Source organism: Lethenteron reissneri, chromosome 22 (assembly GCF_015708825.2).
Source record: "Lethenteron reissneri isolate LAM-NWPU_2019-01 chromosome 22, ASM1570882v1, whole genome shotgun sequence".
Lineage (NCBI taxonomy): Eukaryota > Metazoa > Chordata > Hyperoartia > Petromyzontiformes > Petromyzontidae > Lethenteron > Lethenteron reissneri.
Genome location: NC_083800.1, coordinates 9,943,988 through 10,058,070, shown reverse-complemented (window position 1 = coordinate 10,058,070; position 114,083 = coordinate 9,943,988). Strand labels below are relative to the sequence as shown.

The 114,083-nt window shown below is 41.6% G+C and overlaps 1 protein-coding gene across 2 annotated transcripts; it reads right to left on the bottom strand.

Annotated features, from left to right (window-relative positions):
* Window positions 1-2,704: 2,704 nt before the first annotated feature.
* Window positions 2,705-106,453, bottom strand: KNDC1 (kinase non-catalytic C-lobe domain containing 1). 2 transcript variants are annotated; one of them, XM_061556542.1, is made up of 32 exons: window positions 106,176-106,453; window positions 104,681-104,810; window positions 76,609-76,807; window positions 69,609-69,667; window positions 53,269-53,415; window positions 51,685-51,802; window positions 48,525-49,450; window positions 45,411-45,525; window positions 43,919-43,984; window positions 42,536-42,597; window positions 41,898-42,056; window positions 40,661-40,744; window positions 37,861-38,014; window positions 37,029-37,173; window positions 34,636-35,468; window positions 32,040-32,187; window positions 30,145-30,395; window positions 28,215-28,373; window positions 26,137-26,498; window positions 24,617-24,710; window positions 22,476-22,567; window positions 21,362-21,564; window positions 17,697-17,807; window positions 14,730-14,877; window positions 13,463-13,651; window positions 12,026-12,313; window positions 10,475-10,551; window positions 7,290-7,437; window positions 4,799-4,921; window positions 4,193-4,252; window positions 3,860-4,017; window positions 2,705-3,469 (listed from the first exon to the last, which is right to left on the bottom strand). In XM_061556542.1, exons 2-32 carry the CDS (start codon window positions 104,756-104,758, stop codon window positions 3,247-3,249), a joined length of 5,979 nt encoding a protein of 1,992 aa, XP_061412526.1. In that variant the 5' UTR covers window positions 104,759-104,810; window positions 106,176-106,453; the 3' UTR covers window positions 2,705-3,246. The 2 variants fall into 2 exon arrangements, with proteins under 2 accessions (XP_061412526.1, XP_061412527.1); XM_061556543.1 differs by lacking the exon at window positions 28,215-28,373.
* Between the last annotated feature and the right edge of the window lie 7,630 nt (window positions 106,454-114,083).

Below are 114,083 nucleotides of genomic sequence, written 5' to 3'. Positions count from 1 at the left end.
CCAGAGATATGTTCTTGTGAAAAGCTCGTAACAACAAAACTATATTAACGTTGTGCATCTTCATCGCCATAATCTTGAAATTATGTAATTCTAGATAATTAAGGGACATATTAACGCGTTGAATTTCGCGACCTATATTATCCTCAAAAGTTTTTTTTGGGTGAGATCGCGTGAAAATACATGTATTCTTTAACCTGCCACCACCGGACACAGCCTATTAGTAAGGTTTGTCATGTAAACAAAACATGTCAATTAGTTACGAGTTCAGCACACCGGTGTAAATGTGGGTTTCCTCTCCAACATATAGATTTACGCGATCAAACCCAAAAAAACCTATATTATCAATAGAGGGACATTTTCTTTACCTTTTATAGAAAGCCAGAAGAGGACCACGACCATGATTCCACCCAAACCAAACCTCCCACTTCCATTTTATCAATGCAATGGTGTTTACTCGAGAGCAAGACCTGCCTGTGTTAGGCTTTCACCAACAATGTGCACCACTAATGATAAACCCACATTCCGGCCTATGCACCGAGAATAACTCATAATTGGGGTTGTCAATGTCACGCCATGATGGTATTTCATATTAACCACATGGCACATAAACTGTATAATATGTTACATGTGTAGGGTTTTTATAAGTACTGTACACTACAATACAATTTTGGATTTAACAGTACACACCAATTGTGTTTACAACTTCAGTACATAATATACTGCATTAACTTACCTACAGCAATTTACTATGACCTGAATGTCCTTCAAGCCATGTATTCCTCAATTAGACAGTAACTCAATTGTAACGATGCAATTATTTCATAATAAGTAACACCATCAATTCTGATTTAAAGGGTGTCAAAAAGTAAATAGTAATTTCCCCATGCCTTCCGCACACAAATTACCAAACACAGGAACTTGCAGTAGTGTGTATTTTTTTAAGAAATGCAATTTAATTACAAAACAAGCCAACCCATCAATAAAGCACAGATATCAGATGCAATGCAATACTGCAGTCAGAACAAAGTCATACAGTAGAGCAATGTAATGCCTTTGCTTCAACTTCAGGATTCATAAACCGGTCAGAAATACAGATACAAAATATAGGCCAATACAACATTTATAACCATTCCAACACAGTACTTACCAAAGCAAGTATAACCCACCCTCTAAAACAGCCAATACTGCATTACATTTCATAATACGCACTTACAAGGTATACAACTCCCAAAAATGGAGCAGCGTGAGCGGTTGTCTTGATATTCATTGGCTTTCAAAAACACCAGATACGAGAGAACCCCTCCTGTAGCAGCCTCTGTACGAGAGATACAATACTTTGTTGCAGTGGGACCACCACAAATGACCATATGTAATGGATACTCGCAATGTGTATTGTATATAAGAATCACTTGTAAGGGTAGGGGTCACAAAACTGGATGTTATAACAGCCATGTGTTGGCTTAGGGTTGTATCGGAGCACGCCAAGCTGTTAATAATGAGCCTATTTCTCCCATTAGGATGAAGGGATATGTCAATTGTAATTGCAAAGAGCACGGAAACAATGTGCCTTCAAATAATTATCCACCGGTCGGTCCAGTTTTTTTTTACATTACGATTCAATTACAGTTGTAACCACGATTTCCCACCAATTGTAATCCATTAAGTGGCTTTCATGTGGGACGTACAGGGTGCTTTGATTGATGCCGATTCATCAATTTACACAGGCTATTATTTACACATTTTAATTTCGCATGTAATTACAGCAACACGTTGATCTTATTTTCCGTTGATATTTGAAACCCATTGGACCCACGCACGGGGTGTTTGTGTTTTGGCACCAACACTCGAGCTACTGCAGTGCACGTAACTGTGTGAACACAAAATGGCGTCTTTTCCCACACGATAAGTGAATTCCGTACATTTCAAATGGGAGCAGCATGCTCATAAAACCCCACAGCTGTTGGTGTACTATTTAAAGCACACGTTTGTTGACACCGATTCTGTACATGTGGCAACAATGGGTTCAAATACATGCGGCGTTATTTCACTGTTTAGGATTTCAATTACAAAATAAGTGGCATCGACGACAATGTGACCGCGCGACTGAAACAGCCAACACAGAATGTAGGCGATCCTGAGATGCGGACTTTGTAATTCATATGATTGCAAGGAATATCAGTTACCAATAACTGGATGACAGAACTTCAGTTTGTCTTACTCTGTATGTGATAGCCGAACGGCCTGTATACAGACGTTAACAAGAGTGGCCAGAGAGGTAAGACAACTACAATACACATGTCGCCAATGTTCAGTATTCATAATTAACTTACAAGTACAGTATCATGTACAATCACAATGGAGGATAACACCTACGGAGATTTAATTTAGTGAATGCTTTAACTTAATTCAGAAGAGTTCTCAATTGAAATGTTCGAAAAAAATGTGTAAGAACGAGAGGTGTGATATTATAGATGCAAATATAGATCCACTTGTGTTCTCCAGGTAGATTTGTTCACAATTTTATATATTCGACAAATTAAAGCCAAAGTTGTTCACATCATGCTTTATATACTGTTAATAGCTCAGTGTGCATGCAACCTTTGATTATACTTGACTCTAATTTGGTTGTGTTCACATAATATGGTGGCAAACATTTGTGTTTATAGCTGTTCGTGACAGGACAAAACAATTCCATAGTCGAGTGTCGTGTTTTGGGAATTGACTGGTTTAATGTAGCAGATGACATGAACCAATCCCATTAAAACCAGACGTGAAACCAACAAAATCTGAAAAATAACCATAATGTGAATGATTAAAGTCAATACTTATAAACACATATACTGTATCTTTAGTTTTTTTGGCTTTTTAATGCATTTCCTTAATGTGTTTTTTTGAAAGACAAAATATAATTATGAAAGGGGAAATATTGCTTTCATCCCTTTATTTATTTTGATAGCACTGTGTACCTAATTGATTATATTACACAACCGTGTCAAACCTTCTCTTCCATTGCCGTTGCCCTTTGATTTGATAACGCTCATGTGTGGGCACGCTCAGTAAAACTTTACATCATTCTCATCTGAGTGCTGGCTGTCAGTCTGGACCTTGCACAAACACGCTTTTTCGATAACATCAACATCCTTTACTCACTACTTCGGTTGCTTCCTTTGGAAGGTGCGGTGCAAGCAAACGCACCAGGTTGGTGTATTTTTTTGGGGGGAGGTAACATTGATCGAGCTCCGAGGCTCAAGTTGTTATACGAAGGAATGCCTCTTTGATCTTGTGAATGCCCCTGTCTCCGTGCAGAGGCTGGAAGTTTGTCGAGTTCTCCGATGCCAGAGCCTGGATGTCAGCGAGGCCAAAATAGACAATCCTTTCCCTGAGCCAAGCCTGCAGCTCATACTCATGCCGAAACGGATAAGGGCTCTCCTGAAGGATGCGAATCCCACTCACTGTCTCTGCAATTGATCTGCACACACAAAAAAAACACGGCACAAGCAATGCTGTCATAAATACGGTCAAATTCCGTTTCTGTGACCTAATTATATGTGAATTGTTTATTGGGGGTCAGCAAAATATGGTTCTTTCTTCCAAATATCTGGGGTCCAGACCACGGTTTAGCAGAATTAATCATCAGATTATTTTAATTATCCACGGTCAGGACCACGGATACATGGAGTTATTTGGAAAATTCTCCTAATATCTGGGGTTATCCGTGGTCAGGCCCTTTCACCAGTACTGCCTGGGCAGGGTTGCACCTTCACATGCTTTTCTAAAAATAACACTACAATCACCACGACATTTTTTTATGTAATTATGAAGTAATGACCACAGGGCAAGCTAATTAATCCCCACTTGCCTGATTTTGCTCCACTTGTACAGGCCGCTAGCCATGGTGAAGGCACCGATCTCCAGCTGCTGCACGTGCATGGCAAAGATGCGAGCGCAAGGAATTGTGGGGTTTTTCACGTGGCCCCCCTCCTCCATCAGACACATGCCATCGCGCTTGAGAAACATCTGACAAGAGAATAAAGAATATAATTAATTGGAGATATCATAACCACAGTGGGATTGCCGTGCGGTGCGTGTGTTTGATTAAAATAATTTTATACATCAGTAGAATATTCATGGATGCACTTTACACGTACAATAAATTAAATAGCACGAAATTTATATGAAATTAAGTGTCTACCTTGACATCATTCAGTTGGTTCATAATGTTTGCCACCTTTGGTGGAACGTGCTTCCATACCTGTAGGCACAACACATTACTTAGGAAATTGCTTAATTCACATGAGATAGTAAATTTTTAAATAAAGATAGGTCATGAATAGAATTAATAATGAAACCAGTTATCCCAAAGGATATATACACAACAAAATTAAATTGACTTTCAATAATGTTTTATTCAAGTTTCTTTACATAAGATATAGTTATATTATTTTGGTTATTACTAATCAGTATGTTTATACTGTGGTAGCTAGGCACCATGATTTCTAAAATCAATTCTTATCAATTTAAATGTAATTTACCATTGAACGGATATATTGCTTAATTAATGTATCTATAATGTGCAATTATACGGGGGCATCTATTAAATATGGGTTCTTATTCTAGTATTGAATTAATTAAAAACTTGTTAAAATATTCACATCTGCAAATTAAGGTTCTATTTGTCAAATGGAAACCAGAAGAATGGCATAGCCTATGTTAAAATGTCATTCGAAATTAATGACCAGACCTTTCAAGAATACATATGTGTATGTGTGCGTGTACAAAAAGGACATTTATTACATACTGGCAATTGTCTGACTATGATGTTCTCCATGCCTTGCAGTATCTGCATGCCAGTGGAAAAGTTTCGAATGTCACAGCAATGTTTGGCCACCCACAGCAGCTTGGAGAGCACTGCCAGCTGACTCTGCAAAACAAAATGAACCAACACAGTTCAGCACCCAGTGCCCAAACATTTAAATGCCAGAACAACGATGGTGGAATGCCAAGTCGGACCCTCGTCTGTCAGCCTGTGCTACGTGATCCGAGAAATGTGCTCATCACAGAGAGTGGCTGCTCGTGGAGTTATGCCAATGTTCTCCACATGTTGCTCATTTACACGCACCGCGTGGGGTAAAATAAAAAGGCATTTTCTAAAAATCCATCAAACCATGGCTTTATAATATTTGACACAAACACCTGGATTGTAGGAAATGAGAATGGAAAAATTTTTTACAACTTTGAAGAAGATAGCCTTGAGGTTCAGTTTGAGCACTTCCCGGATAAATAAAGACATTGTAATGCCATTGCACAGGAACCTCACCAACGCAAATTCCCTTCTTACTTTCTTCACCAATAATGGATTTCCTCACCAATTACATCCTAGTTGTGTAGGGGACAGGGTAACCTTTCATCATTGCCTCTGCATGCTTGGATGCTATGCGCGAGTAGGAATATATAAGCCTCCATCCGGCGTGTGCGTATATATTTCATGGAAGGAACCTCAAGGGACATAGCATGTGCGAACCAGGTGTGAGACGTTCATTGTGAAGTGCGTCGCGTTTTAATAGCATCTTGTCCAGGGACATTGAAAGCACAGTGGTGCATGTGTAGTGATGTTAAATGGATCACTACGGCGCGTAGCGCCAAGTGCCGTAGAAATGGGGACAGAGGCTAACACACCGTGCAGTACCATCCAGTGGGCCACTAGGGGCATGGTACTCGGTGCGAGCAGAGGGAAGCCTGATGAGTCCTACTGACAGAGTAGGGGATAACAGCCTCCGCCAACGCCGCAGGTAATCATCACAGAGTCGGTCACTGGGGGAGTGTGGTGGGGGCGGCTGGCAGTTGGGGGGGGGGGGCATGTGAGGCCCAGTCACCCCGGCACCGGGTTAAGCACGTGCGTGATGGTCCGGGGTGAGGAATGTGGGCCAAGGGTGAACGAGGGGACACGGGAAGAGTAGCTGAGAAACCTCTGGAGCGTTCACGAAGGGGGCGTGATTAAGGGCGGAGCCAGAGAGGGAACAGGTGCGGTGTCGCCTGGAACTGTCGGGAATATTCCAGAGGTAGGCGGGGCTGAGGGTGGAGCCAGGCTGCGCCGGGAAGGATAAAAGGAGAGCTCCGATCACATATCGAGGCTGTCTGCAGGTGAAGAGGAACTCAAGCGCTCCGGCTTCGACATCGTGGGTCAGACAGCACGTTGGCTGCTCTGACCCGGTTATAGTTATCCCGTATGCGAGAGGAATAGGTGTCTTATGGTCCCGTGTGTAACAACAGTGAGAGATAGGTGTATTTAGTCCCGTGTCTAATGGTGTTACGTAAATGTAGGATAAACGTTGTTGCCTCCAAAATAGTGCCTCTGAATGACTCACTACACATGCGTTGCAGTCACAATTACCGTAGTGTTAAGCCTCTTGTCTCTTGCTGGTAAACAAATGTTTTTAGATTTATGTATGTATTTTTTAAATGGCTAAATAATATAATGTCATGATCTATATCTCACAGTTCCGAAGAATTCAGGCCCTAGTGGAAATCACAAATAGTGTTGATCTCAGCTACTGGTGGTGCGGGAACTATGTGTACATGTTTTAGCACAATGCACTATCAACCCGCAATTTGAGTTTGATTTCCGGCCATGGGTAACATCAACGGTGAGTTATAGCTGAACTGTTTCTGGGCTCCCACTCCCCACAGCTTTACCAACTTGTACCAATCAGCCTGACAAAGTCGGGACAAACAGCGCCCACGAGTGATACAGACCGTGGAGGCCTTCAGCAGCGGAATGGACAAAGCACTGTTAATTATTTATTTTCCAATGCCCTTACTGAAGTTGCTTCAGGAAACATTTGTACAAATTTCACAGCTATATAAAGACAGACGTTTTTACACACATTTATATGACAATTAACAATATATGTGTTTGCTATATTTTTATGATATATTTAAGGGGGTTTAGAAAATATAGCATTGGCGGCAATGAGCTACATGGTTGTATGATGTACAGATTTGTTGAAATATTCATGTAAGTACATTCTTGGCACTCAATTACCAACGCTGCATACAAAACTACATAGTTATCATAATGTAACACATAAGAGACTGAACATAAGAAAACACCAATCCCTCAGAAACAAATATCAAAAGATAACAGTTGCCTACTGGGCATTTGCGACGTGTAAAAAACAATGTGCACATTTTCACATGCAAGTACGTGTGTTTTTTTCACGCGTTGAGTAAAACTAAATGAGCCCAGTAACACTCAAGGGTGATCCGCAAAGGCCGGAAACAGCCATTACCTTGGCACCATCGCAGGTGACAATCTCAGCAGAGATCCACGTGCTGACTGTGTCGGAGTGCTCGATGAGACGAGTGATGGGATGATCGTTTGCGCACTCCGGCACGAACAGACTTGGTGGGTTTGTGGAGGCAGGCTCTGCCGTGGGTCTGAAAAACACGAACACGCAAAAGCGGAGGGATTCAGCCCCGTAGCGTTCGGAGGCCCTGGGTGGAAGATATAACAATTCAATTGCCCGATTAAAAAACGTGGAGGTTTCACGGCGATCTGCTGCTCTACTGCCGATGCAATGATCTGGCTCAACCATCTCAATGTAAAATTATATTTATTACTCTACACCAACATAACCTCTATAAAGAAGGGGGGCTGGAGGGAGCTGAGCACCCCCCCTCCGCTTCTGTAAGCTCAACCACCCTCTCCTCCTCCTTATTAATTAATATACTGAAGTCAAAGATGACTGCGTTCTACATATTGTAATTACTTCACGCACACACTGCCTAATCGGCTTAGGTAACCTTATTTTGATTTGCAAGCTTCATTTGATATTAAAGGTCTGGACAAATCGGAAACATTTGTGCAAATAAGCGATGGGCCCATCGTAGCCTTTCCTAATATGCGCAAGGGATTGAGAGCTTCGTGTATTATAGCCTTTAACACATTCTTTAACGTTCATTTAACAGTGACTGTCATGACCCCCCTTAATTTTTTGTATGCCCGCCCCCGCCACTCTAAATGTGGTTGGAGGAATTATCAACAATGTTGGAAAACAGTGACTTCTGACAGAGGAAATGTTGTTAAGGATTGGGAGTCATTGAATTAAGAATAAGGGCTACAACTTGTACTGTAATTTATGATTTGAATTAGATTTCATTTTAAGGCGAACACACCGCTCAGTCTCACTTGCTGTACAAGACACACACCTGACACAGATCCCAATTTCTCCCACACTGTTAGAGATAACTGCTGCTCGTGATCGCTTATTATGACCCGAATGGCTCAGGTGTGGGATATAGTGACAGAATGATGGCCAGGTGCCATCATCTCTCAAGTGCTGGTGTTAACATACTGCGAAACCAATTCAATTTTGGCCAAGTAAACCCAGGGGAGGCCCAGCATGGTCATAGATACCACTTTCCCGTGATATTTTGCCAGTTGAAGATGAAGCCTGGCTGACAGGGGTTCAAGCATATTCGATAAGCACATAGACAAATACATTCAAGACACATTCAAGACTGGAGGTATACAAACTAACCCATCATAAAGGAATGCAGAGACCACAGTCTCAATGAGTGCAATGAGAGCTATGATAATAATAATAATTTATGTGGGCGTTATGGTTCGGGTCATCAACCAGGGTTAGGAATGTTTAAAATAATCCTGCTGAGCTAGCACATGTGTTCTCTCACCCAATTGAAAAGGTTTACATATAGCAACACCATAAAATCTGTGATTTACTGCAGCCTGTTGTCGTTCTTTATGACGTTATTCTCCACCGTAAGCTAGCACATGCTGTAACTCACACTAACAAGTCTAGAGGTGGTCGTAATTATTTGGTCATCCACTGATGAAAACATTACCATGTGAGCCACACTGCATTTGCAGTGTCGCTCACATGGTAATGCATTTGCAGTGTCCGGAGACTTCTCCTCCGTGGTTATTTGGCCATTGTAAAGCCACTTATAGTAGAAAATGTACATATTCCTAACGTATAAAATAAATAGATTTACAGCCCTATGTCAATCCATTGCTGGATAAAGGCCTTCCGATTCAATGTCGGTTCATGGGGATTGTGCTGAGCATAGTTCACCATGCTAGTCAGTGTGGATTGATGAAGTGAAGGCCCAGGACTGGGTCATATATTACTCGACACTGATTTTAGCCACGACCAAGCATAGATCTCAGGTTGCTGGGTTCATAGCACAGTGCACTGACCACTGTGCCACCTCTTCCCCTTCTGTATACATAATGTGGTCCTCCCAAAACATGTGGATGTATTAGATGCTATTTGGTCTATGCGTGTATACTATAATTACATTTCGTATTGATTAGAAGTGTTTCATAATTTATAAAATACTAATTTAGAATGATTTTTTTTATTTAATTTGTAGGGTGTTTAGAAGTTATAAATACTGATGAATGAGTGTCACATTGAATAATTAACCAATCTTAAACATCAACTTAAGTACTTTTACTATATGCTGTAAATAGCAATTCTCATAACCAGTTAAGAAGTTTGTGAAATAGCTATCTAGCCAATGGCAGAGCCAGGATTTTCAGGTAGGGGGGGCAACCCCTCCAGCAATGAAAAATTAAAAGAGTTGTTAGTAAGTAAGGACTTGTCCCTTGCTTTTTATTCGACGCGTGTGTGCCGATGGAGCAGCCATCGATCGAGGGTCGAATTCGAACCGTGTGTGATCGGCATCGCGCTCGCTGAAGGTGAATGCCTTCAGGGAAGTCGTGTACTGTATATGCAACTGTGCACAATTCTGTGAGTCACTTATAACTGCTTTGCTCCATTGGAACCTTATTTGCCAGTAAAAAATATGATAATTGGTTTTTTACCCTTTTATCTGGCAACAAAACTGACACATTTTTTACAAGGAGTCATGTTTGCATAGACCACAATACCTGCAGTCATAATGCAAACAAAAAACATAACTCTGATAATGTATGCACTGTCCTTGAAGTTGATTGGTCCACACCCGAGACAGCTTTTTGTTTGCATTATGACTGCAGGTATTGTGGTCTATGCAAACATGACTACTTGTAAAAAAAAAAAGGTGTCAGTTTTGTTGCCAGATAAAAGGGTAAAAAAACAATTATCAACTGCTTTGCTGTTACTTATTGCCAATTATGGACTCAGACTATTGTCCTATCATCTCATAGAGTCCCTGGCACGTAATAATAAGCTACACAGTGGTAGTGGGGGTCGCAAAATGCCAATTTATTACTAATAAACCCCAATGATCCGATCGAAATGAGGGATTTCTATCGGATCGTTGGGGGGTGCGTGCCACCCCACCCCCCCCCACTGGCTCCGCCAGTGTATCTAGCCATGTGTCATATTTTTTATTACCTTCATATGGATGTATAAAAAAATTTATTCAGCCAGAAATATGGAATTTGGGAATGTTGGATGCTCATATTGACGTGCAGTGGGACACGTTGGAAACAAGATGTTCTGACCTTAAAGGCCCTGTTTCTTTCAGCCCAAGAGCACGTGTGTTCATGAAGTCAACCGGGTGGCATTGGAGAAAGAGCTCCTGAACAAGAAGAGTGGGGACATTTGCAATGGATTATTGACATTAAAAATGTACCTTCAAAATACAGTGAACGTAAATAACAACAATTATGGCACGACTACTTGGAAGGCAATTTGTTCATAAAATATTAATAATTAAAAGCCCGTTGTCAATCCAATGCTTAATGAAGGCCTCCCCACACCATGCGGGTCATGAGGTTGTTTGACCATACTTCACCACACTGGTCAGTGCGGGTGGTGGAGGGTTACGACACATTTATCAATAACGCGATCTAACCCAAAAACCTTTATTATGAATAATATTGGTCGCGAAAGCCGACGTGTTAAACTGCTTAAGGGAAACGCAGGACCAGTTCAGATATCCCTCGCCACTGATGTTAGCCATGGTCAGGAATCGAACATAGGTCTCCAAGGTCATAAAGGAGTGCAGCAACCACCACATCATGGCTGCATCGCTGGTTCATGTGTACATAATATAAAACATTTCTTATCAGGGCCAAGTGAATTGAACATTTGGACACGTTTCATAATATAATCAACAGCTTCTGCAATGCACAAACAAGTACTGTAAAATAGGTGTATTAAATGTAGTCTGTTGTAACATTGCTGCTGGAGGGTAACGTGAATGTCAATTCTTTTACCATCGGATCTGTTTCAAAATAAATGACAAGTCTAATTTAATTGAGATGTTTTGATGTAATTATCTAAACCCATGTCTCCTTTGAAAAACATACATTTTATACATGTTTTGGATTACAAGTTACTGCAGTACAATATGTGATTCATGAATATTGGAAGACAATTTTAATTATTTGAATTTAAACCATAGCACTCTGCTTGAAATAATTTCCCGGCCATATTGTTTTTTAAAGTTGGTTTAGGTGGCCAGCTATCGCAAAGGTCAGAGCTTGAGTGTATGGGTTCAAATCTGGGCAAACATCTCTGATTAAACTGGCTTCTCAAATGCATTTAGTTACAGTTTGAGCCCCATCACCAAGCAGAGCACATAAAACAAACCCACCATATTAATTTTAAGTTATGAACCGTGGACTGCTCCTGCAGACGGGGTGGTGCACTGACAAGTTTGGTGAATTAGACAAAACTGTTTTTTTTCAGAAGTAATTTGCCTCCGTGTAAGAATATGCTTTATTCAAGCGAGGCTTGCCGAGGCCCGATACTGTTTTTGAGGTATGTGCTGCATTTGGATGTTTGCAACCAATTCCATTTTTAAAGGCTGTTTTTTTGCATGTGGGATAAAAGCAGAGCACTCGGATAAACCCCATGCATACAAGATAATAACACTCTAGGTAGGAAAAAACCCACTTGCTGAACTGACATGAACTTTGCCATTTAACCCTGGATAGTGATTCAGTATGATTGAAAAATGATGACGTTGCTATATTGACAATAAATTATTTGTAGTTTTTTAAAAATAAACCAATAGTTTTTTCATGCAGAATAATCTTTGGTTTCACCTGCTGCATCAAGGAGAGCTGCTGAGCCAGGCGCAGCGCTGTCACCTCGCGATGACTGAACAAGGTCTTGTCTGCTTCCACGACGCGGCACGTTGGGACGTAGAGCCATGGGTCAGCAGGGCCCCCCAGAGATTTACAACAACCCTTCCCCTTGTCCCTCTCCCATTCCCGCTCCTTCGCAATGGCCCTCTCCCTTTCAAGACCTCTCTCCCGCGTGCCTATCGATGGCGATCCACCGTCTGGCCTTCCGGCCCTTCTGCCCAGTGGAAGGCGTTTGAGGGGAGAACTCTGTGAAAATATATGTTTACATATATACATGAATAAGCAGACAGGGGTTCTCAACAGGATAAACACGAAGCTGACCACATTTTAAGCTGATACAAGTTAAAGTCTTGTAGAAATTTAAATGTGTTGGGTGAAGAAAATCATATCCTGTAACTTAAACATTGTGTTTATGATGATGATGATGATGGAGAATAAAAAGTGCAAACAAATGTGGGTTTTGTTCGGGTGGACCAGGGGACACTACCGGACATCTGTGACTACTGCACATCTGGGAAACAGAGCTTCATAGCTCATCAGGGTTTTGCAAGATAAATAAAGATTCTGTTTCTGCTTACACACTTATAGCATTCAGCCATCTCTGCTGACGGTCTGAATTCAAATCCAAGCTTCATCCACTCAAGATTACAATGCACTCTCAAGTGCAGTAATTTCAACAATAAACTCAACACCAGTTTAGACTAGAAGGGTCTTTTCAGCCGTGCGTGGCCTGTTGAAACAACCTCAGTTGGGATGCCTGATGTTATAAATAACAACACTTCATGAACAGTGAGACCTATTAAACCTGTGGTATACCTAATTTGTACAAAATATAGTATGCACTGCCATGCTGGATTGTATTCATAAACGGCATTTTCATGCACATTTAGGCAATCCATCTGCATTTGTATAAAATGCCAAGCACGTCCAAAATGTTGACTTTTGAGTCAAAATCAGGACAGGGTTTACCTGCTTAAAGAATTTAAGCAAATATATATGTTCAGAAGCACCATATAATATTATTTGTCATTTATGTCTCGACATAGTTTTGTAGTGTCAGGGGAATATTATATGATGCTATGCTGGCTCCATTAATTTATATAGTACATGCCTTCGTAAATTAATATGATCTGAGTGGCACAATTATGACATAGAGCAATTCATAATAAAAATTCCGCCCCCCAAAAAAAAAAATCCATGGAGCCAAATACACGTGTTAGCAAAAAATTGTGTTGACAACATTGGGTAGAAATAAATGTCCAAATGACTTTACAATCTGCCAACTGTTTATATCACTCCCAAAAAAAAAAAAATACGTGAAACATCATAAAATAATTTCTGCCAAAACATAAATCAGGCCACGTTTTTCTCAACTGAATAACTTCACCCCTTTACCTTTTTGCTTGCATCTTCCATGGGCTGCACTGGAATTCTGTCAGATTTGATGAACAGGGGCCCCTCATCCACGCCCACGGGTTCAGTGATCGGGGCCAGAGGGCCAACCGCACGATTCGGGCTTACCCCACTCTCGTGCAAGCGCAGCAAAGCCAGCAGCCGCTCTGCACGCTGCTCCTCTACCCAGAGCTGCCCCAGGTAGACGGAGGTGGATAGAGACAAACAAACAATTTACACACATACCGCAGATGCCAGTAAACATGGCGGGTGCCAAGGGACGCTGTGTGGGTAGTTGTTTTGATTAAAAGTATTGAGTTAACGATGCCCATTTCACCTAGATGATCGTATTAGGTGTGTTTAAGGGAAACGCGAAAACGCGTAATAGGTGGGGCCGCGAGAAGGCTACCATCTCCCAGGAGACACTTTCATTGGAGACCCAAACATTGCACCTCCTGGCTTTGATATTCTGGTATAACCATCAACCGCATCATCTCCTTCATCATCATGAATATAAAATTAAAGACGTGCTACCGTGCGAGTGTGGCCATGCAACCCAAACTATGGACCATATCATAAACCACTGCAGTCCGCGCTCCTTCAAAGGAGGAATAGCAAAACGACACAAACTCTCTCCTGAATCCCTCTCGAGGCCAGCAGACCACAGCAATGGCATTGAGAGCCTGAACACCATATTGTCACACGCAAGAATATAATAGAATGAAAACACTACACATATGCAGTGCCTCACAGATAATTACGATTAATTTGCACAATAGTTCCTCACTGAATCTCAAGACTCTTTTTCAGGAGGGTCCTGTTTTTAATCTGTGGCCAATTTTTCATTGAGTATTTTGCACTTTGGAGGAAATGTAAGTAGCTAAAAACATACATACATATTAATTCACAGCCCTTTGGCATTCTACCCCTGTCCATGCTGTGTTGGTAATGGTGTTGTTTGATCATAATTCACTGTGCTGGTCAATGGCGGTACCACTGTTTAAAAGCCATATCAAAGTCCTACAGCTCGGGTGCCTGGCACACGAGCTGATGAATGTGTAATCAACCAACACCACTTGGACAGCAATGGATTGCAGGCATGCACCATCGCAACGTTGATTAGACAAAGACTTTGTCTGTGTTGCAGCTTATAGGACATTGCAGCTAGCCAAAGGGAATGCCATTTTTATTTTTTTAAATGTTTCATTGTGTAAATGTGCAGTTGAGAGCATGCACTCATTCATTAATATTACAAGTAAAACGAGCTTACTTTTTTCTGGATGAAAGTCTTGAGAAGCTGCCTCATTTCAGGGTTGGGTTTGAAGTCGATGTTGTAACAGTCTCCCACCCAGAGACTAAGAATGTCCAGGCTCCGGATGCGTATGCTGGCGACCTCCCGAGGCTGATTGACTGCGCCGCTGGGAAAACATGAATTGGAGTTATGTCAAATGCATTTACATGGAATTAGTAGTTAATTGAATAGGCTGTATGAAATGGCTGAAGTAAAAGACCCACTGGCTAAAAGAGCCAATTGTTTTCGCAATTGTTTCGGTCTAATTACAGTTATCTCATCTATGCAACACTTCAGCCAAGTGTGCTCTGCATTATTAATCCTGTACAATCGTGGTCGAAAACATTTAAGTCGCAAGAAATAAACAAGTCGGTGGCACAAGATGGCATACAATCGTTTAAATAATAGTACTATGATATATTTAGTGTGCAAAATAGCCCCATCATGTAGAGATTTTGTCAAAAAATATCAAGAAATGTCCTTCCACCCATGCGTTAACCCGGTTAGATGGTGGTGCACATTTGTACGTAGAGCTACCAAGATTTTATGGATGCCATACACTATACTCATAATTATCGTAACTGTGCCATTATTTATCTCGAAAAAACTTCCTGAGCTTCAAGACCTTACTAAAGGGTCCTGCACTGGGATGTTTGGCCTATTCCTTTTTTTATGAGCGGTTTTCACGTGCAAAGAAACAAGCATAGCTAAAAAACAAGCATAGATGGGGATGACACTTAGAAGTGTGCACAGGTTGATCAATGACAATTGCTGTACTGCCATCTCTTGGCCACGTTACAGCGCAGTATCAGCAGCAACGTAAAATCTGCATTTCTTACCAACCCCGTCTTTAAAGTCAAGGATTACAGGCTGTGCCTACATATTGGGCAAAATCCATTCTAAAACTTCTTACTGAACAACGAATTCTGCAGGTCTGAGTGACACCTCCGATTAGCACGGTTGGCTACGTACGGTGCGAAAGAAGTTCAACATGCGTACGTACATATGTTAAAGGGACGGCCACTACAAACCCAGTTGAGGATACAAGTAACAACTGGCCGGTAGGGTAGTGCAAAAGATGGGATCTTATCGCAAGCCTGTCAGCCTGTCTGACGTGAGCTGAAAAATGTGCTAATCATGGAGAGTGACTGCTCGTGTATTTATGCCAATGTTCTCCACATGTTGCTCATTAACACGTGTTTGGGGCAGAAAAAAAAGCATTTCCTAAAAATGTATTCAACCATGGCTCTATAATATTTTACACGAAGACCTGGATCGCAGGAAATGAGACTGGAAAAAAAGTCTACAACTGAATCCCGGAGTGCTGAGAAGATTGAGTGGATATAACCATACAATTGTGATAACTTTGCATATCAAGAGTTGCATAATAGCAATAACCATGTGACAGCTAAATGTAATATAATTGTGCCTACGGGCAAGAGTATTGTGCACATGTGCTGCAGATTTAAGCAAATCCTATTGGCTGTAATAACATGTCTAGTCACATCACGTACAAATGTGTTCCAATCACGTGGCTCTCTAATCAAAAACATGCTCTACAGAGCCACATGCATTGCAAAAGCCACGTGAAGTGCAGGCTAATGTGTGTCACACATTCAATCCAGAAGCTGCTGTAAAGCAAACATTTACAATCATTTCAAGTGGACGTTTTTGTCAATTGCAGTTCTTTGGTAGGCATGTGGCCTTAACTTGCGTGCATGCTGGCAGCAGTGTTAGGGCGTGATGCTGTTACACACTTCAGCGATGACTATTGATCGAGCTGTGAAATTAGTGCCAGTCAACAGCTGGTGCTTATAGTTGATAGATGAGGTTATTTATCCTGTTATAATAATACCATTGAAAGCATCGAGCCACAATATTCCATTCCATACAAATCCTGCCTTCAAAGTTTAACCATGGGATGTGCATGATGTGCACTTGTACAACTTTGCCTGAATGGGGCAGTCAAACACTATTATGAAAGCAAACTATGCTATACTCTTTGGTTCTTTCGGTAAAGTCACGTAGGTATAAAATAAAATAAATCACGACGTTTCGGGCGCAACACAAGCGTCCATCATCAGGTGGGAAAGCATGCTTTATTTTATTTTATACCTACGTGACTTTACCGGAAGAACCAAAGAGTATGGATTCCTGCAGTTACGGTGTTTCGACATACACATGTATAATGGTAAGTAGTCACTTTCCAGTGCTCATATGTGGTTAATGTCTTTACAAAAGTAAATATATGTTTTTATTGTGGATCTACTCGGGTCCTCTGAAAAAGATAGACAAGAAACTATTCAACAAAATTAACAGAACATTATACAAATTATTGGTCGCAGAAGAAACTATCACACTCCTTGATTTTACTTGAACATTCCTATAATAATAATTAGAAGAAAGGTAATACAATTTCCAAAATCATATCTTGAGCAGTGTCCAATGTACTGTACTGTATTTTTTTGAAACATGAGAAATATAAATTTACATTTAAATATGGTGAAGTTAATCTCAGCAGCACAACTATTGTGATACATTTTTGAATAGCGTAATGTTAAACTCCAGTGTATAAAGAAAACCATACGTATTAAACAGGAAATTGCACTGCAACCACTGCCACTGTGGGTGGAACAATTAACTTCCTCGGCGATTCTGGGAATTGTAAAAGACTCAGGATCGAAATTATTTTTGCTTTACTTTGCCGTCAATAATAGTGCCCTCCGGTGGCTGCAGGAGTAACGTGAACCCATTACTTTCAAAATACATTAATCTCAACTCAAGCACTGTGATCAATGCTTTACACGCCTGATTTGATCCAGTTATCCTGAGCATGAGAATTGACATGAATACATGAAATTAATGCATCGTTCCATCCCTATCAGGCAGACAAAATATGCTTTTCGTGAATGAGAGCATTCTAAATGGATCTACATTGCAACAGACCTGCATGTGGCTTCCAGACGCTCCAACAGGAACTGTAGCAGGTGGCTGGGCACACAGAAGTAGCGGAAAGTGTACAAGAAGTGATGGATGAATCCGTCCACTGCAGCGAAGCTGTCAACAGTGCAAAGTGTGGGTCAATTAATCAATGTTCATTTGCATTCCAACTGGCAGTCATGTACTTTCTACATTGCTTGGAGAAAAACAATGAACCTCGCTTTGTCACTCGGTATAGAATGTGGCTCGAAAAAAAAGTACAGTATTTTTTCTTTGTGTGTATACGTGTGTGTACTTTGTTAGTGGGGAGTGGTGGCACAATGATTGCTGCTACAATCCTAAGAATGTGGAATCGATTCTTGACTTTGCAAATCATTGGGTGATTGATTCAAAAACAATGCCATAGGTAGTAGGTTTTTACCCTTTTAAACTGGTACAAAACTGACAGGGTAAAAACCTACTACTATATTTTGCCACTGGTAAAAGAGATCTCATAGTGTTAATGCCATAGGTCTCCTCTTGGCGAACTTCGTCTGAAATGAGTGTGAATGTCAGCACTTATGAAATAAACAAAAAGTCTTTGATCATGTTACTTGCCACCGGCCATATCTTGTTTACCGTTCTGAGGCACACGGATTCAAAAGCGAGGGTCCTCTGGCAGTGGGCAGTTCTATTGCTGGAATATGATCTACTGGGTTGTCAGAATGGATGTGTTGGAAGTCTGCTTTGTTTTTGTTGACCAATCCAACGTTTGGTATAGCACGGCGAAGGAAATCTGCCATAGTTCCATGATATCACAATATAAGACAAATTCCCCCATGTAGCCTTCACAGGCTGTTGGGGCAGGTTCTGCGAGTGGACACCTATTAAGGCCAGCATGGCACATGAGGGATGGTGTGGCCAGAAACACGCACAGCTAACCTTTGTCTTCCCAGTGCTGACTTTTACACACCGCACCAGGTACTCGTATAAGGCTGAGTCGGCCTAGAGGATGCGCAGGACTGGTTCAGATATTTGCCACCGATATTGGTCATGAGCGGGAATCAAATTTGTATCGTCAGGTTCGTAGCACAGCATTCTAACCACTACGCTACCACATCCCACACCTACACACTGCAGGCGTCTGGAACACATGCTGTCAGATACGCCTCTGCAGCCGTTTGGAACGTTCTTCCTTCCAATATTAGGAAGCCATTGGAGCTATCCACTTTTAGACCTAAATTGAAAATATTTTTTTTGAACTGCATTTTGTGTGGAGTTTATTGTCCTTCCCCTGCACATCCGATTAGCTCGGTTGGCTATGTGCGGTGCGAAAGCAGTTCAACATACATGCATGTGTGCGTATGCATGTGTGCTTGGTGGGACAGTCATCGAGTAACCAAACCATCGAACTAGTGATGAGGGTAACTCCATTGACAGCTGTGAGCCAGTGGTGGAAATTCCACATTACCTTGGCAGGCCACAAACTCTCCAAAGACCACCAGCAGAAATTAATTTGATTGACTACAGACAGATGATGAACATGATGATATGATATTATTGATGCTGATCATCTTGTTAATACAGTAAAGGACATGATTATTATGTTGTTGCTGTTGCAACTGCTGCCACGGATAATACAGGATGATAGAGCATGATGACGCTAAATTATTGCATGTGTCTGTGCATATGTGTTGCCTCTCTTTGTATGTGTGAATGTGCGGTTATGGACTTCACAAGACATTCGGTAGAGTTGAGTACTGCTTGTGACGCTGCAGTGGCTCCATCTCTGGGAAAGTCAGGAAAGCAAGCGTATGCAGGACTGTCTTCTGTTGTCTCACGCCACCACGTGGTAGCAGAGTGGATGTGGAGGATAGTTGGCAGCTAACAATAAACCAACCTCTTTGGTTCTTTCGGTAGAGTCACGTAGGTACCGAAAGAACCAAAGAGAATGGATCCCTGCAGTCACGAAAACGTCAAATCTAGAATAAACCAACCCCAGATATTGAAATGTCACGAATTGAGGCTCAGAATACAGGAATTTTGGCTTGTTTTTACTGCATCACATCCACTGATTCGTTTGTCCCACTAGCTTAATTGAACAGTATACAATGTACATAGAAATTACCTGAATTGTAAATTGTATATTTCCTCAAGGTTTACATGTGCATTGTGCCGGTGAGAATCAAAGTAAAATTCATGAATCGATGCAAGGCCCCTGCTAGAGGGAGCTCCAAGAGGGTATTGGGCCTACTATTCCATGATAAAGGTGCTTGGCCTGAATTTCTGGTCAAACTAAACAAATTGTATTTATATTTTATGCACGTGTGTGTTTGAGAATAATTCGAAAAATATTTAAATACGGTACGTGAGATGTTGACTATTTTGTAAAATGTTGTCATAAAGATTCTATATGTATATACTAATTTAAGCATTTTTTAAACAACTTTTTTATATTAAAAAATCATGTACGATTTACGACATACATAGAATACTATTCAGTTATGTCAATAACATACCTATTAATATGGCAGGGAGAGTATTCTGTAAGAATAACAATCACCTCATTAGTTTTGGTGAAATGCAACATGCACTCAACACTCTAGAGCCTTCAAATTATCAAAGAACATTTTTTTTCATTTCTATAATTTTGTTAGAACTGGTTCAATAATGTGTTTTTTATTGCAATATTCATCTTCAATGTTTTTCAAGATGATTTAGTTACACGCAATTGTTTCTAGCGTGCCATCATTCTCATCCTGTCCTATTTATTGCATCTCACTCATGTCAATTCGTCTCATTAGGGGGCCTCAATTCCACCAGTGTGACCCTCAGGCATTCCCTGAAGTCTACAAGCAATGAGACTTCCTTTTCGCAAGCCGTGCAATAAAGGCCGCTTCCTCCATCTAGTTACAATGACATGTTTTGCTTGAGGCGAAATATTAAATGCGTAATGCAGTATTATAGTGCTGCAGTAAAAATATGTTTCAAATGCTGGCAGCAATATTCTTTGTTGTGGTTGAGCACAAAACTTACAACGCTCTCGATGAGGCCCGATGGTTTTATAATCTATAATACCATGTGTTGTGTACTTACTGTTTTGTTTTTTCATAAAAAAAGATACAGTATTCTCAATATACTTTTGTCAGGATATGGCTTTTAAATCAAACTCTTGTGTAGCATGGTGATATGAGCAATTGGCGATGTGATTGGCAGTGCAGAAAAATCCACTGTTGTGTTTGTGTTCTGTGCTCCTGTGTCTATGCTCTTACCCAGCATTGGATTAAAATATGCATAGCCATACTCTTTGGTTCTTTCGGTAAAGTCACGTAGGTAGAAAAATAATAGATCACGACGTTTCGATAGCAACACAAGCAATCGTTATCAGGTGGGACAACCACAGCAAGAAAAAACTGCTGTGGTTGTCCCACCTGATGATGATTGCTTGTGTTGCGATAGAAACGTCGTGATCTATTATTTTTCTACCTACGTGACTTTACCGAAAGAACCATAGATTAATGATTCCTGCAGTCACGAAAGCTTCAAATCAAGATACGCATAACCACTCCAGACAATTTAAATACCTGTAATTCTCCGCTTTTTACAGTATTACGAGTTAACTCTTTTTTTCCCACTGATATGAATATCTAAATATTTTTTTTGTAACGAGGCAACTCTACCGTCAGTAGTACCTGGAGTAGAGGTAGCACATGAGGGCGTGTGGCGTCCCGGCCTGCAACGTAGGACGAGAGGCCGCCTGGCTTGCATGCGCCGGCTGGAATACAAGCTCCGGGCTAGGGGGAGCCGGTTGCAGGCACAGCGGTGCAGGGGCTCGCCAGCCCAGGAAGGCCCTCAGCAGAGAGATCTCCAGGCCCCATTCGTCGGCGAACAGCAACTGCAGAGGTTTGGCACGGGGTGCGGTGATACGGCTCGTCATGTTAATGTGCGAGCCACCTGCTCGCCTTGCTGTGTCAACTACGACTCGTTGTCACGATGTACGTTCATCTATAACGACGCGACCTCTTCGTGTGATGCATGATAAATGCGGCGACTCCTATAATGTCGTTACATTCGTTACCTGTACGTGCTCTCGTTGTATTATATATTTTTAAAAAATGCACTCACTGCCTACGGGACACTGTATTCATTTAGAAATAAACGCTTGTGACCGTGCATCAACAGTTATTACAAAAGCTTAACACATTCGTCAATAACACTGAGCTAAAAGGAAATATATTGTATATAATAGGTGATGTTTAGGGTAATTTGATCTCTGGAAAGAATGGCTATTGCCAAACATGTTGCCTCATATATATTCCTTTCAGGGCAGTGTTTTTGATGAACAATTCGAATGTTTGTATTCGTTTAACAATTTAAGGCATTTCCCTTCAGACTATAACACAATTTATTAAGACCAATTGGCCAATATTGTTTCGTTTTTACTCTTAACAAAACATAATATTAAATTGCATCTATGTAAGAATGCACAAGTGTATGTATCGTAATCTGCAATCTATTTTTACCCAAAAAAACAGAACTGTGGCTTAAGGATATATATATATATTTTTTAAGAAATAACATTTCGAGAGCAACTCGTTTTTAAGTAAATAAAAACATATTTTTGGGTAATTAATAAAATACGGTATTAATGCAGATGTAGATCAAGGGTCAGTCATAATATCCAGAAGTCCTATTTTAAATGTAAATTGTACGTTAAAATTTAAATTGTTTTTCTTTTACACTTTACTTTTTGCACAGACTTCAAACTTTCTCTCTGCTCGGCTGCGACTGATTTATGGATCGTACCTCAATGTATCTTTTTGTGGTTTGCAGGAATTCAATCTTCTCTCTCATTTCTTTTACTTGCTCTTTTAACTTCGAAAGCACACCTTTCGTTTCTGCGCATAAATCAACAAGAGAGGGATGCTCAGAGTAGCTGTTTCAACAGTCTTAACATTTCACAACGTGGCTGGGTGGTTCATGCACCATTACCTACGTACTGAGTTAGCACAGCTTCAATCATGGGCTCGTATAATTTTTAAAAGCATGGTGGATGAGCAAAACGCCTAAAACACCAAGAGACCTGTAACAAACAGCACTATTTAAAATATAATAGACAAGAGTTATCATATTCTAAGGATTATGACGCACATCTCCTCTATTTATTTTAAAGCAAAAGTTGATTGTGTGTATACACGTGTGACCATATTTATATAGCTTTAATGACACCAGGCACATGTTCGGAGTGCATCTGACTTTCTGTAACATCAAATACTACAGAGAATATGGTAACGTATTTCCTGTAATTGAGCAAGGTTGTTAGAATGTCGTATAATACATGAAGGGAATTCCAAAGTTGAACAGTGTGAGGAAGGAAGCAGAGAAAGAAGTGATTTTAGCTGGAGTAGGGTGGATAGTATGGATGAGATAAAAAAAACAGTCTGGAAGACCAAGTGAAAGTTGAAAGAGTAAAATGTATAAGTTTGTGGGAACTGGAACCGTTGTCTGATGCTATATTTAATATGAAACAAGGTTCCCATGGTAAGAAAGTAGGAGTTCTATGGTTAGTCACAAAATAACTACAAATAAGAAGGTGAAAATCCTGTAAACTTGGTATTGTATTACCTAAATCCCTTAAATAGCCACCTTAAAAATGGATGACCAACATGCAGCAACCACTTTCCACCGAGGCAGGAAGGAAAGGCTGATTAATATTGTACAATGCCTCCTGAAGTGATTTAGTATGCTTTCAATAAATCCAGAATTGGTTTCATTTTTCCAGAACTATTAGATGACTTGGAAGTTAAATTTAATGCAATGCTGACATGAGGGTGCCTGGTGATCAAAAAAAAAGATGGAAATGTTTTATTGTTTTTGTTCATAAGTACAGCCAGTTCAAAGGTACATACCCATTCGCTGACTACTGATTGCTGCAACTTGGATAATTCATAGCAAGCTCATATCTCCCCACATTTCACCCAAAAGGGCAGAATAAATTATATACATTTTCTTAAACTCACTTAAATATTACCCAGTGCACCATTCACCCTTTTCCATTTTGCTTTCAGACTGAATTTAATTTCTATATAAAAATAGCACGTACGTATTTCATCAAACAGGCCATTTGATACACATTCCGGAAAAGCTGTTATGGCCCTTGCCATTATTGATCAGTGCATGATTACTTTTGTCATCGCACTGAACATTAAAATGAAAACAATAGGGAAGGCATGTGGGGATAGATTTTGGTATCATTTAAAAGCATTGGGATATTAGATATGATGTAGGATGTCATCAAAATCTGCTCCTTGCAAACTTGTTGATACTGAAGATAGCCTGATTGCCACATGTCTATCGTATCGTGTTAATCATCATCAATTCTCAATGACCATCATTGGTGCCACGTGCAACATATCCTGAATGTTAGCATCCAAGTTCTGTAAACGTTAAGGAAAAATACACAATTTACTATTTCAACAAAAATATAAACATGTAAAATATGCAAAGGAAGTAATAAAAAAACTGGTCAGATATAATGAACACCATGAAATACGTACTTGACAATATTGGTCTTGGTATACAATGTATGACAGCAATATGACCTTGTCAAGCATACAATGTGCTATACAAAGACATACTAAATGTATAAACACAACAATACATGCAAATACATGATATGTTACATAACGGTACATAAAACATGTGCGTGCCTGGTTTCGTGCTAAAACCTGAGCTTGGAATTGACGTTGAGTTTGAGCAGAGATGCTAATTCTCTAGTTTTTTTTTTCTATAAGCCCACAATGCTGTCTTTATGCTTGCCGCACACCAGAATACTAAACTCGCTCTGTTTCTCAAAACACTTTGACCCAGTATGACCCTGTCTTCATGCCACTGAAAGGGTTAACAGTTATCAAGGGGCTTTTGTGAGGGAGAGAGCAGCCACCCACCTTTGCTGGCTTGACCTTGTTGGCTCAGCTTGTGAATCAGAGCTCTCGACTTTCTTAGATTCTTCCCTTCCAGCATAATCTGCTGATCCACCTCCTAGATACACACCACAACACAAATATTGTTAAAGCCGAGGAACGTAAAAGCCAAAGGTGCAGCCCTGCAATTACCTGTTCATGGCACTTGTTGGCAGAAGGGCCTCTACAAGAGGGTATTTTGTGTTATGCTGGCCAGACATTATTTGAAGAGATGGGAGTGCCCACAATTTACCCCACAACACGTGACCTGCCGATCGACTGCCGTGTAGCCATGTATACTGCCGGGTTAACAGAGGGAGGGGGCATTAAGAGATTTGCCCTTTGTTTAAACTGCCTTGCCGGGAGATCATATTGAAGTGATAACCTCTGGAATGCCAAGGCCAGTGTGCTAACCCTTACATCACGGCAACATCCAATTGTGAACTCTGTACTGTAATAAAGTATATGTTTCCCTGGGAAAGCCTTACTAAGTCCAGACTTATTTTAGAGTATTTAGAATTCGGGGGAAATATACTAGTATGCAGAGCAAACCCACAATCTCTACTATACAAGTAGACTTCTGGAACCTTTTTTATGCCCTGCCACATTGCCTAGCAGAAGAGAGTTGCATGTAGGTTCCATACTGTATATGCATGATATACAAAACCCCGCATTCAAAGTCATTGCAATGTAGGCATATACTACCACATGTTGCATATTTTGCGGCTTTTATGAAATAAAAGTGTGCATGTGCTGCTTCAATATATTTTATGATAGATGCCTAAAAGCAATTGTTTTGTCAATTAAAATGTTTTCAAACCATGCATTTTTATTTATTCGGGGCAAACAATATTGAAGGTAAGGCATTGGGAATGCAGTACATGCATTCTTTTCATCACTTGCACTATTTATAGTTTGACTTACATAACTGTGAGGACAAACATCACACAAACATATACAGCACTACAGCACTGTGACACTTTTCCATTAACGTGAACTTCACCTACAAAATACGACTGATGTAATTCACTTTTTTTCCCTGAGCAAAAGTTTATTGACATAAACATATAACAAATTTAAAAAAAATCAGAAAGCAAGCCACCATTCGTATACCCCTTATATTTGCAAAATGAAGTCATCCAGTATTTGATATGAAAGAATAAAACATTTTCTCAGCTTTAACGTGTCTGCAAGCCTGTGTCCATGCACTTGCATTTAGCTAAGTTACACAATAAACTTTCAACGATTCACGTAAACAGGTCATCTCCACACGACTATTTACAAAGGGGCCACGTTTCCACGCTGACCAACGTCCACCACACGTGACAATGCTCATGGAATAACTGTGCTGTATCCATTTACATTGCTGGGTGGACAGAAGATTTAAGAAACGTGCCCACTGCGATAAAACGTATAACACGAAAATATCTACAAAGTCTCATAACACGCATTGCATGCCTGGTTTCACACGCGACTCCCGCGCACCAGCCTCAGAGACATCGTACCTGCAGCTTGGATTCGAGGTTAATGTCGCTGCTACGTCGTGCCCTCTGCTGATGGACGCAATCTTTGACGTCGTTGCTGAAGAATCCCGCTCCGTACCTGAGGCTCTCCCAGGCCAGGAGAGGTTTCTTGAGCTGCTGAGACCCCTCGGGGCATCCCCGCATCTGCGCGAGACCACCCAGTGTGCCCTCCCCACCTGCTGCCATGGCCGCACGGCTCTGAGTTGGGCCCTCACTTGCAACCGATCCAGCCATGGAAGGGGCACTTTTTATTCTTCGGCTAATGGCTCTTCTCGGTGGAACCCTTGATCTCTCGCTTCTTACCGATTGGCTCAGTGTATTGCCACCTGCACGATCTTGTTGCTCTGTAGGTGCATGCAGCAATGCATACATCGCATTAAAAAAAGATAATTTGTGAAAAGTTATATGTAATAATTAGAAGACTCAATGTCATCATCCCATTGTGGCAGCACCCTCTGTGTGGCACAAGGTGAACGCAGCACCAACCCACATGGGAGCATTAGTCTGCCAGTAGGGGGCGATGTTGCTATTTGATTTTCCCAAATAAGGCATTTAAATAACGACAGCATGACAATCCCAAAATAAATTTCGATTTAAAGCTTTCGTGACTGCAGGGATTCATCTTCTTGGTTCTTTCGGTAAAGTCACGTAGAAGGGAAGTAATAAAATAATAAAAATAAAACATTATTATGTTTTACGTGACTTTACCGAAAGAACCAAGAAGATGAATCCCAAAATAACTACTCTGTTTTCAATTGTTTTACCTTTTACACAAACGTTGAATATTTTGTGATAGATTTTTTTAAAAATACAATTTTACTGTATCTAGAATGAATCGATACATATATATTCTTTGAAAGTTTAAACCATATGACAGTATATTACAAAGTTAGCTTTTTTGTTTAAGTAAGAATTGGGTCACAAAACAACATAAAGTAGCATGTGCTAAAGGGCAGAACAAAACGGTACGTTGCCAAAATACTCAGCAACACGAACAGAAGCATACATTCGTAAACTAAACATAAAATATCCGGAAAAACAGTAAATATACCAGATCTTACCCCAACCAACCTCTATGGATTTTTTTTTTACCAAGCCACGATGTAACACAATTTGTATCCGCTGTCAGTTGCAGACAACGGGGGCAACCCAGGAGAATGAGCGACCTCCCACGGAGCAAAGGTTGAATGGGAGCATTTGTTGCTAAGTGGTAATATAATTGTCGCCGTTTAATGGTCTCTATTTTTGGGTATAATTAAACAGTCAAATGAAAAAAAAATCCAAAAGAGAACGTTATACCTACATTTTCATTAGAACGTAGAAATGCACCATTTTAATTTGCATCGTTGTGACAGTTTAGGAAGTTTCTGTTCTATCTGCACCGTCTTGGCTAATATAATCGCTGCTCTTTATATAACCAGTTCAGAGCAAACTGCTTTGAAGAGTACATTTTCTAAGATAGACTACGATTACAAGATTCAAATCATTGTTTGTAAATTTTTATTGTAGTTAATGTCATTTAGATGTGCATTTGTGGTTAGTTCAGAAGACCTGAGTTCGATTCTCGGTTGCATCTGATATACGTGTCAAATTATACCGCAATGACCAGGGTGGTGAAGTATGATCAAACAATACTGACCATGTGACGTAGGGAAATCGTCATCCAGCAGTGAATTCACAAATGTCCTTTAATAAAAATGTATGCATTACTTCATCTATAAAATTTGATTGACCTTAACCATAGCACTAATAAATATTCACAACTGCCCCACACCCATTTGAGCATTTGAGTAGGAAGAATACCAGACTTTGTCATTAGATGAGGGACATTAGACAAGCATATAATGGCCAACTCTTGTAAATGATGATACCGGCTCATTACTGCCCCCTTCATTACAGACTAAGTGCATTAGCAATTCCCAACAGAACTTAACCGTGCAACAGTAGCAATTGAATCATTGACTCGGAGCAAAGTGGCCCCAAGTGGCAAGCTTGCCGATCATCAGTCTATCCGGTAGCCCCGATAATGCAGACTGGCAGTGCTGAGTGAAATGGCTCACCCCTGTCTGTGGAGGCACCGGCCTTGTGCAAGTCACGCAGGGGGCCTGTCTTGCGTTCTGTCTGCGGGGTCACCCTGGGCGAGGCTGTGGGATTGCCGGCTTGTGCGTCGGTCGGCTTCCTCACAGGTGTCACTTGGGCCAACACGTGATTGGATTTCCCTTTTAATGAGCACACGGCAACATACGTGGCAATTTTATTATGTAGGCTCCTGAACACGTGTCCAAAAAACTCAACGCGTTCGTCAATAACGCTGTGGCATTTTAAGATAAAATAAGTACGTATATATAACATGTGATGTTTTGGGGAAATAGGTGAGTGGGGCTATTGCCCGAAACGTCACCTATCATATATATTTTCTTATAAGGCAGTGCTACTGGCAAGCTTATTGGGTTTTTGTTATTTGCACCTGTGCACCACTGCCAATGTAGTTCCAGCAAATAACCTGGACATATGTGTGTGCAAACTGCATACACATACACAGTGTAGACGTGGCAAAGGTGCAGCATCGTAATTTCATACTCCCGCCACTGCCGGCGCGAGGGTCTGCACGAGAGGAAGCTTTAGGGAGCACCTCGTGAGGGTATTTCAGACATCTTGGAAGTGGTGGGATTACTCACACTTTACTCCACCACACGTGACATGTCGATCGACTGTGGTGTAGCCATTAACGTTACTGGGTTAAGAGGGGCAGAAGGGTTTAAGAAACTCGTCTATTGTTTTTGGTGCGTTGTCTTTGAGTTGTGCGCCTTTTGGCGTCATCTGGTCCAACACCATGTGAGACTAGGCTCTAAGAAAAGCTGTCCAGGGTGTGGACCAATCAATTTCAAGGACAGTGCATACATTATCAGAGTTGTCTTTTTGTTTGTATTTTGACCGCAAGTGTTGTGGTTAATGCAAACATGATGCCTTGTAAAAAGGTGTCAGTTTTGTTGCCAGTTAAAAGGGTAAAAACCTATTATTACTATACCTCGTCTATTGTTTCAACAGCCTCGCCGGGAGATCAAACCAGAGACCTCTGGATTGCAAGTCCTGTATCCCGAATATGGTGATTTTATTACATAGGCTACTAAATATACATTTATACAAGCTGCATAAATATATCTAGTGTATTTAGTAAGTTTAATTACTGGAGTAATGACTTTTGATAAGATTCGGTTTTTCTTTTTTGACGATTTTTTTTATTAACTTATATGAAGTGATATTGTATTAAATATAATTTGCAGCCCCTTGTAAATCCACTGTTTAATGATTTTTGTCATAAGGATGGTTTGCCCATACTTCTTGGCACTGGTCAGTGTGGGTTGGTGGAGTGGAGGTTCTAGAATCTGCCTGTCTCTCGTGTTAGCCACGGCCACAAAGTAAACTCGAGTCTCTGGATTCAGAGCATGGTGTGCTAACCAGTGTGTCACCACTCCGCCCATTAAGAGATATGTGGTGAAATTAGCAGACTTTCACAGTACAGTGTATACATGTGGAGGAGTAGTGGATGACGTCATGTCACCCTGGGGGAGATAATGGATGACGTCAGGTCACGCTGGGATATAAGCTGGGACCGGTGACATGATCGGGGTTGTCGTCAGTGGCCGGGAACGAGAGAGGTCGAGAGATGGGACCAGGGTAGGGGGAAATTAGCACCAGGCTAGGGCGACTACTTCACTCGGCCGACCGAGTTGGCAGATCCCTTGGTCGGTGCTGAGGGAAGAGCCCGAATAGCCTGGGTGGGTGCTAGGGACCTCCCAGTACCCTTTCCCTGGGGAGAAATATACCAGTTGTCCACTGTTCGACATAACCCCCTATTAAGTTCCTAGGCATAAGCCCCTATTAAGTTCCTAGGCATAAGCCCCTAATAAACCTTGGCATCAGCCCTTATCGAAGAGCTGTGTCAGCGTCGTCATTTGCACCACAACACATATATAAACAACATTGTACCTTCGGGTTCACTCAGCTGAGGGTGTTCCACCATTGGGTGACTTGCATCCTTACTCCGAATTGGCTGGTAGCTCACGGAGGAAGGCACGTAACGGCTTGGGAATGTTTCTCTCTCCACCATGCCCCTTATCACATTCTCGTCGTCTCTGCTATCATCACCATCAGCCTCATCGTCATCCAACGCATCTCCATCTTCACTGGAGGTTGCAGAGAGTGGCGCCGATAGTTGGACGTCGTCATGGGAGTCGCTGCTAAAATTGGAGAGACGCACACGTTTTAATTAGGCCCTCCAGTTAAGTCACGTGGTAGCAATTTACGAGGCCATGCACATTATCCACCTGGCGCCAATCCTGGGCAAAACTTCACAGCAGTTTACGCATCATTGGCATCTACTGCATCCCCACGAGAGGATTCTATGATATCTGTAAAGAGCCAACAGAGAAAACATCTGCTCTAAAATGTTCGCAAGCAATCAATTATTTAAAAAGGCATTTCATTGAGATGTTAGTCAACACACCCATCATCGTTATTGTCTATGATATAACATTCACTTCACAGGTATCAAGCGCACAGGCTAAGGAGCATGTTTGCGGATGTGAGAGCGCTTTGAAACAGTGATGGTTTTGAAAATTCATTACATATAAATCTGCTGTGAGAACGTTATATAAAATCAACACAGAAATATAAACGAGGGCAGCATAAATTGAGTTGTGCCATCATCAAAATGGTAATATGAAAAAATCAACCAGTAACAATTTTTGTGTGGATATTAGATGAAGTCATACACACTCATGGCATATAATATTGGTTGATAACCTTTAGAACTGAATGCTTTTGTGCTTGCTGTGACAAGCAACGAAAAAGCAATTCTCACTGAAAAGATAATGTATTGCAACAATGTGGTGGTACAAAGTAGAAGCGTTTCTTTAGATGGACATCTCTACAAACGGAGAAGATTGGCACCTATTGAGCACAGAAATTGCTGTTGGACACATGGATGCATCTTGGAGGACAGATATCTTGGAGGACTACCATGAAGATTATTTCAGATGTTTACGTATATTTTTGACTCTTTACAACAATATAATTGAATAAATACGAGTTTTGAACATTTAGTATTTGAACCAAGGATATACCAGAGGTGCTGTTTCACAGACGAGTATAGTATGCCAGTAAGGAGGAAGACGATGTCGTTATGTGGTATTACCAAATTAAGAAATTTGCGAGCAATTTCGCAAGAGTGCTACATTTAGATCATGGGTACACATGGCCTGATCAAACAGTATCACAGGCCCTGCGAACGATGCGACGCATATCAAAAGTCAACACCATTCACCAGGGCAACCACTGGCGGTGTGTATCAATAGTCAACACCATTCACCAGGGCGGCTACTGGGGCTGAACCGTGCACCTTTGCAACGAGCTGCAAAATTGCACTTCTACATTGCCTTTCATGTCAGGCAATGAAAAAGTATTCGCCTACCAGCTCTTGTTTTTAACAACGGTTACAATGTCCTTCTGAGGCTCACTTTATCACTTGTGTCACGTGCAATTACTCTCTTGTAAAAGCTGTCAAAAATATCCATGTTTTACAAACAGCTTGTTCAGTATGACATCGTTAAGTCCACACCGTAATATATGTACGAGCATGTGAATTGACTGGTAAAAGGGAATGTGATTTTAAGGGAACATTACGTGAACATTTAATCATCTTTGCTATCTAATCTAAAATGGCAAGAAAGGACATGATTGCCGCTTGTACTTTAATACAAAAGGGAGCATTAAACCAATGCAGTCATAACAGAGAATGTAAAATGTGAACTTCTTTTTTACAAGTTACAGTACTGTAACCTTTTTCTGACACCTCTGCACCGTTACGTCTTAATTATCCGTACCTGTCAGGAGTAGGAGGCGGCTGCCCGCTCACGGCCTCGTACAGGTTTTCCAAAAGTGTCTCATCCCAGTAAAGGTCGCTGAATTTCTCTGAAACTGCACTGCAGAAGGTCGGAAACTTGAGACCCTTCATCGACATGATGTACTCAGCTGTCAACACAGAACCGGCAGAAATGACAGGAAAAGTAAGCATCCCAGCATGCATTGCACACGTGAATCAATAATCGAGTTTAACAGGTTATAGGAATCTCAAGTAGGGGAAGACAATATAACGGTACATTGTACGATATTAGATCCATGATGATTGATTTGTTCGTTTTTTTAAATATTCCTTTTTCGTGATTATCGTCGTTCATTTTAATCTTAAGTATTTTATTTCCTTACAAAATACTCAGGAACTAACAAACTCGAGTAAAGTTGTAAATAATTTACTATTATCCATTACATTGTTGCGACATGTCTTTTGGAGTAACTGAGGACATGACATTTACTATACATCATTATTTCAGGAGTAATTTATTATTTTTGTGCAACTGACAGTGAGCACATTTTCTGAGTTACATATTGTGATGATTAGAATAACTTATTGAAAGCTTTTGTTTGTTGAACTGCAATTTAAGAACTATGAAGGATTATAGTAATATAATATGAAGGCTTACTTATATCTAATGGTATAATTATAGCAAGGCATAACAATAATATAATTTAAAAAATGTACAACTAGGTGATTGGAAAACTGATATCGCGATGATAGTCATATAAAAATATATATGGAATTATATTCCATCGTCAAAAATGATATCGCCACAGCCCTAGTCATGAGCTAGTGAGCATGGCTCACTCCATTGGAATTCAATTACATTTTAATAATTTAAGTAGTCAGCCTCATGAGATACAAAAACATTTATTACAAGGAACATTGGGATGATCATGAAAGGAAGACACTTTAACGAGATAATGGGAAATATTAAAGTTTGAATTTGGAATGAACTAAATTTGCACACACGCACACGAGTAAAATAAAATTCAAAGTTTCACCAAGTCCTCCCCATCTACACTAACACAACGACAAATGTTATAGCCATTAACAGACTGTTGGCGCAAATTCGATGCGTGAACACTCATCATGGCCAGCATGGAGCATGAGGGGTGTTATGGCCAGACCCATACCATGCTACCTTTGTATTCCTCGCGATATTTACACACCAGGTACTACTTTAAGGCTGAGGCGACCTAAGGGAGGCCCAGGACCAGTTCATAAATCACTCACCACTGATGTTAGCTGTTGCCAAGTTCAGAGTGCAGTGTGCTGAAAAATGCACTTCCATTCCCCATTACACAAATAAAATATAGTACTTTCCGCACCTCCAATTAGCACGGTGGGCTACATTCGGTGTGAAGTGCAACATAGATACATGTGCGCACGCATACAAAGAGATTATGTGGTCAGCACAATGCTTGGCCATCCTTTCTCTCCGTTGCTGGCGTTCACACATTGCACCGGTAATCATTTTTAGCTAGTTGCCTTGGAGGAGCCCCAGGCCACATTAAAGATTGCAAGGAGCAATGCTCGTGTGCAACGTAGGCAGGAATTGAGAGCCACCTGTATGGAACTGAAACAAAGTAACCAACTCGGTTGCACTATGACTCATTGTAGCCCCACACATTCTGTCAAATCATCGTTATAAATGTATATATATGTGTATGAGGAGTGGTGTGGCTAGCACAACAGTCGGCCACCAGGTATTAAAATAATGACAATAGGAAATCATATGTGAATTCAACATGTACAGCCACAGTGAAGGAACAGTGATTGACAGGCACACTCATTAAACACAGGCCTCAGCAACTCGGCAAAATAAGCAGGTGGCTAACAATTCTTCAATGGGGCAATTTCACACTTAAATGTTTCCTGTCCAATATATTACATGAGTGAGGCAACTTAGTTTTACCTGTACCCCTTGAACTATGGGCAAACTAAAATGTGTGCAATGGCTGGTATATGTATATGATAAAAGTCTTTATCAAATAATTGGAAAATGCTATTTGATAATTCCTATAAAACTTTTTTCACAGCTCACATTTGAACATTTCACAATTATAATCTAATTGTCTGCATTTTTGGCAGGACATATGTGTAGGTTTAAAGTTAGTACAGCGGCAGTGGAAGTGTTAAAACTATAAAGGTCACATTATGACTTGTGCGCTGAAGTCACGATCGGCAGGACGCACGTTCAAATCCCAGTCAGAAGATAACCGAGTCTATTGTCCCACTGACATGAACAAAATGAGTGCTACACTGTGGTAAGTAAGCAGACGACCCTTGGTCGTGGGAATGTAGAATTTCCATCACCGGCTCACGGCCACCAAGAGAGATGGGTACTGCCTCATTGCACGTTCACGTTTGAGAGGGGAGAATTTGACTTTGAGTTTCTATTCACAATTCTGAATGCTGCAGCCACATCACTGCATGCATGCGAAGAGTAAGAATGCATTATTGAGTTAAACAACACGTAAAAAAATTATGCAGTGGGCACCACGCTGATACTAGTTTCCTGAATACGCACACCATGAGGAGACACCTCAGGGTTCACTCACCCACAGCCAGATCCTCTACCCCATTCTCCATGTAGCCATCGAAGGCAAACTCCTCACGGATCAGAAGGTTAACTCTTCGCAGCGGGCCGCTAATGTCTGCCTCCGGTCCAGAGCACCACGGCGAGGCTTTCTGCAGGGAAGCTGGCGAGGACAGCGCTGACGACGGCAAACTAAGGCCCTCCGAGTTGACGGACGTCGGTGTGCCCTGCGACGACGAATTCGACACACCCCGGCTAATTATGTGGGGCGCTGTGAGCTCCAGGGGAGCACAAAACAGCGAGTCGGGCTTTCTTTCCACTTGAGTGTGCACGGAGATGGCGACTGCTGCCTGGTTGGAACTCTTTATGTCAATCTGCGCGGGCCATTTGAAGAGTACTGAAGGCACGCTATGAGCCGGATGCGACTGTGTTTGACTGGGCAGGATGACAGGAACGAGTGTGAAGAGCCCCGTGATTGGATCCTGTTGGAGCATAAAATTGGGCACTTGGGTGCCTGCGGCCAGGATCTGGTCCAAGCTGAAGCTGGCGTTCGAATTTGGGGACGAGGAATCCGTTGCGCTATCACTGGAGTCAGAGTGCAGCATCTTCTTGTTGCCGGAGGAGGCGTCCGCGCTTTGCTTTGTCGAATCAGGTGACCCGCTATCGGGCGAGACGGTGGCACTCAAGGTGTCACCTCGGCAATTTGCGTCTGCCGCAGCAGAGCCCAGCGAGTTCCCCGTGCCATCCTCTGCCTCGCCAGTGGCAATTCCCGATTGCCTCTTAGTGACTTCTTTGTTTACAGTGTTTATCGCCTGTTTATCTCCTGGGATTTTTGCAACACATCCTTCAGGGCTCCTGCAATACCAGATGTAAACGTGCATGAGTTAATTGCCGGTTTTTAATATGTTTTGCATATTACACAAAAGCTTTGCAGAATACTGCTATTTACACATAAGTACTTACAGTACTTTGATTATATGTGTAAACACATGTACAATTTAATTTTATAATTCTAAATAAAGTGGCTGAATAGTTGCCAAACTGTATACAGCCAGGCAAACCGTAAATTGTCCTGGAAGAAAAACATAGGCGTCGAGTAATTTCTACTGAAATTTGTCTTCATAATTACCTTAAAGAATTTCGATTTAAAGCTTTCGTGACCGCAGGGATTCATCTTCTTGGTTCTTTCGGTAAAGTCACGTAGAAGGGAAGTAATAAAATAATATTATCTAATATTAAGAAGATGAACCTTAAAGAATTCAAAATTTTCCTGATGACGACCGCTTATGCTGCGATCGAAACGTCGTAGTTTTTTGTTATTTTGTTATTCTCTGTGAACTTATCAACGTGACTTTACCGAAAGGCCCAAAGAATAATTATAATATTCTGCCAGTAGGGGGTGGTAATGCCGTTAACGATATTTCCAATTTCAGTCCCTCCAGAAAAACGCGGAGTTTTTTGGTGATTGTTGCGGGCAAAGATCGTTGATTATGCGGCACGTTTTCTTAAAAAATGCGATGGAATATGCGGGATATTTATGCAACTTTATGCGATTAAATTGCGGGAACTTGCAAAAATTGCGGGAACTTGCAAAAACTGCGGTTTGATGAAAAAGAGAAAAAAAAGTGATTCCCCCAACACCCTATTCACTAGGCTACTACTTTAATGTAAATAGTCATTTCTTATTACTTCCTATGATAAGCAAGCATACTACATCACAGAAAGTGCTGGGAATATTTAAGTTCTCATCTTGTTTTATTTCAGACCTTAACAAACAGATCGCTCAAACTTACAAAACATTGAGTCGAACAAGTTCTGTAGCTTTACAAAATGAATATGCTACAACTTCTGTAAAAATGAATAAATAAAATATTAAAAAATAAAATGTGTGCTTCCTGTTTTACAGAGGTAGCTATACAAAACAGACATCTTCTGTTAAAATAAGTGTTTTCAGTGCACAGTAACGTAAGCAATACAGTAACAGTACAGTCTTACAGTAATGTAAATTTACATACTACTAACAAAAAAGTGCAATCTTACAACTGTAATGAGTGACGTCACTTCATAACGTTCCCATGGCAACAGGGGAAATGGCTGCGCTTATGTGAAGTAAACGCAACATTTTTCAACTTTCTGCTAAGATATATGTGACTTTTTGCAACGAAAATGCGGGGATTATGAAATCATGCAAGCCCGCATATTTTGCGCGCGGAAATCTGCAATTTATGCGGCGAAAGTGCGGCGTATTTGAAAAAACGCGCCCCCCGCATAAATATGCGGACTTTGGCTGATTTTGCGTGGAATCTTGCGATCGCATAATCGCGTTTTTCTGGAGGGACTGCAATTTTGTCAATGTTGGTGCGAGCGACGTACAAAAACGGCTGTCTGTGATTCGCGCCGGGGCAGTTTGCTCACCTGGTCGCTTCGCGGCGGAGGACGATTGGCTTGAAGTGCGTGGCAGTGGACGTGAAGGCCGTGGGAAGCTTGCCAGGGCTACCCTCGTTGGGGACGGGACCCTTCACAGCCGTCAACCTCGCCTCGGCTGAGATCGGGACGAAGCCTTGGATGAGAAAACGCTGTGCTCAGCATCGGGGTAACTCAAACCAGCGTCGGCATTCAGCAGAGCAGCTTCCTCTATTACTGGTAGGAACTACATGATTCCACTTTTCCACAGGGGATTATTGTGTCCGTCCGTCCGTCGTGCATCCAAAAATGGGAAGGGTGGGGCTGGGTGGAGAGGGGAGGGTGGGGAGGGGCTGGGTGGGGAGGGGCTGGTCACCCCGTGGTGCCCTTATAAAACTCAACGTTTAACCTACTCACGCCTGCTTGTGCCCGCCCTCACAGTCGGGCATATTTGCGGAATACACTACGCCGCCGTTGACCCTGGCCATTGACCGAGCAACCCAACTTTCCTGCCAGCTCCCTCCGCAGGAATATGTTTAAAAGGGCTTCTCATTTTCGCCACGAATGGAAAAAAAAGCAGAATGGCAGAAATGTTGCTCTGTCGACATCTGCTTTTTGTTTACAAACAAAATAGTAGACATGATTTCTGATGACCTATTAGATGACAAGGCTGTCGATTTTGAATAAATTAATGGATTAAAACATATTTTTATAAAAGGTTGAAAACCCATAGGGAGAAATGTTTTGATATGCGTACCAATGCAAATGTGAATAATTACAGAGATTACGCAAACGTTCAAATAAAAAAAAAGCCAAGAAACATTTGAAAAATGCAAATTACAACCTGATTTTGTCGGTGATGTTTTGGTAATGAGCTGCATATTTTCTGTGGCGGGCTTCTTTGTATTGGTGTCGGCGGTGTGCTTGGTACATTCAGCCACACTCTGTGTTGGCATTTGGGGCTGCAGTGACTTCTGAGCCTCTGCTGCACATTGTTTCTGAAACAAGATAATTATTATTTTGACTTCAAGTGAATTAATCTGAAATATCAACTGGTATTTCCTTGCATAGAAAACAAAAAAGGGCAAGACACATTAACACAGTAATGCAATAACTATTCTGATGGTGCAACTGATGATACATGATTTCATAAAAGAAAATAATCCAGTGCTGGGGAAATGAAATTTCACATTCGTTGCTTAAGTAAAAGTATTCGCATACATCAGATAAGAAAAGTACAGAGGTTTTACAGCGCACCATATAATTTCAGGCCAAGATAAGAACAAAAATACATATCTTAAATTACCTTTAAGCAAAATGCATGATTATACGGTTACTTTATATCCATTTAAAGACATGTTTTTAGGTAAAAAGTAAAAACGCGTAAATGTTAAATCTGATAAAGGTTTCCCAATGCCATTACGCCATCTTTCAGGGTCTCGCAATGAACAATTACCATGTCATCAGCAAATCTGATATGAAATATTCCCTCCATTTATATTTCTCTAATACAATTTGTTGAGAAAACATCACTGCGAATAACTTTGGTGAAAGCAGAGTTTTCATTGTCTGACTTCCCTTCTCATATGTATTTGTCACTTTCTTATTGCAATCTCAGGAGAGATGGGGAGTTGACAGTACGCACAGAGGAGTGGGATTCCTCGTCTCTCCAGAAATGAAATATAGAGTTCTGTGTTTCAAGAGCACATCAGATATAGTCGCCCAGCCAACATTAAAGCTGTTAGACCACTCTGAGTTAAAGATATGCCAAATGTTTCTCATCCTCAACATCAAAAGAATATTGCTCAAATATGAAAAAGGAGCACGTATTTGTTATATTAAGAGTGCATCACCGAGTTATTCATCAGGTCAATACATACTCAGTATCAAAAGTAGTCTTTTCAATAAAAAAAACACAATTATGCTTTTGAGAATGAGTACACAGCCATTCCATTATTTAGACAAGTGCCTAGGGTAAAGGAAAATGATAAAGGAGGCTTGACAATTTAGCTTTTTAAACATTCTGCTGAACAACAAAACAACCACAAGGCTGCCAGAGATGAAATTACACAATATTTCAGCGGGTTTTTTTTCCCTGCGGGGGAACTAGCTATCGACTTTGGCCCGTTGTTGTTGTCCTTTTCATGAGAACAAAAACAGAAACAAAATCTGGTGAAGGATCCCAATGAAAGCTTTCACCAGAGCTTTCTGCATGAGCAATTAATACATAATAAAAGGTTACAGTATGATAAGCACAAGCTGTAATTTTAGATTATTTAAGATTAAGCCAGTTTTGTTTTATATCTATACAGTATATAATTAGTACAAGTGGAGCAGACAACTGACATATGGGGCCTGTCGCAAGGGTGATTTCACAGTTACAAGGGAATAATTGGAAAATGGGGAAAGTCTTATAAACTAAACTATTTTAATTTAAAGCTTCCGTGACTGCAGGGATTCATATTATTGGTTCTTTCGGTAAAGTCACGTAGAAGGGAAACAACAAAAAAATATATCTATATATATAAAATCGCAAATCTGTCTGTCTGTCTGTGTGTGTGTCTGTGTGGCCGGACCATACGCAGTTTCATTGGACGGCGGTTGCCCCTGGCAACGGGTAGCGACGCATTCGCTGCGGGGTGGACGACATTTTTAATTCCCGTAAAAAATATGTGCACGCATTAACACGCGACTCTGAGGTAAATTCATCAAAGTTTCACGTCCTTTTCACTCCCCCCCCCCCCACCACAATGTGTGCAATTACTATTATAGGGTCGGTAGATAATAAAATTATAGCGATTAGACAGTATTATTGTAGCGTGGGGGGGGGGGGTACCGGACCCAGTACCCAGCCTCAGCCGGGTGGGCAATTTAGGCGAGGCCGGAGGCTCTGCAAGGTACTAGGCCTCGACACCCCACCACACTATAGGCCGTACATATTACTGCACAGCGGCCGAGGAGATCGTGGCTGGGGGGGGGCAGGGGTAGCAGCCCATCTGTGTATATATGTAAGGTTATTAATAAATATATTTTTCACCCGGGCAATGCCGGGTACTTATGCTAGTAAAACAATAAAATGCTCACGACCAAGTCGCTGTCCGTGGTGCTAACGTTAAAAAAACCGCCACTTTTTTCAAATTTTCTTGCTCTGGTTTTCACACCTGATGACGATTGCTTGTGTTGCAATCGAAACGTCGTGAGAATTTTATTGTTTTATATATATTATTATTTTATTGTTTTCCTTCTACGTGATTTTAGCGAAAGAACCAAGAATATAAACTATTTTAATTTTACCAAGTAAAGCCCACTGAGCTATATAGCTCTTTTTCAGAAGCGACCTGGCCACAAGTGATTGCCCAACTAAGTGGTGTATCATGTGGAAATGTATTGCAGCCAAATACTTTAAACGCACGTTAATTCTCAATGTTGAGTGATGAACCGGAGGACCTGGAGAAAAATTCACGCGACCGCGGAGGAGAGCATGCAAACTCTAAATATACAGCAGGCGTCAGGGTCGGGATCGAACCCAAGACCTCCTGCATACCAGGCGAGGTAGTTAACATCTCGCCACCGTGGCACCCCTTCACCCATCAGCGGGAAGATACAGACTGATGCTGATGACAATAACACAATGCTTTCTGTACCTGGGTTTGCAGTGTCCGACTGCGCAAAAAAGCACACGTCTCACGGGATGATATCCCTCGCTTATCCTGATAGTCGCTGGATGCCTGGGAATGGGAACACAATGCAATGCTAAAATACTCCCATAACAAGAAACACGTAAATTTCATGACCGTTGCATTACAAGCAAAGGTTTCAGATTATATTATTTACAAGGAAACATTGAGGCGCAGAATTGGCATGGTATTAAATAACGAAGCATATTTTATTGCAATTATACATTTCATGAGTATGTGATACAGTATAGCTCAGTACTTGATTGTTTTCATGTAGTGTACTGTTATACTGTAAATATTATTTGACACTCAGAAAACATGATGAGCATTTAAAATATTACAGTACTCTTATAAACTTACAAAGGAATGTCTGATGTAATAACATTTTCAGATCAACATGCAGTATACGAAACAATGCAGACACGCTCTCACGCAAAGTCAAGGATTGCCCGTATAGCCTTAACAGACTGTTGGGGCAATGTCCCGTCTCTCAGCCAAGCTAACAAGTTGACTCAAATGCTGTAATTGTGCACCTATTATGGCTCACACTGTACAGCAGAAGGACACAGTGATGCCTATATCACCTTTGACTCCTCATCGCTGGTGTTGACATCCACTACCAGGCAGGCACCCGTGTCTACTATGACAACATAGGACAGACCCACACACACGCTAACAGAACTGCCACTAATTGTAGGTGGCGAGCATGTGCATGCCACGAATGCAGTCAACACGTGCTAGCATCTAGACCATTTGATCACTAAGCACACACCGAGCACACATACACACGGGCGACAAAGGGCACACAGCTCTCTTGTTCAGCCTCATGGACCGGAGGGGCAAGTACGGATTGTGAGTAGCTACTAAGGGTGCACAGGCCCAGCACAATGCCCATGCCACATTCGTTTCTCCAGTTACTAAAATGTACACATTGCAACCGGTACACCGAGTACGTTATGAACCTTGAAATAAAGAGCGAAGAAAGCCACTGCTGAATCCAAAGTAAGAAGACGACAAATTGCCTTAAGTGATGCAATTAAAATTGTATAAATTAAGTAGCCCCTATGCTAAGGTGACTTGTGGCTGGGGGACCTATGGGGTCACGTTCAGGGCAGGTTCAGCACACAAAACATCATCCAATCACCCACCCTCCCTCCCACGCCACACAGAGGCACAATATGTCGAAAGGTGTAGAACTTGGCACCTTTAGGATATGGGCCAGCGAGGGCCTGTCCTGGGGTTGATTTTTGGCCATGCTCAACAACAGCTGCTTGAAGGGCCCGCTCAGCTTCAGCTTCTGACAGGCGGCCAAGTTGCACTTGGCCGCAGACCAAAGAGTAGCAGCCAAGCCATACACACAAGACTGCATACGAAAGAGATGTCAGGGCACTTTAGCTACAACGTGGTTCTTTATAGCATTTTAATATGTCCTGCTGTTATATTTCAAATATAAACTATACGTCAAACACAGTCGTCGTAGACCAAGTCCGCCGCAAAGCCTTTCAGATTTCAAGTTGTTTGGCGTAGATGCATTCTGTTGCGGTCCACTGCAACAAGCGCCAGTGGGTGTGCAGGAGTGTGTTTAAATGACAAGTTCTGTGAACATCTGCCATTTAATATCCAAAATAAGTAATTGGGTAAAAGACACGGTGAGTGAACCGTGTGTAAACATATGTTCTGCTCAGTTCACTCTCAGCATTTGCCATAAAGTTAAAGGAGGGAATTAGCTTACCTCTTTGTCAGTGCTCGTTCACCCCGAGAATGACGTCACGAAAGCCCACAGGGATATCCAAGCAACGAGCTTAAACAAATCGAAGCCAAGTAAGGGGGTGTTTTTATTACCTTTTCGGAAAGCAGCCCGTTGTCCTGTAACTCGGGAGCGAGATAGAAGGCTTGCACATTTCCTGCGTTGAATACAAAGTGATCAATGACTCCATCACACTGTGTGCAGTAAAACAAAAACAAAGAGGGCGTTGAGAGCAGCGGTTCCCAGACCGTGGGGGTACGCGGGACATCAGAATCATAATATTTATACTGGAGGAATCCGATGAACTATAAAGCTCCTTTTCACAGATGTCCAGTAGGGGCGGGTAAGAATGTTACAACAACAAACAGTACACAGACACAAAGTGCAAGAAAGGTAAACAAATCGCCCAAACACGAACAAATAAAACTGAACCATCCGCATCCTACCAGGCAAAGCCCACTGAGGTATTAACTTATTTTTCAGAAGCGACAGGGCTCAAGAAAGTGGCTCGTTATTCGGACATTTATAGCACCAAAATAATCTAAATCTCAATGCATCTCAAGGGGGTATTGCGAGAAATATTAAGGAATGACGGTGATCATGGGACCGAGGAGTGTTGCTCAGCGCATGTGCATGAGCATTCCTAAAGCTATAAACTAAATAATTTTTACGTTACTAGGTAAGGCCTACTAATCTATATTTTTGAAGCGACCTGGCCACAAATACTGGAAACACGTTTCTAAATTTGGAGGGAAAAACCAGAATACCCGGAGAAAAATGCACGCAACTACGGGGAGAACATGCAAACTCCAAATATACAGGTGTCAGGGTCGGGATCGGAATCGAACCCACGCCCTCCTGCATACCAGACGAGGCAGTTAACATCTCGCCACCGCAACGCCCTTACATGAAGTCGGTTACATGGAATTTGGCGAACCCGTGCACTCAGGCGTCTCCGTTTTAGATGTGTTCTGCGAGTGCTCTCTCTCTCTCTCTTTCTCTCATGTTTCATCATATTCATGTTTACATGTATTTTACACATACACTAAAAATATTTAAGTCTGTCAGAACACCTTTTCAGCCTTCTCCCCTCTGCTTCGTAGTGACTCAGCTTAAACGGTTCAGTAGCATTTTTGTTGTTTTATGAAAGTGCGAATTATTAATTATACATTTCTAGTTATTTGCTATTATGTTATTACGTGTCAAACAAATGTCATGCTGGTGGGGGGGGGGGGGGTACATGAAGAGTGGGTGTAGGAGGAGAGTTGATAGGACCAATTTGGGGGTACACGGAGAGCTTATTAGGCTAGTGGGGGGTACGCGGAGAGTTGATATGACCAGTGGGGGGTATGGGGAGAGGTAATTGGGTTAGGAGAGGGGTAAGCGGAGAGTTGAGAGATCTGGTGGGGGGTGAAAGGTTACGAACAATTGGTTTCGATCATGGGGGGAGAGTCGAGGATAATTTACACGGAACCCACCTGGTGGAGGGCAAAAGGTGGCAGTCCCCTGCGTTTGTATGAGCAGTGTGTCCACGGATACGTAGACTGTTTAAAAAGTGTTCGGGAGAGGAAGAAAAGCACATTCGTATAGTGAAGTTATTATTCAATCACTGCCATTATTTCTCAACATGTGTGCCAATAATTGAACCAATAAATGCTATGGACGGGGATTAACATGTTTACCGATTGCCCATTTCCGCCTGCTAACGCACACTATTTATGTTTTGTCACTAACTCCACCGGGCAGAACATGGTCAATATGCCTACATGTGCATTGTGCCTCGTACTTGAAGCTTTAGAGATAATGTCTGCTCTATATTGGGTTTCGGCTTAAAATAACAAGCACGTTTGTCACTTGGACAAATTGATTTTACAACAGGGTAAAATACATTATTTGAGGTGTTAATGTCCACTTGTTAACAATCAAAAAGGTGGTTCCACAAACGCATGTTACTCTCCATTTGATATTAATAACACTTTACCAAAGTATTGACATCTCCATTGAATTTCAAGAGTGTTTTCAAGATTGGTCCTGCCCAGTAAACATGCGATATTTGGTGAACGTTGGTCCAACGTCAACTGCCGTTGGGCCAAACATTGCATGTTTACTAGGTGCTCGGGATGTTGGGTTATTGTTTTTAGTAAGATCTTAGAAGCTAAGTATCGTTGAGCCAGATCGTGCTTGTATGGATGACACACAATGTGCAAGACCCAGGTGCTATAGGCGTTGTGGGCAGTAGAGAGCAGTGCAGCAAAATCCATCGTTCCGCACTCCTCTCTGACCTTCACCAACTCCCACTGCCTAGCGCGGTGGAAGTCTGGTCCTATAATTCCTCACGCCCCGCAATGTAAGGGGGAGGCCCTCATCCAGCAGTGAACTCGCAATCGGGCTGCACGTGTGTCAAGGCCGTAGCCATGGAGTCAATATTGGGGGGGACCAAATCTTCCAGGGGATCTGGGGGTCCTCCCCCAGAAAAAAAATCTAAAATTGAAACGAATTAAAAAAGAAATGCACTAACACATAGGATGGACTCTTTTTTTTTTTTACAATAATGTCTAATAGTGTCTTGTATTACATTGCTCTGTTTTTTCTTTTTTACCTTTTCTTGTTTCATTTTATGTAATGGCAGAGATTAGGGATTGATAAGGTACAACCATAACCACAATCATATAAACAGAAATCTATTTTATAGCAATATATTGGGGGGGGGGGGGACATTTTTAGCACATTTTAATATTTATTATAATTACGGCCCTGACGTGTATCACTTATGAGCGCTGCACCATCAAACAACTCCTGATGCCATCGAATGAATTACCGAACTCAACACACACACATACACGCGTGTTCATATTTGGTCAGTGGCTTTTCAAATACCATCCGAAAGAGAGACTGCCACAATGAAGGAAAACTAGACGACGTGAAAGTCCATCAGATCCCGGCTTAGGTTGTTAAGCAGGGCTGCCTCACCTGGTAACTGCTTGCTTCCCTGCAGGGTCAAGGCCGCCTCCCGGCAAACACACCACAGCAGCTGTTCCCCGAGCGGCTTGCCCCATGCGGCCAGCACAGCTCCCAGAGACACCTCCTTGCCACCGCGGGCAACGAATTCCATGCACGGAGATGGACAAAGAAATATCAGCGACGACGACGACACATTTCATTACACGGACACTGGCCCGATGAGGGTGTTACGACTACTCGCAGTGCAGTGGCGTGTGTGTGGTGTGTGAACACAGCACTGCATTGTGCAGCATGTGCAGGCGAAGAGACACAATCAAGATAGCATCGTCCTGCTCTGCGCAAAGTGAAAACTGGTCATGCATCAACAGGCCCAGATGTAATTGTACTCCCGTTTGCTTAATGCGCTAAAAAAAAGCCAGACTCTTCACGCCCACAATACACCCACGCGCAAACTTGCGCGCACACACACCATCTCACTAGAACTTGTTCTGCCATTCGCATACATGAAGGCCAAATACCATCACAAGAGTGTCAACATTGCGCTGTGCTGCTGCTGATGATTGCTCTACCATGGGGTAAATGAGTAACGTCGTGGCTAGTGCATTGGGGATATAAACCTGGCTAGCTGGGTTTGATTTCCAGCCGTGGTGAACATCGGTGGCAAGTGGAGTCACCAAACCACAACAACGAATGTGAGGGAGGATGATCCCATGACGGGCATGGTGTGGATTAACAGAGGACTGTAAATTACTGTTACGTAATGCGTTCTTTGGTGATACTGTTGCATTGGAAGTGGTGCACAAGCACAAACAAAACCCCCCACATTCTTGGTTCTTTCGGTAAAGTCACGTAGAAGGGAAATAATAAAATAATAAAAATAAAACAATAAATTTGGATTTAAAGCTTTCGTGACTGCATGGATTCATATTCTTGGTTCTTTCGGTAAAGTCACGTAGAAGGGAAATAATAAAATATCATCACCTGATGATGATTGCTTGTGTTGCAGTCGAAACGTCGTGAGAATTTTTATTGTTTTATATTTATTATTATTTTATTATTTCCCTTCTACGTGACTTTACCAAAAGAACCAAGAATATGAAAACATAATAAGATAAAATTCTCACAACGCTGCCAAGCTTAGCAGTGTTCATTAGGACGCTGTCTTTCCGACAGTCTTGTTCTTCACCTGAGGACGGCTACTTGCGTTGTGGCCGAAACGTCGTGAGAATTTTATCTGATTATGTTTTATTTTGATTATTTTATTATTTCCCTTCTACGTGACTTTCCCGAAAGAACCAAGAATATGAATCCATGCAGTCACGAAAGCTTTAAATCGAAATAAAAACCCTCACAGTAGAGGGCAGTATAGTCATGTATCCACTGAAGCCCATTTAACAATGGTGCTTATTAATAATTTTAAACAGTTGCAACCTTTGTCATTGCGAAATGAAACACAATGTTTTAAATTAAATGCATTTACACATTTCACAACCTCAATCTTCATTCTTTTCTCACTGAGTTTGCCACGCAACTATGTATTTGCCTCTCCATACGTAGTTGCTCTTTTGCCTTTTCTCTGATCACCACTGTTCTGAAATCCCTCATGTACAGGAATTCAATCTGTCAACCAGTTCATCAGTGGCGGTGCTCGGCTCTAAATTGAGCTGGCAACAGTCTGCCTTAGCTGACATGCACAAGGTGGATTCATAAAAAAAAACTGGAATGCACTGGCAGTGGATTAATAATCAGCACTTTCTGACATAGAGAACCCATCATTGACTCAGGAAAAAAAAGACCCTATAGACTCACAGATAACCAAAAGATTCACACAGAGACATGTAGATTCACAGAGACCCATAGACTTATTTACGTAGAGGACGCATTGACCCACATAGAGACCCACTGATAAACGCTTTCTCCATTAGACAGGATTGCTAGAAGAACCAGTCTGGTGGAGCCCGCCACCGCCACCACCAATCACCACGCTGCCTTTCAATGGTCAATTAGTCCAGCTGGACGTGTCACCTGAGACTTGTAGCCCCGACTGCTACTCATGTAACTCGCCTTCATCGTGCCACGTAAAATTGTGTCCCTTACCACTTTGTCGCATCTCTCGTAACCCTCTCCTGCTAATCTCTGAACACATTACCCATGTTTTTTTTCTCACTTAATTACAATTTGCAATTTACAAATTCCAGTGCAAATAGCGTTATTGTCCCCGCATTTTCTTTACTCTCAGTGATTTAGGTTAACGAATAGACCGCAAACTTTAGTCAGAAACTTTCAATAAGGAAGCTTTCTCACTATTTTTTTACTCGAAGCCTATTCACCATTAGCAGCACGATGTGGTCAACGCCTAAAGAATGGCTCTTAAATCCCAGCACATGGCCTGTCAAGAAAGAACAAACCAATTTCAATGAGTTGCTTCAAAGGGGCTGACGAAATAAAATAGCTGCCTTACCCCATGTACCAGTGCACATCCAAAACACTACGGCTCACCAAGCTACCGTCATGATTTTAATGGTTTCTTTGGGAATACGCAGTGTGTGGGAGTCTGAGGAGTGTGCATGCTGTCATTGGTGGGGGGTCTTTGTTTATTACCATGAAAGCGAAGCTCCATTACACAATAGCAACTCCCACGTGGAAATGGGAAAGAGCCATGCAGATCTGCGTTATCTCCCGCTGCTATGTAAGCACCTTGGTATTAATCGCACAATGCCAGGCTCGCCACCACAAATTTAGTGAGGGGTATCGTATTGTGGAATGCTTTAGAGGCGTGGGCTCACGCAAGGACTGTCAAACTCTGAGTGCATGGAAATGAACGGGCCAGTGGAGCACAACAGGGTTTCAATAATTCATTCCGAGGATGGATTTGAACTTGAGGCCCCAGAGATTCCAGGCTCCGAGCCCTGATAATGGAGCTTTATCCCACTGAGCTACCAAAGCCACTTGAAGATAAGGGGGGTTGTAGACCCAATTAAAAAAGTTATTGACTGAAGTATGATGCAAACACACACATACAACCGACACGCCAACACAAACAAACAAGAAAGACATAAATGGATGGATGGCAAATAAGGTGGAGAGCTCTTGATTTGATTGCATGTGAATGGCCATATGTACCTCGATGCTCTCTCTGCGTCTTTGCAATTGTGAATTGCTGACAGCGTCGGCGTTTCTCGTCGAGGAGCCACTGCCAATGCGGTCATCTCCTTTCCCAGCTCGCAGCGTGGGATCGTTGTCCTCCAGCCGCCGCTTGTCCACCAGCGTTGGCCAGTACGTCAGCTGCCCGCCCACCCGGAGGTTGCGCTGTCTCACAGGGCTGCTCCTTGTCAGCCGGTCGGCCCTCTCGCCGTCGTACGGCGAATCCAACGACCGGCAGCGTTTCACAATCCTGGTGGCCGCCATGCCGGACGTGCGCGTCGCCCCCTGGCCATCGGCGGCCGATCCCGATGCTTTGTCCGAGTCGGCGACGGACCGAAAGCTCTCGCTCACCTGCTCGTCGAGCGAGTGTACTTTGAACAAGTGCCTCGCGGCGGGTTTCATCGTCAATTCATCCGGCGCGGCGGCGCGGCTTGATTTTGTGCCTCGGGCGCAAAAGTCGACGGCAAAGTTCTCCTTGCCGTCAAGTGCGGACGCATGAACGAGACTCTGCTGCTGCTGCTGCTGCTGCATTTTCGGGAATGCTTCGATGGGGATTTTGGGCAGAAGCCGCCGTTTGACCGGAGAACAAACTGTGGCTCCAGCAGCCTCCACGTGTGGCTGTGCCCCTTCAGACAATGGAACGAGATCAAACAACCCCAACAACTCTTTACAGTGACGTTTGCTGCACTCTGGCTTGCCGTCCTCTTTGTTCTTCTGAGGACCTGTCTCATCCTGCGGTTTAGCGCTGGGATCCTGCAGATTCCCCCTGTCATCCTTGTCTGCCTTCGCTTTGGCAGGTACTGCATTGTGAACCATTCTATCAAAACTGAGGTCTTCTGTGCTGGACGATCCGTCGGCTGGGTTCCTTTCATTGAATGTCAAACGCCAGGAGTCTCCACCACTATCTGTTGTAAAAAGACAAGCAAGGGTTAATTCAAATTCACGTATTCATTCAATCAGTTCAAAATTATGGATTTTATTTTAAATAGTCACGAACAATGTCAAAACAACATCAGCCGTGCTCAATGTATCGACCTTTGTCAAACTTCCTGAAGACCTGCAGCAACGCAGCTAATAAGAAAAGTTATATTCTACATTATTGATTTGCGCTGCGATTGCTGGACAAAACTAGCAAGGAAATGACAACTAAGGAAAATAAATAAGGGATTACATAAATAAGCAAACACAATCTCATTACCCTCAACATTAACACTGCCTTATAACAAGAAACATAAAGACGGTCAAACAATATATAGTTCTTCGGAGGCCACAGCCCAAAACCTTAATACAATATATGGATTTTTCTTAAATGGCAGTTTTAATGTCAAAGGTGGCGATATTTTTGTTTACAGGCGCACAAAGGGAATTCGAAAAATTTAATAAGGGTGCATAAGGACGTGGGAATGAATCATATTACATCTGCAGATGCTAGACACACAGACATTGTCCCAGAGAGGAGGCCTTCACGCAACAGAGGACTGAGATTATTCGATGAGTCGGGCAAGTGCACAAGTGCTATTTGCGATAACTTTATTCCAACTCATCAATAATGTGGGTGGGTAGCAGGCAGTATGTGACAAGCCCCAAGGATCCTGTTGCGCTGGGCATGGCTAATAGCAGCCGCAGCATGAGCAATGAACGTTGCTCCATACCCCGTGCTCTAACCAGGTGCACAGAGATTGTGAACTTGCACATCTCAGCACGAAATCCAACAAAAATATGAATTCGCCGCGGACTTTTCACCATGCACAGTTCGTCTTGTCAAACACAATGAGGCTTTACTGAGCTAGCAACCACTGCGCTTGCAATGCACGAGCACAGAGGCGTGGTGTATGCTTTGAGTCAGCTGCTGTTAGAGAAATAATTGCATAATGCAATGTTATATCGTCTGTTAAGGCACTGGCACTGACAATCCAATGTACTGCTTTCAGAGTAATGCCGTGCTGTGCCAGACCGTTGCGAAAAACATAGAACCCATGACTGCTGTCACAAGTAAGATCAACTGCTCCGCAGTTGCGTGCGTATGATGTTACACTCTCAAATAAAGATAACGTTGATAAATTGATAACATTTTCTTGGAGAGACGTATGTGTGTTTCTACTAGAGTCGGAAAAATAACTTCCTGCCTACGCATTGTAGATGGCTCTTACTCATAATACCAGATCACCCAGTCGTGCTGTTTTAGCAGGCCATGCCTATTGGGGGACTACGTGTTAGCTTGGCGTGGTCTGGGACTGTTTTGTTGTTGTTTTTGCATAATCTTGATAGATCGGACTTTTTAAATAAATGTATAGATTATGCATTAATTTATTAATTTTAGTCACATGCTTACCATTTTTCTCTTGTTGCACTCCTATCGTGTTGTTGTATTGTTTGCTGTTGTAACTTGCTGACCCACCCATCCTGGATATCTGTGAAAAAGAGCTTCAGAGCTCATCGGATTTCTCCTCCAGTCTAAATTTTAAAAAATCTGATTCGGATGAGACTTACAGATGTCTATATCAGTCCAACTTATTGAGACAAAATTGGTCTTGAGGAATATGAATGGGAATAGGCTTTGGAATTAATCGAGCCGGTTACCCATGTTTTTATTTATTAAATATTAATGACGTTAAATTCAGTTGTAGAAAAATTATACTGGGGATCTATCAAGCGAAAAGAGGAAGTGCTTGTAAAAATACACCTCGTCAGGAATCATTATGTGACAGAAGTGATCAAATAATCTCGTGTGCGGGTGCCAGGTGAATTGTGAGAGATTGTTGTGACTTGGGGAGACCTTCATCCAGCAGTCAATTGACCGTGGCCGATGATGCTGATGCCGATTGAATAGGTCGGCCAATTAACTCTCATGTCACGTATTCGCGACTGTATACAGTGAGGGAAAAAAGTATTTGATTCCCTGCTGATTTTGTACGTTTGCCCACTGACAAAGAAATGATCAGTCTATAATTTTAATGGTAGGTTTATTTGAACAGTGAGGCTGTGTGCTTTTTCTAAGAACCATCCACAACTAGGCTGATACATTCCCTCCCCCCCACCCCACGTGTGTTGAACCTTGCATTGAGTGGCGTCAGCATTAAGTGTAACATGGCACACGGCATGGCCTTCACTGCAGAAGAGGCGGTCAGTGCTGAGTCACCGGAGGCCGTGTTGATGGACTCGATGGACAGGACCCGGCGTCCCGTGGCTGAGAGGCGGCGGCAAACGCTGGCGGACGACTCGCCCTGCAGCCGTGACTGGCAAAGCCTCAGCACCATCTGCAGGGCCACATCAACAGAGAAGGGGTGGTGATGGTGATGGCGATCAGTGTGCACCCCATTCATCTCTGCATTATGTGCACCATTAGATTTTCTTTGTAGCTGGCCAGCCAAAGCCTGAGGATTAATGAAATGTGTGCCTAAGCAGAAATAACACTGTTATGTTTGCCTTCAGAGTACATTTGACTCAACTGGCCATACATTTGTAGAACTGGCTGTGACGTCGTCTCCCGTGTGTAAAGGCAGCTGGCAGGTAGGCATGTAAGGATTTATACCCATACATTCAGGCAATTTGTGTTCGCGAATTAATCCAGAATTTCATAATTTTTTGTATATTTTTCCATCTAATTAATACAGTTTCTCATTTTGTGTCTCATTGGCAGGATGTTTAGTTTCTTTAGCCTACCATGTAACGTGGGTATATTTTTGTGCATGCATTAAATGAATCAATTCCCAAATGCATAATTCAATGTGTATATTAAGAGCATAGTAATCAATGTTATCAATAAATCGACACATGACGAACGGATAGATAATCCAACCTACAGTCAGAAGATTGTGATTTAAAATTCTGTTCAGGAGTAAGCTGACCATCACCCCATCTGGTTCGATAAAATTAATAATGCTATGTGGTGTTGAAAAAACTTACTATACATACACTATAACCACCATATGAATGTGGATTATTCATCACTGGCCTAAAGTTGCCAGTGGATATGGCCACCATCCCATTTTTCTCTTTTGAGCATGGAGATACTTGAACCTTATTTGCATATTGGCACAATGAAAAGGTTATTATAATTTAAATATCAGAGCTCCACCATGCCCATGACACCCAGAATAACGATAAGCCTATCTGTGGTCACTGTTAAAGCTATTCCACTGGCACGTCCAAGCCAGCACGGGGTCCTCACGGTACAGGTTGTTTCCAACTGGAATTTTGCCAAATAAAGCCACAACAAAACTTGGGATCACATGCCTCACAAGACATCTGAATGTGGCTCAGGGACGGGCAAGGCCAAGGGCAGGGCTATTAGCACGTCCATTGCATGTGACGTCAGTCATTACATTGTGAGGACAGGGGCAGCCACGGCGCCCAAATGTTAACTGCCTTGTTTGGTATAGAGGCGAGATCGCATGGATTTTTTTCTCCGGGTCCTCCGGTTTTTCTCGCCACATTTAGAAACGTGCGCTTAGAGTATTTGGCTGCGACAAAGGTCCACGTGATAAGCCACTTCATTGAGCTATCATTTGTGGCGAGGTTGCTTCTTAAAAGGACCTATATAGCTGAGTGGGCCTTACCTGGTGAAATAAAAAATAGTTTCAAATAGTTGTACCTTCCTTGCGACCCCACTTGTTCATTACATGTGACGTCAGCGGCACGGCAACGCTCTGCTACTGCAGTGGGAAAAAAAAAGTCTGGCATGGCTGTGCAGTGGAAACGAGGAACGTGTGCAGTTAGATACCTCGATATCTGGCCTGGAGTCTGGGTCGTCGAGTTGCATCTTCTCCAGCAGGGCTCTCAGCTCAGCGCTCATCTCCATGCTGAGCTCCGGCTCCACCACATACTCAACGGCGGCAAGCAGGGTCATTCCCAGCGAGTAGATGTGAGCCTGTTAAGGACGCGTGCATTTAAATCGCCTTACGACCAAATCAACCTCAATGCACACGATGTCATCATATTGCCAAAGGTAACCAGGTTAGTACCTTGGAATATCCGATCATGCATTGGTGCTCGTTCGTTAAATAAAATTGGCCAAACATTTCAATGCAAGACATTGCAGTCTCAGTGAGGTTTTCTTGGATGATTAAAGGGTATTATTATTATTCTCTGGTTCTTTCGGTAAAGTCACGTAGATAGAAAAAATCATGAAAGAAAACACGACGTTTCGGTCACAACGCAAGCGTCCGTCTTCAGGTGAGAAAATGATCTGCTGTTGTGGCTTTATATAGGCACGGAAGGGGGGGGGGGAGTTCTCTCGAGTCGTGGCTGTACGAGTTCACGGGGGAGAGGGGGGTTTGTGGCGTGCAGGGAAGGAAGGGGGCTGTTACAGGGGGGAGAGGGGGAGGGCTTGTGGCGTCCAGGGACGGGTGGGGCTGGAGAAATTAGCAATTATAAGAGATGGAGATCGAATTAGTAATCGGACGACGACAACCGGATGGGTAAGTGAAAATCATAGCAGTTAAAACTTGGCGCGGTTTATCACATCCTTCCAATGATTGCTCAATCTGAATCCATCTTCTCGATTAAACTCGTGAACTCTTACAGCCACGACTCGAAAGAGTCATTTTCTCACGCTTGTGTTGCGGCCAAAACGTCGTGTTTTCTTTCATTATTTTTTCTACCCACGTGACTTTACCGAAAGAACCAGAGAGTATGGAGTCCTGCAGTCACGGAAGCTTCAAATCAAGACGGTATTATTATTTTCATTGTAATTGTAAATTCTGGAGGAGTTTACACTGCTCATTCTAAGCCAAATGGGAACACATTAAGTGTCCTCTATCAGTCACAACATTTACTAATTTAATCAGTCAGTTAGATCTTCCGCAGTGCATATTGACCAAAGGTTGTGAGTTCAAATCGCAGTCAAGGGCTCTACGCCGCTCAACATCCCTCTCTTGGGTCCACACAATGAACACCACAGTCAGCAGTGGCCATTATAAAGGAAGACTACCATCTGCCACAGTAATGTGGAAATTATACTGCTGGATAAGAACCAGTTAATCAACCAAAGGTGCTCATTGCAACGCCAAGCTATCATGCAAAGTGGTATTGTCAAGGCAACCGTCTTTTACAATATGTGATGACGGCTCATGATATATACAGAGAGAGAGAGGGCACTTAAAACATATCTGGTAAACCAGCAGTATTTGTTTGGGAAGCTTGACTCTGCTCGTGAGCCCAGGAAAGCATTGGAGTGTGTGTTTAAGCAAATGCTGCTCGTTCACATGAGTATGTAAGGCCAATACACTTCTTTGTATGTGGAGGTACATAACAGAAAGTCATTTATTTCATTAATCTACAACAGTGATTGCCAGAAACAAGACAGTGCTTAAATAATGAGAATGTAAATAGAAATAAAACTGAAATACATTTAATTAAATAATAAAGGAACTTGTCAGTATAGAATTGTTGCAACCTTAGTCACTGACCTCTAAAGGTTTTTCTCATTAAAAAGGAAATGGCCAGGATACTTCTGAAAAACATGATTTACTGAATATTACTGTAATTAAATTAAATGTGCTAAATATCACCACTTGTAATAAAATGTCCTCAAACTGCACAACCACATTCATATTCTTAGGTCTTTTCTTAGGTTTTTCCGGTAAAGTCACGTAGGTAAAAAATTAAAATTAATAAAAGTAAAATAAAAATAAAATAAAAATCACGACGTTTCGGAGGCAACACAAGCTTCCGTCTTCAGGTGGAACCGTCACAGCACGATAGCTGTATCAAGTGAGAGAAATTCCAAGAACACAGTATTTGTGTATATACTGGTTGAGGGTGGGAGGAGCCAAGGTAGGCCCTGAATATTATTTTTGTGAGGTTCGGTGCGGCTGAAACACGCTGTTAGGAATGGGCCTTTGTTGTGTAAACTAGGTGCGGATGATGTAAAGGTGCGTGTAAAAGGGACTGAGCCTTTTTGTTACGTAGAGATGATGCGGCTGAAATCGCTACCAGGAAATGAGTCTTTGTTGTGTAGAATGGTTGACTGAGCCTATTATTATGTAGAGGTGGTGCGGCTTAAATCGCTGTCAGGAAATTAGTCTTTGTTGTGTAGAATGGTTGACTGAGCCTATTATTATTACAGTCTGACCACAATGCAATTCACGTGGCTTGTACAAACACACCCTTCTCAGTTCCAGCTTTTTAAAATCCCAAGCATCTAAACCAAAATCAACAACCAAATCACTGCACAATTTAGGGACTGTAATTTTGGTGATTGCCTCTTGAGATTGCGGGAGTGAGAATGTGGAGTGAGTTGAGGAATTATTTCTCAGAGTAAATTAGGGAATGTGAATAATCATAAAAAAAGTTGTAATAGTGAGATTGTGGCCACCTATGCTGGTGTCGGATAAATGTCTACGAACCCAGAGGCATTTGTCTTTCTTTCACACTGCAGGGCAACCACAGCTCTGGTTTAATTCCCACAATAGTGACTTGCAAAGACTCCTCGGATATCATGTGAATTTTCCAAAACACATTTTACCACAGGACATGTAGTTCTTTGACCGTTATACATCAGTTGGAAAGGTAATATTTACAATAAACGTACTCTAATAAAAAAAATGTACCGTAACATTTACCCAAGAAATCCTCAATTAAGCATAACGACTCCTTGAGGAGGCGCTACAACCAATCGCTTGCTGCAGTCTATTCGATTGTGGGCAGAAATCAGTGGTATCCAACGGAAACCCACGAACATGCAATCTCCACACACATTGGTCAGAATCCTATTTGCTGTACTAGGCACATTAACTAGTCTCTGTGCGATCTGCTAAATTAGAGGCGCGTGTGTGCGCACACACCCTCCAAGGGTTGTGTTTTAATCTGTGCGCTATGCAGTATTCATCGGTAACACACATATCAAGTGTACATTGCAAAACACAGATTAAGTAGACTGCCCTCGTGATTCATCCAGGTTTCCGACCTGCTAGTCACATACAATAAAGTAATGTTTCAAACGATAAAACATTCACTGGGAATTATTCTTTGGTTCTGGGAATTGTTCTCACACGCTTGTCAGTTGCATAGATCGGGCACTTGTATTGGTGTGTTCTATTATAAACTTAAAATGTGCTCAGAATTAAATCGTAAGCACGAGTATAACTTACTGTGGCGGGTACGAAAGGTTATACAAATATTGCGACTAAAAAGCCGTCGTTTAAACACGACGTCTTATTCTATGGCGGCGGTTTAAATAGAACGACGACGCAGAAGAAGAAAACCCCACAAGCAATAAAGCAGCATTGGGAAATCCATTAAGCAAACAACTCAACGTGTCCCAACCTGCCAGTGGACATTTACAACTTCACTATTCATTCCCCACGACTCGGCGCTAATGAAGCGGGCGTGTTTCTTGATTGCTGTCCCACAGATGTAGGGCAACGCTCAAAGCCCTGACCTGTAGTGAGAGGTCCCCACGGTAGCGCACACACAAACACACATAACACGAAGGTCATCTAACGTCTGTAAATTGGCATTTATTGCTGCATGTTAAATGTATTGCATCACGTGTGCATAACAAAACGTGCAAAAGTTTACAAACAAAGAGTGTGATCTGTCAAGGGTTTTTATTCGCTTTTATTTGTTAATGGTGTGTTAAGTGTTGTTTTTTAAATATTTATAAAGGGGCTGAGGCCTTGTTATTTGTAGAACAACTCTTGACCCTAATTTTTGGGTAGACTGAGGTTCCCACCCGCTTCGTGTTGTTTCTATTTTTACACGTTCTAGGCATACGTGAAACAGTCAGTTCACTTTTATTCATGATTCCCTGCCCCTTTCTCTTTCTCCGTCAACGAATTCAAATACTTATTTCCCTCATTAAAATGCAAATCAATTTATAACATTTTTGACATGCGTTTTTCTGGATTTTTTTGTTGTTATTCTGTCTCTCACTGTTCAAATAAATCTACCATTAAAATTATAGACTGATCATTTCTTTGTCAGTGAGCAAACGTACAAAATCAGCAGGGGATCAAATACTTTTTTCCCTCACTGTATATAACACTGTATATCATTCTTTTTTTTCTTGAGGAGAATAATCGTGCCAGAAGCTAGGAAATGCTATTAAATTGTGTGAAGCGATGTGTTTTACACTCTTGCTCAAAAAACGTCGCCTTATTTTGTGCCTAGGCTTAGAGAGTGAAATAATTTGCATACATCATCATCGTGCAGTCTGTCCCCAAGGACGATAACCTCTCTTGCATCGGGAGTCAGTAATCTTTTGTAATCTCAGGGTGGCTGTAGTGTTTTGATTCCTGTGAGTCTGCTTGTGACTAGCAAGACCAGCGGCGTTTTAACGACACACCTTGCCACATAGATCACATGCACAGTGGTCTGAGGGTAACTCCTGAGATTCAGATGCACTGGTCGACACAGTAACCACTTCTAACCCGCGTCTGCCGGCTTGTTGTTTCTCCGTGTCTTCCAGACGCTGTCTCTCAAGCAACTGAGCAGCTTCAGCCAAGGCTGTGCATCAAGACGGTCTGTTTTTGGAGAGATTTTCCGAGGAATCTACAGAAATTCTACATCTTAAATTTGAGTGAAGTACATCCTCAAAGCGCAATCACTGACCTCCTCTGCTTCTAGAGCCCCTCGTACAATTGAGCGTAGAGCAATGGTTTTGGGAGTCTGTTTTCTCCCATTCTGAGTATGTGTCCAGCCCAGAGAAGTTGGGCAATGGTGACCATAGTTGCCACAGCAGTCATTCCAGCTCTAGCAAGTGTAATAAAGAGGACTCGGACGCTTCTCTCTGACTTCGTGTCCTTTATTGGGTTCTTGTCTTTTCCCACACGGCACTCTCTCATAGACACTCTATTTGTAGCCCCCGGCTGCTATCGCTATTGTAGCCTCCTTCCTCTCCCTGCAGACTCTCTGCTATCTCTATTGTAACCTCCTTCCTCTCCCTGCAGACTCGCTGCTGACTCCCTGTGCAGACCCCCGCTGCTAACTCTATATGCAGACCCTCTTGGCTGCTACTCCGTATGCAGACCCGCTGCTGACTCTGTATGCAGCCCCGCTGCTGACTGCAGCCTCCTCGCTGCTTCGGGTCGGTCACCGCTGGCCGACGGTGCCGATCCTCTCTCCCCGTGTCCGTGGCGATCTCGCCACCCTCCGCTTTCGCCCTTCGTGGCCTCTCTCGTTCCTGGTCTCCCGTCACTCCCCATCCTCTTCCGGTTCCCCTCCCTCTATAGCTTAACCCCTCTCCCCCCACGTGACCTAACTCCTCCCCTCATGACGTCACCTCCGGAGGGCCGTTTACGCCCGCATTACACAAGGACCTCGATATTAGTTAGTCTATCCTGCCATTTGATCCCCATAAGACTTCTCAAACATATTTGCTGGAGGTTGGTGAGTTGTTGTAAGTGGCAATGGTAAGCAGTCCGAGTTTCAGATCTATGAAGGAGAGCACTTACTACACATGCCTTAAAAACACTGCACTCTGTTCTTAAGGTGATGCCTGGTTTGTCCCATAGACGCTCTCGAAGGCAACCGAAAGCAGATGAGGCTCTGCTTTTTCTATTTTTGACCTCTTGGCCCAGACTACCATCACTTGCCACTGTAGTTCCCAGATATGTGAATTTGCTGATTGAGTTAAGTTGGTGTTGGTCAATTTAGAACCTTGCTCCAGCTTCACTGCTCCCAGGAGCCAGTTGATGCATTACCGCGGTTTTCTTGAGGCTCACATTGAGACCAAATTTTCTGGCTGAATTGAAAAAGCAGCTGACTAGCAGTTGTTGGCCAACTTCAGTGTGGTCAACCATGGCACAGTCATCTGCATACTGAAGTTTATGTACTATGACCTCCCTGATGAGAGTATTTGCACGTAACCCTGACATGTTATGAAGCCCACCATCTGTGTGGGAGTTGATCGTTGCTCCTGCGTTCAGGTCCTTCATTCAGGTGCTTTATTGTGCCACCGTTTATTTTCAATTTCTCTTGGTTTCTTCTGGAGAGTGGAGCATATTGTTTGATATGCCGATTTCCTCCCACGGGTTTGAGGGCCTTGGAGTTGAGTGTTATGAGCTGAAGTTCTTACATCCAGAAGCTCCTGGATCTGTGGGTCATTCTCATCAAACTAGTCCTTGTGTCTTCTACTTGAAATTCCAAGGACCTTTGTTGAGACATTATAGACGGTGTCCTTGAAACTAGTCCAACGAAGTTCAATGTCTTTGCTTTAGTGGTTTAGGTTTATCAGATATTGCCCAAGATTCAGTTGCAAGGAGAGTTGGACCTCTTCAACCTTCAGTTTGTTTAGGTTTAATTTCTTTGTAAGAAGTGGCGCAATCTTACACTTTGGAGTGTTTATATGAAGGTTTGTCTTTGACCTTACAAGACAGTGGTCAGTGTCACCAATCGCACCTCTCATTACTCACGTAATGTAGATGTATTGTAAGTCACTTTGTCGAGTCATGATATAATCTTTGAAGTGCTGATGTTAGCACCTAGGATGCATCCAGGTTGTTTTGAGATGGTGACGAATGTGATATAAAGTTTTAGATATTGAGAGGCCATGCATTGAGCACAGTCCCAGGAGTTGACTATTGCAAATAGACTTGCCCACACCATGCCTTCCAATGATTCCAGGCCAGGTGTCATGGTCAGTCACTACCCTGACATTGAAGTTGCCTAGCAAGATGATTTCGTAATTTCTGTGAATGGAGGATAATATTTGGCCAAGTTCACGATAAAACTTTGACTTTATCGTTTTAGGGTTATTTAAGGTTGGACCATAAGCCGAGACTACTGTGATGTGTCTATTGGCCTTCAGAAGAAGGGAGAAGTACCAGGAGTCTAATTTAAATCCCCTTGGGAAGTGATGTGACTTTTCTGACAAAGGGAATTCTTCATGGCAAAACTTACCCCTGCAACACGTCTTTCTCCTTCGGGTCTTCCTGACCAGAAGAAGGCGTATCCTCCCAGGTCTTCCGTGAGTTGTTTTTCTCAAGAAAAAGGTGTCTCAGAGAGAGCAACGATGTCTTTGCCATAGCGATTGAGCTCCCGTGCAATAAGTGAGTCTTTCGTTTTGGTCTGGGGAAAACTTCTCGATCAATTAGGGTGTGGATGTTCCAGGTTCAAATTACTAATTTCTGTCGGAGTTTATACTTTTGCTTTTTTACTGCTGCATTGGATACCCACCAGCCACAGCCAGCTGATCAGGTACTCTTTGGAGTGAACATTTTTAAAGGCAACTTTTCTAGGCTCCTCCACGGATTGGGGTGGGCAAATTGGGCTGCCCAGTCACTTGGGGTACTGCCCTGCAGATCAGTCACTCCTATTGATACTGCACGACCCATCTCCCCATGTGGATGTGTTGATACAGCTCCCAGGCCGTCAGGCCTGCTGCTTCGCTCCTTATTCCTCGCTGCAGGACTTTAGTTGAAGGATGGTGGAAAGGTATTGACACCATATATATGGAAGAGACACATGCGCGTGGAATGATTGAAGTTGTTGGAGACTTGTGCATTTTCCTCACACACTCTCTCTGCTTGCTCACCAGTATCCAGTGGCATGGAATTAACCCATGATGGCTGGTGGTGGGTTTGCTGCAGGTTTTTATTTATTAGGAGTTCCTTCTCCTAGATGGGTTGCCTTCCATGGCAAAAGAGATCCATCTGCCCTCTCACCGAGGTTGTAGATGCTGTTGGCTACTTAATTGAATTAGCTCATCTGCCTTTGAAGTAATCTCCTCCATCAGGGTCCCACTACCCAAACTAAGCGTTCACCCACCCTAAGCCATTGGCATTTCTTGTGGGGGCCGGGCTAATTGACCGCCATCCGGCACTCAGCATTGACCAGTTGATGCATACAAGCATCAAACGAAGCGACGGCATGGTTGAGACAAGTTCACGTGTGGAAGTGAATTGATGGTTAGTAACCCTGGATTCAGAGGGATGGTGACGGCATGTGGAAGCCATCATCCAGCAGTGGATAGACAATGTCTGACGATGAATGATCAACTCATTTCGCAAGTCCGTCATGAATAGCTGTTGCCCAACACCTTTACAATTCATATCTCGAGGGCCATGGATGTCTGCCAAGTAAACTGCAGCAGCACAAGAAATCCCGCGCTGCTGCGTGCGCTGTAATCAGCATCTTAATGGGCTGTCTGGTTATTGGCCACACACACGTAATAGTGTGGTGCACAACAATGATGACCTCCAAGCGTGCAAAGCTTGGCTGGAAAATGCCCATAAGTGATCACATTTTAAAAGCAGCAGATTGTGACAATTCCCTCTGCAAAAAGTGTACCTAAATCAAACAATTACATTTATTACACAGTCATGTGCTGAAGTAGACACTCCTTTTACAGCATATTAGGAAACACATTTTTATTATTGAATTTTTTCCACAAGAGCCTAATTTATTCCTACAATACTGCATTGAGCAGCAGTGACAGATTATATTATCATTGCATTCTGAACACACACAGACATATTTCCATTTTTTTTAAAGGATAGATAACAGGCGGAGGCGGAGATGGGGCACTGACCCAATTGTTGCATAACAAAGCCATAACACAAAATAGCAACGCAATTATGGATGCACACGGACGCCTGTTTATAAATCGTGGAGAAGGCTCATGAAGAATGCTTTTGGTCAATTGGAGACAATTGCTCCCCGAACAACAACAGAGGGCAGAGGAGCGACTTTTCCAAAAGTGAACAGACCTAAAAGGCAGAAAATTGGTACAGTGGGGAGCACTGGTAGTGCATCTGCCAGTTATCTCAGTCAATAAACCCATAACACCTGGGTCTCTTGTGTGACCTCGTGCCAGCGAGCCTTTGACACTTCACGTGGCCTCAAGGTGCACCTAGTCTGGCTCAAGCACGACAGTAATGTCACTATAGTGGTGAATGGAGGCTGTTGTTTAAAAATTGTTCCCCCACACACCACCGTGAAGTGAGGACATCCCAGGACACTCAACATGTCTTATTAAGCATATTTATACAACACCATGCATAATCGGTTGCTGGACAAGGGCCTCTCCACACTACCATAACATCCGATACCTGTTTTTAATGCCTTCAAAAATCCAAATCGTTTATCAGCTCAAATGAGCTGAAGGCAGTCCTAGTTTCCATCAGCAGCCCTCAACTCAGAGTGGAATTTCCATATTCCTATGGCAGGGGCCAATCTCTTTGTTCGACAATCAATGGTGACGCCCCACAAAGTGTAAATCGGCGCATTATCCTGTTGCGTTGAGTTGAACTCTGAACAATGATGTGACCTCTGTCTTCCTACCGTGAGTCCAGCACTCTGCCACAATTGCACCTGGCTAGATATAGCTATTGGAAAGTGTTAGTCGTCATATGTTATTGTTAATCATGGTGTGGAAGCTGTGCATATGCTGGTATGTCTGCACTACTTAAGTGTGTGATGCCACCTCCTTGTATGCACAGTTTGTATGTTGAACTTCTTTGTATTGTATGTAGCCAATCGTGATATTCAGAGGTGCGGATGCTTATGTCAAGGCGATCCTTATGTCAAGGCAAGGAGAGAATTAATCAAGAAATATGTGGTAATGTCTTTTATTAATTGTAAAAGTGAACAGAAGGTCTGCGTCCAATTTGACCAAAATCCAATTATCCACAACACATTGGTAGTGGCAAAATATTAGATGTTGGTGCCAGCTGAGAAAATGGACTTGGTTTATGGGATTCGTTATTACCACTCTCTAAGCACCTCCAGGATATTTAAGGCTTTAATCATATACCAGCAACATTAGGTCTCAATATAAAGATCCACATTTACTTTCTGTTATTCATATTTATACAGCATATATAATTACAAGATTAATGTAACATTGAAAATGTGTCTTCCTATCCATGTGTTGCAAACGGCGATACACCTTGTTGGCATTTATCCGGATTGTATTGAATGTTTGTATACATTTATGTGATACATTACATGATTGCTCAATTGAGTAGTTAAACATCTGCTGCATGTAATGCTCTGGATTTTGTGAGAGAGAAAAAAACACTTCCAGTAATTGCCAGTTATTTTAGCTTGCACAAAAAGAGACAATTAAAATTAAGGTATGCTAGAGAAATTATGTTGGCACACATTTATAAAGCGAATGAGTATGTTTAACTACATATAATACACATCAGATCTGTCATCATTTTTTCTAAATTTGAGAATTTCAGTGTATTAACCGGTAAATTAAGCATTAAATATGGCTCTTAAATGATAAATATGGCTTTTAAATGATATAAATCTCTACAAACAGTTCAGAGAGAACCACACTGTGCTATTAACGTTACTATCAGAAAAAATAAATATGAGCACACGTGCACGCACAATGACAGATCCTCACTGTAGGCTTACAGATTGCTGCAGTAAATGCTGGTAGTGAGTAATGGTTAATGCCAGTGCAGCACACAGGAAGTTGGTGTGGCTAACACCATGGCTGGTGACCGACGTTTTTCTCCACATATCTGCTGTTCATGCTCAATTCTGGTGAGCTCAACCAAGGCATTCTCAGCTGAGCCTCGAATGTCAAATACCAATGGCGTCATGCACAACCAGGCATCTAACATGGGGTTGCTGGTTATGTTCATGCATTCTGATGATCAGCGGACACGACCCACAATATTTCATATCTGTGCACCTTTGGAACCTCCTTTGCCAATAGCAAAATATAATTGTTTTTTTACCCTTTTATCTGACAACAAAACTGACACCTTTTTTTTTTACAAGGAGTCATGTTTGCATTGACCACAATACCTGCGGTCGGAATGCAAGCAAAAAACACAACTCTGATAATGTATACACTGTCCTTGCATTCCGACCGCAGGTATTGTGGTCAATACAAACATGATTCCTTGTAAAAAAAAAAAGTGTCAGTTTTGTTGCCAGATAAAAGGGTAAAAAAACAATTATCATCTGTGTACCTGTCTATAACAGAATTTGTCTCCTCTAACATGTAAACGTGCCTTAAATTCCACAGTGTGTAAAAAACCCACAAATTGCATCACAGCTTATATCACATTTCGTGGATTTGTGCATCCCAGACTAGATCATGCTGAACAGCACGGTGCGCTCTTGCTATCATTGTACTGTGACTCGATTATATCATCCACAGCTAATTAGTGCCAGTGGCAATACCACATCTCACTATATTTATCTTAATAACGTATGTCACGAGCTCAGATTTGCAGTAGAAAGACTAATTCATAGATGAGTGTTTTAAAAGAAAGCATTTATACAAATGTGACATTTGACGCACGTATATATATAAACTCAGTTAAAATTTTCTTTAAAATGTGAATTAATAATACACCTGACCAAATCAAATGTTGATTCAAGTAGCAGAGTTATGCATAGACTATTAAAACAGTCATTAGCAATAGCTATAATTGTCTAGATATATATGTTTCAATACATATCAGGAAAATAAAATTAGAAAACGCGTGACATCTTACAAAATAATGAAACATTGCCTCCATTTATGAATTTTCATTTTGAATCAGGAAGCCTTTTACAGGCATGGTTTCAAGATAGCGTAGCTAAATGCTACACGTTGTCTGGTTTACAAATAAATACAAATCCTCGACTATTTTTTTTTAAATCCTTTATATTAAGTTCGCTTGCTTGCTTGCTTGCGTGCTTGCGTGCTTGCTTGCTTGCTTACGACCGTGCAAATCTTTCGGTCGTTTTTTAACCCACTTCCCGTGATCCAATCGAGCTGACATTTTCCACACAGACTCGTTGTGCGTGACAATTAATTTTCGTGAAATTTTTTTTCCTAAATTTTACACTTTTTAGGGGAAAATAATAATTAATTAATTACCAATTGCTTAATGCTGGCAGACAATCATCTGACCCATAGGTGGCAGCCATCTCAAGCCAGAGGACGAGAGGACTCTAGCCGCCACGCATATAAAGGATTTAGAGTGAAAAACTTTGTTTTTACGGGTTAATTTTTTTGAGGATGGTAACCAAACCAATTGTGATACATAGCAGTCTTATTATCGGACGTTCCGGTGTTAAATTCCAATGCACGTGTGTGGCACACTCGAAGTAGCCATGTGCACAGATATTTATAGACCGTGACATTTTCTGCGTCACGTCAACATAAGGCTCTTGGCTCTCTCCTGCACGGCCTTTCAGCCGGGAGCTTTGCACACTACCCTGCTGCATGCATTAAACCTCTGCGGCACAGCAACGTGTTATCATGCAAAGCAACTCAAAAGCGGCAGTTTCACCCATTGCCGAAACAAATATATGTTTAACCTTAAAAATGAACTGAAAATCAAAGGTACTGTATATTGTTCCATAAAAAAGAGAATTTGAATTTTTTTTGTGATTTATTTAAATAGCATTTTATTTCTACATACGTGACTTTACCAAAAGAACCAATGAGTATAGTAATTTCTGCAGTCACGAAAGCTTAAATTCTAGATTAACAAAAATATTTTGGTAAATAAAGTATGGGGAAATGTCATTGCACACCTAATGAGGTAACCGGTGTATAATTGTATCACAAACTATAACAGTCTGTTTACACCATTGGAACCTCATTTGCCTGTAAAAAATAATATAATAATTGGTGTTTTACCCTTTTATCTGGCAACAAAACTGACACCTTTTTTACAAGGAGTCATGTTTGCATAGACCACAATACCTGCAGTCATAATGCAAACAAAAAACATAACTCTGATAATGTATGCACTGTCCTTGAAGTTGATTGGTCCACACCCGAGACAGCTTTCCTTAGAGCCTAGTCCCATGTGAGACTAGGCTCATGTGAGATAGGCTCTAAGGAAAGCTGTCTCGGGTGTGGACCAATCAACTTCAAGGACAGTGCATACATTATCATAGTTTTTTTTGCATTATGACTGCAGGTATTGTGGTCTATGCAAACATGACTCCTTGTAAAAAAAAGGTGTCAGTTTTGTTGCCAGATAAAAGGGTAAAAAAACAATTATCATATAACAGTCTGCCTTAAGAAAATAAGAGGCATTTTAATGCTACACCGTACGTGCAACAACAATATTATGCCACCTTTCATTCAAATGCATTATTACGGCAAACAGAACATTGATAACAGCCTAAACGTGTAAAGTCACAGCAATGTACATTCAAATGTTTTCGTATTTATATACACGGCTTCCAAGTATTCCCAGCCACAGCTCTCATATACATTAAGTGTCCAACTGTTATTCCCTGTACGTCTCTGGCTTCTATATTTATATGATACAAGTTCATGCAGTTTGTCTTCGCCAGGCAAACATTTTCATTAAATGATAATGGACCTATGATTTTTTTACTATTTTTATCTACAATCAGACACTAGCAACTCGTCCAAACATGTGTATTTTCCACAAAACTTCTTATATTTAAAGTCATACCCATTGGAAACCACTCAATTTAAAGATGCTGTTCTTTTTTATTGGAAATAACACAAATAAATAAACTTAATACTATATAAGGGGAAGCTCCTATCTTTTACCGTTTTCGAATTATTCAGATTTGAACATGATACAATTTGTATTTTTTCATTCAATACCACTTGAATCCAAAATATAAAAAAAATCAAAAGATAAAACAATGGTTCTCGCCTTATGTAATGAGACAACTTCCGAGACGCGACTTGTAGAGAGTTTCTTATTTATTTCTTAATACTTTAACGACAGGGTTACAGAGTAACACAAGCACTGACTGACTTATAGCTTAGCCATCCATATAGCGACATCGGCGATGTACAATTATATAGCTGGCTGGCTATATAGCGACGACAGCCAAGACCCAAACCCCCATGACAGCCCCGAACCCCCCGTTTGCCTCTTCCTTATATTCACCCAGTGTGTCCAAGCCCCGCCCTTGGCCACGCCCCTCTCCTGGAACTCTCTCACGGCTTCCAGGAGCCTCCAGTTCGATCCCCTCTTTGACCCTTGGCCCAGTTACGCCCCCCCCCCCTGTTGGCCGCTCGCATATGTGTCGTTCTATACCGCACCCATAACCATAGTTAGCCCCCATGGCCACAATATGGCATACTGTCATTACAATTGTATTTGCTGTTTAACGCTCTATCAAAAGAAAAAAACTCAATCTTATTATTTGAACTGTTTCTGAATGACACGCGCAAACATGTTTATGGGGCTCTTAAAATCGAGATTTGGGGGTGCCTTAAAATGAAAAATCTAGGATTATCAGATGAAATTTCCCTGTTGTTTGTGTCCTAAAAGCTACCTATGTACCAAATTTCAGCTTTCTACCTCGTCGGGAAGTACCCAAGAGGTTTTTGAGACATATAGATTAAGATCTTTATTTATTTAGTTAGATAAAGAAGGGCCATTGTGGCAGAAACATCACCTATTTTATGTTTTTCATTTAATTCATTAATGCCTTGAGTTTTTAAAATAAGTTTATTATTATTTTTGATGAATAACCACATACAGTATTTCAGCCCAGGGAATGGATTTCTCAGGAATGGTCGGGTTGCCAAAGCATCCAACTTCATGGCAACTGGTAAAACGTCATATTTCTATCACTATATAAACATGAAATTTCAACCCTCTACACAAGCTGTTAGGTTGCTTGCCTAATAATAGTATTCTGTCTATAAAAACAATCGAAGTATTACCACAGTATCTTTGATATAAGCAAACAGCTTTCATGTGGGAGTTTGGTAGTGCATAGATGTATTTTTACACAAGCCAGACAAATGACATGATATTTGATGTTGATCTCAAACTGATGAGCTGATTTTCTCCCCATATTAGTAAATTAACACCTTTTTGATTGCAGATAGTGCAATGATTCATTTTAATTAGGACATGTTTTATTCATTTATTGGAGCTGTTTTTTTTTACTTGTGTTATGTTTCACATATTCAAGCCTACAACTTGCACTTTAATTGTGTTTAAATGTCATATCATTAGCGATTTGTAAGTGTTAAAATATACACTCCACGAACATTTTTCTTATGCTATTTGATGATGTGCCTCACACTCCGATTCGTTCTACTTTACAGTTCATACCTGTCGCAAGGAAATTTCAAATACTTGTCAACCTATTCCAAAGTGGCAAACTCAAAACTTAATACCATGACCAACATGAACTCATAGGCATCTATTAAACTATCCATATGTAGGCTGTGCAGAATGCAATGTTCCATTTTAGTGAAATTACCTGCCTTGCAGCCAATGGCTGAAATTAATTAGAATTCCTTCCTAATTACATACTATACAAATGTAAAATAATTAATTCCATATACATTTAAGTAATAATAATTTAAGAAATGCACTAATGTTCATTAAATACTTGTAAAAAAAACATGCGTTTCAAATTACAAAACAACATTTCATGGCAAAATAAGTTAACCTAACCTAATATGTAATCTCACACATCGTTTACCCATTCTCCGCACACTGATTTTCAAGATGCCAAAATAATGATTTGAAGCTTTCGTGACTGCAGGAATCCATACTGTTTGGTTCCTTAGGTAAAGTCACATGGGTAGAAAATTAATAGATGACGAGAACTGCTGTTTGTCTCACCTGATGACGGTTGCTTGTGTTGCGATCGAAACGTCGTGCTCTATTAATTTTCTATCTACGTGACTTTACCGAAAGAAGCAAAGAGGATGCCAAAATATGTGAAAAGCACACAGCCTTTGTGCATATGCAAAACAACATCAGCATTTCCTGAAAAAGTGCATTGTGGTCCTCTTGTCTGAGGTCATCATCAAACTAACTTTGAGCAGATGCAACCAAGTGACAGCAGTGATGCAGTAATAGACAACTGTGCATTGGTTTATAATTGGATGAAACTGATATTGCTGTCAATCTGTCACGTCTGCTCAAATGTATTTTATGTTCACCTAATATGAGACAACAACAACAATGCACTTTTTCAGGCAAATGCTGATGGGTTGTTTTGCATATGCACAACGGCTGTGTGCATTTTTATACATTTTTGTGCCCGGTTTTAAACTTATGATGTTCCAACTTGCACTATTATTCTGTAATGATTTCTCATAATTTACAGATATGATCTGACTTTGCATGCCTGAAAGTACTGCAAGTTAATGATGGCCTTGGCGTCTGCTCAGAACCAGGTTGGAGAACTTACCTTGAATGTGTTTCCTGTCTCGTCAAACTCAGGAGGTATGAAGGCTCCTTCTGGGTCATCTGTGATTGGAGAGAAAATATTGCATTTTTCATTCCATTCATAATACTCACAGAACAACAAAGGGACATGAGTGTACGCGTAATTAAATTAACTATTTGCACATGATGCATGACATATTTAAAATACGATGTATTTGTTTTCTATCATGATGCTGGTATTAGTTTACGTTTGAAATCTGGATGCTAATAACCACATTGAAGTTAAAAGGATCTACAATTAAACTCTTGCACCTCTTTCCTGAGCATAAAATATACATTTTGGTTTAATACATTAATATGACAGCTTTTAAAACCAAATCAAATCACTTTAGTTTGTTTACCCACTTTGTGATATTGCAAACCTAATTCATGCAGTTCTGTACAATTTTAAAATATCAATACAAGCACCAATCGATACGCCATTACTTTACAGGACACGTTAAATTAGCGTACAATAGAGGTATCGTGTCATCTGTAGCAAAGAATAGCATTGGTGACAAGGGTACGCAATATTTGCATTTTGATTTAGAGATCAAATACATTCTACAAGTTCCTTTTGCACACGACTCATGAAGCTGGAGCCCAAGGTTGCATCAATGCCAGCTGTATATAAAATAAGAAAAAAACACACACGTATTTGAAAAAGCTACCTCGGGGATGTTTAGCTCAGTATCCTGCCAGGTTGCTCGTCCAATTTCTATAACCCTTTCAACCTCTCGGCCCCTTCCCAGCTGCCCTCGTCTCGTTTCTCATCTCCTTACCCACACCTGTCTGGTTATATGCCTTCACTCTGCGTCCCCTGCAATTTCGCCGCACATAAGATTCATCAGCCTCTTTTTCACAGTGCAGATAATGCACAATTATATGGTTTCATACCTCGGTGAACTTGAAAACCGATTATGACTAGAGCTGTAATGGTGTTGAAAAGTATATGTTATTATAAATTGTGGCTAGTTTGCACCATAGGTTTGTTTGCAAAAGCATTGTATCTATAATGCAGTTTAAATTAATGGTGTTACATATCAAATGTATACCGCATATAAATCAGAAGTATAAATGAAAGGGAGAAATTCTACTTCATTACACTGGCCTCAGATGTTCAGGCCTCGGTGCGTTGACACTTTTATACCAATCAATAAATCATTTTTTTAATCAGTCATGGGTTCAAATTTAGTGAAAGAGGGAAAAGAGCATTCCATTGCGGGAGCCCGCATTTCAATAGCAAGACCCAGACATCAAGTGCTCAGAAAAACACCATTGTGATGCTTCCTCTACTGTTCTCTAGTAATCTAGCACCAGTCATTTATACGAACAAATGCTGTGTACTCTTTGGTTCTTTCGATAAAGTCACGTAGGTATAAAATAAAATAAACCACGATGTTTCGATCGCAACACAAGCGGTCGTCTTCAGGCGGAAAAAATATAATCCAGCAGTGTAACTGCTGAACTAGCGAGAGAACTGTTACAGTTAATGTTGTATTGTTAATTGACCACAAAGCGGCAGTGACGTCACCACGGTGCTTGTGCCATATGAAGTGTCTAAAGCTTACTATCAGGTCATAGGGGAGATGCAGATGTTATGGTCAAATGATTGAGGTGACTAACAGATGCAATGCCAGCATGCTATATGGTGCCCACTAACTGTGTTGTAACTGTCTGATATTCTGCTCATTGTTGTGAGCATTGCGTCCAATGCTGCTGGAGGGCAGCTGCCACCAACTACCCAACAGCATATTTCACAAGTGTCATCCACAGTGGCTACTCTTCACACAATTAGTACCAGCTTCCGATAAACCTACTCAACTCCCAGTACTCTTTGTCCACATCAGTCCACGTCTTCTATAGCCAATGCCATGCCTGTTTATTTCACTCTATCCAGCCAAACCGAAGCCACTTGGGTATGTGGTGGCTGGGCATGCCGGTGACATGGTCCAGCAAATGCGTCCTCGCCCACCAGGAAAGTCCACTAATGGGACCCTGTTTAGATCTTACAAGAATCTGTGAGATCTTTATACAACCCAGCCGTATATACCCAGGGTGGATCATGGGCAGGCCAGCTTAAATGTTTTAAGACAATCCACGTACAGGGTCCACTTTTCACAAATATAGCTGAGAAGAGGCACAGATTCATGTGAAAGCAACAGGCGAAGCAGCTCCGACACAGCACTACACGGCCACAATTAATCACAAATAACAAAGTGTTCATTTCACACACACAACTTAAAAAAAATGTTTTGCATGATTCTTGAATCATAACCCACCAAAAAAGCTGCCTTTTAAAATAAGTGTAGTGAGTTGATGTTCTAAGCCCGGTCACCAATAACGGCACAACACCAAACATTCTATTAAAACATCGGTTTCTGCATTTAATTAAGCTAAATTCCAGCTGTGAGATATAAAAAAAATCACGCGGCAATCTCATGTCCGAATATGTGCAAAAATGCACCCTCTACTGTGCAAAGGACAACGATAACCTCAACTATCTCGGTGATTTCACGGAGAAATCCTGCGATATAATCTCTCCCCGCAGCTGTCATCTGATACGCGCGGTGTGCACCAGTGCCCCGCAAGATGTTTCAATGGATTTGTTCCTGTCATGACAAGATGTCAATACGGTAATTGAAATAAATTGGAGGGAAAAAGACGTAGATTTAAAAATATATATATGGGAAGAAAATATGATTGTACCGTAGAATATAAGTTGAGCTTCTACACACGACTCAAATTAGGTTGGTTAGAACTCCCTTTTATAGAATCTAGCTCTCACAACTTTCCCGACTGTGCGCTCCATAGCACATTTAATTACACACACTACGCATAGATGTTCTGTAATTGGAATTGGCATTAAGGACTGTTGAATCAATTTCACTGCACTGTTTAATTACACACTGATTAAGCCTGACACCAGGCTGGGTGTTACTTAAGGTACAACCTTTGACTCATTATCAGTCTTCTTTGAGACAAACACTATCCTCAACACTGATCAATGCTTCTCAGTCTGGGAAATAAGAACATTATGATCTGTATCTACAAGATGAGAATTTAATGCTATTTTATATCCTGCATCAATGTAAACATATGGAAACATGGTTCAGCAACTGCATGGCACAAATTCTTCATATTTTGACAATTACCCATCTCTTGTTTCAGCATGGAGATAACATACCATGAATTCTGGAATTTGCATGATAATGTAATAACTGTCAGCATAATCGAGCACTAACAACACCATCAGCAATTCATACATGGTAAGGTTTCTGACCTACAGTATCTGTGCATTTTCATCATCATGTTATTCTTGATCAGCGATGTATGCATATCTTTTAAACTAAATAAATGCATTTTATATGTTAATAAAAAACTACTCCCTGTACCACCACACCCGAGTCACGTAATTGCTACACAGTTGGGAGTTTTGTGCACTCGATGATAAATGCATTTGTTACTTCTTCTTTAATGTTCTTATTGCAATGGAATTGGAATACAGCCGATAGAGTACAAGCATGTAGGACAAATTGTGCCCCAATAAAATAAGCATCACATGGTTATATGAATCCCCTTCAGCAGATGCGAGTTACCCTGTGGGATAACAAGCCCGAGGCAGTGCTACCAATGGTACTGCTTCTAAAATGAACTCTGCCGAGGCTTGACCCATTTTATATCTCATTCAATGCCAAGAGTGAAATGAACACAACTTTAAATGGTGTTCCACTTTTTGTATGCATTATCTCCCATCAGTGGCTTGATTGACTCGCAATGGGTAGTAGGTATGTGCTATAATCAAAAGGCCCTAAGTGGTCACATTAAAGGGAAGATTAAATAGATATCCGATAAATGGCAGGCGAGCTTATGAAATGAGTCTCTAGTAGCAGATTATATTGAATAAAACTATTGTACGGTATTCTGTCATTATTCACAAACTTTCCATCCGCGATATTGGCTATCCACGAATTGCATCTGGAACTCTACACGACTGCATCGAGGGAGAGAAAGAAAGTGATAAGATAAAGTGTTGAGATAAAGCGATTAGAGCTAAAGTGATGAAATAAAGAAATGTGTTATTATTATAGTTTTTTTTGTATTGAATAGCTCACTTGTGTATTTATTGAAGGTAATTATTTAAGAAAATCTGTTTTCGTGAGCAAATATAATTTCCCGCGAAATCTGCTATTCACATGCATCTCCAGAACGTATCCCTCGCAAATAACGAGGGAATACCGTACTTCGATATATTACATTGTAGTCTTTTTCACCAAAACCAAACCAAGTGCATGACTTCACCACGTCACAAACCAACGCGCACACACGCGTTAAAAGCAGCACCCCAGCACACTGCATAATCACAACATAATGTCTTTAATACTATTTAAAAATCGTTCCGCATTTCAAAAATGGTTATGCATTTAAATTCCGTGTGTGTCCTACTTTTGAGAACAGCTCAGTTTACGGGGTAGCGTTGCTGTTACCCGTAGGCTCGATATCCAATTTCCACCCTCGCGATTGTATGAATTGTCATGGTGGTACTGGGTCACGATTCTATTCAAGAATAGCATTTTTTTTACCCCATTCCGTTGAATGTCTGTCTAGTGGCTGCAGGCATAATGTAACAAATTGCGTAAATCATTTAAAAGGCAAAATAATGAATTCCTACATGGACGATGTGATTGCATGTATGACGAGTGTAAGAGTCGATGTTAATCAATAAATGAATGCATCGTTACATGCTCAATAGTTAAGGTCCACTTGGTCCATCCAGTGTAAGAGTCGATGTTAATCAATGAATGAATGCATCGTTACATGTTAAATAACTAAAGTCCACTTAGTCTATCGTTTTTGTACGAGTCGGTACAGTATTACAAGATGGTGAAACATTGCTCAACATCCAGCACACTTTAACATTATCTCGCAATGGCGAGATGATATTTCCCTCGCCTGAAATCGAGGAGGTCGTTAGTTCAATCCCAACCCTGACACCTGTTGTATATTTGGAGTTGGAATATTGTCCCCGTAGTCGCGCGGATATTTATCCGGGTCCTCCGGGATCTGCCTCACATTTTGAAAGATGCGTTTAGAGTATTTGGGTCCTATACATTTCCACGTGATAAGCCACTTCGTTGAGCTATCGTTTGTGGCCAGGTCACTTCTGAAAAGAGCTTTCCAGATCAGTGGGCCTTACCTGGTAAAATTAAAATAGTTTATATAGTTTAGTTTACCACTATATCAGGGGTGTTGCCATGGTGTAATAGCACACAGGACTTGCAGTCCAAAAGTCACCAGTTTCTTTTTTCTCCTGGCATGGCAGTTCAAACAATGGGCTTGTTTATTAAAACGTACAGTATTGTATAAATGGATACTACCACAGTCAGTCGTTGGGCAGGGTGCATGTGATGCGCTAATATGTGCATGCTCCTACCAGCGTTAAAGAATAGGCCAAATATCATCTATAGGGTCTCTCCAGAGTTCTCTTTATGGGATGCCATTCTGCCAGTAGTGCCGTGTGCAGGCAATTGCATGGGCTAGACCTTCACCTATACAAGATATCAGCTTTCCTACTAACACTGAGGCATATGCAAACTTCAATTGCCTTCCTCAGAGTACATATGAGGTCAGCCACTCAATTGGTAATGTTTTCATTAAAATGTTGAAAAACATCTACATATGTTTGAATGTCGCATCAAAGCGCACATGAATAAAACATGTTTTGAAATAAGCAATGCTGACTCGGTGATGAGATTACCAACTGTGATAAATGAGCATTTCATTGTTAAGATGGCCAAAATGTCATCATGTAATTAATGTAACGTTTTGCTTAAACATTTTCCATCTACCGAGTTGCGTGATTGCCATCTACAATGTAAAAATAAGCCGATAAAAGCCTCACTCTACAAGTTTTCAGGGCATGAACGTGTGATCTAAATTACATTTCGCTTGCACTGAATTTTAACGAACAAAATGGAACATAAAAACGTATAAATTCCCAACAAAGCATGGAGAGATGCATACATTGAGAGACAGAAAACATGAGGATCAGAAAACATTTGCAGGATAATGAAGTAATTAAAACTGTTAATAAAAGTGGATTTGGGCAGGATACATCGACAGCCAATGGTCAAAAAACACAAGAGTCAGCAACCAAAGGCATTTTTGAGGCATTTAAAAAAAAATGCCTCGTTGAAGCAGTGAGGCATTTTTTTCGAAATCGGTAAAAACCCTCAATATTTCAAGAGCCGCCAATGCACGTGAGCACGAGACGGTGGTGCTATATAAAACACGTGATGACACAGTCCTGAAAGAGCCGCATGCGGCTCCGGATCCGGATCCACAGGTTGCCGACCCCTGGTCAACAAATAACGGCAGTGACACAGGGCCAGATCAAGGCGTGGGGGCTTTAGGGACTGCAGCCCAGGGGCCTCCGCCAGCTGGAGGGGCCTCCAGAGATGAGTGAAAAGTAATTTCATTTGTGAATGCTAATTTTATTTGTTGTTAACCTTGTAAAAATAAATTAAAATTTTCTTTAACTTTATTTTCTTTTTGAAAATATTACTGGGGGCCTCACAAAATCTTCATCCGGCCCTGCAGTGACACGTATCCAGCGAGGGGCAGGAGCGATGAAGTCCGCTCGTGTGCAGGTTGAGGTGGACTATTACAACGCAGGATGTGAGGGATGGTGACAGCTTGGGAGAGACCTTCATCCAGTGGATGGGCCAGGGCTAATGATGATGATGCACCACTGAATTTACCAACTGAAGTGCAAAAAAATTTAATTGTACGCTTAATTTCGCCCGGTTAGTTTGTTTACTCTAAAACACTTCCCAAGACGCACGGATGTGCAAAGCGATAACAACACACCACCTGCGGTGCCCGTGACTCCTTTTGCTTTGATCGTGTTAGGGGAACCTAACACGGCGAAATGCAGACGAGCGGCGAGTACTTTGGCGGCGTGAACCTCTCCGGGGCCTCACCGCTGAGCTGCTCCATGAAGCACACGTTGCCGTGCGTGTTGAAAGCGAGCGTGTCGGGAGTGATGCACAGGTTCCTGAAGAGCTCCGTGTGCCCGATGCTGCGCAGGGCAAGGCAGCATTCCAGACACACGGCCCACAGCTCGGTCTCGGCCAAGCAGCTGTCCCGCAGCGACAAGATGTCCGCAAGAGACACGTTCTCCTGTGCACGCGAGATGGCAGAGGTTGGACGTAAACATGAATTACCATCAGCGGCATCGTTTTCTTCGTCGTCGTTTTCGTCGTCATCATCATCATGAATCAATCGGAGTCACCATCTAGAACTGAGTTACACGTACAGGACTACAAACGTCAGAAACATGGATAGTGAACGAATAACAACATGTTTAAATGAACAAATCAGTCTGGAATTGTTTTAAATGACACATTTCCTTCACTTCTCTTTATTCTAATTAATACACATTTGAGTTGTTTCTCAGATTGAGTTCATCAATGAAAGACATGGTTGCAATTACTTTAGATTGTATTGTATTCAATAACACGTTTTTGGGGGCGTTTTCTGAGCTATTGATTTACGTTGTTGTATGTTACCTATTACAGTTAGTCGATTGGCAGTTTGCATGTGATGACATAAATTGTGGGCACTCCTAACCTCTTCAAAGATATTTGGGCAGTGTCGAAGAGTAGGCCAAAAATACCCAAACAGTTGCAAACCACAGTTGCAGTTGATAGTTTCAGGTCACAGTTGCAAATGTGCTTGTATTTGACGAGCATGAGTTTGAGAGCATTTCTTGACAGTAAATTCACCACATTGAAAGAGGACGCAAGGGATCCATTTATAGACGCCCCACTGAATTCTAACGCTCTACTTTATTCCCTGTCGACGACGGGTGATTGAATGCAGGTATTGTGAAAGCGATGGCTTCATATTTTACAGAGGAACAGAGATCGCCAGTAAGGTGGTAGCAGGCATCGGGAGAGTGTTAAAATATTCAACAAGTGTATTAATCTTCTTGGTTCTTTCGGTAAATCATGGGATCTCCTTTGCCAGTACCAAAATATACTAATAGGGTTTTTCCCCTTTTTTCTGGCAACAAAACTGACACCTTTTGCAAGGAATCATGCTTACATTAACCACAATACCTGCAGTCAAATGCAAACAAAAAACAATTATCAGAGTATTGTTTTTTGTTTTTTGTTTGCATTTGACTGCAGGTATTGTGGTTAATGTAAGCATGATTCCTTGCAAAAGGTGTCAGTTTTGTTGCCAGAAAAAAGGGGAAAAACCCTATTAGTATCTTTCGGTAAAGTCACGTAGAAGGGAAGTAATAAAATAATAAAAATAAAACATAATAAAACAATTCTCACGACGTTTCGGCCACAACGCAAGCAGCCGTCCTCAGGTGAAAACCAGGTCCGTCGAGGCGACAGAGTCTGAATGAAACAGCACACGAGCTTGGAGCATATATATAAGCTGGGCGCATTGACAAAGGAATTTGCATATCAAAAGGAATTTAGCATATTTATGGGAAATGCAGGAATGTGATTAGTACTGCATATGCATGTGCATTATGCAGGATTAACAGCATCAAAGGGAGCTGCAATTACTGCTGCTGCTGCAGTTGCTGCTGCTGCAGTTGCTGCTGCTGCTGCAGTTGCTGCTGCTGCTGTTACTGCTGCTGCTGCACTTGCTGCTGCTGCTGCAGTTGCTGCCTTATGTATTAACTCAAAAAAGAATCATGAGTGCCATTGTGGCGAATAAAAATTATAACGTAAATAGGACAATATAAGTCCGCTTATTTTGTTAAGTGAATTATGATTTGTAGATGTGTAAAGGCTTTCGAATAAAATTTACTTTTCTCTTTATACAGTAATCTCTGCTTATTATATTAGAATGGGCATCTATAAATAAATCACTCTGTACACATTTAAGTGCTCGTGTATAGCAATGCTAAATAGAATACAGATATCACATATGCATTTTTGTATCCACATTTTACATTCAGACATTTGACGTCTTGCGTTTTTGCTTGTGAAAGCCATACATTATAAACAGACCAGTAGGACAGCGAATGCCAAGAGTTTAAAATTAAGGCCACCTGCAGGTATTGCCTCTGCTGACCATTTAAGCAAGGTTCAGACAGCTGTCTCTGCCTCGTGTATACTGGACATAATTAGCCATCCAAGCATATTCCTCCAGTGCCTCACACTTTCAAAGGCTTCATTCGCGACCAATGTTAGTGTAATGACGACTTGACACACTTCTCTTGAGATGGCACTTCATTGAAGACGCGTTCACTTTACACCAGGTGGAGATCCCCACTGCAACAGCCCCGAGTCTCCCACGCATCCCCCCCTTATATACCAACCGAGGCCACGCCCCCCTTCTTGATCATTCTCGTTGACTCTGGACGCTCGCTCCACCAGCAGATTCTACCATCCTCTTCCGTCACCTGACCGCGCTCCCTTCTCCATCATTCCCGTAGCCACCAGTCCCTTCGCACTCACAACTGATACCCCTGTCATTACCTCCCGTGGCCACGAGCGCATTTGCACTGTTGGCTGATTTCCCTATCATTACATCCCGTGGCCACCAGTCCCCTCACACAGCATGCAGGCTCTATTGTCATTACATTAGGATTCATAATTGATGTTTGGGTCAGAGAGCATTAGTACAATGCAAATGTTGCATCCTACACCCTCCATCTGACAGAGACAAATATGTGAAGTGGTCACTGGAACAAAAGACCCAGTTTTTTTGTATCGATTCAGCACATTGGTATGTCGGAGCAATCAATAATATTTAACAACTTCGACATTCATCATTGTACCATTGATAAAGAGCTCAATACATACGGTGCAAAAGAAGTTCAACATACATACAATAGGCCAAGCAACAGGTACCGCAACACCCATCTATTGTAATTAAGTTATTTTTAAAATATTCTACATGCATATGCAATCAATGCATGCAATTTAAAAGTTGTGAAATTTCAATTGGTTTCCAGATTCTACAAACAGGATTTACATGCATAGCTCAGCTCCACATAAATAGTTTACTGCTTTATATAACTTAATCTGGCAAGTTGAGATAAATGTGTTAATTTTATTCATGCAGAATATGAATCCATGTTTTGCATTCCTAACCATATGCTGCTCTGTACAGTTATAAAACCCAGCAACCAACATATGACTCCAGATAGACATCAAAACAGATGTAGCTGGGAACCTGAGCACAAGTCATCACAATGATCATCAGCCATAATCAATCGATGGATGGATGAAGGCCCCTCCCCACACTATTTCCGTCTCTCAGGGTCCAAATAGCACCTGCAAACGAGGTGATTTCATCCCTCCATCTCCACAGGGGATGAAACCTCGGTTGCATTCCATCCTTTGGCTGCTATTGTCATTGTACTTATCCACTAGCCATCATTCCTTTTGGTAACACGTCCTGCCCAAATCCACTTACTTTCAGTGTAATCCCAAGCATACATCTCTCTATGCTTCTTTTCATAACTGTCCATCCTCTTCTTGGTACTTTCGGTAAAGTCACGTAGAAGGGAAGTAATAAAATAATAAAAATAGCTGTCCATGTTTCTGATATATAAGTTGTAGCAGGTAATACACATTTATTAAAAACATTCTTCTTTATATCGTTTTTTTTATTTTGATTCACATAAACCAGTTCAGTTGATTCACATAAACCAGTTCAGCTTTCCTGAAACGCTTCAACCCACTCACTCATCGGTTTCTAACTGAGGCATCATTTCACGATTGTGGTATTTCATTAATTTGTCAACAATTTCATAACGAAACTGCTCATTTTGTTCCATCAATTGGTCCTACTTCTGGACCGTCTGGTCCAGGAGTGTTCCCTGTGTTTCATGCTCCTAAGGGCATCGTTTACTTATTTAAGTGTGAGATCTGGAGCTTCCTGCTCTTCAAATGAGAGACGGTCTTATTCTTACTCGACTATATGATGTTTTTGCTATTAAGATCTACGTAAAATTCGTCTACTAATTTTTACATTTCATTTATCTATGAAGTACGTTCTACCTTTCTCCCTCTGTGCTGCCACTAGTGAATTGCCAATCACCAACCTCATTTTTTCTGCCTTCATGCTCCCAATGCTCACTATGGCATATTCAATCATGTTTCTGTTGTGTTCCCTGATTTCTATTCCCATTTTTTCCCTGAATAGTTTGACAGCGAGTTTTGCGTATTCCATCACTTATTTTGTTATAGCTCACCTTTTCATCAACGTGTATTTTGTGATTTCAGACGATTTGCTCGTTACCTCCTCTAACCTTTCGCACCACTTTAAATGCACTCTCCATTAATATGACAGTTAATTCATTATCTAAAGTAATTTATTTCCTCTAGGAATATCAATCTTTTGGGAAAATCGAGTACAAAATGCCCCTTTATTTTTGTCAACCATTTTGGTTTTACCCGTAACTAGAATTCCCTCTCTTTGACTACAGTACTTTGAAGGATAAACCTGCTTTGTGCCAGTCTGTGATCAAATTTTGATTTAAAGCTTTCGTGACTGCAGGGATTCATCTTCTTGGTTCTTTCGGTAAAGTCACGCAGAAGGGAAGTAATAAAATAATAAAAATAAAACATAATAAAATTATTCTCACGACGTTTCGGCTCTGTCGCCTCGACGGACCTGGTTTTCACCTGAGGACGGCTGCTTGCGTTGTGGCCGAAACGTCGTGAGAATAATTTTATTATGTTTTATTTTTATTATTTTATTACTTCCCTTCTACGTGACTTTACCGAAAGAACCAAGAAGAAGTCTGTGATCACGTATTGTGTTGAATGTATTGAGGACATAGACATCTCTTAATATAGGAATGAAAATATAAATCCCCCGTCTACCATGCAAAGACCATTCCTAGCTCTATTTGCATATGTCAGACATATAATATAATACCTTAATTAAAAATGAGAGCCAGGGAGCTGAAGTATTTAAGACTCTACAAAATTTCAATCAACCATGACCATTACATTATTAAAATAGAAATCTGAGATGGCCAAATTCCTTTGTAAGGGCACCGCATACCTGAACGCAATGAATCACCAAATACTGTATATAGTGCAATCGCATCATTTATTTACATGCTTTACTATATATGCTGTCGTTATGTACTTTATTTTAAATAGCCCCTGCAATCATCACCACCATGATTTCCATCATCAGTATCAACTCCAGTGTATATGATTTCAGAGGGTGCAAAGTTCACACACGAAGTATCGAGTTTAATTTTGTTGACAAAAGAAGCAATACCCTTTCTGGCGTAAATGGAGGTGTTAAGATGTACAAACGCGAAATAGTTACAAATTACAAGGCATCTTATCGACACAACCACAAGTGCTTGAGGCAAAAAAATAAATCTGTAAACAAAATGTAACTGCTGAAAAAGTTACAACTTCTCAAACCTGAGCGAATATCTGTTTTTATTGTCCTTGTTCTGCTCTCCGCATTTGGTCTGGCACTGGTAAAACATAAAGGAGGTCGTCTCTGTTGCAGTTTCAAGGACAATGCAGACATTCTCTAAGCATATTGGTTTGTGTTTGTGTTTTCGCACAAGTATGCGTGGTTGATGCAGACTTGATGCCTTGGAATTGGTGTCTATTTGGTGTCCGAACATCTTAACACCTCCTGAATAAAGCCCTTTTTCTATAATTTACTCGTTTTGATACCGGAAAAAAGGTCCATAGTTACTTAATTTTGATTTTTTTATGTATGTACTGTATATTGAACTCCCTTCGCATCATAAATAGACAACCATTCTAATCGGAGGTGTGGGGGAAGGACAGCAAACTAAACACAAAAATCAGTAAAAAAATGAGTTTTCAATATAGATTTGAAAGTGCATAGTTTCAGTGGCTTCCTAATATAGGAAGGAAGAGCGTTCCAGACGGCTACAGAGGCGCATCTGACAGCACGCAAAGCAGTGACTGTCTTTAATACACCATGTTCGTATTTTTGTAGCTTTTTATGGCTGAATCAGCTACGACAGCAATACTGTTTTATATCCATATAGTAGTAGCGGTAAATATGTGCAAACCAATTTCTCAACCCAGATATAAAATCTAGGCTCGACATGTTGACGTCGGAATTGGCCTGCATCAACCCTCTTAGCCACAGAACCACCCTATTTAAAATAATTTTCCTGATATGAGTCATGGGCATTGCAATGCTGTAAATCATGCAGTCTTTAATTCATAGCAGGAAAGTATATACTCCAGCGGTGAAAGTAAAGCACAGTTTAATGTATTATTTTTCCTCCAATTATATTCCAATTATGCCATTGGCATCTTGTCATTAGACAAATAAATTCCATCCAAAACTTTGGAGCTAGCAGAGCATCACCCTGTGGTGGAAAATTGCCCCGTAAAATTATATCACAGAACTGCTCCTGTAGTCACTTCAACAGACCAATTTATTCCAAAAAGTACAACATCGTTTAATGCCCTTAGGATATTGTTTGTTGCAAGCCTATCAAACCATGGATTCCATATACACGAGAAGCCTTTTCAAATCACAGGAGGCTGAAATCAACATTTGAACCCATTGTCTCAGCAGTGCTCCTGAGTCCTGAGCCATCTGCCACCTCAAAAACTAAACAGCTCTGAAGAATCGTATATAGTCCATAACATGGGTGCACTGTGGAATACTTAAAACGTTCCACTTGGTAATTAATATTTATGAATGGTGTGCAACAAATATATACACAAACACAAGTGTCAATTCCCAAGTCAAAAGGTCACTATATACAACACAGGTTAAAAAAAAATCTGGTATTTGACCTTTTATGCGACGTACATATGGTATAATCAAGTGCAAGACTCAAGACAAATCCATTAATGTTCAATTTTTACATTAAATGATTTAGTAACCTCGGATTTATCCAATAGATAGCCCTAGTTTTAGAAACAGAAATGATCATTTACATTTTACTGAAACAAAATATATAAGTATCGATGCACTTTCAATACACTACTGCTCATGGAGAGGTGTCCCAGTGGTTAGTACTATATGCCATTAAGAACTTGGTCATCTGAGTTGGATTTGTGGCCATGGCTAACATCCCAGTAGTTCGTGATACATAAACTGGTCCTGAGCCCCCTGCCTTGACCAACCCGCTAAGATCACTGAGATGATGCGTGGTCAAAACCACCCGAGACTGTCACATTGGGGAGATCTTAATCCAGGATTTACTTAACAAAGAGCTGTAAAAATATAATTATCACATTTTGTAGTCTATAATTATATGCCGTATTGACATTGATACAGCATATTCATTTCCTAACCTCAACAATGCACCACGCCACCGATTAAAGTCCCAAACTGGCTTCTGGGATTGCGCCGCTATCACCATCCTTGCATCTCACCCCAACAGAGTGGAACAATGCGGATGTCCAGAATAAACACCTCACTCAAACATCACACATACTGGCGTTCACATTCCTCCTCATCCACCGCATCACAACATCAAAAGGCCGCCACATATATAGCCTTCGTGAATGGAAGATTAAATGCAAGCCACCGTGTGACTGTGGCCATGCAACACAAACGATGAACCACGTGCAAGAAACCTACACTCCTTGAATGGAGGAATATCCAAAACTACACAAACTCTGTCTTGAAGCCCTCTCGTGGCTAGCAGACCTCGATATTGGCAGTCAGCTCCTGGCGCCTATTACCATTACACAAGAAGATAATTTATTTCCCAAATGAGTATACTGTATTTAATGGAAGAAAGGAATACCAAGTAAATAAACCACAATTTTAAATAGAAATAGCTTCATAACACTTCACTGCAGTGTGATGATTTCTTCTGAAATTCCATGAATGTTAAGCTTCGCAATGGAAGGAAACATATTTTACAGTTGTTTTCATAATAGATCATTATATTTTTAAGCGGCTATGTAAGGTCAAATTTAAAAGGAATACTGTACAGCTGTTCGTAATTCATTATGAATAGCATGTAAGGACAAACACAATGTATTAATTTTTCTTCTATCCATCCTCAGACATGTCAAATGTTATTTTCTGTTCCAATGTTACATTTAGATAGATAAACACACACACGCACGCACCCTCTCTCATGCGTGCAGACATATATTATACTTGCGGGAAGTACCCAGAGTTGCCCAGGCGAAAAAGACAGACACACACATCGACTTACACACACTTACAAAGATATTGACCCATACACACAAACACAAACACATCCACTTACACACATATGGACTCACACACACATACCGACTTTAGATATACACACACATGGAGTTACACACACATATGGACGTACACACATACAGCAACTCACACACTAACATCGACTCACACACACACATACATAGCCTCACACGCACATTGACCTACACACACATATGGACTTACACACACATATCGACTAAGACACACACACATGGACCCACGCACACACATCGATTTACACACACACACATGGACCCACGCACACACATCGACTTACACACACATCGACTAACACACACACATACATAGACTCACATACACATTGCCCTACACACACACAGACTCACACACACATAGACTTACTCACACACATCGACTCACACACGCACATAGAACCACACACACACATCGAGTGACATGCAGACACACTGACGTACACACACACAGCGACTCTCACACACACATAGACTGACACACACACATGGACTGACACATACACTTGGACTTACACACACATCGACGTACACACCCACATTGACTTACACACCCACATGGAGCCACACACACATATGGACTTTCACACACATACATCGGCTCACACACATCGATTTAGACGCACACACAATGTATTTTTTATTTTAACTTACACACACACAGATCGATTCACAAACACACATGGACCTACACACACACAAAGAAATGGACTTACACACTCACATGGAGCCATGCACACACATCGACTAACACACACATCGATTCACACACACACACATAGACTCACACACACATCAACTCACACACACACACATGGACTGACACACACAAATGGACTAAAACACACACATAAATATAACAAAAATGTACTAACTACATTTTAAAATATAAGTTGTCTACACACACAGACCACGCACACACATTGACTAACAAACACAAATCGACTGACACGCACATATCCATTCACACACACACTAATGGACTCACACTCACACATGGACTTAGACACACACATTATTAAAAAATGTAGTAACCCAATTGTTAAATATGAGTTGTGTACACACACACACCACGCACACACATTCACTAACACAAACACATCGACTGTCACACAGACATATCAACTCACGCAAACACACATCTACTCGCACACACATGTCGACTGATACACAAACACGGATGTAGACACACACATCGTGGCAGACACACACATGGACTCACACGCACACAAAGACTTACACACAATTATAAACATATAAATAATTGCCAAGTACATTTAGAAATATTAGTTGTCAGCACACAAACAAAAATATTATAATATTTGAAAGGTTATTATTCAAATAATAGGTTTATATCAACGTGAGTTGAGCGAAAGAAGCAAGAACATTGTACTTAACATTGCCGTGGTGAGGCCTAGTCCCGTACAGAGCCCCCGGCCTCGCTTAGATTGACCAGCAGGCCGAGGTGGCACCTTGGCAGGCTGGGGGCTGGGCCGCTACCCCCGTCCGCCCCACACCAGGTTGGGGGGGGGGGGACAGCACACTGTGAATAATTTACCTGAGCGTTTTGTGTTTTTATAGCATTTTTTATGTGAAATAAAATTTCCCCCTCACCCCCACTGAACGCGTGTGACTTGGCAGGGGCCATCCCCTCCACAGAAGGCGCGTGAGTTGGTATGGTGGAGCATGCGTAATAAATAAATACTTTTGCACAAAATCGCTCATTTTACTAATTTAAAGTTGACGGATGGGAAAAAGGAATCACGCTTGCTCACCGCGGGCCTTACAGCGTGGTACCTGGCTATTTTTTTTTTACATAAACACCACCGTTTGAGAGCCAAATCATTTGAAAGCGTGCGAACACACAGACAGACAGACAAAAATGACATTTATATATAAGACTAGCGGGAAGTACCTGATGTTGCCCGGGTAAAAAAGACACACACATCGACTTACACACACACAGACATCGACCCACACACACAAACACATCGAGCCACACTCACAAACATCGACTCACACAATTACATACATAGATTCACACACACACAGCGACCTACACGCACAAAATATAGACCTACACACACACATATTGAATAACACACACACATGGACTTACACACACAGACATCGACTTACACATACATTTTAACTTTTAGAGCAGGTTGGCATCAAATGGGTAACTTTGGCACAAACTAAAAAACGCCATCAGTGTGAAATATTGTGGAGCCAGGGCCTGGTGTTGGTCATTTCCTTCAGTGAAGTAGATGCATTGACCATTTTCGAGTTGAATTGGCAAATGGACGACTGTGGGGGAACGGTCATGGATGGAGGAGCCAAGAATTATCCAAATGGCCTTATTGCTGCTGATGTATCTCCCTTGGACAAAAAGTTTAACCTCATCCACACTTTGCCCCACTTTTTGTAAGGCAAAGACAGGCATGTCAGAGCCGTTGTTGATGTATTTGCTAACATATTTGATGGCTTGCACAGAATTGCAGAATTCCACATTAATGTGGGCCTCGAAGATCTTGCATAAAAGAGGGCAGTAGGGAACAATCCATTTGTTGTCGACCTTCATTTCAGAGTTAGTGGCAGGTCTGAGCGTTGTTTCAAATCCACCATGCTCAGTATTTCTGCGATGATATAGAGGATAGCCATCATGGCCTGACTGAGTGTCTTTCAAGAAGTTGCGTGGATACTTCTTGGTACACTTGCGGGCTGGCATACATGGCGAATTTGGATTGAACTGCCCACATGGGCCATGGACCATTTGCTTGCAGACCACATTAAATAGGGCAGGGTCTTGATGGGGGTCAGGTAGCTCAGCACTGACAAATGTGTCAATGTCACTTGCATGAATTATTTCTGTCATCCATAGCAAAATGTTTTTGCTATGAATGACGTTTTAGCTACTCAATGGTGTGCAAGTTACATCTTGTCTTTCCAAAGACGCCGCCTTCGTTAGTCATTATACGCCTCATGAGGTCATAAACGTTGAGTTTAAAGAGATCAGGCCTGCCATCTTGGCTGATGTATGTCATGGCATCCTGAGTCTTCTCATGCATGTTTCTTGGTCCAGCTGTGAAGGGTGAAGGCAAAATAACTCATCTGCCCACATTCTGAGCGTTTGCATCTCCGTCGGCATTGATAGCATCCCTGAGATGAGCAAACTCGTCTACATGCAGGCGTTTTTGATTCAGTTGAATGTAAAGAAGGTGCTCACTCTCATTTTTCGCCATACTCATCGACAACATACTGCTGAAAGATGTTGGCGCACCATCATGTGGTGTCCTTCTTCTCTGTCTATGATCATGAAGGAATAGAAGTCTTTAGAGGAGACAGTTTTGTGCGGATGTCTTTGTCCTGTAGCTTTGATAATTTGAGGAATCTGGACGTGGTACCCATCTTGGCCTTGCCACAGTCAAATGGGGTATTGTAGGGCATCATATGCTCTGTTTGTCTCAGGAAATCTTTGATGGTGTTGTCTTGGTATCGAAGCACAATGGCTCTCTTACCATGTTCCTCACCCACCGTAAGAACAGCAACCTCAACACAAGTTGGGGCATTGAACCTCCCTGTGTGCTCCCGGCTTGGGTCGAAAGAAAAGGTGCAGTATGCCAAATTTAAAATGGTTCATTTTCCCACCAATGTAACAGAATGATAGACGAAATGTAATCGGCTGTCGCTAAGAAAGTCCAACGTATTTAGCAGTACAACATATAAATCAGCATTGCAGTACCTCATGTCAGTAAATAGCGTGACGTGAGCAAACGAAACAATAAAATGCATTGAAAAAAGAAGCTAAAATATGTCTACATTAAAGAGCAGCAGTGCACACACTTAAGTTAAGAAGCAGGCTACAGTCTAGAATATAGACTGCCAGTACGCTGACTCAATTACATAAGCATTGCTACAGTCAACATAATACGCGGGCAATACGGTCAGCAGCTTAAAAAGCAGGCTACAGTCTACATGAAAGACTGGCAGTACACTGACCGAGGTAAAGAAGCAGGCAACAGATTATAGACTGGCATACACTTACTCTGCCCAATAGCAATATTTGCAGTGTAGATAATAGACTGCCAGTGCACTGACTTTCATTAATAAGCAGGAAACAGGCCACATTACAGGCCGCCAATACACTGGCGCAGCTTCATAAAAACACACATTAATATTTATCAACTTCATTTTTAAATATTAGTTGTCAGCACACAAACATTATTAATTAATATTTCCAAACTTCTTTTTTTAATAATAGTTTTCTATGTCCATGTGTGTGTGTTCACACACTTGTGAAGGATTTGGCTCTCAAACGGTGGGATTTATGTAAAACAAATTTAATTAGCCAGGTATCACGCCGTAAGCCCCGCGGTGGGCAAGCGCTAATAATTTTTCACGTCCCTCAACTTCTAATTAGTTTAATTAGCGATTTAGTGCGATTTCTCTTCATTTATTTATTTTTAACGCACGCTCGACAATACCAACTCACACGTCAAGTGACACGCCTTCAGTGGGGGTGAGGGGGGAATTTTATTTCGCGTAAAAAATGCTATACAAAAACACAAAACACTCAGGTAAATTCTTCACAGTGTCATGTCATAGGCCGCACATATTACTGCAGAGCTGGGGGGGGGGGTGCCACCTCAGCTGGCTAGGCATCTAGGTGAGGCCGGGGGCTCTGCATGGCACTAGGCCTCACCACGGCAATGTTAAGTTATTTTTTTATTGCTTATTTTGCGAAACTCAAGTTGATAGAAACCTCTTCTTTAAATAATCACCTTGCAATTATTACATTATTCATGTTTGTGTGCAGACAACTAATATTTATATGTATTGCTTCTTTCGCTAAACTCACTTAAATACAAACCTATTATTTTAATTATCACCTTGGAAATATTAAAAAATATTTTTGTTTGTGTGCTGACAACTAATATTTCTAAATTTACTTGCTGAATATTAATCTAATTATTATTGTGTCTAAGTCCTTGTGTGCGTGTGAGTCCATGTGCGTGTCTGCTACGACGTTAGTGTGTGTGTACGTCTGTGTGTGCATAAGTCCATATGTGTGTGTGCATGTTAAATTAAGAATGTTTGTGTGTTGACAACTAATATTTCTAAATTAGACCAAACCTGTCGATTTCATGTCCAGTGTGCCGACCATTCCACTACATCAGCAAAAACTACAATATGACAGTAAAAAAAGATATGTATATACTTGGTGATGCTGTGTTGGTAGTGGTGTTAAAGCACAAATTAAAAAATCTCAACACATTCGTTATTAACACTGTCAAAAATCATAAATGATGTATGTGATATGAAGAAGATCCATTTCCCGAAATTGTCGCCTGGTATATAGTTTCCATTTAAGGCAGTGTTAATGATGAACGCATTACTACATTAAATCTTGACTTAAAGGTTTTGTGACTGCAGTAATTAATATTCGTTGGGTCTTTCGGTAAAGTCACGTAGATCGGTTCAAAGAAAATAAAAAAAATAACAAAAAACGACCACGTTTCGATCACTTTTCCTGATGATGACCATTTGTGTTGCGATCGAAACGTAGTTTTTAGTTATTTTTTGGTATTTTCTTTGAACTTATCTACGTGACGTTACCAAAAGACCCAAATAATTTGTTATTACATTAATAAACATTAACCGTGAGAATACTATTCTTTGGGTCTTTCGGTAGAGTCACGTAGATACGTTCAAAGAAAATGACAAAAAACTACGACGTTTCGATCACAACACATTAATTAATTAATCAATTGCTATCATATGTAGATGCTCACCCCAAGCTCTCATTACTCTGATAGTGCATTGTCTTTGGGCTTTACGCCTTCTGGCGTCCTCTGGTCTAACACCGTTTGAGACAAGGATCAAAAGAAAGCCATCTCTGGTGTGGACCAATCAGTTTCAAGGACAATGCATATATTATCAGAGTATGTTTTTTGCTTGCATTCTGACCACAAGCATTGTGGTTAATGCAGACATGATTCCTTGTAAAAGTTTTTAGTTTTGTGTTTTAACATCTTAACACCTGTTTTGTTGCCAGAAAAAATGGAGAAACCCTATTATCATAATATTAATTTTCAAGCTCAAAGGCATGCATCAAATGTTTTTTTATAAGAATCAATGTTTATTATATTTGTATTGTGTTATTTTATGGGTTCATGATACCCATGCAACCACGACATGTTCAATAACATTCATAAAATATTATTGTTTTAATTAAATTACAAACCAGTGTCATGAAAATTAATCGAACTGCTGCGGGCAGGGGTACAAAACACTCCTGGTTACGGTTTCAAATGTCATTTAGGGACTGACTCCACTCATCATCCCTCATAGGTTGCACATTGGCAGTGGTCATCCTTACGGACAGACAGATACATGTGAAGCGAAAAAAGTGGAAATTTTCATCACCGCCTCAGAGTCACCAACAGATGTGCGCACTGCTCCATTGCTTATTTAAGCAGAGAGACACTGACGTTTTGACAGCTAACACAGCTTCTCACGAATTGTAAATGCAAGAGAACACAAAGCAAAGCATCGTGACTAACGATGCAACACGGCAAGATCTGGCAGTGCAACTGTGGGTTGATTTTCAGAAGTGAGAATTTGATGGCAAACAGGATTACATATTTGGGAGCGCCCTGCCATTCATGGCATTTTGGAGTTGATGTTATGAAACCTTGTCGCTTTGTCATTTTCCGTCAAAAAAAAAATCCGTGAAGTTAATTTCTCAACAATCCTCCTACCGCTGCCGATTTATTTTAATTTTATATTAGAGACAGCATATAAAATGGTGTAAGGTCTCCCCTGAAGTTAGCAACATGGTCCTATGACCTCATAAGATAATTTTTACAAACTAGTTAGGTTTTACATGACAGCTCAAAGTGTATGTCTAGTCACTGCATGTTCCCTTTTAACACGATCTCGTTCCGATTTATGTGTACATCATCAAAACTAAACCGGAAGAAAAAACTAAAATAAAAATAACTTTGTTGGTACCGAGGCTCCAGCAAGGCCATGCAAGGGGGGCGTATGGAACAGTTTGGCACAACTATCATAGAGTGCGGTCATGTCGCTACAGTTCTCTGCGGTGAGTACAATGTCTTTAAAAACAATGCGCTATACTTCTTTAAATAAAATTAATTAACGAAGCCCCAATAATCGAGCTTCTAAAATTGTTCATCTCAGGATTTTTTTCATTGCTTAAAGTAAATAACTTGCATGTATGCAAATTTGCATTGCTCCTCCAACCAATCAATGTAATTAAGGTGAAGTGGTGCCAGGTGCAATATCATTGTAAATAACTATTAAGGCCTGGTTGCTTGCAAGGGTGGAAGCATGTTATCCAATTTTCAAAAACCTCAATCACTCGGACCATTTTTTCTCGCATAACCAGGAGGGAGAGCAATACATCATCTTGGCAGCTCAAAAGCCGTGAATCTAATAAGGCCAGTATCCTCGGTATTAAGCTTCAGAGGGAGGCATTCCTCGCCAATCACTGATATAGGCCAATTTGAGTGCCTGCATTTAATCTTACAATACAAACATGTGGGGAAATGTTTTCATTATTTTATGTGAGTTTACTGAATAATACTTTGTTAAAGGGATACCAGCATATGGACAGCCATATTTTTCAATTTTCCTTCACATGTAATCACCATCACTAGTTGTGATCTGTCCACTGCTGGATGAAGGTCTCCCCAACTTGTCACCATCTCTCACGGTCTTGCAACGCAACAATCCACGCAGCACCTACACGCAAGCTGAGTTAAGGACTCCATCTCTCCCCGGTGGACGTCCTCTCGGACGCGTTCCATTCTTTGGCTGCCACTCCATCATTACTCATGACCATCAGCCATCATCCATCCTCGCGATGTGCCCTGCCCGAGGTCATTTGATTTTCTTAACAGTCAATATGATGTCCGTAACTTGTGTACGTTTTATAAACACGGGCTAATCACAACACTTAATCTCAGTACCAGTTGTCCTCTTGGAGCTACTATTCGATCACCTGCCTTGTCCATGGGCCATAATTCTCTCCGGCAATGTGTTCTTGTAAGGCTTTCATAATCAATATGGGTCTGATTTACATTTGTTCCCTGATAGATGTGTTCATCTTGTTGCCTCTCAGTGTAAATTCCAATCATTATTCTTTTGCACACCTTTAAACTTTCGTCCAATTCTTTTGTCAGTGTCCATTAGTCCACGTCTCTGATGCACATATCATGTCCATGTTATAAAACACATCGTATATTTATATGTAAGGAGAGTTTTGAAGATTAGTCAAAATCACAATGATGAATTAAGACAATATGGACGAGAGCAGGTCGGAGTGCCTTTGCAAAGAAAGGCAACATACCAATAATGTTTTACTCAGTGTATATTACCTACTATGACATGGATCAAATGTAGTACACATCAATGAAAAAAAATGAAGAATATAATTTAGGGAGGTTGATATTATGGCTATGAAAACACTTTTAAAAGCTGCTTGCGTGTTAATTTGTTGAGATGGAAAATTAATGTAATGCCAAATCATTCAATTAATTTTAAGTAAACAAATCAGTTTCAATTGCATCACGGTGCCTGGGTTCAATATATTTTTAAGCTGATAGAAAAAGAATACTAGTGGTGACATCGCCATGGTGTTTACGCCAAGCTAGATATACTCAAGACCACTTGATGGGCAAAGTTGAATAACAGGTCACAGGAGACTAAAATATTCTAGCTTCGCTAACAAGCGATGTTTTGGACCCCTGCTGTTTTTCTCATTGCCGTGAGCATTGTTCTTCTGCCTCCCATTGTTGCTGGAAGACAGCTGCTACCAACTGCCCAATCGCATATTCCATAAGTCTCCTCCGCACAGACTGTTCTTGACACCACTGATAGCAGTTGTAAGTAAGTCCATTCAGGTTTAAGTCCTCCTGAACTCAACAAGTTAATATAGTTATCGTGCCCATGGTAGACCAATCTAGCTCTCCCTGTGATCCAAACAGACCATCTTGGGTATGCGATGCCTGTGCAGGTGGGCTACAAGACCTAGCCAAAACATCTTAACCTGCCAGAGCAGCCGACTGAGAAGATTCTGTCCAAGCTTTCAAGTGTCTATGAGCTCCTCACACATTTAAACCTAAATAAGCACAAGGGTAGATCGTAGGCAGGCTCGCCTGCATGTTTCAATCTGGCACAGATGCCCTCGTCAAGTGGGAGCACATGTTACCACCATTGAGCTTTTATTTGGAGTGAGCCCCGTGTCACCAAAGCAGTCAACCACAGGTGCACTGCCCAGGTACAGAATCTCCTCCACCCTCTGCACAACCACCTCGATTCTTATGGAAATAAGGGAGGGTGGAGTTTTCAAAGACACGAAGCACTTGGATAGCAGAATTTCCATTTATTCTCTTCAATGGTGCCATCGGAGGTGGAACTTCATGTAATTTTAATTGTATTAAAGAGTGCTTTGTGATTGCAGACTACACGGACAATTTACATCTGTACAGAAAGCCTGTGGCCATCACTCATCATTGCATTACCATCAGGTCCCTTAACCTTGGAGAGGAAGTTGTGACAATCCTCATTCTCAGGCATGGGATGTTGGAATCTGAGAAGGGATTGCTAATATCTGTCAGGTAGTTGGGATACATTCTCCGTTAGCCAGGGTTTCTGGGGGAGTTTGGAGCAGCAACGTAAAAGCAACCACATAAGTCAGCCCTAAACCTAAACCTCTCCCGTTTCTCTTTGGCATCAAGAGAACATGTCTATTAAAGTGTTGAATGGGACCCTAGGTGGATGCATACTCCCACAACTGTAGAACAGCAGGCAAATCTTGCAAATTATCAGCCTATGGTCAGTAGACAAATTAACTGCATGGTAGCAATACCAAGTAATTCCATGGTAGGTTCTGGTACCAAATGCATGGGCTTACATACACTGATCAGTCACTACATATTCCAGGACCTGGCATACACTCATGATTGTGTTGATTCAATTATTACAGAACAGTATGCTGCTAAATACAAGCCCATGGGCTGCACACAAATTCAGCAGCCTCCTAATGTTATTGTTGAGTTAATCTGACCCATACCTTCCAAACACGCCTTCGCAAGTGTTACCGAATAAAATGACTTCATCCTGAGGGACCACTTTACAGACAGGCGGTTGTATAACAGCAGATACTTACCCCTGCTAACCAATACATACATACACACACACCATTACATATTGTTAGGTATGTGTATGAACAACATTCTGTAACAAACCGCTAGGGAATACGTTTCTTGTTACTTAAAAATATCACTATTTTTTTTTCAAAACAACTGCAGCATAATTAAACGTAAATACACTATTTAAATGGTTTTAATTATATAAAGTTGAACACTGGCAGCATCAGAATTTGGAGTACAGTAAATATGGTATTTTACTGGTTACAATTGCCTTCAACATATTTTTCCAGTGAATGCTAGCCTTTCATTCATTAGCAATATAACCCAAGGCAGTCATGGGTTTAAAAAGCAAGTAACTGCATGTTTGTCCTATCAAGTATTTCTCTTCATACGGTGCGTACACACACCACCATTGTTGTCCTGTGATCAGCATGTTAAGATGCTGTTGTTGCCATCACATCTCACCATAGCTTCCTTGTCGAATGGCTCACAGGGCTAAATCAAATAAATGAAACTAAAACTGAAAACTTAAACATGCCACAGTGTTTGCAACTTGACTTTCAAGCGCTGCTCTTACGGTGTCGCACCATCTGGCTTTGGGACATCCCCTTGATCATTGACCTCCGGGTGACACTCCAATGCTGGTCTCAGCAACCTGGCCGTCCTCCAACCCGCACATTCATCCCACACATTGCAAACTCCTCTTCCTAATTACATCCACATCATTTTCTTGCCACATTCAATTCCAAACTTTCAAGGTGCCTACCCCATCCTTCCATTGCATTCTAGCGTCCTCTTCGTGAATGTACGTTCAAAAGCCAGGAGAGAAACACACATGCAATGTGTTATTTAATACTGTGTAGAGAATGATACGAAAAAAATCATACATGTCACGATATATGTAATGTAATGAATTACATTTGTTTTAGAAAATGCACACCATAATTTTGATATGTACATTGTACTGTATTTTGTAGTTGCAAATATGATGGTGCAGTACATCATGAGTGTTTAGCTTTTATTTCACCCTCTTAATCAGTGAAGAAATGTCATTGCAGGTACTATGCACTGATTGAACATGTCCAATTCACACTCATTGCTATTCTCGTTATCGTCATCAAGTTCAATTTTCCATAACCGTAACTTGTAGTGCTACGAGTTAAAGGGCTGCACAGCACATTGCACGAACACAACTGCATTGTCAGGCTGAGCAAAATGTGGCGTGAAGCTGTAAAGGATGACCATCATAAGCAGAGCACACAAAAAACCTCGCATCACTCTGGATACACGACAGTGACCAAAGCAATGTCCATGAAATTCCAGTGCAGCCATGGAGCATTGATTGCCCCAAGAGGCTGTCATGAAATAAATGAAAGTTCCTGGCAATTGAGGGCTGCTTGGCAGTCCAATGTGAAGGTAATTCCACTACATCATGTTATAGGCTGCTCCTCGTCTGAAAGCGAAATTGTGGCCCTGATGTCTGTAATCAATGGGTTGTGGTGACGAATATGTTCACCGCTCTACCCTTATGGTTACTCTCTGGCAGTTAGACTCCAAAGGATTAAATGTGCACTTCGTTTTGAATATAGAATGTATAAATAAAATATTTAAGCCATATTTGAGTGCCGTCGTATTTTATTTATATTTTATACCACCAAGTATAAAATAAAGATGTATTCACCAATGCATTTCAACATGAATATTAATATGTGTGTGCATACACGTTAATATGTATGTCGAAACAATATCGGGATAAAGTAAAATAATGATGTCGTTTAAACAAATACGAGAAAGATTTACAAATGTGTGTTGCCATAAGAACGTGATATAATGAGCGCAGATGTTTCCATAATATCCATTTACCGTTCAAATGTACGATTGAAATGCACGATTAAAATTTACGATTTCTCCATTCATCAGTTTATTTATGAGCAAAAATATAAATACAGTATTCATGAAAAATCAACGGAGCCTTACGTCGAGTTGTTAATTATTTTGTTATTTAACAGTACTCACGTGTGCCATTTGCTGCGTGACTTATTTACATCGGGGGGGAAAAGAGACCACCGCAATTCAAAATGACACATGAATCATAAATACTGATCCAGATGTATTTTTGAGTTTTGGCACAAAGTAGTTTCATGGCAAAATTTCTTATCAATGGCATACAACTAATGTGGCCTAACTCATAAACAATTATGGACCATTGTATTGGCTACGAACACCTAGGTTTTCAATTCACCATAAACACTTGTTTCTCCTGCATATGCAGGTGCTGTACTTTGATTTAAAGGTCAAATTCATTTCCCTCGGTATATAACTAGCACATTGAATACAGTACTGTATTCTTATTGTGACCATAATAACAAAATATTTTATTTTTATTTAAACCTTTCGTGACTGCAGGAATTCATATTATTGGTTATTTCGGTAAAGTCACGTAGAAGGGAAATAATACAATAATAAAAATATAAAACAATACAATTCTCACGACGTTTCAACTGCAACACAAGCAAGCATCATCAGGTGTGAAATCCACAACAAGAAAATTTCAAATTTTACCGAAAGAACCAAGAATATAAAATAAAAAAAACTTTTATTTGATTTAAAATATTCTGGTAAGAATACATAAAATAAAATACAGTCTGTTATGCTATAACGCCGCGTGTTGTTTTCATAACGTGAATTGGATACAACGCGATTCATGTATTTGGGAACACGTTTTTTACTACGCAGATGCGAATTGGATATAACGCGATTGAATGAACAGAAACTACGTCGTGCAAGTAGAAATAAGTGGTTGTACGGCTCCCACGGCGTAGCATCACACAAGGTGTGATGCTGCTGGATGCTTCTAGATGCTACCCACGTGCCTCAGTATTTTGCTCGGCCTGCGTACGCATCTCACGTGTTATCGTGGACTGTTCTTTACCCTATTATTTATTATAACGAGATTTTTCCATAACGCGGTGTTCTTCATGAATGCAACTACCGCGTTCTAGAACAGACTGTAATTTGTTGCAAGGTGTAAAAACTACAAATCATCCAGAATGTACCTACTTGTAATATTTGCATAACTGCCAATTTGTGATTGATGAAGCACACAACAGTGCAGTTAGCATCCTCTATGTAATGGATGATCACCAATGTCATCAGCCAAGATCAAGCCAATGCTTTGATGAAGGCTCCTCGCATCATCGCCATCCACCATGGACTTGCGATACCACAATTCATCTCACTCCTCCACACAAGCGAATGACATCACTCCATTTTCGTCAGGATTGTCCTCTCGGGAGTGTCCACTATTCTAGCCACTATTCCATCACCAGTATTGTCCATGGACCACAATACTCTCGAGCAATGTGTCCTTCCCAAGTCAACTCAATTTCCTTAATGGTCAATGTGATGTCTGATTTTCATTGGTTGCCTGATCCATGTGTTCCTATTTATGTGTCCGACTGTAATTCCAAGCATACATCTCTATTTTCTTTGTCAGTGTCCATGCGTCCAAAATCACCCCAACCTGCTCTCGCTTGCCTCTATACTCATTTTCATCCTGGTCTGTTTCCAAAAATTCCACTCAACTGTATGTGGATACAATTATATATACTCTGTCCTGTTTCCAGTTGTCGTATTAGAAACACTGCAGAGTAGAAAGCCTGCGTGTCAAATTTACTTAAATAGTTTAAAGATGCGAGTGCAATAGTATCGTGAGTATTGAAAATTATTACGGTTAGAGGCTGAATACACGTAAGAATAAAGTTAAGTTGCCAATTTATAAAAAATAATGCAATAAGATGGTGGCTTAGAGAGGCCTTCATCTAGTAATGTATTGATAATAGGTCAATGATGATCAAACAAGAGCCAATAAACCTATTTGCGGAAATATCACCAAATGACAGATTACTAAACTGCATCAAACAATCAAATGCCGTATTGGGCATTATAATCACACTTTCCTGAATTATTATGTTGAGCCTGCATGACGTTTGCACATCACCTTCAACCTATGCAAGTGTACCGAGCAATTGAAATGTAATATTACTTTTGCAACCTTTCCATTCTATTAAAACAGAATTTGAAAAGAATGTATGTTGCGTAGGCATGACAGTGGAAAAAAAAAAGACACTGGGCATTATTGAATGCCCCTTCCCCCCCAAGAAAAAAAACTACAGCTCATGTGTATGGATGAGGTGTGGAGGGGGGAGTGTATAGCACAATGGACGACAGGTTTGATACCAGGTCATACACAATGCTCCCGTCACTCCAATCACTCACTCACGGACGGTCAGTCGCCTCTTTCTGTCAATTATTCTTCCACCCACTGTGATGACTCTAGCGGTGTGACTCTTTCGTCTCATCCATACTGTGTTCAACCCCCACACGGCAGGTGAAAATGCTTATCTCTCTGTTTCTTCCCTCGCACCGCTCGGTTTTGGAATTCCTTGCCATCATCTCTCCTTCCAAGTTATTACAACATCGCGCGATTCAAGCAGAATGTTGCTGCAACTCTTATTTATTAGATTTTCAAGAGTGCTGCTTGTTGCTGACTGCTTGGCGTGCTGATAGATTGGGCCTGTGGCGATTGGTGCCTAAAGCTAGCCTGGGTTCATCCCAGGACAAATTGGCCGGAATCAAGGACACCAGTGCGGTCAACATTGGTACCAATGAGAAATGAGACGAAAAGCAGCCAGGGGGTGTGTAGTACTGCCTACAACCACTCAGTCAAATCAGTGCTGGCCCTAGGAGATGCTCAGAGGAGAGTATAGGTGGGAATGGGTCCAAGGAAGATCGTGGACCCAGTGCAGCTTGTTGCTGGCTGCTTGGCGTGCTGATAGATTGGGCCTGTGGTGATTGGTGCCTAAAGCTAGCCTGGGTTCATCCCAGGACAAATTGGCCGGAATCGAGGACACCAGTGTGGTCAAAATTGGTACCAATGAGAAATGAGACGAAAAGCAGCCAGGGGGTGTGTAGTGCTGTCCACAACCACTCAGTCAAATTCAGTGCTGGCCCTAGGAGATGCTCAGAGGAGAGTATAGGTGGGAATGGGTCCAAGGAAGATCGTGGACCCAGTGCAGCTTGTTGCTGGCTGCTTGGCGTGCTGATAGATTGGGCCTGTGGTGATTGGTGCCTAAAGATAGCCTGGGTTCATCCCAGGACAAATTGGCCGGAATCGAGGACACCAGTGCGGTCAACATTGGTACCAATGAGAAATGAGACGAAAAACAGCCAGGGGGTGTGTAGTGCTGTCCACAACCACTCAGTCAAATTTAGTGCTGGCCCTAGGAGATGCTCAGAGGAGAGTATAGGTGGGAATGGGTCCAAGGAAGATCGTGGACCCAGTGCAGCTTGTTGCTGGCTGCTTGGCGTGCTGATAGATTGGGCCTGTGGTGATTGGTGCCTAAAGATAGCCTGGGTTCATCCCAGGACAAATTGGCCGGAATCGAGGACACCAGTGCGGTCAACATTGGTACCAATGAGAAATGAGACGAAAAGCAGCCAGGGGGTGTGTAGTGCTGTCCACAACCACTCAGTCAAATTCAGTGCTGGCCCTAGGAGATGCTCAGAGGAGAGGATAGGTGGGAATGGGTCCAAGGAGGATCGTGGACCCAGTACAGTCGACATTGGTACCGATGACAAATGAGACAAAAAAAAGCAGCTAGAGGGTGTGTAGTGGTGCCCACAACCACTCAGTCAAGTTCAGCGCTGGCCTTAAGAGATGCTCAGAGGAGAGGATAGGTGGGAATGGGTCCAAGGAGGATCTTAAAGATGATCAGTGTGATAGTGAAATTGACCTGGGACTATAATGGAAGCCAGTGGACGTTTTGGAGTATTGGGGCGGGGGGGGGTCATGTTTACGCGTGTGAGCAAGGAGTCTTAACGGTGACATTTTGGATCATCGAGTTTTGGTGATGAGTGGTTTGTGGAGGCTGTAGAGCAGACGGTTGCAGTAGTTGAGTCTGGATGTAAGTAATGCACTGGCAAGGGTCCCATCAGCGGCTGGGGGTAAGGACACGGCAGGTGTGGGAGATGTGCAGATCGATAAATGAGGTCCTGCGGAGTTGAGATGTGTGGGGAGAGAACGAGAGGCTCAGGGTCAATGAGCTCAACTCCATGGTTTTGCAGTTTGCCACAGCAACGTCAAGAGTTTGAGGAGGTGCATGCACAAGACAGGGGAGCTGCATACTTGTTGTGTGCATGGAGGGACATCCCAAGGCAACGTGTGCACCACGTGAAAATGTATATGCTAGGCATATATAAAACTATATCTATACTGTGCCATTGATGGCATTTATTACATAATTGCCAAGAGTAAAACTAATGAAAAATTTTATAACGATGTTTAATACATGCCCTTGTGTTATTTTAATGATACAGAGCAAAATGTGTCCTATTATATATTAAATTTACTAAACATTATCGACTTGTAGTTAAAAATCTACAAAATGATGAGCAAAATCCATTTCCGTATCCGTTTATATCTTACATTTAATTCATGGTTCAATATTGTTTTGGCAATTAAATATGAAAATGCTTGTCAAGTCACACTTTTCACTGTCAGGCTTGTTTGCAATGCATATTTCAATTAATATGCAAAAAGACATGCTTTGAATTAATTGCATCAATCGATTGGATGATTAGCGGTGAGGAACAAAATCTTTAAAACCCACTGCTTTCACAAATCTATTTATGCGAGGGTCAGTGAATATTGCCGTTTCGCTGCGTCTAACTGTGCATTGAAATTCTACAATGCCCGTGTACCCTACATGAAGACAATAGACGCGGCCCACGAATCAACACGTCATCTTTGTTATCTCAAACGTTAAGGAGCCCTAGTATTCAATCTACCAGTGGGTTTCCATTGCGGGCAGATTGTCATGTTTACAGGCGTTGACAAATGGTGCTTTCTAATGTACGCAGATGAAAGCATGAGCGATAAGAGTTATGACCATAGGTTGTCACACAGCACTTGCACAGAATGCAAAATGTTTTCGTAACACTTGTATGACTTCCTTTCTGCATGTAGATGTTGTATGTGCCGTTTACTATGGACATATACATGTTATGTTTATACGGCTCACCCTATGAACATATACTTTAAGTTTAGTTTCAGTTTATACGATATTTAGTGTGTACCAAAATGATACAAATCCAACGAACTAGTTTGACGGTGCTCTAAATAAATGTCGTTAAAATTCTGAAATGAAACGTTTTCAGTTGTGCATGAGCTCATTGTCGCCATACGTCCCATCGGGGATGATGACGAGTAAGTAATGATTCTCAGACATTTTGCCCAAGAAATTGTCCATTGTTGCCCATACTTTATTATCCAATGAGAAAAGGCAAGATCCTTCACTGGTTTAACAAACACAGAAAGTGAAGTGCTGGGCGATGCATAGCTAAAACAACAAAGCACAGTTATGATGGTTCAGGCATTGCAGTAATATTTGGTTACCACTATAGACTCATTCTTTAAATACAATGGCCACCATAACCGCACTGCTTTTGTGCATTCTGCAGGAGCTAACATTAATCTTTTAACGCCTCTTGGGATACGGGTCATATTGCAAATCCTATACAATTCAACAGCACTAAATGTTTAACCACGCTTGAGAAATGCCACCTCAGTGCTCTACTTTGAGATGGGCTGTACGAACGTCACAGTGCAAACCATGTTGTCAGGGCACACATATGACGGTTACAAGTGAAACTACTTCAACTTTTAGTTAAGGGACCAAAGTGCTTTTATTAAGTTAATAATAAATAAAGAGAGTTTGTTGCATTTGATGGAGCCTTTCATTCAATAATGGCATTGGCTCAACTTTTTGTACGGTCAATTTAATTCATAATGTATTTTTAATACATACAGTATGTATATATTTGGCTCCGGGCACAGCAGTTCTTAAGTGCAACATTTAGAGTACTGTACAGATATAGTTGTTATGATGTTCAACACTTTTCTCAGCTATCATCCACACATACCTGGATACACCGAGCGAGGTGATTATTACACTGCAGTATTTTGAATGGTAAGGTTAAAAATGGTAAGGTTAAAAATGCGTGCACTTTCAGACAGCCGTCAATGTAATCTGCTTAAGTAAAATTTGAAAATTGCATACCTGGAAAGTTATATTCATCCCAAAAAAACATCAACAGCTGATGAGAAAACATCGTCTATAAGCTGCGAATGTACAGCACAGCAAATATTCGAAGCGCGAAAGCGCGTGTACGGTTCTACGTATGCATGTTGAACTTCTTTCGCACCGTACCGAGCCAACCGTGTATGCGAGCACACACATGTGCAGTGGCACGCTGTGTGCACGGTGCTATTACGCCAGCGCTGAATTGCATTGTCCTGACCAATGCACCCACTCCCATCGATGAGTTTTGGAGAGGGAAAAAACACGCTTGGGACGTGCCAGCTTTAGACTGTTGTGCAACGCAGACGCACCACAAGCCGGTCAATGTTAGCTTCTAAACGCCTTTTCTTGTTGTGTCCTGTATGTCTTACTTCGGATGAGGTTGAAAACAGTTTGGCGACAAATGAGGTCCACTAATAAGAAGGCTTTTGAAAATGCCACTCAATAAACGCATGCTCGTGTTTTTGTTTGCAAAATGTGTTTTTTTTTTACATTAATTCCGTGAGCAATTGTTTTTATTACAATAAATATAAACCATTGTCAACCGAGCAATGCACTAAGTATTCCTGTGCCTGGGATACTTAGCAGCATTCGCATGAGGACATTGGGCAACGCTGCAGCATTGAAAACACATGCCACGAAACATTAATATTTTATCACACACACCACTGTTTGACAAAGTTCCCAGCATCGTGAGACTATCTGGTTGTTAGAGCTATAAAAAAATGAATCACTCGCATGACTGTTTTCTGAAATCTCAAAAATGCATTAACTTCACTTCAGATCAATGTCACATTTCTCATGCTGCAATCACATTTATTGGCAAAAAGAGAATGCAAAAAAACGCAAACCTATGCACAAGGCTGCATAAAAAAGGTCCTACTGATATTAATAGCAATTTAAATGAACAAGCAGTATTTGATTATAAATTATTTTTGCAAAAAAAATTAATGGCAGGCACGCACATCCCGTGCAGTGCAATCTGATGCATTACTCTTGTAAATCTTATTATCATCACCCATTCAATTAAATTAGGCAGCACTGGAATTGTACAATGATAGCAAACCCGTGCAAACATGGCATCAAAGAAATACATGGTGTGTAATGCACTCTGACATATGGCAATGCATATATATTTTTAGAAATTACTGCTTTGATCGATTGACTGTTATTAACGTTCTAGATGCCCGTTGTAAAAATAAAACATATTTGTCACTATTATTTGCATAGTTTTATATAATCATAAAATGCATTGTATATGCATGCAGGCACATGACAACGGCACATATATCAGATAGATATTAGTTTCATGTTTTAAATTGATACATAAGCACAGTACAGCTTGTGTATATGTAATGTATGCACACACATATCCAGCGCTGTGCATCATGCATCAATTCGTCAGCACGCCCGCACACACATCTCTTGTTCTGCACACCTAACGCTGCACATCAATGAGCCAGCACACACGCATCTCACGCACGTGTCACCATCACCGGTGCATTCACCCATCTCTCTCACCTCGTCCTCCAGCACAGTGGGCAGTGGCTCATACTCGTAAAACTCCTCGTCCTCATCTTCATTGTAGCAGCGAGCCATGCCGGTCCCCTCCTAGGCGACTCTCTCTCTCTCGCTCTCTCTCCAAACAATCCTAAACAGGAACGGGAACGTACGTGGCAATGCTCGTTCGCTATGTTACCACAAACGTGTGCTAGGTGGGTGGAGAGTACGGATGGTGGGTGAGTGGACGGGAAGGATGGTGAGTGAGTGGAGGGGATGTGCGTGCTGTGGTGCGGTGCGATGCGGGGTTATGGAAGGGGGGTGAGGACCTTAGAATAAAAAAATGCGCAGTCTCCTCCTACTAAAAGCCACCCCGATTTCGTTTAAATCTCCCAAAAAAAATCATCGGTGGTTTACCCCGTTCACAAATGAGAAATTTGTCGTAAATGCAATATTTCCCCTTAAGCCACCACACACACACACACCCACCGCGTGGCATGAATAATGCAAAAGCAAATGCCACGGAAACACTAATCCCCCGTATTTTTGCTAGACGAGAGCCCATTGAGAGAAGCAACATGCATCTTTAACAGGACCCGGGATGAATGCATTGGTTTGTAACACGAGAGAAGATACAATATATAATATATTAAAAGCAATACAATAAAGTAAACACAGCCAAGGCAACCAGTTCAATCATCTTAATGGTTGAACCCCAATAATGTTCGTAACGGGCCTGGACCTGCATATTACAAACACTGCATTTGCATATTGAGCGGACAATATAGGCATCCAAAGTCAAATATTTTGCATGTGCCAGCATCCGACTCGAGTGCCATTGCAACTGGAGGAATATCGATACAATTAGAAATCCGCGTGAGCTCGCGTCAATGACACTGATCGATTGAGCACGCGCACTGCGAACCAGCTCGGCTGCCAGCGATTTCGACGGCAAACGCCTCGACCGCCGGAATGATGCGTGCAGCACGCACGTGTTTACGATGATGATAATGACGGTCATCGTCGTAATAATCACTCTCACCGCTGCAGACCTGCCTATATTTGATCGTATCGCGGCTCTGCTACGCGAGGTAAGGTTAACCAATTGTTTTGTTGTTGTTCGCCTATCGGAATGCAGCCGCTATCGCGCTGTGCGTGGTAAATGACATCGAGCCGTGCTGCAATGACACACACACATATTTACATGGTTACCGCTTTAAGGAATTGCCCATGCGAGCTGGTTGTGTTGCTTCGCAGCGGGGAAGGAAGATGTACGAGGTTACGTGACGTCATAGTTCACATGCACGCGTCCGCAATTCGACGCCCATCGCGTGTACGATGCAGAGGATACACCGTGTGTCTAAACGCGAGTTGCGGTTGTATATATATACATAGATACATACAGCCCCCAAGTGAAGGCACGGCGGCGTTTCCACACTTGCTCTGCCATTTACGCACTGCGAAAGCCTCGGCGCACATCGCAGTAGTACCATTATTACCATCAGCTCTCTCTCACCGTGCTTCCAAACGAATAGCAGGGGATCCAGCGGATGTTGCTAATTGAGGTCTTCGTTCATTGCGTAGGCGACGATGTTGTTGTTGTTGTTGTCGTCGCAGTCGTCCTCGCATGCGTGTAACGCAACGCGTCTTCACGCGCACACGCGCGCGCGAGGTGATTCCGTTCGTCTCGAAAGCCGCATCAGCTTGTTGCTACAAACAGCGTCTCTAAGGCTCCGGGCGGCATGACGTCACCCCCTTTTGCCTTTCCCTGGGATTGCCCATTCGCGTTCACAGACTCGCCAACAAAAGACAAAGGTCACCCGTGTTGCCCTTCCACAGCCTGTTGGTAGAGGCAAAGTGCTTGTTGGTGGCGAGCGACTATTTTTTGATTTAAGGTCGGCACGGTACACGAGGGTGGCCAGCAAGCAGGGCTCGACCGCCTTGCACACAAACACAACAACAAAATGCGCACACGCACGCACGGAGACGATGCGATTGTAATGCATTGGCGTACACTAACCACAGCAGAGGGGGAAGCCTTCACAATCGTTGCATAAATGCAGACGTCGAGATTTTGTTATTGTTGTTGTTTCATTTTAAATGCAACTTTGAATGCAACGTTGTCTTATTATTGCAATTGTGTGAAAAATTCACTGCGCAGGTAACTACGGTACAGGCAGTATATGTGTTGGCCTACTAGACATATCTCAGCTTTAACTTGAAGGTTTGACAGTCCTCCAATGAAAAGTGATTTAAAATGATTGGGAATTGCGTTGGATGGCCGTATGCTTACAACCGCAGCATGGATACGATCTATGTATATAGAAAATAATTAGGAAAAAAAGCAAGCGATGCTTCCAACAATAACAGCATGACAATATGACTCTGGAAAAAAAAAGGATTAAATATCGAATGGGATGTTAAAGCATTTCATTAATCAATACATATTATATCCACAGGAAGCCCATTATTCAAGCAGGCAATTAAGGAGTTCGCTTTGGTTAAAGTTGTGCAGGACAAACTATGCCCCAAAGAAGTTTGCCGTATGTTGAAGATTTGTTAGGGTTTGTTGTTTTCCCCAGTATATTTTACATGCAGCACATGATTTGTTTAGGCACCCAGAAATGCATACGTGTGCCTTGCTCTGATTTTTTAAAATCCTTTATATTAAGTTCACTTGCTTGCTTGCGCGCTTACGACCGTGCAAATCTTTCGGTCGTTTTTTAACCCATTTCCCGTGATCCAATCGAGCTGACATTTTCCGCACAGACTCGTTGTGCGTGACAATTAATGTTCGTGAAATTTTTTTTCCTAAATTTTACACTTTTTAGGAAAAAAAATATATATTTAATAACCAATTGCTTAATGGTGGCAGGCAATCATCTGACCCATAGGTGGCAGCCATCTCAAGCCAGAGGACGAGAGGACTCTCGCCGCAAGAAAAACAGAAATGAATAATAAAATAAAACCGATGTCACGCATATAAAGGATTTATAGTGAAAAACTTTGTTTTACGGGTTAATTTTTATCATAGCCAATTCAGATTTTATTTTCATTTTTAAGCATATTACTTCAGTGAGTCCAATATTTTTTTTAAATATATTTACAGCATATGTATGCTTGGACATTCTACATGCAATTGGACACATTTTAACAATGTGTCAATTGCACGTATATTCATGGACCTCAAAATTACTGTTCCATATTCCTGGATAGGAAAATCATGTGTATTATTCAAAAACGTGCAACAGTCAGAGCGATATGGATTATTCTTATATCTTATTTGAACATGCAGTACGATGTCCTATTAATAATTCAGGTCTTTGTCAATCCATTACAGGATGAAGACCTACCCACGCCATGTCAGTCACGGTGGGGGCTTTTTCCTATACTTCACGCTGGTCAATGCAGGTTGCTAAAGGGGGGGGGCAGAACACATTCAGATATTACTCATCAGTGGCGTTAGCCTTGACCAGGAATTGAGCTCAGGTTTGCCAAGTTCATAGCCCAGTGTACAAACAATTATACGACCACTTCCTCCACAGTGCTATACTTTGTAGTATTTAAAAATTCAAAGTACCATATTTATTTTTGGTATGAAGTGCTGCTAGGGTTAAAATATACACATCATAATGTATATTTCTATGTATTTTATTAAATATACCTTCCTGCATTGCATATGTTCAATCGTGGAATTGTTTCTGAAATATTGTCTGACCTCCTTTGAAGATGGATTTGTGGACAGGATGGCTGAGGAATGCACCTTCATCATCTACATGAGACTGCCTCTTTCGCGAAAAAACTGCACAGCTAGCATTCCATGCCATTTGATAAAAATGAGTGCAAGGCAAAAGGCACTGAAAATTGCACTTGAAGCACTTAGAGTCTTAGACGATAACAGGGGATCTCTGCTTGTGGCTGAATGGTCAGAATTACAGCTAAGTTGAAGGTGGCTTCTGATTGTACAAGCTACTGATAAAAAAAACGTATAGAGGTTTCCCTTGCATGGTGAGTTTATCTGAATATAAATTGCAACGTCTACGGCTGTTATTAAGCATATAGCCAACTTTAGAAAACAAATGCAATCTCGATTCAACTTCTTCATGAAACAAAACTTTAGCTAAAAAGATAAAACGAACCGAAAAAAACGGAATGTAAAATTGTTATTTTCAATTCATGGAGGTAATAAGACATCGATTCATGTTTGTTGCTCAATTCAGTTTTCAGTAAAAACAATAACGATTAACAAGCGCACCACAACAATTGGAATAACTTATTTTCAACATTCCATTAATGTAACTATTCCTTACGAATATTGCAGTACGGTATCAATTAGAGCCACCTGATGTTGTACTATTCTCCCAATGTTGAAATGCTTACTTAAAAAGTCACTGGTCTCAAAATCAAACAATGCAAAAATACTGCACATAGCATTATTCATATATGACAGCAGTATCACTGAACAATGGGATCGCATTCATTGCATAGCATGATATTATGTGTCATGGTGAAATACAGGACCACCACAGATGGTCAAGGATAAAAAAAAAACATTGTTCCAGTATAGTATTTCAAATCACCAGTCACCAAAGAGTGGGTGATGAACTCCATATGCAAGCACCCTTTACCTCCCGTTCTTTAGTAGAGTACAACCATGACTAGTTATATTATTGAGCCACCGTTAGACACAACGGCATGTAACTCAATCATTTTAAAGCTTGAACCAAGGCAGCGAAATCTGCCATTCTTCTTGGTCAACGGGTATTGCTTACAGTGTGTGTGCGCGTATTAAAATGTTTCGCAGCCCTGTGGGTTCATGGTAAACAAGGCAACAACAAAGATGGGACTGTGCCATCTGTCTCGAAAAGGGATATTATGTCGATACAAGATATCGACTATGCACACCTCTGGAATTCAACACTCTGCAATTTAGGGCATTCCGATGAAGATTTTAAGCAAATGCCACAGTGTTAACGTTGAAATTCAAGCCTCTTTTTAAATCACAGACCAGCTTTGTATTGTAGCAGCATGCTGGCATTTTATCTTGCACACTGATATACTGTAAAAGAAGACAGCTTGTGCATTCACATATTGTACATGTATTCATAAAGTAATTAATTATTGCCGGCGAAGATGCGTATACAGTACTTTATTCTGGAATTATTATGTTGCTTGAGAAGTATGAAGCATTTAGTCAACGTTTTAAATAAATGGCAAGCAAGGATCTCGCACCTCGATACCCACAGGAAGGGAGTATAACACTATTCATGCGGTGATTCAACAGCCCTTACCTCCAGTGATGGATTATAGGTGTGCACTAACACAGCTACACCACTGCTTGGCAATTATGTTTACACAACACCGAACACATTTTATTAACTGTAATAAGTTGTTAGCAAAAACAAACTGAATATTTACAATTTAATACACACTTATTGAATAGCACTTTTCACAAAATCCTACGTTTAATCCGCGTGTGTCACTTCATTCAGTAAGTTTATTTCGTATCAACCCCAATGAGATACGCAGCTCTTTTTCAATGGCAACCCAGCCAAAAACGGCTGATACAGTCAGCACACACGTCACATGGGAAGGGAGGGTTTACAGGGGCTGCATAGAACAAAATCAGGGAAATGTTATGGACATATCTAATGCATAGTCAGAATTATGTACAATGGCAGTCTAGCTAGCAATCCAAACTTACATGACACGAGTGAGTGGAATTGGCATATGGCATTTAAAATGGCATTTAAAAACAGCATGAATTATAACTGGATTCGCAATTCTAAATTGTCTTTCCAAAAATAGCATTCTCAAATGGCCTTACTAATGGCATGAGTAAAATTGGCAAATGTGTTGCAGTAGGAGTCGTGGGAGCAATGACATCAATGCAGACTCAGATGGTAAGGTTTGAAATATTGATCAAAGTGACCAATGCATTCCAGAATTTTGGCGCTGCAATTACAAAGGACAATAATCAGAGGTTAGTTTTAAAACTTCCAGCAAACTCGATGGATATTGAGCAGATTTAGATTCAATTACCGTACTTTGAAAATGAAATGTATATTTCTTCATGCCTCCAGAGTTCAAATGAGCTGTGAGATATAGGGGACATTGGTGTATCCTAAAGGGCTAGTTAAAGGCAAATCTTAGAAGCAGAGTGCTATAAAAAGATTGAGCATATTGATGACAGTTACAAAGGCTGACCTGTACTATACATCAGAATAATCACAGAGTGTGGAAACACGGTAGCTCTAATCAAATCCAAACTAATTTGAACTTAACATCACCCTGCAGCAGAGGTGCAAGGCGGGTTTAAGATTGTTATTTTTTTCCTCTAAAATTAACACGAAACAAAAAAATAAGTAGAGACGAGAGAGGGAACCCCGAGCAAAGCACGTTGATGAGCACTGCCTTCGAGCGCATGCACGGTTTACTAAATCCCATGCAACAGATATGTACTTGATGTACACAGCGTTTGAATTGCTAATGCAAATATGCGCGTCAGTTGTATTTAAGCACAGTATTACACTCTCCAGTCTTAATACACGCTTAGAAAACGTTCCTATTAATACAGTCTGTACTCCTAGTGAGGGAAAACAGTATTTGATCCTCTGCTGATTTTGTACGTTTGCCCACTGACAAAGAAATGATCAGTCTATAATTTTAATGGTAGGTTTATTTGAACAGTGAGAGACAGAATAACAACAAAATCCAGAAAAACGCATGTCAAAAATGTTATGAATTGATTTGCATTTTAATGAGGGAAATAAGTATTTGACCTCCATTTGCGAATAATCGCACCAACTGTTGTCACCTTCTCACCAAGCTGCTGGCGATGGTCTTGTAGCCCATTCCAGCCTTGTGTAGGTCTACAATCTTGTCCCTGACATCCTTGGAGAGCTCATTTATCTTGGCCATGGTGGAGAGTTTGGAATCTGATTGATTGATTGATTCTGTGAACAGGTGTCTTTTATACAGGTACCAAGCTGATATTAGGAGTACTCCCTTTAAGAGTGTGCTCCTAATCTCAGCTCGTTACCTGTGTAAAAGACACCTGGGAGCCAGAAATATTTCTGATTGAGAGGGGGTCAAATACTTATTTTTCTCATTAAAATGCAAATCAATTTATAACATTTTTGACATGCGTTTTTCTAGATTTTGTTGTTGTTATTCTGTCTCTCACTGTTCAAATACACCTACCATTAAAATTATAGACTGATCATTTCTTTGTCAGTGGGCAAACGTACAAAATCAGCAGGGGATGAAATACTTTTTTCCCTCACTGTATAACACGTGTGTTCATAACGCGAATTGTATATAAGGCGATGAATGTATTGGGAACACAGTATTTTATAACACGGATGCAAATTCGATATAATGCAATTGAGTGAACAGAAACTACGTCGCTCGAGTAGGAATAAGCGGTTGTGTGGCAGCCTCAGCGTAGCATGACACAAGGTGGGATGCTGCTGGATGCTTCTAGATGCTACCCACGTACCTCAGTCTTTGTTCGGCCTGCGTACACATCTCACGTGTTATCATGGACTGTTCTTTACCCTATATATTATTTTGCATAACGAGATTTTTCCATAACGCGGTGTTCTTCAGGAACGTAACTACCCGTTATAAGAGAACAGACTGTACAATAATAGTATATAGCTTTGTGCGGTATGTGCTACTGCGAGCGGCTTGATTAGCGTACATTGTTCTAATAGGAGTGTTTTTTGCTGTTTAATAAGCCCCCGTGTCCACTAAGACGCGAACGTCTACTCCCTGTATCGAACCAGGCACCGCTGAGGATCCCGCAGCCGCCGCAACCAAGCGACGTGCTAATTTTTTACATTGTGTCACCGAATTAGGCCAACTCCGTGTAACCGAACCCGATTGCATGGTGTCAACATACGAACTGTGCTGTGAACGAACGAGCTCCGTGTCATGAGATGCATGAGGTTGCGAAATGGGCTGGGTGTCCGACGTGTACCGACTCGCCTGTGGGGGTGGAGGTTGAGCCGTCAGAGGGACAGCAGGAGCCGGAGCAGCAGCCGAAGTCGGAGATCGAGAGCGACTTGCAAAGTGTCCCAGCCGGCCACATCGGTAGCAGATCACGGGCAGCCTTTGTGCCCCCCAGTCCTCACGCTGACGTGGTCTCTTGCAGTGTCGCCCCATCTTCGATTCCACCGAGGAACTGCAGCGGCGAAATCACCTTCAGAAGACGTATCACGAATTTAGTCGGCGACCAACCTTTCCGTTCCCCATCCCGATTAGGGTCACTCGTCCATACCGCCATTTGAGACCACCGCTGCAGGCTCTCGTGAGCATGAAGACATCTGACGGCCCATCGGGATGATTGTACATCATGGCCACATGCAGGCAAAACCACTCCCATGTTCCTCGCGAGAGCCAGCATATGGTCCATGACAAGCGAGTCGAGGGCCTCAGGGAAGGCGGTCACAGCCAACGCCATCAGCGCACTATGGTAGGCGAGAGGTGACTTGAAACTCCCTCGCCTACGTTGCATAAACTTTCATCGTGTGTCGGAAGGTGGCTCGTAAACTTTTGCCATCTCGGCATATGCACCTTGCAACGTTGCCTTCTTCTCCGGAGGGATAGCCTGAAGACCACCAGGGTGTCGTCATCTAATACAGTTGCTAGAGCAACCAGCGCCTCCTCCTCCGTCCAGCGTACTGAACGGAACGCCGCTTCAAACCTCCAAGTGAAGGCGGTCCAGTCGCTGACATGTGGGAGTCATTGGCTGCGATCGGCACCGCCTCGCGGCCCGTCCAAAATGGCAGGCTCCGACCGCGCCCTTGTCGCGCCGTCCGAAATGGTGGCATCCTACCGCGTGGCATCCTCAGCGCGTGTAATGGCGGACGTCTCCTCGCCTCTGCAGGAAAACTCGTCGAGACTCCAGCCTCGGACCTCCGATCGCTACTTCCCAGCGATGCTTCAGGTGGACGCCCTGCCACCATAAATGTCGCGACGAGCGACACCAACTGAAGAAGCACCGTCCGCTGCGACTCTAGCTGCTCCTTCACCCTCCTCCAACCGTCTTCGGCTCGCTGGGGCGGAGATGCCGCAGCCGCGCCGACCACCTCCGGTGCTGCGACCTCACCAGCCATGGTTCCTGTGACCGGGACCACAGATCCCGGGGTCGGCAGGTCCTGGGTCCCCGCCTCATCATTGTTGGAAGACGCTACAGGTGGGTTCTTCTTCTTGAGATATTTAGACATTTTTCCAACTGGTAAAATGTATTCTATTGAAGGACCACTTCTGACTCCAATGTAATAAACGACTTCCACAATGATTGATGCAAGAGTGCTTCTTTATTAACTGTAGTACTGCACAGCTCCTCTCCTTCCATCTCCGGGTAATTTCCCTTCTCACAACACCATAGACGAGGCGTCTCTCTTCGGTCCACCAA

Coding starts and splice junctions, on each gene's coding strand:
- KNDC1 (XM_061556542.1), bottom strand. CDS start 104,758: ATGGCTCGCTGCTACAATGAAGATGAGGACGAGGAGTTTTACGAGTAT. Junction 13,652..14,729: donor AGACTTTCATCCAGAAAAAA/GTAAGCTCGTTT, acceptor TACCTGGGGCAG/CTCTGGGTAGAGGAGCAGCG. Junction 4,922..7,289: donor TCACCTGCGATGGTGCCAAG/GTAATGGCTGTT, acceptor TTTGTTTTGCAG/AGTCAGCTGGCAGTGCTCTC.